The sequence below is a fragment of the Bufo gargarizans genome, chromosome 5 (assembly GCF_014858855.1).
Source record: "Bufo gargarizans isolate SCDJY-AF-19 chromosome 5, ASM1485885v1, whole genome shotgun sequence".
Lineage (NCBI taxonomy): Eukaryota > Metazoa > Chordata > Amphibia > Anura > Bufonidae > Bufo > Bufo gargarizans.
In genome coordinates this window covers 115,673,999-115,818,177 of record NC_058084.1, presented here as the reverse complement: position 1 = coordinate 115,818,177, position 144,179 = coordinate 115,673,999, and the positions used below count along the sequence as shown (strand labels likewise).

The following is a 144,179-nucleotide window of genomic DNA, read 5'->3' as shown; positions in this document are numbered from 1 at the left end:
GTATTGTAATGCATTGCAGAGGGGATCAGACCCCCAAAAGTAAAGTCCCAGAGTGAGACAGAAATAAAGTGCAAAAAAAAAGTAAAAAAAAAAGACTTTTCAAGTAAAAAAAGGAAAAAAAATTACCCTCTCCCTTGATTTTATATAAAAAAAAGAAAAAAAACACACCCATATTAGGTATTGCCGCATCCGTAACGACCAGCTCTATAAATATATCACATGATCTACCCTGTCCGATAAACACCGTAAAAAAATAGTGCAACACCAAGCGATCAAAAAGGCGTATGCCCCCCAAAATTGATCACCTTATCCCGCAACAAAAGAGCCCCTACATAAGACAATCTCCCAAAAAATAAAAATAAACTATAGCTCTGAGAACATGGAGACACTAAAACATATTTTTTTTGTTTAAAAAATGCAATTATTGTGTTAAAGTAAAATAAATATAAAAAAGCATACATATTAGGTATCGTCGTGTCCGTAACAACCAGCTCTATAAAAATATCACATGACCTAACCTAATTTTTTTGTCACCTAACATCATTTAAAGTGCAACACCAAGCGATCAAAAAGGTGTATGCCCCCCAAAATAAAACCAATCAAACCATCATCTCATCCTGGAAAAAATTAGCCCGTACCTAAGACAATCGGTCAAAAAATAAAAAAAACTATGGCTCTAAGACTATGGAGACACTAAAACATAATTTTTTTGTTTCAAAAATGCTATTATTGTATGAAACTTAAATAAATAAGAAAAAGTATATATATGGTATTGCCATATCTGTGACCTGCTCTATTAAAAAAATCATGTGACCTAACCCCTCAGGTGAACGCTGTAAAAATAAATAAATAAAAACTGTGCCAAAACAACCAATGTTTTGGGTCACCAATAAAAACGTAAACTCTTCCTGCAAAAAATTTGCCCCTGCACAAGACAATTGGCAGAAAAATAAAAAAAATATGGTGTTCAGAAAATGGAGACACAAAAACATATAAATGCTTTATTATGTAAAACTGAAACAAATAAAGAAAGTAGACATATTTGATATCACCGCATCTGTAACAACCTGCTCTATAAAATTAGCGCATGATCTAACCTGTCAGATGAACGTTGTGAAAAAGAAAAACAGCGCCAAAACAGACATTTCTTGGTTACCTTGCTTCACAAAAAACTAAATATAGAGCGATTTAAAACCATATTTACCCCAAAACAGTACCAATAAAATTGTCACCTTATCCCCTAGTTTCCAAAATGGGGTCACTTTTCTGAGTTTCTACTGTAGGGGTGCATCAGGAGGGCTTCAAATGGGACATGGTGTCTAAAAACCAGTCCAGCAAAACCCAAAACCATGCAGCAGTCCTTTCCTTCTGCGCCCTGCAGTGCGCCCTTACATCAGTTTAAGATCACATGTGGGGTGTTTCTGTTAACCTCAGAATCAGGGTAATAAATGTTGAGTTTTGTTTGGCTGTTAACCCTCGATGGGTTAAAATGAAAAATCTGCCAAAAAAGTGAAATTTAGAAATTTCATCTAGAATGTCCTTTAAAAAGTGACTTCAGACCTGAACTGTTCCTTAAAAAGTTAAGTCTATTAACGTCCCCAAAAAATAAAATGACATTTACAAAATGATGCAAACATAAAGTAGACATATGGGGAATGTTAAGTAATAAATATTTTATGAGGTATCACTTTCTGTTTTAGAAGCAGAGAAATTTTCAAAATGTTTGGTCAATTTGGGATTTTTTCATAAATAAAAGTAGAATATATTGACTCAAAATTATGACTGTCATGAAGTACAATGTGTCACGAGAAAACAATCTCACAATGGCTTGGATAAATAAAAGCGTTCCAAAGTTATTACCACATAATAAAGTGACACATGTCAGATTTGCAAAAAATGGCCTGGGCAGGAAGGTGAAAACTGGCCTGGGGTAGAAAGGTAAAAACATGAAATGGAGCAGCAGGCAAACAACAATACAAGCAGAACACAACCCAAATATCAGCAGTCCTCTTTAATGTTTAGCAAAGCAATCCAAATTAGAACAATCCCATTTATATGTTTCTAAAGGTCAGAAATAATTACTGCAAATAAATAGGTTTCCTCATCCCAGACAGATTAAGCCAGGCAATCTCTTTAGCTTGTATTAATAGAATTGGAGTGGTTCTATAGGCCGTTCCATACATAGCACCATAATTGACCAGGAGCCCTGAAAACAGCCCCTAGAATGTTGTGGGAGATTATCATTACGATGCTGCTGATGTAATGCCTGTCAGGCCATTGATTAATAGACGTGCAGGATAACATGGAAGGAAAGGCCAGGGGCAGCGGCCAAAAATAGCTTTATAATTTGTAAAAGAGGTAAAGAATGTAACTCACCTCCAGATGATTTGTTTCATAGAGAAAATAGATATAGTATAAGATTAGCATAGGTAGAAATTCCTGTGAAAACCGAGCCTGTATGACAGCATAGAGATGTGTATGACACTTTAATACATATGGTTCTAGGGAAGAATACCTCTGTAATACGGCATCCAGTGGGTCATGTCTCAATACAAGTAAACCTGAGACCATTCTGGAGGTATAGACGTAGACTTCCATGGGCGTCATTAAAACTCTGCACAAACAGAGCTGGACATACATAATACACTCATAGGCATCAACCCATATTCTCATTTGCAATTCCTCTCCATCCCCCACTTGTTGACTCTTCCAAAAGCTTGATGGCAGATCTTCCATACAGACATCCCACAGCAATGATTCAGCACTGCGGTTACGTGATACACTTCCGTGGACTGTGGTGGTCTAGACATAGGATTGTGAGGGAGGTACGAATATGGCAAAAAAATTATTTTTACATCTATTCAGATGTATTTTTACCCCTCTGAAAGCACATGTAATACATATCTATCTTGTAAAGTAGCAATTGTCTTCAATAGTGCCACAGACATTGGGGGGAATTTATACTGGTGCCTTCAAAAGTCCTGGAGTGTGATGTGCAAAATGCATTAAAGGGGTTATTGGGGAATTTATATTGATGACCTATCCTCTGGACATCTTGGAGGAAACTGCCTCAAAACAGGCAGTTTCGAGTTAGCGCCGGTACCAGAACTAACCAGCTCCATCCATTATGTAGAGGATAGAGCTGCTAACTGTTGCACTGCTCCCATTCACTTCAATGGGAGCAGTACTGCAGCACCCAGCTCTGGAGCTCTGTAGTTCTAGCATTGACTTCCAGCACCAGAGCTACTACAGAACAACTGGTTGGCACGAGTTCGGGGTGTCAGATCCCTGCCGACCTGACATGTCAGTGATAGTAAAAAGCCCGCTGAAGAAAGATCTAACCAACTTATTGAGATGTTCACTCCTCTTTATAGATTTGTTGCATTTTCTGCTATCTATGCACCAGAACTGAGATCTACTCCAGCCCCGTTACTCGTGATTTTGGCTATGCGGCTGGCACCCCCGGATAGGCAGTGGCGTCTCAATGCTAGATGGCTGAAGGTCTTACCTGTGGCTTGTGCAGCCAGGGCCGGCCTTTGGGGTGTGCGGGCTGTGCGGCCGACAGGGGCCATAGCAAAAGGGGCGCCGGGCGGCCGACAGCCCGCAATGTAATATGGGCAGGCGAGGCGGCACTTATGTTTTCTCCCCCCCCCCTCCTATATTCAGCAGGGGGCGCCCGGCGCCGTTGCGGTTTAAAAAAAAAAAAGTTATTATATAAGTTGGGGGCGGCTGGCGCGCCCTCATTCTGCGCCGCCTGAGTGGCTGAGGCTGAGCGCTGCCGCTCTAAAGAATCCTGCGCCTGTTAAGGTAGCGTGGCCGAGCTCTGTTAGGTCCGCGGTACAGGAGCTTTTGTTTCCTGTACCGGCGGACTGACAGGAAGTGCTCACTTAGTGTGCATTCCTTTCAGTCCGGCCGGGTACAGGAAACAAATGCTCCTGTACCGCGGACCAACAGAGCTCGGCCACGCTACACTAGAGGTGGAGCCGGTGGGAGTAGAAAGAGAGTGACAAGGGGGCGGGGGGAGGGAAAAAGAAAGAGAGTGCAAGGGGGGAGGAAAGAAAGAGAGTGACAAGGGGGGAGGGGGGAGGGAAAGAAAGCGAGTGACAAGGGGGGAGGGGGGATGGAAAGAAAGAGAGTGACAAGGGGGGAGGAAAGAAAGAGAGTTGACAAGGGGGGAGGGGGGAGGAAAGAAAGAGAGTGACAAGGGGGGAGGGGGGGAGGAAAGAAAGAGAGTGACAAGGGGGGAGGAAAGAAAGAGAGTGACATGGGGGGGGGGAAATAATGAGAGTGATGGGGGGCACTAATGAGAGTGATGGGGGGGTGATAATGAGTGATGGGGGGGGGAATAATGAGTGATGGGGGGAATAATGAGTGATGGGGGGGGAATAATGAGTGATGGGGGGGGGGAATAATGAGTGATGGGGGGGGGGATAATGAGTGATGGGGGGGGGAATAATGAGTGATGGGGGGGGGACATAATGAGTGATGGGGGGGGGAATAATGAGTGATGGGGGGGGGAATAATGAGTGATGGGGGGGGGGATAATGAGTGATGGGGGGGGGGGAATAATGAGTGATGGGGGGGGGAATAATGAGTGATGGGGGGGGGGAATAATGACGTGATGGGGGGGGGAATAATGAGTGATGGGGGGGGAATAATGAGTGATGGGGGGGGAATAATGAGTGATGGGGGGGGGAATAATGAGTGATGGGGGGGGAAATAATGAGTGATGGGGGGGGGAATAATGAGTGATGGGGGGGGGGGCATAATGAGTGGGGGGGAATAATGAGTGATGGGGGGGGGAAATAATGAGTGATGGGGGGGGAATAATGAGTGATGGGGGGGGGAAATAATGAGTGATGGGGGGGGAACTAATGAGTGATGGGGGGGGGAAATAATGAGTGATGGGGGGGGGAAATAATGAGAGTGATGGGGGGGAATAATGAGAGTGATGGGGGGGGGGAAATAATGAGAGTGATGGGGGGGGGGAATAATGAGCGTGACAAGGGAGGGCGGGGTGGAAGGGCCTCTTTCACACGACCGTTTTTTTTTTCCGTTTTGCGGGCCGTTTTTTGCGGTCCGTATACGGTCCGTATACGGAACCATTCATTTCAATGGTTCCGCAAAAAAAACGGAATGTACTCCGTGTGCATTCCGTTTCCGTATTTCCGTTTTTCCGTTCCGTTTAAAGATAGAACATGTCCTATATTTGGCCGCAAATCACGTTCCGTGGCTCCATTAAAGTCTATGGGTCCGCAAAAAAACGGAATGCATACGGAAATGCATCCGTATGCCTTCCGTATCCGTTCCGTTTTTTGCGGAACCATCTATTGAAAAAGTTATGCCCAGCCCAATTTTTTATATGAAATTACTGTATACTGTATTTGCCATACGGAAAAACGGAACGGAACAACGGAACGGAAACGGAACCACAACGGAAGCAAAAAACGGAACAACGGATCCGTGAAAAACGGACCGCAAAACACTGAAATGGACATACTGTCGTGTGAAAGAGGCCGAATAATGAGAGTGACAAGGGAGAGGGGGGATAATGAGAGTGACAAGGGAAGGGGGGGGGGGGGGAAAGAGTGACAAGAGAGGGAGGGGGGGGGGGGAAGAGAGTGACAATGGAGTCCCCAGAGCCAGACTGCAGCCAGAGTCCAGATCATCTAATTGTCCTGGCGGTAAGTAGACAATGCAATATGTTTATTATTTAATTGTTTAGTTATTAATACTACATTGGAAACGAATTTTCTCAGCTGGACACCGGCCGACACTGCGCATGCGCTGGGAGCCTCACCAGCGGTTAGGGTAGGGAAAAAGCACTGGCCCGTACGTAATTTTTCCCTTCCCGCTGGTGAGGCTCCCGATGCATGCGCAGTGTCGGCCGGTGTTCAGCTGAGAACATCCATCCGATCACTGCGCCTGCGCATTGGCCCATAGTTTTTCCCTACCCTAACCGCCGGCGAGGCTCCTGGCGCATGCGCACTCTGCTGTGAAATTTCCCTAACCTGTCGTTGTGCGCCTGCGCGGCACACCTCCTCACGTCATGTCCGGTGCGACCGGAAGTGACGAGGGTAGGGAAATCTCACGAACTAGGGAAGTATAACATTACACCGGCCTTTGGGGTGTGAGGGCTGGTAACTACTTGGTTGGATAGTCAGCCAGCCTATGCCATGATGCCAGCAACAAGCAGTGTTTTTTTTTTTTTGGGGGGGGGGGGGGGCGCCACAAGGTTATCTCGCACAGGGCGCCTGAACACCTAAGGCCGGCCCTGTGTGCAGCTCTAAAGGGGGCAACAGATTATTGGGCTTCTAATGAGGGGTCAGCTAATCCTACTGTTATGCATGCCATTGCCTCGCATAGGAAAGAACTAGTGAGTACTAGGACTAAACTAGAGGAAGAATTAGCTAATAAGGAGGGTGAATATACTCGGATCCCTAGCCCTGAGACCCATGAGGTGTGGGAAGAGGCCCAGAGAAGATATTATCTTCATTTGTTGGATTATACTCAGAAGAAGCTACTGTATCAGAAACAAGTGGTGTTCTCGGAAGGGGACAAAAACGGGAGGGCTTTGGCTTATTTAGCAAAAACAGAAAATCCTCAGACAGTGGTCTCCCTTATTACTAGTTAGGAGGGTGTTCAGTTTTCCCAGCCGGGGGATATTTGTACTCAATTTGCCTGTTACTACTCTGACCTATAAACCTCTAAAACACCTTATACAGCTTGTGATATCCAGGGGTTTTTGAAGAACGTCCAGCTTACGCCTCTTTCCCGCTCGGACAGACCTTTTCTGGATGCTCCCATTGAGGTGGGGGAAGTTAGGGCAGCGATAGAAAGCATGATGGTGGGGAAGTCTCCTGGTCCGGTTTCCCGTTAGAATGGTACAAGGCGGATGTGGACAGGCAAAGTATGCAGTTGTTGAAACTCTTCAACTATGCTTTTGAGTGTAACAGATTGCCCCCGTCATTCATGCAGGTGACTATTGTGGTAATCCACAAACCTGGGAAACCTCCGGACCAGTGTAGCTCCTATAGACCAATTTCCCTTTTGAATGTGGATGCGAAAATCCTAGCTAAACTTCTCGCTAGACGACTCAGGGATGTAATCTTGTCTGTGATTGATCCTGATCAATCTGATTTCATGCCGGGTAAGACCACTGATATTAATCTTAGAAAATTGTTTACCAACTTACAGGTCTCACATGATAATGCCGGATCCCGAGCGTCTGGGCTTCCCCCAGTCTTTCATAAGGTGGGTACAATTATTGTACCAGGCCCCTATGGCAAGGGTTAGGGTTAATGGGTACCTGTCGCGCCCCTTTGGTCTACATAGAGGTACTAGGCAGGGGTGTCCCCTATCCCGTATGTTATTTGCCCTAGTTATGGAACCCCTTACTCAATTAGTTAATGGATCGGACTGATTGAGGAATGGTCTATAGCGGGAATACAGGAAAAAATTTCGCTTTACGCTGATGACCTACTGGTGTATCTAGCTGATGCAGGTCCCTCCTTGGAATCACTTTTGGATACCATAGATGGCTTTGGGAAATTCTCGGGCCTCAGGGTTAATTGGAGTAAATCTAGTCTCTGCTTAATAGATGAGATGGATTCCGCAGATATAACGCCCCTGTCGCATTTAAAGGTAGTTGATTGTTTTGTCTATTTGGGGATTAAGGTACACAGAGACCCCAGACAGTTCTATTGGCTCAATGTAGTCCCCACTATGGAGTATATTACTCGTAAACTAGAAGCTTGGGAAAATTTGCCACTGACATTAATAGGTAAAACAAATATGATAAAAATGGCCTTGTTGCTGAAACTTCTATATCTTTACAGAGCAGCTCCGATAAAGATCCCCCATATCCACTTTGTTTCTGTAGATAAGATTTTCTCCCTCTTTTTGAGGATTCATCAGTCCTCTCGCATTGCTAGGAAATCTTTGAAAGCCTTATATAATCAGGGGGGGTTAAGACTACCAGACATGTATGTGTACTACGTGTACTACGCTGCTGTATGCCTCTTGGTGGATCAGGGCAGATGCCAATAATCCTGCAGTGGTATTAGAGGCAGCTCTTATGAGGCATTAGCCAACTTGGTATATCGGGGGGGAGTGACCAGTCCTGCATTACACTGAAGCAATGGTTACAGTGGTGATGGCTTGAAAGCAATTTGTGGTGACGCACATTGAGGGTGAGGGATGTGATACTTGGTCCCCATACATTCCATTGTGGCGCAACAAGCCGTTGCAAGAACAGTTTCATTTATCTGATTATGAATTTTGGCCTCAAAGGGGTGTGAAGTACCTTACTCAATTGTATGTGGATGGGGTCTTCTGTTCATTTGAGAGCCTTTGCAGGGAATACAAATTGCCTCATACATGTTTCTATCGGTACCTCCAGCTGAGGCACGCCTGTGAGGCACAATTTAAATCCTTTTCTTTGTGTTTGAAATGTGGCCCCATTGAATCTGTGGCTCGGTTGAAACAACCATATAAACCTATTTCATCATTCTATTGTCACGACCCTTGGTCATGGTCGTGACTCCTTGGGAGCCGCATGCAGTTACCCGCGGTTTTGGTGTTGTGTCAACCGCAGCTGGGGGCACTTAGTGGTTTGCCTCAGGTGCGGTTGCCGCGGATAACAGGCATGCGTGCGGTTGCCCTTGGCAACGTGTTTTATGTGCACTCCCTTTGTGTGTTTGTTGTGCACGAGGTTGTGTTGGTTGTATGCACTTGGACACCTCCCTTCACCTGCGGTTGTCCGCGGCAACGTCTGGTGTTGTGTGCATGTGGTGGCAGGGTCTCGGCCTGCTGGTTGTTCTTCAGGACACGGTTGCCACGCATGCCGTTGCCAGTGGTAACAGGTGAGTGAGTGTGTGTGCTATTTCCCTTTAAGTTGGTGTTTTCCCTTCTCTTCTGTGGTGTAGGAAGGGTTAAAGGGATTCTGTCACCTCCCCTAAGTCAAAAAACGATTTTAAAGCAGCCATGAAGCACAGCTTACCTGGATTAGGCTGTGCTCTTTGATCTTGAAATCCGTCCAGCAGTTTCTGCAAAAAACGACTTTGATTGATATGTAAATGTGTCCTGAAGGTGCCCAGAGGGGCGTTTTTTTCTTCTTAGAGAGCCCAGTACCGCCCCTCTTTCAGTGCCCAGCCCGCCTTCCTTGTACTGTATAACCGCCGCCTCCAGCCTGCCACAGCCTCTCCTCCCTCTCCTCCCCCTCCCTCACGCCGAACGAAGTCTCGCACAGGCGCAGTACCCACTGAGGGCTGCGCCTGTGCGATCAGCAGGAGACTGAGGGCAGCAGCTTCATCTTCGTCACTGGGCATGCGCCGAGCCCAGTGACGTCCGATGCTCGCTCTTCCCTCAGTCAACAGGGAAGAGCGAGCATCGGACGTCACTGGGCTCGGCGCATGCCCAGTGACGAAGATGAAGCTGCTGCCCTCAGTCTCCTGCTGATCGCACAGGCGCAGCCCTCAGTGGGTACTGCGCCTGTGCGAGAGTTCGTTCGGCGTGAGGGAGGGGGAGGAGAGGGAGGAGAGGCTGTGGCAGGCTGGAGGCGGCGGTTAGACAGTACAAGGAAGGCGGGCTGGGCACTGAAAGAGGGGCGGTACTGGGCTCTCTAAGAAGAAAAAAACGCCCCTCTGGGCACCTTCAGGACACATTTACATATCAATCAAAGTCGTTTTTTGCAGTAACTGCTGGACGGATTTCAAGATCAAAGAGCACAGCCTAATCCAGGTAAGCTGTGCTTCATGGCTGCTTTAAAATCGTTTTTTGGCTTAGGGGAGGTGACAGAATCCCTTTAACTCCCTTCCCAGTGTGTGTGATGTCACTGGGTGTGTTCTGACCGGTGGGTGTGGCCACTCAGGCCTATAAAGACTCTGTCTCTGGCTTGGCTCAGTAGGTTGCTCTCAGCCAGGCATAGCTGGAGCAGCCTCCTGTATATTACCATCTACCAGTGGGGGCCTCCCTTCTGGTCATAAAACTATGTTTCACGGTGTTATGAAGGTGTGTGTGGGGTTTACTTATTATTGCAGCTTATGGTCCTGGGTTCCTGTGTGATGTCTGGTGTGTGCTGTGTCCGTTGGTGTTCAGAACTGCAGCACCTGCACATGAGTTCCAGGGTTTGTTGTCTGTGGCAGGTGAGTGATGTGTTGGTTCCATTTGCCTGTCACTGCCATAAGGTGTTTTCTGTTTCCCCTTGTTGCTTGGCCATTGAGACTCCTGCTCCTCCGTGCCAAGGAGGAGTAGGTCGTCTCACCCAGCTCCTAGGTCAGGGATCTGCGGAGGGTCAGCAGGGATCCGAGGTTCCTGAGTATGGGCCCTCCTACCATCAAGGTCGGCCCATGCAGGAGACAGGGTCAGAGTTAGGGACGCAACAGGAGGTGACCTGCTCCCTAATTCTGTGTTGTTTGGCCAAGTGGTAACCCTACCATCTCCTGGCACCGCACGGCTGGGGGTTTCCCCCACCTCCAGCCGTGACATCTATGTTGAAATTATGAAAATGCAGGATTTGCCGCTCTGTCGCTCCTTCGAGTGTTGGAGGGTTGATATCCCAGATCTGGAGGCGTCACACATGGAGGAACTGAGCTCTGTCTAGAATCATATGGTATGGTCTTGTCCTGCTGTGCGGCGGTACTGGAGTAAGATTTGTGATTTTATCTCCTCAAAGTTGGGGCTCCCGGGGATACTCTCTCCTATAGTCTGTCTGTTGGGATTGGTGTCGGAAATAGTTCCTACCAAATATGGAAGGAATTTGCTCCGTTTACTTATGTTCTATGGGAGGAAAACAATCCTTTTGAATTGGAAACCACCAAAGACCCCTACCTTTGGTTCTTGGATCCAACTGATAAACTCTGACCTGCAGATGTACAAACTCACTTTTGCAGCGAGGGGGACTCCTGATAGGTTCAATCAGATTTGGGGACTTTGGTTATGTGCGCAGGGTACTATCTGATCTTATGTGCAAGATTCCAGGACTCCAGGTTGTATGAATGTGTGTGTGGATGGTTGTCTGGTCCTGTACTTGTAAATATGCCATGATGTGCTATGGGACTGCTCATTTGTTTTGCAACACAATGTCATCGATTTACTCTGATGCATTTCCCGGTCAGGGATCTTTGTATGAGTGCTGGATTTTGGATTTGTTTTCCAGCTGTCTTTGTTTCTGTATCCCTTTGGGATTTGAGAAGTTCTTAAACAATTTTAAAATGTTTTCTATAAATAAACACTATAATTTTTTTTTAAAAAGCGATCTACTCCAGCCAGGACCTAATACATTTCTGGTGTAATGTGTGCCAGTTTTTTTTTAAGTTGGGCTACTGTAGAGGTCACTCGAATGGCCAGCCTCCTCCAGTCACTTTTTGGAAAAGTGGTCATGGTGTCAGAAAAATCTAAAAAGTCACAAATGTGATTACTTTTTTACACCAGAAAACTGGCGTAGAGCAATAGTAAATGATCCCGATTGTGTGCAAACATTAGTAATTAAGGCTTGCAGATGGACCAAAACCAACCAAAAACTGAATGCTCTGATATTACCCTAGCTCCTTCGGTGTATTATATAATACTCACTCAATACCTCCACACTGTATCAGCACACACCTATAACATGAAGGTCAGCAGTTCACTTTGATCTCTAGTCTCTCACCTTAAATCCAAGGCCGTTATCTATCCGCCTGTCTGTCTGTGATATCTAAATCATTCCCAATGAGGGAAAGAGCCCATCACTCTCAGTGGAATTACTGATAAAGGATAACACAACACAAAGGAGGGATGAGCTCAGCATTCTCACATGCGCCTGAAATGGTTGATATCACAGCTGGCAAATGAAGTGGAGTGGAAAGCTCCTTCTGAAATCACAGACATGTAGCCTGACTAAATGCATCCAGGCAGCAGAGTACACCCATGGCATCCTTTCAGGAAAGGACATTTTCTTTGTGTAGCCATGCTGATTTATCTCATTCCACATTCTTGTAGGAGTGTGAGCAGAATAGACATGCATGAAATTAAAACCCCACAAAAATTATTGTTGCAATTTAAGAGAAGATGAGACACAAGACTCCTCTGCAGCAGACAATACAAGTCTGACCTTCACAAGTGAGAAGGTTCTGGAGTGAGGAGCCAGCCATAGGGATGATGAGGAACATTGTATGTGAGGCTCCATACATTGTGCCAGCCCTCCCTCCTTCCCTCTGCATTTTGCCTGTCCCTGAATCCTGATCAATTTGATGGCTTGTTCATAATTGACTCTCAGGCTGCCAGAAGATCCTGCTCCTGGATGTCTAGCTAAAAACAAATGCCACTGCAATTAATCAGCCTGCTTTGTTTGTAAGTTCATGTTGCTTAAAGGGGATGTCCAGGATTTTACTATTGATAGCCCATCAATAGAGCCATCATTTAGGCACATCCTCCAGCAGCGCTAGTGATATCAAGATCAGGGTACCACAAGCCAGTCTTAATAAATCTCCCACTGTAAGTTGGTAAAGGTTTGTGTGTTCAGTGATAACATGAAGATCCTACCTCGAAAAGGTGTATCTATTCTTCCAACAGAACCATAGGACTAGGGATGAGCGAACCCAACGTTTTCAAGTTCGAGTTCGGCGTTCAGGCAGTGGAGGAATTCTGTTATGGATTCCATCATAGAATTCCGTCATGTTCCATGCTATGACGGAATGCAAAATGGAAGCCTTTAAGAGACATTCCGTTTTGCATTCCATAATAATAGAAGTCTATGGGCGGCATAACGGATCCGTCTGGTTTCCGTTATGCAGGACAGGACTTTGTTTTCCATCCTGCATAATGAAAACCAGACGGGTCAGTTTTGCTGCCATTAGACTATTATGACAGAATGCCTCTTAAAGGCTTCCGTTTTGCATTCTGTCATAGAATTCCGTTAAACTCCATGCTAACGGAATCCATAACGGAATTCCTCCACCGCCTGAACGCCGAACCTGAAAATGTTGGGTTCGCTCATTCACACATACAACCCAATTACATGACCCTGTACTTAGGACAATGATCAGGCAAGAACCGTTCGTTCCCCATCATTGCCAGCTTGTTCAGCTGCATGTAACAATCACCCCTCTCAGCATAGGGATGAACAATCACTACTGTGATCATTCATCTCAATACAGATTCATTGTTTGTCAGCAGGAGATCTAAATGATCAGGAATGAGCATTCATATGGACACTCAGCCCATGTAAAAGGGACCTAAGGGCTCATGCACAAGACAGTGATCAGCCCAGGAAATATGGTCCATGTGTCAGCTGCATCTCCTGGGCCTTCCGTGGCTCTCCTGACCTGAACTGACTGCATCATAGTGATATTGGATAGTCAGGCTCTATCTGATGGCGAGGCTATTGTACTATGCTCACATCATCATGTGAGTACACAGCCATAGCCCCGCAATCAGATAGAGATGGACTGTATCAAAAATGATAATGATACAGTCAGTTTGGGTCAGGAGATGCGGTTGACACACAGACCAATCACGACCATGTGCATGAGCCCTTATTCTGTAAGATCTACAATAGAACAGGTCATTTATGTCAGCTGAAATGAAAAACAATCCATCATTATAAAGAAAGAAAAATCACCCTAATGACAGAGAGCAATGGTAGATTTGTGGTTTAAGAATGATAATGGCTAGACAGGTTTCCACATGTCATTTCCTAACTTGGCTATTAGGCCTGCATGTGCTCTGAATGGGGGAGCAGAGAAAGCTATTGCCAGATACTTCTGGCAGTCACCTTATCTGCTCGAGAACAGAAGGATTGGTTTTAAAATGCAACATGGCCAACCCTTCTCTCCCATATCTCCCATCAGGGGAACGTCAGGAGGTCCCTGGGTAGTTCCAGGAATGAGGGAAATGCAATCATATGAATGATATGTTGGTCGAGTTTATAACTTCTTAGGGCTCAAACACATAAATATATTAAAGAACTGTCATAGATGCCATAATAGGACCACCATAGAGGTCCATGGGGCCTCTATAGTACCGCTGTATCCGTCTAATGCTATTCACTAGCTAATCAGGCTGTATGACAGCTTGGCCACCTCACCAGCCTCACTCTCCTCCCCGGATTGATCTTCTGCTGGTCTATGACCAAATCAAAGTTGAACTTTGGGAGAGGAGAAAGGGGCTGAAGACTGAACTGTCAGTCCGACCAATTTGCTAGGTAAAGGCCTTCTGCAGCTTGCTATGTAATGAAATATATTTAGGTTGCAGAAGTCAATTTTTAATAAAACCCTCAATAAAAATTATTTTAATTAAAACAATGGATTCAATGGTGTGATCAATTATACCGCCTTGAGCAAATTGCACACTGGGAGGCCCGAACGCCACAACGATTTAAAGCTATATGGAAACCTTGGAAAAAATATAGGGATTTCTCGAACTAACAAAAATACAGATTACTGGCTGTGGGCACATACACCAATGTTTTATTATTTGTTTTATCCACGTACTATATAATTGCAGAAAAATCTATTTTCTCATCCCCACCCTTCTTTCTCCTCTCAGACCCCCCCCCCCCCCCCCTCCTATTCTTTGAAGTTGGTTTTCTCATTTGATTGTACTGTATCAGTTGTATTACTATATGGCTGCCCTGGTGGGGCAAACAACTAGTGTACAACTTCATTGTTGTAAAACCAATAAAAATACTTTTAAAACAAATAAAAATTATTTTAAGCCAAAATTCATGCAATTAAAAATGATCTAAAAAGGAGCCCATAGCTTTCTTATGTCTAAGATAAGAAAATGTTAATATCTATTTATCACTTCAGTTATTATCGTGATGATCGTGGTAACGTTGTTCATGTATGGTACCCTTAATATTTAAAGGGGTTGTGTCACTTCTGCAACTGGCATTTATCATGTAGAGAAAGTTAATACAAGGCACTTACTAGTATATTGTAATTGTCCATATTCCTTCCATTGCTGGCTTGATACATTTGTCCATGACATTATACACTGCTTGTTTCCATGGTTACGACGGCCCTACAATCCAGCAGCGGTGGCCGTGCTTGCATACTATAATAAAAACTGTCGGCCTCTCTGGTGACCGGGACCATGGTAGTGCACATAGGCAGCTTCCGTCATGACCACTTCGTATCTGTGCTGCTACATTGGTCATAACCCCTGGAAACAAGCAGTATATAATGTGATGGAAAAATTAATAAAGCCAGCAAAGGAGGCAATATGGACAATCACAATACATTAATAAGTGCCTTGTATTACAAGATGCCATTTGCTGATGTGAGACATCACCATTAACCATTGTTCATGTTCGCAATCAGCACGTTTTTCACTGATCATTACTCTATCAATTATTCCCTATTATGCTTTGAATTGCCTTTTTCTCATAGTCATCTTCATGTATTTATTTTCCCCTAACACCTTCTGAATCATCTCACCTTTTTAGTTTCCACTCCTCCCACAGCCATCATAATCCTTTCCATTCTCTTTCTCTTCCAACCTAGGTAAGCAAGTGCAGGGAGATAAGACCCATACTGTGTTATCAGGAGGAATGCAGCTGCACCTTCTCTTTGGGTGAATTTGGCTTCTGACTTTGTTTGAATTCACATTTTCTCAGCAGACACAGCAACACAGCAGACGGATGGCGCTAAACCAATAAGAAAAGACGCTTGGAGCTGTCTGCGGGGCTCAATCTCACCACCTCCAGGCCTTGCTTGGCAGATATCTAACACACTATTGTATACAGTATATGTGCTTTGGATGGTGACTTGAGAAAGCAACTGGAGGATGTAACAGTCAATTGTCCAAGATCCAGTCAGAAATGAATAATCAAATCATTATCAGGTTATTTTGCTGGAGATTTCTGCTCGGGAGGGGGAGAGGATTATGGTGTGGGGAGGAATATTGAAGAATATGCTTCACGTGCATTTGCTAGACCTCAAACAATACCATTACGAAAACATATAATAAATCATTGTAACATCGGGCTCTTCATTAAGATATCTCACTATCTGGTATTCAGCTTATCGATAATATATAGGAAAATACACACTAATCATCTCTTGTGATGCTAAAAATTAAAGGGAAGTGTGACACTTGATGGGTCTGAAGTGGAAACCCTTGAACCTTTCAGCAAATGGAATACACAAGAAAAGACGTAGTGGATGACCGTGGGGTAAATATGTGTTACCACACTGGTGCAGCCCTGGATCCTCTATGCCATAATACAATTATAGCAGACTAAACCGGGGTCCCATGCTGACTCTGGTCCACCACTGAAAGCAAAATGCAATGAACAAGTGAGCATTAGAACTGGACCATGGAAACAATGGACGAAGGTGGCCTGGTTTAATGAATCATATTTTCTTTTACAGTATATAGTTGGGTGCATGTGCATTGCATACCTGGGGAAGAGACTAGAGATGAGCAAATTTCCAGAAATTTGTTTTGGGGTGTGATTCGGCAAATTTTCTAACAAATTTGATTTTATCCCAATCAAAAATATCATATGAGAGAGAGAGAGACACACACACATAAAACTCCACTGGAAAAGAAAAGATACTTGCAAGTCAGTTCTCCTTCCAAAAGGACAAGAAAGATAGGCTTAGTGTTCCTTTCTTTCTGGAAGAAAGAATCAGCAGAATTGATACTCTCATCTCTAAATAAGACGGCTTGGGAATAGATGATGGAAGAAGGCAAGTCGGCAGAGGCATTGTGATTAGTGATGGACGAACATCAGCCAGGACGGTTCGCGAACGTGCGTTTGCGATCAAATGTTCGCAAACTGCACGTTCGCGGCGGGCCCATTTGACTTTAATGGCAGGCGAACCTGAAAAACCTTCAGGTCATATTTGCAGCCACCGAATACTTACTACAAGTGCACAAATAGTCCCACAGCATGGGCAGTGACATTATTGGATCATTGGCAAAAATTCCCACAAAAAATATGTATTTTAATCAGGGGCCATTTTTATGCGTCTTAAAGGGAAACTCTCAAAAATGTGCCCTACTGGAGCTTAGAAATTTTTTATTTTAGGCCATGGAAGTACAGGCCCCAAAAATTAGGCATTCACCTGACAGAAAAGAACTTGTGATGATGTGGCTAGAGGTACATTAGGCGGTCACTGGCTAAAAATTTTACTGTAGGCCAGTACTGGCCCCAAAAATTAGGCATTCAACTGACAGAAAAGAACTTGTGATGATGTGGCTGGAGGTACATTATGCGGTCACTGGATAGAAATTTTACTGTAGGCTAGCACAGGCCCCAAAAATTAGGCATTCACCTGACAGAAAAGAACAAGTGATTATGTGTCTGGAGGTACATTAGGCGGTCACTGGATAAAATTTTAGTGTAGGCGAGTGGAATACAGGCCCCAAAAATTAGGCTTTCACCTGACAGAAAAGAACTAGTGATTATGTGTATGGAGGTACATTAGGCGGTCACTGGATAACATTTTTACTGTAGGCCACTGAAGTACAGGCCCCAAAAATTAGGCATTCACCTGACAGAAAAGGCCTTTTATGCTGTTGTATACACATAAAACAAGGACCATTCTTTGTTCTGGGTGGTGGCGGATATGTGTGTGGGCTGGCATGAGGAAATTCAATTACAAGTGGTCGTCACAGGTGTTGAATTCCTCAGAGATCCATGCCTCATTCATTTTTAGAAATGTGAGGTGTGCCAGGTGCAGCACTATGAAGTGCCTTTTGCGCTGTGGCATGAGAAGAATTTTGATATCTCTGCCTTTCAGTCTAACCAGACTGTCTATTAGGCTCCATTCACATGTCCGCAAAATGGGTCCGCATCTGCATAATAATTTGTAGCAGCTCCTGCTAGGGAATTTCCCACACAGGCTGTGTGTGAGGCTGGCTGTGATTGGCCAAGACTCCTGCTGTGTGTGAGGCTGGCTGTAATTGGTCCTGCCCAGCAACAAGAGGTTAACTCTATGCTTTCTGATGTTTCTGCTGTGTCATTGAGCTTACCTCACATCCATATAATAAATCTTAAGGGCATATTTTCTTTTCTGCTTCTGTGAACACGATATATATAACAGTTATATGACATCCAAACATGAAGTCAATGTAAATAACTCTGCTTTTGTCTTTAACACACAAACATTGGAACTGTATTAAGGTTATTGGCAGGTCTAGCTGTATAAACATATAAGCTATATTAGCAACCTAGGACAGGTCTTAGCTGGCAAGCTACATGATGTAGTCCACACTGTCGTGCGCTAGGCGAGTGCGCTTATCGTCATGATCCCCCCTGCTGCGCTGAACATCCTTTCGGACAGGACACTCAACGAGGGGCAAGCCAAGAGTTCCATGGAAAATTGTGCCAGCTCTGGCCACAGGTCAAGCCTGCACACCCAGTAGTCCAGGGGTTCCTCGCTTCTCAGAGCGTCCACATCGGCCGTTAACCCGATGTAGTCAGACAACTGTCGGTCTAGGCGTTCCCTGAGGATGGATCCGGAGGGCGGCTCTCGATGGGTTGGCTGCAAGTATGATCTCATATCCGAAGTGACTAACATATCTTCAAACCGCCCTCTTCTTGCAGGTGCAGCAGGTTTGATACCTGCACCTTTTTTGCTATGGGTAAAAATTCCTCTGCCTGCGCCCGCAACAGCAGAATGCAGCATCTCTCGCAGCAAGGCCTGGAAATGTTGCATTCTGACAGCCCTCTGTGATGCTGGTAACATGTCTGCAATTTTGTGTTTCTACCGGGGGTCTAAGTACGTTGCCACCCAGTACTGGTCCTTGCCCTGGAGCATGAAGGCCCCCATTTGCACTAAATTGGAAGCGGTGGAGCATCCTGGCTCCTGCTCATCGCCCAGGAGAATGTTGTCCGTGGCTGGGGGGAGAAGACCGAGGACAGGGATCCCAGAAAAGTTTAAAGTCCCCCTCAAAGCCTGCTCTTCTTGCTCCTCCTTCTCCCCCCAGCCACCAACCTCCTCTGACTCCTCTTCAGACTCCTGCTGACTCGTCTCAGATGGAGTAGCCACCCTGGGAATTCATTTAGCATTGTGACTTCCTCATCTTCCAGCTCCTGCTCCTCGACAGCTTGATCAATGACATGATGCAATGCACACTCCAGAAAGAAGGCGTAAGGTACGATGTCAATGATGGCACCCTGGCTGCGACTGACCAGTTTGGTGATCTCATCAAATGGCCACAAAAGTCTGCATGCATCGCATATGAGCAGTCACTGGCTCGGTGAAAAGAAACCAAGCTCCCCAGAACCTGTCCTGCTGCAGAGTTTGTACAGGTAGTCGTTAACGGCATGTTGCTCCTGGAGCAGCCTATCAAGCATATACAAAATGGAGTTCCAGCGCGTTGGGCTGTCACAAATCAGACATCTGACGGTCAAGTGGTGTCGCCACTGAACATCAGCAAGACGAGTCATGGCCGTGTAAGATCTTCTAAAATGGCCAGAGATTTTCCTGGCCTGCCGTAAGACATCCTGGACCCTGGGGTATTTGGCAATGAATCGCTACACGACTAAGTTCAGGATGTGTGCCATGCATGGTACGTGTGTCATTTTGCCCTGTTTCAGCGCGCTCAGCAGATTGGCACCATTGTCGCACACCACTTTACCAACTGTCAAATTCAGCAGGGTTAGCCACTGATAGGCCTGTGACCGCAGAGCTGAAAGCAGTGCAGGACCGGTGTGGCTCTTGGCTTCCAGGCACAACAGTCGCAGCACAGCATGGCAACGTCTCACCTGGCACGTCGAATAGGTTCTGGGGAGCTTGGGGCGCAGTGGAAGAGGCGGTAGCAGTGGAAAAGGAAGAGTCAGCCGAGAAGTAGACGAAGGATGGAGGAGGAGAAGAGGCAGGCCTGTATGCAATCCTTGGTGGTAACACCAAATCCACACAGGAGCTACGGGTTACATGCTTGACGGCCGTCAGAAGGTTCACCCAGTGGGCAGTAAAAGTTATGTACCTTCCCTGCCCGTGTTAGCTAGACCACATATCTGTGGTCAGATGTATCTTGGCACCGACACTGTGCCCGAGATATATTCACTTGCCGCTGAACGTGGCCATATAGCTCTGGAATGCCCTTCTGGGAGAAATATTTCTTCCGGGGACCTTCCATTGCGGTGTGCCAATGGCCACAAATTTTCTAAAGGCCTCCGAGTCCACCAATTTATATGGCAGTAGTTGGAGAGCTAGCAGTTCCGACAAGCCAGCGGTCAGTCGTTGGGCAAGAGGGTTATCCGGCATCATCAACTTTTTACGCTCGAACATTTGGGCGACGGAAGCCTGCCTTCTGCCAGATGAACGCGACGACAGCACGGTGGAAGGTGGAGTGGAGGAGAAATGTGAGGAGAGAGGAGAAGAGGCAGGACGTAGAGTGTCGGAAGTGTGGCTTTGTGGCCACTCAACCAAATCTGGTGCGCCCTTTGAAGTAATCGCACGCGCCTTATCCAACTTCCCACTTAGTCTCCGGCCTGGTGCACCTGTCCGACCCCTACCACCCCTGCGGAAGAGCCTGCCTCTTCCTCTGCCTTCATTTTCAAAATGACCCTGTGCCTAAGTCCCTAGAGAAGAGCAGTATTTGTGGAAGCAGGTATATCGCACAACTCAATCAATATTTGGCTGGAACAGGTATATCGAACCCCTTAATCAGTATTTTGTGGAAGCAGGTATATCGCAGCCCTCAATCAATATTTTGTGAAAGCAGGCATATCAAACCCCTCAACAAGTATTTTGTGGAAGCAGGTATATCGCAGGCCTCAATCAATATTTGGTAGAAACAGGCATATCGAACCCCTCAATCAGTATTTTGTGGAAGCAGGTATGGTATATCAAACCCCTCAATCAGTATTTTGTGGAAGCAGGTATGGTATATCAAACCCCTTAATCAGTATTTTGTGGAATCAGGTATATCGCACCCCTCAATCAATATTTGGTGAAAACAGGTATATTGAACTCCTTAATCAGTATTTTGTGGAAGCAGGTATATCGCAGCCATCAGTCAGTATTTTGTGGAAGCAGGTACATTGCAGGCCTCAATCAATATTTGGTGGAAACAGGCATATCAAACCCCTTAATCAGTATTTTGTGGAAGCAGGTATATTGCAGCCCTCAATCAGTATTTTGTGGAAGCAGGTATTTCAAACCCCTTAATCAGTATTTTGTAAAAGCAGGTATATTGCAGGCCTTAATCAATATTTGGTAGAAGCAGGTATATCAAACCTCTTAATCAGTATTTTGTGGAAGCAGGTATATTGCACCTCTCACTCAATATTTGGTGGAAACAGGGATATCAAACCCCTTAATCAGTATTTTGTGGAAGCAGGTATATCGCAGCCCTCAATCAGTATTTTGTGGAAGCAGGTATTTCAAACCCCTTAATCAGTATTTTGTAAAAGCAGGTATATTGCAGGCCTTAATCAATATTTGGTAGAAGCAGGTATATCAAACCCCTTAATCAGTATTTTGTGGAAGCAGGTATATCGCACCCCTCACTCAATATTTGGTGGAAACAGGGATATCAAACCCCTTAATTAGTATTTTGTGGAAGCAGGTATATAGCAGGCCTCAATCAGTCAATGTATATTTTCATCCACACACTACTCCATCTTGTGTAGGATGCCTTTGTGGTGCATGTGGTCCGCTGCCGACATCCTCCATTGTATGCATTTTTTGCTGGGGATTGCCGCTAGCAACGGATCACATGCGGAGGAATGGCTCCCCCGGTTATAAACACGCTATAGTGTTTGGGGTTTGTGAGCATTACCTCCCATTTAGGCCACTTTATTTTAGTGATTTTTCTTTATATGTATGGAATGTACCATTGCGCAATGCTGGTAACATTCCAGTGCACCTGATAGCCTGTGTCACATGGCACCATAGGTAGTCTAGTGGTAGGACCTATGCCACACTAAGAAACCATACCGGTGATGCAAAAGGGCCCTGTTGTGTTCCTGACTAGAATACATTGGCTAAAGTCTCAGTTTTTAACATCAGCCTGAGGGATTAGTAAGTATTGTCAGTTGCATGTCATTGTGGTGCACCGTTTGCTGTGATTTATATATCTCAGGCCTCAATCAATATTTGGTAGAAACAGGGATATCGAACACCTTAATCAGTATTTTGTAAAAGCAGGTATATCGCAGCCTTCAATCAGTATTTTGTGGAAGCAGGTATATCGCAGGCCTCAATCAATATTTGGTAGAAACAGGTATATCAAACCCCTCAATCAGTATTTTGTGGAAGCAGGTATATCGCAGCCCTCAATCAGTATTTTGTGGAAGCAGGTATATCACAGACCTCAATCAATATTTGGTGGAAACATGCATATCGAACCCCTTAATCAGTATTTTGTGGAAGCAGGTATATCGCACCCCTCAATCAATATTTGGTGGAAGTAGGTATATCAAACCCCTTGATCAGTATTGTGTGGAAGAAGGCATATCACACCCCTCAATTAGTTTTTTTGGGGGGCAACAGGTATATCAAACCCATTGCAATTACTCGTTCCAATAGCGTTTGTCCCTCTATAAAGCTGCAGTATCGCAGCAGAACCGCACACAACTGCTGCACAATACAAATGCACTATAATATACTTTTTATGTTAGAAAGTATATTATTAGTATATCACACCTATCGATAGCACACCTATACCAGTCCTTAAACGGTCTTTTGTTGACCTATTAGCTAGCGTTTAGTGTCTCTAACAGCCTGTCCCTGTTCCACAAAGCAATCTCTCCCTACACTGGCAAAACACAGAATGTAAAATGGCTGCCAGATCGGTTTCTTTGATAGGGAGGGGCGGGTGTCAATGTGCTGAAACGTCTCAATTGGCTGTCCTGTCCCACCTGATTGATGTGTCATGGGTCAAAGTTCGGCGAAATGCAAAAGAATATGGCGCCAGCGGACATCGCCATATGTTTGCATGTTCGGCGAATCGCAAACGCGTAAAGTTCGCCGTGAGACGACCGTCGGGCGAACCGCAAGGCCATCCCTAATTGTGATGCTCTGGACAATGTTCTGCTGGGAAACCTTGTTCCTGTCATTCATGTAGATTTTACATTTATCACCAACTTAAACATTTTTGCAGGCTATGTGTAACCCAGTATTACCCAATGACAGAGGTCTCTTTCACCAGCATAACGTACCCTGCCACAGAAATGTTCAAGAATGGTTTGAGAAACATTACAAAGAATTCAAGGTGTTCACTTGGCCTCCAAGTTCTCCAGATGTTAATCAGAGTGTGTGTGGGATGTGCTGTAATGACAGATGCAATTCATCATGCACCATACCTTTCAGCTGTTGGCCACATTCAGAACTAGTGCCTCAGTCTCTGTGTTCTAGCATGCAGTAGAGGTCTCATAGACCCACAACAAAATTTTCTGACATGTCAGCGGTCGCTTAAAGATGTTATCCCACTTCGCCTTTTCATACTTACCTGCTGCCAGCGTGCTGTTCACTTCCTGGATTCTGGCTGGGGGCAGGCTTCATCTTGATTGAAGTCTTCTGAACGCGCATGCCGCCGCGCATGCGCCATGGTGACTTATTCCTGGCTCTGTACTATTCTGGCCGGGAAGAAGATACCCTCGCGCATGCGCGGCGGTATGCGCGTTCAGGACAGTGAGCGGCCCGGCCGGGAGAAAATAAGGAGTCTTCTGCGCAAGCACAGCCACCGGGATTCTGGAGAAGAGCGGTGGCCGTAACCAGGGGAGACCGAATGACAACAATGAGGTAAGTGGGGATGAATTTTATCCTAAACGGTGGGAATTAGTTAATCAAATATATTTACAAAAATGATCACTGTCAAATCATTAACAGTGATTATTATGATAAAATGTGTTCATACTCCTTTGTTAGCTAACACAAACATCTGAGCAAACTTTTAATTTGGATTTTTATTTTAGCAATACCTTTAATATGGGCTGTGGTTAGCTTATTGCCATAGGTCTGGTTTCTGAGACCCCTGGAACAGCCCACTGTTATGACGGGAGAGTGAAGTGGCTCCCATGCTCCAGCAGCTCAGACCCACCGCCCTTCCTCTCCTCCTTCCAGTGGGTCCGGCAGCCTGACTGTTCCTTCTGGCCTTGTTCTTGTTGGCAGTGCCTCTCACTGCTTGCAGGGTGCACATCTGCTCCCTCCAGCTCATAAAGGGCCAGTGCACATCCAACCTAATCTTCCCCAGTGTATGGCTGGCCACCCCTGTAGGAGGGTGTGCAAGAAATATGTTCTAGTCTAGTAGTTTCCTGCAAAGGTGTGCTGTTTTACATTCATCCAGTGCCTACGGCCGTTTGAAGAAGTGACCCGGATAAGAATACCCTTTCTCCAAATTGACTGTTCCTGCTATCTTATCATGTGGTACAGGGTCAGAATTGGATTACAAAGCAGCCCTGGCACAAAACTCCACCAGCCCACATATGATATCATGTAATTGTGGTGCGCAATGCATGCTATAGTCAATTTTGCTCTACTCGGTCATGCCCCTACGTCAGGGCTGGCCAACCTGCGGCTCTCCAGCTGTTGCAAAACTACAATTCCCACCATGCCCTGCTGTAGGCTGATGGCTGTAGGCTGTCTGGGCATGCTGGGAGTTGTAGTTTTGCAACAGCTGGAGAGCCGCAGGTTGGCCAGCCCTGCCCTACGTAAACCATCAATGCAGAAAGAAAATAAAAGTGGACCACAGAAATACCTAATCACATGGCCAGGGACTTACTTTATCCTCCCCAACAGCAACACATACGATGATAAAGCTCAAAATGCCTCCCCAGAAGAATTCAATACCACAGTGCAGCACAAAATATCTTCCAAACAGCACAAAATAAATACTACACTACAGCACAAAATATCTCCCCAACAGCATCATATAAATGCCGCAGTGCAGCACAAAATATCTCCCCAACAGCATCATATAAATACCACAGTGCAGCACAAAATATCTTCCAAACAGCACAAAATAAATACTACACTACAGCACAAAATATCTCCCCAACAGCATCATATAAATGCCGCAGTGCAGCACAAAATATCTCCCCAACAGCATCATATAAATGCCACAGTGCAGCAGAAAATATTTCCCCAACAGCATCATATAAATGCTGCAGTGCAGCACAAAATATCTCCCCAACAGCATCATATACAGTTGCAAGAAAAAGTATGTGAACCCTTTGGAATGATATGGATTTCTGCACAAATTGGTCATAAAATGTGATCTGATCTTCATCTAAGTCACAATATACAATCACAGTCTGCTTAAACTAATAACACACAAAGAATTCAATGTTACCATGTTTTAATTGAACACACCATGTAACACAATCGGGTTGAGGTCAGGACTCTGACTGGGCCACTCTAGAAGGCGTATTTTCTTCTGTTTAAGCCATTCTGTTGTTACTTCTATGCTTTGGATCATTGTCCTGTTGCAACACCCTACTTCTGTTGAACTTCAGCTGGTGGACAGATGGCCTTAAGTTCTCCTGCTTGATGAAAATCAGATCACATTTTAAGACCAATTTGTGCAGAAATCCATATCATTCCAAAGGGTTCACATACTTTTTCTTGCAACTGTAAATGACGCAGTGCAGCACAAAATATCTCCCCAACAGCATCGTATAAATACCGCAGTGCAGCATAAAATATCTCCCCAACAACACTAAATTAATCACACAGTGAAGCACAAAATACCTTCCCAACAGCACCAAATAAATATCATCATGCAACACAAAATATCTTCCCAACAGCATCAAATAAATACCACAACGCAGCACAAAATACGTCCCCGGCAGCATCCAAGACCACCCTGCAGCACAAAATATCTCCTTAAAAGCACCAAATACGGTATATATCACTGTGTATCAAAAATACCTCCCCAACAGCATTGTTGCCCCTTGACCACCCCTTCTTCACTGGCAGCAGCCTTGTCCCCAGCTAACCCCTTCCTGAAGCAGCAATTTTCCAGGAGCCATAACGTTACGACTTTTTCATCACATTTTATCAATTTTTGGGGGAGGTGAAGTGCCAAAAAAAGCCGCTAATCAGCCATTTTGATTATTTTTCCATTACGCCGTTCACCAGGATAAATACATTTTGGGATGCTGCAATAACAATGATCTATATTTTTTGTTTATTTTTAAAATGGGCAAAGGGGGTTGAGCTGAATATTTATATCTTTTAGTAGTTTTTTATTTTATTTCTTTTACTCTTATTTTTAGTTCCCCTGGGTAACTTTAACATGTGATTGTCTGATCGCTTCACATATAGACTGCAATGATTAACCATTGCAGTCTATGGGAGAATCAGAGCACTCCTGTCAAGCCCTGCCATATCAACCGTAAGGCCCCCAGATGAAGTGGACACAATTCATCACAGCATCTGAGGAGTTAGACAAGGTGACAAATAGAGGACTGTAGTTAACACTAGAGACGGACATGTCTTTTTTGATCTCCTATATGTCTGCATAGTGGTCTACATGGATGACATCTTGATATTCACAACTGACCTGACTTCACATCCGAGGTATGTTACACCATCCTCCAGCACTTGAGAACCAATTATATGGAAAGTTTTAGAAGTGCATTTTTTTTTATGATTTCTCTGCCTTTCCTCAATTACATAGTCTCGGATGGCTCAATGCAGATGGATACCAAAAAGTTGACTGTGGTTTTGTCACAGATGTAGTAGGGGAGAACACCAAAAGACAATAAGAAGGAAGAAGAAAGACACTAGGCCTCAACGCTAGGGAAGGAAAAGGGTCACCACCTATAAAACCCTAACTCCTCCGTATGGGCACCTCTCGGTGGTAGAGATGCCCATACACATGAACCTGGAAAACCCTGGTAACCCTCGGATGCCCTAAAAGTAATGACAGGGCAGAGACAACCCGTTCCTTCCCTGGTGAAGGCACCAGCGTCTCTCTGAGGCCTATTAAACAACCGGGGGGGGGGGGGGGATACAAAACACAACAAGCGGAACACTTAACTTATGAGGATGATGGATGAACAGGACTTCAACAAGAACGACACTCCAGCTCTTCCAAAACCAAATGAAGCTATCCAGAGCAAGGAGTGGTAGGTAAAGTCTGACTAAATAGGGAGAGGTAAAGGTAACATGATCCACACCTGAACAGGAGGTGTGGACATACCAGCAACAAAGACAAAGTGAAACCAAAAGAGGCTGTCAGATCACTAATGTGCAGTCAGTCTTTCAGACCTTCTAACACCTGTCACAGGTGTTAGACAGGTTTTGAACTGGCCCCATCCCACAGACCTATACAGTGGCTCCTCAGGGTGCACTGCAATCTGGGTGGTGGCCGAATGATTTTGTAAAATAGCTCACTTTGTACCACTATCTGGCCTTCCTACCAACGAGCCAACTTGTTCTTAAAACACATTTTCCGGTCACATGGTTTTCCCTTATACATCGTATATGACCGAGCAGAGCAATTTACTCCCAAATTCTGGAAAGCCATCTGTAAACAGCTGGATGTCAAATTGGACTTTTCTTCAGCTTACAATTTGCAGTCCAGTGGACAAGTGGAAAGCTTTAACCAGATTGTAGTTAACTATTTACAACACTTCGTTTCAGATGAGTGGCTTATGTTGTCACCTTGGGCAGAGTTATTTTACCATAACCATCCCAGTAAATAAACTGGAAAGTCTCCTTTCTTCATTGGGTATGGTCAACCGTAATGGGTTCCTCTTCCAATACCTATCTCTTCTGGAGTTTTGGCGGCTGAATCGACTGTCAATAAATTATTTTAAAATCTGGCAAGACACTAAGGCTTCCCTCTTACAGGCTTCTGCTTGCATGAAGAGGTTTGCTGATCGTAGGTGCAGGACTCCACCTTGATTTTCTTCTGGGCACCCTAATTTTCTCCAGGCAATGGCTGGCAACCCAGGGTACCAAAGTCATCTTCCCCTGTGTGTAGAGGGCCTGAGAAATAGGTTCTTGTCCGCTAGTTTCCTGAAAATATGTGCTGTCATCTGCCTGTGTACCGACTATTGCTTGCATTCAAGATTCCTGCCTGCCTGACCTCTGCGTGATCTCCATTCAGACCCTGAGCTGCCCACCCTGACCTCAGACTACTTATCGGATTGCATGAACTCTGCCTGCCCTGACTAAAGTTTTGCCTAATCCCTTGGTGCTCCACCAGCATCTAATGGATCAGCCATTACTTGGGCAGTGACTACTCCAAGAGGTAGCAACCTGGTGGTTCACCTGTAATGAAATCCAGATCCCTGTACAAGGGTTAAAGGATGAATAGCAGGTAGGCCAATTGGATATGTAGGTGGGTCACTTCGTAGCACCCATTTTGCTAGGTAAAGGTCCTGCCAGCAAAACAATCCTCCACAGTGGCCTGCAGGTGAAACACAGTATATATGCCCAATATGAGCATTTTGACAGGGGTTGTTCTTTTGATCAATACTTCATGGGTGCACATTATAATTTCCTTGCACAGGCATAAAGGCATAAGGACCTACGTAATGTGGGCTGGGGTAATGGCCCCTAGTTAATGTGGGCTGGGGTAATGGCCCCTAGTTAAGTGTTGAGAACCTACATGATTCCTGTTCTCAAAGGGAATGCTTTGTTATCAAGCAAGGGTAGGGGACAAATTACTTGAGGGTCATAAAAAGAACATGGAGGGGAGAGAAACAAACACCAGGACCTTCTGTTCCGGGTGCCATATTCCAGCATTATAATGCCCCCACTTCTACATACTGTACACCACTCAAAGACACAACAGTCCTGCAAAGCAAGAGGGCATACTAAAAGGCAAACTTGTATACTCATGACTACTACTTACCTTGAACAAGATGATGTAAATTCAATATCTTGAGGTTTATAGAGGATTAGATGATCTCACTCTTGTCTGCACTGGACACAGTCCTGATTGACAATACTATATTTATTTGTACACTGTGATTACAAATGAATTCTGGAGGAAAAATATAGTATTTTCCATAGTATCTCAAGTATTCCTTCTAAGAGGTGTGAGCTGGCTGCAGCAGTGGCCAAGTCTATAAATGGAATCCATTAACTGGTAATTTATGATGCCAGGTCAAATCGTACATATAGGAGGCATTTTATGACATGTTATTAGGTACTTACTGAACCTGCATCTTTTAAAGGACCACTAAACCTTAGACACAAATGGCTTTAGAGAAAAGAAGCACAAAAACCATAACAAATAACATTCACAAGTCAAAAACAGATTAGGGAAGGCTTGAGATTATGCTGGTATTCATTAGACTACCTGTATGTGAACCCATTAAGAAATACCGCTGTAAGCGAAGATAAAAAAGAAAAAAAAAACTACTAATGTCTACACCCTGGGTATATATTATACAGTTACACTGAAAACACAAAATGTGAACAGATATATTTATATGTGCGAACTTTACACAGTATCAGCTCTGTTTGTGCTATTAAACTGAATATGATAGATTATTATATGGACATGGCACAAGAAGAACATTGTAAAACAGTTATAAATGTAGATTAGTTTACCTTAAAGGTTTTTTTGGGGGGCCATATTTATGACCTGAGCTATATTATCCAAGAATGGCTGCGACAGAGTGTAGGGAGCTGTGGTGTTCCATCTCTGTACACAGTTCACTTCTGGGACCATGGCTGCCACCAACAGCTGGTTAGTGAGGGTGCCCAACCAATTTGATATGGACAATTTATTCTATGGATAAGACATCAATAAATTATTCCTGGAAAATATCTTTAAGCTAACCTTCTGGCACATATGGGATGCTGATATTAGTTACTGCTGCGGCTCCCATCAATAATAAAGTTTACATAGCGAATATTGTTGGGCAATATTGCAACAGTAAAAAAGGAACAAAAGGGGATTCACAACACATTTAGTAATTATGTAGTAAAAATTACTACATTGTTAAAAAAATGAAATATTTTCCCGGAGGTGAGGTCAATTTTGGTGTATAAAGGGCCCAGATCAAATCACAAGAAATGTCTGGACGTTTTAATAGGGTTGTCCAGCTTTGGGACTTAAATGGTGGCAGTAGTGCATTTTACCTCTTGGCACTTAAACGGTAGCAGCCGTGTGTTATACCTGTTGAAAAAAAATCATGCTTCACATCGCCCCCCTTCCTGTAAAAGCTCAGATGGACAGGGGTCATGTTCACCACTGCAGGCAATGACTAGCTTCAGTGTTGATCTGTCCCCAAGTGATAAGCGAGTCATCAGTGACTGCCACTTTCAGATATGTCACCGCTTAGGCCAGTCATTGGTTGCAGCATGTGACCCTGTCCATCTGGAACTTTACAGGATGACCGCTAAAAGAACCTAAATCCGAGGAGCACAGAGCTGTTTTTTTTTTTTTTTTTTTACGGGCTGCTATTGATAATTTAAAAAGTTCAAAAAGCTGGACAACCTCATTAAAACACATATGTCCACCCAGGAAACCTTTTTAAAATGACAACAGGTATGAACACAGCAAAACTTTTTTTAAATTGTTGCCAGTTTTCACATTTTTGATGACAAGTTCCCTTACATGGGGATTCTCAATTCAGGGTGAAGAGTAGATACAAAGATCATCCCCCACTGTGGAGGACCCAATACTTACACAGATTATTGAGACAGCCCTCCACAAGTGTTAAGAGCCCCATACACATTAGTGTACTGTTGGCAAAACCAGCCAAGAATGGTGGCGGTTCAGATGATGTCAGGGGAGAGAAGAATTGGGCAGAGTGAATATTTTTGTGCAGTCCTTTTGATCTCTCAGCGGTAATAAGCCGTCACCAGAAATATCAGCAGCTTTCTCCCCTTTGAAAACACAAATGGTCAGCCAAGCCAAACGTGTATGTATACTGTATGGAGATTTGGGAGAAATAGCCAGCAGCTGAACAATCGTTTAGCTGACAGCTATTAAATGTGTAGGGCCACCCTTAATCTAGCCTAAAAAGTAGTGAGTTTTAGGTGTTGTCCACACTGCTATTTTTGTATTTTTATTTACGGACCAGGAAACTCACCCTGTGTGATGCCTGCATTTTCCAGATTAAATACCGTTCCTCTGACTGGAACACACATCATCATAATGTTTTATGTTACTGTGAGTTCATGCCTGACCAAATGGCTATTGTACTGTACTTGCGGTCTTATGTGAGTATAGTACAGTAGACCCGAAGTTGGAAGAAATCATAAATAATTGGGCCAGATGAGTGGTGTTCAGACTGGGAAATGCATCCATGAAGTTCTACTAATCCCAATGGGAAATGCATCCATCACACACATTGTCTCTCTTGGACCTGAACTTGTATATGGCCTAAAGAAGATGTTTATACGTTTCAGAAATATTGCCTTCATTGAGACAATTTATTGGTAGCTCCATCACAAGGTAAACTAATTACACTTGTGGACGTATGAAAACCTGAGAAAAATGTCAACTTTGTCGAGTCTTAGGCTTCTTTCACACTTCTGGCAGGTTGTTCCAAACATTACCGGAATGCCCACTGTGCACCATGGAAAAAAATAAGTGCCCTGGCCATTCTTCATGCGGGTTCCATGTCCAGAATTCTCATTGAAAATAGGTAGGAATGAAAATCCACAGCAAAACTGCATTACAAATTGTGTTATAAATGTGTCAGATATAAAACACATAAAAAAAATAAAAAAACTGATGCAGATTCTGCATTAGGTTTTTTTAAGCACAGAAAATACTCTGTTTGAACATACACAAGGAGGATGCAGAATCAGCAGCTTACAGTGGAAAGGCTAAAAAGAGAATGTGGCATTCTACAATCAGCTGCTGTGGTTGCAACCGTTGTTCGTGCCTACAAAGTCCTGTCAGACTTATGGTCCAATAATTCAGGATTTGGGGCCCCACTTTCAATTTTGCCCAGGGCCACACTTTGTCTAAGACCGGCATTGGGTGCCACAGGCCTTGGGTCTCCCCGCATCAACATCCAGTTTGATGCGCGACACATAGCTCCTGCACCAATGACTGGCTGCAGCCATTGACCTTTTATTTACATCCCCCTTATTCTGATAGGACAGGGGGTCAGACCCCCCCACTAATCAAATGCTGAGGGCCACTTTTCATGGAAGCCGTTTAATTAATAAGGTTATGTTCACATGTCTGGGTTCTCCCATAGTAATGCTTAATTTATTAGAACCACGTGAAGAGTGATTACGGTACATTTTTTCACAATGTTATTCTAGGTCCAAAGGACATCAAAGGTAACAAAGTTTTAACTTTGGCATGGGCTTCAACCATGGGTGGTGAGTCTCCAGCAGAAAGTTAGAGAAGCCCTGGTCTAATGAACAAACAAAAAGGAACAGCAACCTGATGGCGGTTCACATGGGTAAAATCTGCCGCATGTTTTGCTGCATAATCTGCAATCTGCGTTTTTTCCACAACGGATTTCAAGTTCTGCTGCAGAAGTGGCATGTTACCGCTTTCGAGAGGATTTTAGCTGCATTCCCCATTGAAGTGAACGTGAAAGGACCAGAAACACGCTGAGAAAGATCTGCCACTAGTTTTGTTCATGCAGATTAAAGCCGTGTGAACATAGCCTTAGAGCGATTTCATGCAGTCTTTTTTTTTTTTTTTTTTGTGGCCTTTTAAATTTTTTTTTATTTTTTTGGGGGGCAGTTCTATGCAACAAACACCACTTTCAGATGTTATATCGGTCTATGGGAATGCAATAAAAACAACTGCATTTTTTGGGGTCAATGGTGAGTTTTTTTGAATTGCAGCCTGCTCTGGGTGTGGCTTTTTGTTTTATTAGCCCTGCTTGAACAAAACTGTGACAATGTGTGTTATTCTTTGTTTTTTATACTGATCTACAGAAGAATATTAGAGGGGGTGGAGGCATATCTATGTGGGGTCAGCTGTACAAGCCAGTTCCCTACTCTGCCCTGTGCTTGCTATGGGCAATAATTAGTTGTTGTGTTCAACGGCAGGTGGTATTTCCAGAAAGGGGAGGATTAGGCATAGACCCTACAGGGAAATTTCCCACTGGCCAGGTACATTACAATCTAATGCTCTTAGCTTTAATTAATGGCAGGAACATCAGGGACAGTTGCCCTCCTGATCCCAACAATATCACCGTTGGTGATACAGTTAAATACCGGGGTGAGGGCAGCAGTATTTTGTACTGCGCTGTGGTACTTGGTTCTGTGGGGCAGTATTTTGTGCTGCATTACAGTATTGTGAGCCTGATCTACTTCTGTTGTCCTTGTGTACTTGCATTGCCCTGTCTTCTGTCAATTTGGATCCACCTACAACGTGGAGCCACTTAGTTCTTTTTTAGTTTTTTTTTTTTCCCAGGGCCACTCTACTTTCTCATCTGCATTTTTAATTCAGGTTTTGAGATCTGGCAGAGGATTCTCTGGATCAACTTGCAGGATGACAGGCCAAACTGGATGGACAGATGTCTTTTTTCAGCCTTATGTACTATGTTACTATGTGATCCATTCATGACGGATGCATGCGGTTGTATTATTGTAACAGATCAGTTTTTGCAGATCCATGATGTATCCGACCAAAAAGCGAGTGTGAAAGTAGCCTAAGGCTACTTTTACACTTGTGTTTTTCTTTTCTGGCATAGAGTTCCGTCACAGGGGCTCTATACCGGAAAAAAAAATGATCAGTTTTATCCCAATGCATTCTGAATGGAGAGCATTCCATTCAGGATGCATCAGGATGTCTTCAGTTCAGCCTTTTTGACTGATCAGGAAAAAGATAAAACCGCAGCATGCTGCGGTTTTATCTCAGGCCCAAAAAACTGAAGACTTGCCTGAATGCCGGCATTTTTTTTCTATAGGAATGTACTAGTGCCGGATCCAGCATTCAAAATACCGGAATGCCAGATCAGTCCTTTTGCGCAGACCGAAAAAAAGATGAAAAAAAAAATGCGGGATCTGTTTTGCCGGATGACACCGGAAAGACGGATACGGCATTTCAATGCATTTTTCTGACTGTTCAGTCTTACAAATGCCATCAGTTGGCACACGTTTTGCAGGCAACGGAACTGCTTGCCGGATCACTCTGCCGCAAGTGTGAAAGTACCCTTACATCTATTTTCATGCCTTTGCAGACAAGTATAGGACATGTTTGTTCTACGTTCTGCAGAACAGATGCACGGATGCGGAAAACAAACGCATGACTTCAGTGTGCTTTCCGCATACATGTGTCTGTTGCACAAAACATAGAACACGTCCTATACCCATCCGCAAAGCCAAGTGTACGGATCCGCAACAAAATGCGGCATTCACGCAGACTGCATTCGTATTTTGCAGATCCACGGTTTGCAGACTGCAGAATGGACACTGTTGTGTGCATGAGGCCTTGTATTTTTTTTTTTCCTTTTATTTATGCCTATATATAATTTTTGGCATATAATAATAACCAAGAGGTTATAAAAGATCTCTGCTTAAAATTTATGTATTTTTTTTTTTCATTTTAGTTTGCACTTTTTTACGTTACTAGGTGGTACTTTACACTGGCAGATCTGGTCTTAACATGGTAACATACATAGTAACAGTTTATAAGGCTGAAAATATAGGCATCTGTCCATCCAGTTCAGACTGTTATCCTGCAAGTTGATCCAGAAAAAAAAAACTGAGGCAGAAGCCAATTTTTCTCACTTTAGGGGAAAAAAATCCTTCCCAACTCCAATCAGAATAACTCCCTGCATCAACAACCCCTCTCTAGTAGCTATAGCCTGTAATATTATTACACTCCAGAAATACATCCAGGCCCCTCTTGAATTCCTTTATTGTACTCACCATCACCACCTCCTCAGGCAGAGAGTTCCATAGCCTCACTGCTCTTACCATAAAGAATCCTCTTCTATGTTTGTGTACAAACCTTCTTTCCTCCAGACACAGAGGATGTCCCCGTCACAGTCCTGGGGATAAATAGATGATGGGAGAGATCTCTGTACTGACCCTACTGTTGATAATCTTTTAGGGTACCGTAGTCCACCCATTCCAGTTATTACTTTAGTTGCCCTCCTCTGAACCCTCTCCAGCTCTGCTATGTCTGCCTTGTTCACAGGAGCCCAGAAATGTACACAGTACTCCAATGTGTGGTCTGACTAGTGACTTGTAAAGTGGTAGGACTATGTTCTCATCACGGGCATCTATTTTCCTTTTGATGCAACCAATTTTCTTATTGGCCTTGGCAGCAGCTGCCTGACACTGGTTTCTACAGCTTAGTTTGCTGTTCACTAAAATTCCTAGGTCCTTTTCTATGTCAGTGTTACCCAATGTTTTACCCTTTAGTATGATCTTGGTCTGATAAAACCCAGCAGTTCTCCTATACCCAGGGAACCCCCAGTGGTCATGGGACCACCAGGTCCAATAGAGGCATTGCCTCTTACTATATAGTGCTTGTTGAGCATTATGTAGTCTGGAAAAGAGAAGGCAGATATGATTATAGACTGCAGGCATGCCAAAAGACGGTCCAAAGGCAGTGGATGGTTCCTTAAGGCCCCTTTGACATGGCTATAGTAGACCAAGAATTCCAACACTACATAAGCATCTAGAGAGCTTCAACTAAAAAGATCAGTCATCTAACATTTATCCCGTATCTTGTAGATAGGAGATAACCTGTTACAACCAAGATACACCTCTAATCAAGTGTAGTCATGAGAACGCTACAGTCCCTGTAAACGCTCAGAAGCCCATGGACTACGGCAACTACCAAAAGTTTCTAGTCCTAGCTAGCAGACATCAGATGTTGTTCGCATGGTTATATCTGGCAATAAATACAGTAAATCAGAGCAATGACACTGCCGTTATTGAGAATCCTCCTTTACCATTTTCCTAATTATATTGGTGTCCATCAGACAAATTGCATTTCAGTGATGTGCAATTTCCTACCACCAGATATCAGAGAATGCGATTTCGTCAGGTATACTCCAAAAAGTTCAATACGTTTATCCAATGTTGAACTGTCACATCATTACTGCAGTAAGGCAGGATCAGAATACAGATGAACCTAGTGCAGGGACCATGCTTTTGGCTAGTCCAACATCAGAAAATATACTGTGAAACCTCTCCAAAACATCGCCTTTTTTGCCTCCTTCACCCAGCGTTCTGGTCAGTGATTTTTTTAGTCAAAACCAGATGCGGCTCTAAACACAGAACAAGTGCAGATCTCTCCCTTATCCCATATATGTCTGTGGAGGCTCCAATCCTGGTTTTGGCTCATTTACTGAATGAGGCTTTTGAGGGAACCACCACCTTGATCAGAGCAGAGATTTCCTAGGATACATATTTAGCTCCACCACATATTATCCATCATCTTTGAAAAGGCCACCTCTGCTTCTTCTTCCAAAAAGACCAGTTTTCAATGCCGTATTAGGAGGGGGTCTTCTTAAGTAGGTTTCAATATACACCCTGAATGCTGCAAGTTTATTACACTGGTGGGCAGGGGTACACAAGGTTCTTCTTGTGACCATATGGTGATAGTACAATGTGCAGTTGCACAGGCGAATTGTATGGTTATACAAGTAATGTCAGAGGTCAGTGGATGCTGAAAAATCAATAGATTATGTCGGACAGCTTCTGCTTTTCAGAAAACTGGGTCAGTTTTCATTTCATGTTTATTTGGCACAGTACTTGCTGGCTATGTCGGCTGTACAGTCCTCAGAATACCACTGAGTCAGGCTCTCGCTGACACCCTTGTATTGTTTTTCTACCCATTAACCACAGATAAATGACCTACATATTGTGCTCGTTAAAGCCTCATTTTTTTTTTCCTTTGCCCCTTTGTTGCCAAGAGCTCTCCACCTCCCTGTGCAGACCCTTTTGTTTTCTAGAAAGCTCCCAGGTTAGCGAGTGCAGTCATTGTCTAGGCAGACTGCAATGCTAAACCACACAAGATGCACTTTTGCTTTGTCCTCCTGCCATAAAGCAGTTCACCGGCAATAAAAAAACAAAAAATAGTCAACCCACTAGAAAGATATCAAAAGAAAAATATACAAAAGCCATAATACTGTATTTGCTTCTATTGTGAATACAAAATATAAAGTGGTGTACACCAATTCTGATTTGGTTTCCCTAGACACTTCTACGTTTTCTAATTACATCACTGCATCTCATGGATCACTTTTATTAAAAGCATCATTACTACTGTTGGCAGCAATTTACAGTTTATCTTACATGATAGCAGTTTCGAAAAAGAAAAGAAAAGAAAAAATAAACACAAACATTTACAAAGTCATGTCTGTAAACTTCAAGGCTAGTTTAGAGTTGAGGTAATGCTGTTTAGCTTTGTGGCTAAAGTAACAAAGTTCTTTAAATTAAAAACAAAAAGGAAAAAACAAAAAGGTACCTGATTTTAATTTTATGCTCAAACCAGTGCATTATAAATTTCATGAGACGACTTAACTGTAGTTTTGTCCTGTAACGACTTTAGCAGTGAGTGTGTTAAAACAAAACAAAAGAAACAACCAACAAAATAATAGGATACTTTTCACATTCAACAGCTGCCTCGTATTGCTGTGCCTCCAGACAGAGACGTCACTACATCATGGAGATTGTCTGAAACGGTTTTGTGTGTGTGGAACCCTCATATACAGTCAAAAAAGGTAATGATATGTAAGAAATTCATCTTGACCTTCACAGCAAAAGAAAAAAAAAAGACAAATAAAGATAAATAACTTCATAATTCCTTAAGCAGCCTGTCCTTCGATTTGCACCATTATTCAAAAAAAAAAAGTTGCTGCTTTCATAATACCAACGGTAAAAAAATAAAAATAAACCGCTGCAGCGCATTATGTAAATTTCCGTTAGCAAAAAAAATCTGTCCTCCAAAACGTTTGCGAGAAATTATAAATAATGCACTGCACAATACTTAATGACCAAAATACCTTTTTGACACATCCGTGTGACATGACTTAGATTTTTTTTTTTTCTTTTTTCTTTTTTTTGCTACACTATTTTACAGAACAGCTTATAAAAACTAGGTATGGACATTTACTGTGAGTGTAAACAGTAGGACTACCACTTGAAAAAAAAAAGTTTAGAACACTGTAACTGAGACTGTTATTCATCGTCGTCCTTTTCATTTTCATCCTCGACGCTGGGCGAGTCCATTTCTTCTCCATGTGCTGTTTCATCTTCCAAAACGGATGAATCTGCTGTTTTGTCCAGGGTCTCCTCTACATCACTGGCTTCCTGGCTCTCTGCTTCCCCTTTGTCAGTGGCCTTTTCTTCACTAGCGCTTACAGCAGTCTGAAGTCCAGCTAGTGATGTGAAACCAGGCAGTGTCAATCCTCCAAGCCCTGGAGGTAGAAACATGGATGGGTAGAACAGGCCTGGAGCCATGGTGGACAGCAGGAAAGGACTGAAGGCCAGAGTATTTGCAGTTAACCCAGCTGTGGTAGTAACAGCAGTAGCAGCACCAGAGTCAGTAGCATTAACATTGTCTGTAGTTTTCTCAGAGTTTTTGCCGTCCTCATCACCTTCTGCCTTCTTCTCAGACTTTGAAGTGCCATCTTCAGTTTCTCCTTGACTGGAAGCAGCAGTAGAATTACCACTGCCAGCTGCTAAGGGGTTATTTAGAAGTCCACCAAGCCCAAACATGTTGGGTAGCCCTGCCATGCCTGGCAGCATTAGAGGCAGCATTGCGGCAGGGTTTTTAGAATCGCCTCCAGCTGCAGCAGCTGTTGTGAGACCTGAAGGGAACCCCATAAGACCAGCGAGCTGGAGAGATTGCAGATTCTGAAGATTCTGAAGACTGGCAAGATCCATTCCAGCAAACAGGCTATTCATCAGCAACGGGTTTATTCCAGATGTAGAGGCTGCAGCAGCAGCAGCAGCGGCTGCTGCAGCCGCTTTGGCAATTTCACTTTTCGGCCTTCTCCCTCTTCGACTAGCTCCCTCTTCCCTTACAACAGGTCCAGTCAGAAGTCGGTCAAACATTGACTCGGGTACAAAACCCTAGAAGATGAAATATTTGCAATTAGTGAAGGAAAAACAGGAATCAGTACAAGACAACATCCTCTACAAGTAGAGAAAAGAAGGTTCAGAGACAAAGATTCTTTACTGTAAGAGCAGTGAGACTATGGGACTATAAGATACAGATACAAGTTCAACAATCAGAGTCAAATATCGTACGGTATGTGGAGTTTTCTCTCCTAGAAGGGATTAATACAATATACACTGCTTCTAGGACCCTAGTTTAAAACAAACTTTATTAGGCAAATTAAAAGATAAGTGAAAAGAAAAAAAAGGTGTTTCCATGTGAAGGGTCAAGCTCCGGTTCAATGAGTTATATGTGCTGAGGTTCGGTGAAAATAGGGTTAATTCAGGCAGGTGCTATAGACTTTAGAGCTTTCACTGGGTTCTATAATCTAATAGATCATGGTGTAGATCATACAGGTGCTTGATACATCTAGTCCCATGTGCTCATCGTATGCTCTCCCTAATTCTAGGACAGGGATCAGCAACCTTCCGTACTCCAGCTGCTGTGAAACTACAACTCCCAGCATGCACACTTACTTGGCTTTTCTTCTAACTCCCATAGAAGTGAAAGGAGTAATCTGGGAGTTGTTGCTTCAGAACAGCTGGTGTCCCGGAGGTTGCTGATCCCTGTTCTAGGAGATGTGCAGTGGGGAGTTGTCCTTGAAAAGAACGACCCCCAGCCTCTGGAACTTTGGGTCTAAGCCTACTGGAGCCTTCCTAACCTCTACCTCTCTCGTCCGACACATTTCGCCATGGAAATATTGGTAAAATAGAGTCCTGGATAACAGGTTAAATCATATTGTACTTACAGACTGCTTAACAATGTCTGTCCAGTCTGGAGCTACAGCAAACTCCGGGTTCTCTTCTAACCAGCGAGGAAGATCCCGCATAGGAGGAGCCATTGCACCACCCATCTGTAATGTGCAAATGAAAAATCAGTGGAACATAAATTATGAACAGTGGATTAAAAATCTAAAACAGAAAACCCATTTGTTCCATTGTCTGGATACTAAACCATCAATGGCATGAGATTTTAATGGCGTTGTGTAAGAGATTCCCTCCATGCCATTGGGGGCGGTAACTGGTACCGCAGCCGACTCAAATTTTCCACAGATATAAATTATATACCCTATTTCCATCCATTTGAATGCTTCTTTCTTATGAGCTAATGCTTATATTGCTCCTTAAATTGGCTTCAAAGTAAGCACACCACCATGCGAGGTAGGTGCCCCCAGACATAATTATACTAGAGATGAGCTAATCTATTCGGCCCATCAGTAGGGCTCCTACATCTGTAGGGGGGGCTGTCCACCTGCCACAGGATTGACCAGTCCCGATATTTTGCCTGGCCATGACAATTTCCTGCCTGTGCTAATCAGAGCAGCTATGCAGACAGGAAATGGTCATTTAGCCACGCCCTGTCAATCTTTGGCAGGTAGTCGCCACTTCACCTGCAGGGATAGCAGGGATAGCAGGGATAGCAGGGCCCCCCCCCCCCCCCCCCCCTGCCACCACCACTGGTGAAAAAGAGGAGACAAACCAATTTGTTAAAAGCCCTGCTAATAATGCTGATGAGATGAATAGGTTTGCTCATCTCTAAATTATACCTTTCTTGTAAAAATGTGGTCCTTTAATCCCTCAAATTCTTATTTTTATGTAAATAAGGTTTTTGGTGCACCGAAGGCAGGGCAGCTCCATTTTGTGCACCATTGTTCCATCGGTATGGTCACCCAGTGTTTCCCCCTCTTGTTTGATTTACAGTCCCTGAGATTTCATCGCTGGTAGCAATGGCAAAGGGGAAGATGCACCAAGAACCTGACTTGCATAAGAATAAAAAGAAGCTTTTCTTAGGATTCAAGGACTGGTTTTGCACAAGAAAAGTATGATTATGTTTCGAGGCACCTACCTTACATGGCGGTATTTTTACAGATTCTGGAGGCGACGGCCTCTCTTTAAGGAATGAGTGCAACATCCAGATATAAGCATTACCTTCTTTCCATTCCGTTTATTGACTACAGGCACTCGTTCATCTCCCGTTAATGTATTAATATCCAGTTTATTAGGATTCCGACATCTGTGACGTTTCTGCTTCGGCTTTTGAAATGGGGAGAACAACATATCTGTGCTCTTCTGTAGAAGACATGTAAGAGACAGTTTTTGATTAAATAATTAAAGTAATAAAGCAGATTACATCAATGTAAAAGAACTCTTGGCTAGTACTAGGTTTACAGCTCAAATGTTTAAAAATGGTGCAATTTGTTGTACTTACTGGTACATAACTTGGCATATCAACGGTGTACGTAGGATGTAATTTCAACCATTCAACCAAATCTTTATTTTTGGGTGCATCTTCCCCCACTAGTCTGGTCCCATCCTCCAAGTTAATAACAGGGATCCGGGTTTCTGGCTCCAGCTGCCCGGGAGATGGAATGTTTCTGGCTGGTGGTGTTTCAATATCTTCCTCGTATGCTTTGGTCAAATCAGCATCCTCCTTTAGCGATAAAAAACAATTAAAGGATTTTACTTAAGGAAGCCATTTAAATCTTACTTAAAGGGGTTGTCCCATGAGAAGTAGTCTACAGTTTTCAAACCAGCACCTGGATCTGAACACTTTTGTAATTGCATGCAATTAAAAATTTAGTATAACCACAGAGTTATTCAATAAAATGTATCTGTATAGCGCCACCTGCAGTTTGTTCTTTTTCTTATTTCCTTGTACAACTCACTGAGAAGGCCGCACATGCTCAGTTTCATCCACCAATTGCCTCCTGAGCTGTGATAGGGAGAGAGCCCCAGCGGAAAAGACACTTCCCTTGAGCTGTCAGCTTGATAGAAATCTAGCAGAGCAATGACTGGGGAGATATCTGGATTCATGTGAGGCACAGGGCTGGTTCTAGGGATTTGATAAACCCTTTAAGACAATTTACATTTACACAAAAAATGGTCAGGAAAATTAAACTTACTTCAATTCTATAATTTAAAGTGGTTTTTCAAATTGTGTTCACCATCATCGATTCCACAACCTAGTTCTAGCTCGACAAACAGGAAATGGATAGAAATGCCCATCCTCAGTCAATCACTGACTGAGGAAGTTCACTGCGGCAGTCAGTGGTCGGCTGAGCGGACATTTCCAGCCATCTTTTGTGTGCTAAACTGGAACTAGATCGTGGATAGCAGTGGGGACCAGAGCATGGCATCAAGGGGGACAGGTCAGGGTGAATAATGCTTCTTTTCATTTCTAACCTGGTCTGGCCCTTTTTAAAACAAATCACCCCCTCCCCTCCTTCCCCAGTCAACCTCCATATACCGTGCACAGCCTATTTAAGTACATCAACAGCGTGCTGAACTTCCTTACCGCAGATAATGAACTCCGCTTGTTGCTCATAAACAAAAGATCAAGACCCTCTACGTTTTTCCTTCTTCCCCTTCTCCTCTTCATTGGAGGTTCTCCATCTATTAAAGAACCATTGAGAAGATGCCTGGTAGGTGTGCAAGAAAGACCTGCCTGCAGTCGCTCCATTTGAGTTTTGAAGGCATCAGAGACAGGGGTGGAGGAATTAGGCAAGATAAAGTTAGGAGTAAGAGATGCAAAATTTGAGGTAGAACTTGTTGCCTCCCTGGCGGCATTCGACAAATCCACAACAGTCTCTTGTCCATTTTCTGTCCCTGCTTGAGATCCACGCAGCTGAGCTACCATCTCCATAAGATTTCGCCTTTTGGCAGCCCTTTCTGCTTCAACCTCAATTTTCCTTCTTCTCCGTCTACGCCTATGTGGTACAGACAGGCTCATTGCAGCATCCTAGAAATGGACAGGAGACCATTAAAATTAAGCAAAAAATTAATATGAAACATGGTAGTGCATGCATGAACCTGTCAGGTCATATGGCTCTCGAAAGACCTGTCAAATGTAATAATACAGCAAGCAGCCTGTGATAAACGTAGTGCACCCTTAAGTCGTGATGCATATAAATGCAGTACAGATATGCCCACGGACAAAGTTATGCAGCATAATGCCACATTTCTTGGCGACACAAAACAAACTACTAACACATGACCTCTTGTCACATGGTACAAAATTTTACCTTTCCAGGAAAAACAAGCGGAGAACATACTGTACATTATGACGAGACACCAGAGTAATGTCAGGGAGGGTAACTTGCCTGAGACAGTTGTGGAGACGCACTGATATCTTCACTTCCACTGAAGTTGCCCTGGGCCACCATTGAGAGCTCGGCGAAGCTTCTCTTCTGCAGTGGGCTATCCAAGGCAGTCGGTGTGTACCCAGGGATGAGCCCCGGGAACTCAAACATCTGGCGTCTATTTACTGGCCACTTTCCTTTCAGTACAGTCTCACAGATGTTGTCTAATCGATTGATCATCAACCGATCCTGCATCATACCAGGAAAAGCAGAAATGACAGAAGAAATTAAGAAAATACGTTGGACACAAAGTTTTCGGTTTTAACAAAGAAAGTAATTCCTGCCTAGTTCTCATAGGCTTTTTTTATTTTCTTTTTTTTTTTTAACTACTTTTTGTTACCATTCATTTAACTTGTGTGAGCCTAAGAACCTCTTTCAGCTTTGTGTATTATGGAGACAAAAGAAGAGTTACTGCAGGGGGTAAAATAGTAGGCAGTGTCTGCATATACGCTGAACTCCTACTGTTTGAGGCCGTAGAGCATTGTTTCTTATAATCATCAGCTGGGGAGTAAAGAAAGAAACATCTGCTTCCACTATCTAGCAATTGCCAGAGTTTTTGAGAGCACACCGGCCTTGTTTTCAGAGCGGTTCCTCATTAGAGTCACTACTAATAAAGTTCAGTATTCTAAAATCTTCACCACATCTAAAGGATAACAATATTCATTCCAAATCCTTCATCACTTTACTTACTCCACAGCAAAGCCCTCAATTTAAAATCATTAAATATAATCAATCATTTTGAAACCCTTTTCCCAAATGTTTAAGCTGCTTCACACAAAAGTTTACATTCGACAGTTACTGTGCAGGACCCATTGTGACATCTCCATAGCATTTTTCAAGCAAAACCTCCGAAAACAGAGACACTGCTCAAAGACCAAAACCAGAGCACAACAGCTGCTGCAAACCGCCTCCTTTCCACAGGAATAAGCCTATTAGTGTCTTGTTTTTATAACCAGATGGCCATGTCATGGTGATTAGGAAGCTTTTTTGCCTTATTATAATCTAAAACATACAGTGAGCACATCACAGCCATTACTACAGAGTATATTTTATACTAGAAAGAGGAACATACCTTGGGCCAGAAAGAAAAGGAAAATGTCCTCTCGCGAAGCATATGAAGTCCAGACTGATCACAATCCTCCAAGAAGAAAGCATCTCGAGTTTCGTCCCTAGCAGTACTCAGGGATGCATTGCTTTCTTCGTCAAAGTTTTTATCTTGAGAAGTTATTCCAGCTGGAATGAGAACAGGTTCATATAAGTAGATCGTATCTAAAAGGTGGCCATAGACATTGAACTATGAATGGCCGATCCAGCTGATTTTTAAGGAATTCCTTACAACCCATCTTCCTGCGAGAATGCAGATACAAACTGTCTGCAGAGCTCACCAACATTGGTTGGATCTGCAAATGAATAGCTAAAGCCGATACAGAATAGTGATGAAATGGTGGGATGTCTTATACAATATGTTCATCAGCAGCATCTTCTCACACATTAAAATAAATGTCATTATACCAAAAAGGCCCCAACTCCTATGGTATTTTAAATAGGTTGTCCAGGATTACAAAAATCTAGTGGCTTTCTTCAAGGAACATCTGTTCATGGATCATGTCTGACATGACAGCTCAGCTGTACTGAAGTGAATGGGGCTGAGCCGCAATACCATACACAACCAGTGGACAGGTAATGAGTCATTTTTTTTTGGGGGGGGGGGGGGGGGGGGGGTGAATGGGGCAGCCATGTTTTTTATGTAGCTGGACAATCCCTTTAATGTGTGGCCTGCTCTCCTAGCCATGTCAGGGAACATAAATTGCAACCCCTATTAGCTTTATTCTGTACTGCACACAGGGTTGTCAGTTTATAAATGTTGGGCCAGGGAAGAGAAGGTCGACAACTAGAATAATTTGCATGAAGCTAACCTACGTTCCCACCACTGATTTATATTGGTAATGGTTGGCAAGGTGATGGGACTTCTTCAGCTAGAATGACATAACTGCTTAAGTACCATGGGATCAATAACCTCTCCAACATACCTTCTGCTTGAGAGGACTCCTCAGACTTGTCGTCATCATCATCCAATTTCTCATCATCTTCTTCCGAGCCCTTCTCTGAATTGGATTTTGGGTCAACATCTGGAGTCATATCTGCATCTTTGATCTCATGTTTAACAGGGACAGTTTCAGGATCACTCTCGTGTTTCATTGGCTTCTCATCGGGTTCCACTTGCTCCTCTTCTTTAACCTCAGCTTCTTCCTTTATTTCAACATCTTCAATCTTTTCAGACTTTACCTCCTCCTGCTCTACCGCTTTTTCATCCCTCACAGGTGTGGAGGGCATTATAGGTGGTGTATCACTATAACTAGAGCCAGGTGGCAGAAGGATGGGCATGTTTGGATGTGCACTTCCTCTGTTTTGAGCAAAATTCCTATGCGCCTCCAGAAAAGATAATTCTGGATCATTGAGGATATGATAGTCTGTCCTACTAACGCCATGTTTTGAAGCACCAATCAGTAAGTCTCTGTCATGTTTCCCACACTCCCACCATTCCGGTAAGTCAAGGCTTGGCTGGCATAATTTAAGCCGTTCATTTAACTGAGGGTTATTTAGAACTTGTTCCCTTATTTTGCGCAGAAGTTCAATGCGGTAGAGTGTTCTAGAAGCACGTTCCTCCGTTATAGGCTCAATCATAGAAAGATCACACAAATCTATTAAAAGAAAGAGAAAATTGTAGAACAAAAAACAAAACAAAAAATAATCTAAGACTAGATCATAAGTTGAAGCTATGTAGCTGTTGCCAACTGTCTTACATACCATCTTCAGGTTTGTTTGACATGCGACACACTCTTCTGCACATCAACACAAAGCAGTTGAAATACTTCTCCAAACTCTCATCAGATTTCTTATCAAGACGGGCAAAAGCTCTAAATTGGTTCCAGTCAAACTTATGTTTAGCTGTGTCTACGATCACGCCAAATGTAGACACCACTCTATAGAAGTCAGCCTCTTCCCGTCTTGTCCACCTTCAGAAAATGAAAATTGGATTAGTATGCATCTACTGCCATGAGGAGGAAGACAACATCTACAAGGTAGAAGGGACTTACTTTTGTCTTCGCTCAGTGATAATTGCTTCTCTTTCGGCTTCCAGGGCTCTTACTTCTTCCCGAGGACGTCTCCTTCGACGATCAGTCTTCATTTGTGCTTCTTGCCTCATTTGTTGTCGCTTATAGCTGCGTTGATAGGCAGTGATGAGCCGCCGCAGGCGTGTGGTGAGAGCTGAGGTATGGGGCCAATATAGCCTGCCCTCTGCATTGCCTTCACCGCTCTTTTCTGCAAGAAAAGGTTGCATTCACCTTTTGCTGTTTCAACAGTAATCTTATTCCCAAAATAATATATTAAGCCTATGAAGATGGTATTTCGACCAACTTCAAACTCATGACAAAAAAAAAATAATACATGAATAATAGATATCTGGACATAGTGCCAAAAAGTCTAAATCAATGGCATAAGTACTAGACTAAAAAGTAACACTACAACAGGGCAATATTATTAACATGAAAGCCAAGTTAAAGGTCCACTCCAGTTTTTAGGTTACAAAGTTGGACCTGACATTCACATCTAGTGGGACATACCAAACCGATGTTCCCAAATTAGCATGGCTATTCCTTACCAGACTTGCACTTCTGTAAACAGGTCGTGTGTCAGATATTTCTTACCTTGCGTGTCCACATCCATGCAATCTTCTTTGTCCTCAAGGGGAGAGTTGGCGAACTCCTGAGGAACAAAACAAAAAATTTAAGCAAAACTCCTTATTGTAAAAGAGAACTGTTGTGATCGCCTTTTAAAGCGAGTCTGCTGGTGCTTTGCTGCCTGTCCAACATGTCAAAATATTTTAGAATCCTTGCGTTCCAAAAATTCCATATGTTGAGAAGCAACTGTATGTCCTTACATCAATGTCATCTTTAAACTGAAGCCTTGTGGGTTTGTATTCTGGATCTTCATCCTCTCGGTCAAAGTCTCCTCTGTCAAAGCAAGAATGAAACAAGCCTTACCACCAAAGCCATAATTTACATTTAGAACAAAATATTGCTCAAAACCGTAGCATACCCGTCTCCGCCATCTGCCAGCATATCTGTCCCCCTCTGCTCCGCGGCAATTGCCTTAGCATCAGGCATACCAACTCTCTCCAGGAAGTACAGAGCCGCGTCGGCCCGCATGGAATTGTACTTCTCGTACCCTACAGAAAAGTAATTGTATATTTTAGGTAAGGAAAGGAACGGGCGAGAATATTAAGAAGTCTCACCCTTCATTGGATGTGTGGAGGAAAGATTTAATTGATCGTTCTTTCAATGGCTTTACACCTGATCTGAACTGCTCTTCAGCCATTAAACCAATTTGTTATAGTAACACAAAGAAAGGAAAAAGCACTAAGTAGCCATCAATTACAGGAAAAGCATTGTCTATATATTAGATTTTCATCTAAATCAGGAAAAGAACTGTAGGTTAAGGCTTTTATTCACATTGTGTACATCGTATGGTCCACCCTCTATTCTAATCCATTGTTTGCCTTCGCTGCGGCCTAAATTTTTCGACTGCTCTTCTTCCCTCCCCACTCACTCAGTGAACACGGGTTATATGAAAGGCCATCGAACCTGTCTTATTAGGTTTCATGTGATGCATGTCAGAAAGATGACACTGTTCCCTCTACGGTTTTAACACACTTGTTTTGCTTTCTTTTTTTTCCTTCAACTGGCTTTAAGTGACCAGATAGAAAATGGCAGGTCCCAACAGTGCACTGCAGGAGAATGATTTTAGATCTGACTAGCCTCAGCTGAGGCCCCCCATTTAGGAGAAAAGCAAGAGGCCGCTGTACATAGGCAGAACAGCACAATTCAATTAGGGTTTGTACTGCAACACACTTCTCCTAACTGCTGTAGAGCCTGGAGCCAAACTGTAATCATGAAAGGTTTTATAAGCCATCATTCTCCCCTTTAGTCAGGCCATGCTGCTGAGAATACGCCTGCGACCTCCAGAGAATTGGGATTATAATCAGGAATTGCTCACTGTATATATCATGCCAGCTCTGCATCCCGAGCCTTTCAAAGTTAACAAGGCTGCATCCCACTCAAGGGAGCTGGGAGTTCTCGGCGCTGACATTTGTGAAATATTGCTTGGAACAAAGCCCAGGAGGCACTTGTACAGATTAATAGCAGAGGTTAAGCCCACCATCCACTTTGACACTGGTTGGCAGAGTTAGCAAGGAAAGCAGTGCTAGAAGCAGTTTATGGAGATCTATAACACTCTTCGGCCATTATTACTACAAATATGGATTTACTTACAGATCAGTGTTAAATATTTTCATTCCCCACCCACATCTTTTGGATGTCTCACAAAAAAAGGGTTTTTTGTTTTTTTTGTTTTAGATCTTTGCCATCTCTACAGAAAAGATAGTGTCAATGGAGAAGGAGTACAATATGTTTCTATAGTCGCTGCTCTAGAAAAAGGAATCTATTTTTCCCCAATTTCTTGGGAATGCCTCAAGAAATACAGTAGTTGCTGCTTCTTAGAAGAGAAATATGGTGAAACCTCTCCACGAGACCACCTCTCTCAGAAGCCCAGCACTCCACCACGTATTATGCATATAGGATACCATGCGTTAGAAGACAGTCTTTTCAAGGTAGTTTTGGGCGATTGTCTTAAAGAGGTTTCACTGTATGTAACTACAAATGGAGATCCGCTTTGCCCAACATGCAAGACTCCAGTAGAATCTAGAAAGCCATAAGCTAGAGCCTGAACCAGCAGAGGCTTAACTGGACATACCATGCTTGAAGACGCCAATTAAAAGGGACTTATCAGCTTCATTGTCCCACCAGTCAGCAGGAACTTCTGCATGGAATGGCTCTGGTATCCACACATCTACCTCACTGTCAAGGAAAGGAAAAAAAAACAACATATAGTATGAGGCCTCTAAGGCAGTCAATAAAGTGCTATATAATATAGTAAAGTCCTGTATTACATAGTATGGTAGATCTTCGTGCTAAATGATGGCAGTAATTAACCATTCATGGTCCAGGAGCAGGAATTTCAGGCAATCGCTAGACTAAAAGTAAATACTTGCAAGGTAATTGGATTGTCCATGCACCTCTTAGGTTTTATTTTAAAAAGTTATTCCTGCCAATCTGTACAGATCCAAATCTATCCAGTGGCAGTGCTGAACTAAAAGATGCCTAATCTATGTACCAGTTAAAATAAAAAAAATGATTGGCATAGGCAAAGTGGCTGACCTGTTCCATCTAATTTTATCCTTGGCTGTAGCCCATTTTTCAATAGTCTAGCAATTAAGCAAGGCAACACGTAAGTGCCCAAACTCATTGAAAAAAAAATAAAAAATTGGATACTTATAATTTTATTGCAGAAGGTAAAATTTTTTTTAAAAAAAAAGTTAAATACTCAGCTGGCAAAGGGTTAAAGAAAACCAGAGGGTAAAAGGAGAGGATAAAAATCAAGAATGTAAAAGGCGTACGGCATAATTAGTAACAGCAGGTACAGACCTTGCTCTTCTGCGACAAGGACAAGCCGTACGTTCAACTAACCTTGAGTCAGCACCCTCTAAGATTTTGTCAGCTTGGTCCCCTATCACTTCTTGCCTGAGATAGTACAGCATGCGGACACGCAGCAGGACCCTGGAGAGGAAGAGAAGAGAGGGGGTGAGGGGAGAAAATTCTTAACTTCAGAATTGTTTGCCAACAGTGGCTTTTGGCAGCTGCTGCTGTTCATCCATCATCCTGCCAAGGCTGATTAGCCATGCTGTATGGTAGGCTTGAAGCGTGACAGATGGTGGCATATAATCACCTCTGTGTGGTGCTTTCTGCTGGCTTCCAACGGGCCTGCCTGGCAACCGCTCACGCTGCACAGGGAGGGAGCAGGCTGGGCCCAACCCAGGCGCATTACATTTAGTCCTACCTAGTGCAGCTTGTGAAGTTCAGACACGTACTGCACCGCTGCCTCTGAAGTACTGGAGCAAGTTTGTAAACAACCGAGCAGATGGCTTTCAGTAACTGTTCTGCTTCATTATCTCATAAAATTTCCTCAGCTGCTGCCTTAATACCATTTTTGGAAGCACATCAGAAGTTGCAAGGATAAACGAGATCTATAATCTGTTTTTTTTTTTCTTTCCTCCTGCCTTTTTTTAAACCACTGAACAATAAACCCTCACAATGGGACGGTGGGTTTTTCGGATTATATAACTATTTGTTTTCTGTAAGGAAGCCAGTTTTATAGAGCTGTAACCACTCGCAAGCCCGTCCTTGCAGGAAGTCCGCACGGCCTGCCAGGTTTAACTGTATGTTGCACAGGGGAACGCGTCAATGTCACTTTGCAGGTGAACTTGAGGCGCTCTTTCAAGCGAATCCATTCAAAACTAGAGACTAGACTTCATTAACCGCACCCTTGTCAGACCTTCGACGGAGAAGTTCAAAAAGGGAAGGAGGGGTGATCTGGGACGTCAGCCGCTCGCTGCACCACAGCTACGCTTTATGGCACAGAGACATCTTTTCCCAGTTTAATAGGATGGCACAAAAAAAAAAAAAAAAAAAAAAAAACATGAAGACCACGTCGGTTTTTGGGTTTACACTTATGTTTAGGAGGTCAGACTTAAATAGAAGTCCCTTTATTTAATGTTTCATTAAAATTGCACCAGAAAATAACTTGCCGTAACAGAACCCTTTGGGTTGTCTACCTCGTGATAAACATTTCTACAGGAAAGACAAGAAGGACACACTACATACTACACATGGTAACCGCCATCATTGGGATTCTGCAGCTTGGAGACTGGAGCTTGCTGGGCATATAATTAATAGCTAGATGCCTTATTTCATAGACTAGCGAGGAGCCAGATGCTGAGGAGATTCTGCTTGAATGCAGGTCTGTGGGTTATGGCCGACTCATTTATCTATGCAGACATGCAGACTCACTAGGTGGGATTGGGAAGCATTAGCCATTCGTGGTCCTTGAGCTGAAACGTCATGGCTCTGCAGGTGGCAGGCCTTTTGGACAATACTTGTTATAGTTAATGAGGTGATAAAGATGCCCTTGCCTCAATACTTCAAGCTATATGGGAAAAAAAAGGTCACATATACAACCTGCCATAAGACTGCGGTGGTGGGATGTATGCGGATGAAAAAAAAAAACTGCAATCATTCTGGTTCATGTGTGGACTTTGGGGCACATTTATCTCATCTTAATAAGCCCTATAGCTGGCGGTGGATCCGCTGGAGGTATTTTGAGGCGCCTGCCTCTTCATAACTTCAGAGCATCCAATGCTGATTCTAAATGTAAAACAGCTTCTGAGCCGTCTTACATTTAGACCAATTTCTATGCCTAAAACAGGAGTATAAAATAATGAATGAGACAGGCCTGCCGGCCTTTCCCCCCCACACTCACTTTTTTTTTTTAGACTTGGCGTGAGCGGGGAATAAGTCGCAGATTGTGCCGCACCATGGCGTTAAGCTTAAAGTCATTTTCAGCAAATGTTATGCAAAAATTCACAACGCAAAAAGCATATTGCAAAAAAAGTGCATACTGCATCTTGCAAAGGTTTCCCCTATAGGAAGTCGAGTTGCCTTGTAACTCTTTCCTTTTCAAAGCACAAAAATGTTACAAAAGAGTATTGAAGCAAGGAGGGGGAAGAGTTACCAAAACTGAAAAAGCTCAGGAGTAATTTACAGAAACCAGAAACCTTTCATCTTCAAAAGGGTCTCTGACACATGAGATCTGGAAACTGTTGCTATGGCATACTTACCAACAAGTAAAAAGTACAAAAAAAATGTGGACATCTGAAGCCTGGAAACACCCACAAAACACCAACTTATGGGTGGACATTAGATTGATCGGGTCCAAATCTCAGTAGCCCCCGCTGATCAGCTATTTAAAGGGGTTGAACCTGGACATACCTCCATTTTCACCCAGGCAGCCCCCCTGACTTGAGCATCGGAGCAGTTCATTTTTGGAGATGCTCCGATGCTAGCCTCAGGGGGGCTGCCTGGGTGAAAATAAGGGTATGTCCGGGTTCAGCTCTGAACCCGGACAACCCCTTTAAAGGTTCACAAAATCAAATTGAGACAAAGCTGCAATACCCAGACCAGCCACTACTTAAAGTATGGCGTCCTGAGTACAAACAGTATCCAAACCAATGCAAAACCATGAAGAGGCTTCTTCAAACAGCTGATTGGCAGGGTTCTGAGAGCGGATCCCTGATCGAATATCGATGGCCTATTTTAAGGAAAGGCTATAAATTTTAAAAGGTTGGATAACCCCTGTAAGGTTTACATTGCATTGTAATAGCAATAGGCCATCATCTAAAAAAACAAAACAAACACAAAAGATAAACTGTGAAACCAACCTGAAAGTTCACACACTCCCTTACAGGAGCTCTGTTCGTCACACCAAACACTGACCTCTTTGTGGTCAGAGTGTGAATCACTGCCGTTTGCCTCTGGCGTGTGGTCACACCTTAGAAGAAAGCCACTTTCACTACTTACTTGTTACAGTGATGCTTCAGATGCTTTTTGTAGCTATCCTCCTGAAACAAGGTGTCTGGGTTGCAGCTTTGGAGCCAGTCTGCATGTTTGAGCACAGGCTGAGCATTCTGGCTTTTCACCTTCTTTCCTTTCCGTCCTCTGGGTACTGGGGCAGAGAGACCTATACGTGGGCACATTCATCGCAATGTCAAAACGGTGCAGATTTTAATAGAGAAGTGCCACAGTCACATCAGTCGAGCAGAGATGTTTGCAAATTTGGTGCAACTACCATTCAGTGCCAACCGTCTTCCAAAAATAATTCTATAACATGGCTGCTCATAGCAGTTAAAGGGAACCTGTCATCAACTTTATGCTGTCCATACTAAAAGGCAAAATAATGTAGAGACAAGTGAGTTGATTTCAGCGGTCTTTCATTTTAAGGTTAAAAGTAAGTGGTTGCCGAGAACCAACCTCACAGTCATTGCAGACTGGGCCTGGAAAAGAGTCCCGGCCACCTGAGAAGAGTCATGGTTATTCATGATCTCCTGCTCTCCCTGCCTACCTGCTGATGACCGACAGTCTTCTAACCTAGTTTTCTCTCTTTCTCTCTAGGAGAGAACTGCCAATCATCAGCAGATGGTGAGAGAGCAGAAGATTAGGAATAACCAGGACTCATCTCAGGTAGATTTGACTCCTTTCAAGGCCTGGGCTGCAAGGATTATGATGCTGGTTCTCGGCAACCACTTACTATTAGCTCATGAGTGACACACCGCTGAAATCAGAGACCTCAGTGAGGTCATCATAAAGTTGATGGCAGGTTTCCTTTAAATGGTTGACAACTTTGTGAGGCACAGACACAACATGCGCATCTGTGCTTGGCACCCAAACCAGAAAACAAAACTGGTGGCCAATTGTATGCTCCAGTGCTCCTTGGCCACCAGAAAAATTCTAAGAAACAAAAAAATGATCCAGGATAGAATGCTGGATAAGGGCTCATGCACACGACCATTTGCAAATTGCAGATCAGCGAAACAGATACCGGCCGTGTGCATGCCTCCATTTTTTGTTCAAACTCCTGTAGAAATATTCTATCTTCATCCACAAAACTGACAAGAATACGACATGCTCTACCTTTTTTATGGGTCCACAGAACGGACATACGGGGAATGAACTAAAATGAATGGGTCCGCATCCAATCCAGAAAAAAAGGAAATATGATGCGGACGGTTCAAACAGTCAAGTACATGAGCCCTAAGTTGCCAGTTTCCTCTTGCTGACCGCATGGCCAGGAGGTGTTTGAGTTCTCTATAAATTAGCACCTCCAGCACACCATCTCTATGTGTGTAATACTGGATCTCTGAGATAGGAAGCAGATTGGAGGTAGTCACTCATGGTCTGCCTCCTTTGTTGCCAAGCAACAGCGCAAACTCATATGGGCTACAACTTTGCAAACAGCTGGATTCAGACACTATCCTTAGAGACTCACTTGTTACCAGAGTTTTGTTTCAGTAGAGTACTAAGGACAAATTTAAAAAACAACTACTAAATAAACGTGACTGTAAGAAAGTGATTTAAAATGACATAAAAGTTAACATAATGGGTTAAGACATCTTATCACGGCATTCCTTGTGTAACCTACCAGAGTGGTTGACCAGAGCACGCGTCTGTCCATCCTCTGTTGGTGTAATGAGGTCCCAGATGAAACTTTTAATGTTCTCATCCCCTCTGTAATGATTCAGACAGTAGACCAGAATGGTACGGCAGATGGTTTCCACGTCTTGCTCGGAAAGTTGGCGCTTGAAACGGCCGTGGGAAAGAATATCTATCCAGCGGCCCCACCTAGCACAAAATTGAGAAGGTTCATACTGTGTGCCAAAGGACAAATGGCAATAAGAGCTGTATAAGAATTCAGACGCCTAATAGGTGATGACGTATGAGCTCAGAATTACATCTCTTCAGCAAGTGCTGAAAAGCAAATGTTAGACAGTTCTGCTTCGTCTATGTCACATGTAACATATCATGAACACACAGAACACAGATCAGAGGCCAAGAACATACCCATAGACCAGCAGATTCTTCTCAACCCTGAAGCATTCACTTCTTGCATAGCCATGAGACTTGTCCTGAGGCCTACGTGGTTTGATGTTGGGCTTGTCCTCAGAATCACTCTCCAAGTCAGAAAATTCCATGAGTTCATCTTCTTTTACTGCACTGTAAAGCCTGGTTTGTTTCCTTACACGTGGAGTATCAATTACCAGAGTGTTCTGCAAGGCAATTGAGAGCACAAATGAGGCATTTCGACCCATCATGTACTCTTTACACTAATGAACGTTGAAGACACTTACCCTTCCATTTAATACATCAAGATCGAGCTCTGCTTTCTTGGCCCATTTCTGCCAGAAATTAGGATCATCCAAAGATATATCTGTCCTGTTTCCAGAGGCAACAAAACTGGCCTGATAAAAAATGAACACACAGTTAGGGTACTTTCACACTTGCGGCAGAGGATTCCGGCAGGCAGTTCCGTCGCAGTAAATGCCTGCCGGATCCGTCAAAACGTATGCAAACTGATGGCATTTGTCAGACTGATCAGGATCCTGATCCGTCTGACAAATGCATTGAAATGCCGGATCCGTCTCTCCGGTGTCATCTGCAAAAACGGATGTGGCATTTATTATTTTTTTCACATTTTTTGTGGTCTGAGCATGCGCAGAACGCAAAAACTAATCCGTTTTGCCGGGACACTCGGGGCCAGATCTGGCATTAATGCATCTCAATGGGAAAAAATGTCGGGCAAGTGTTCCAGAATTTTGGACGGAGATAAAATCGTTGCATGCTGCGGTATTATCTCAGTCCTGAAAAGTTAAAAAGACTGAACTGAAAACATCCTGAACTAATTGCTCTCCATTCAGAATGCATTAGGATAAAACTGATCAGTTCTTTTCCGGTATTGAGCCCCTAGGACGGAACTCAATGCCGGAAAAGAACAACGCTAGTGTGAAAGTACCCTTAATATAACATACTAGATTACTGATATAAAACCAGCCTATAACAAAAACACAAACTAAAGCTCATTTACTATACAAGCACGGGTGACCTACATAGGCTGGGGCACCAGTCATGTGAAGATAAACCTCAGCCCATCTGAAAGGATAGCATACCTTTGCAAAGGTTGAGCCCTTTCCTTCAGACTCTATAGTGATGGTGTGAGTTCTTCTGGAAAGAATTTGATCAATGTCCTCTTCACAGAACTTGGAGCCTTCATCTTCTTCATCCATCAGTGCGCCATATGCCCCTTTCCGTAGTAGGTCTTCTATTTCCTTCTTAGAAAGCTGTTGTACCTGCAGGTAACGAGGAAACCATTTAGTTATGCTCCATATGCAACCACGTTCATTTGGTAAGCCCTGTGCATCTCATGTAGACAATTAGCAAACTATTTCATGGCGGTGGAGGTTTCTTCTTTTTGTCAAGCCATTACCAGTTACTCTGCAGACAGGCATCTTTGTATTTTATAGAGATGCTTCTCAGCTCCTCACAGGTTGATCAAATCTCAAACGGCACAAAATACACATTCAAATAAAAAAATTGTCAAACGGGATCCAGAAAAAGGACAGTAGACTTACCCCATTTGTTGCATTTTCCCTTCCGCTCATTGACTGCAACACAGCCTTGTCCAAGCCAAGTTTAAGACTGGCCTTATCAAACATTTCACGTTCATAGGAATTCCTTGTGATCAGCCGGTAAATTTTCACGGATTTACTCTGCCCAATGCGGTGGCAACGTGCCTGTGCCTACAGAAATGTACCAATAAAACAAAGTCACGATCTCTGGCAATTATTTATGAGGCTCCACAGCATTGTTCAAAGCATGTCATAGTCATTATTCGTGTCAACCTTAGGCCTCCACATAACAGACACAATAGGCCAACACTGCAGTATTTACTGAATGTTTCAGAATTTTTTTTTTTTTTTGGCACTCGAAAAATCTTAAGTGTTAAAATGTCTAATAGTTTGAGAACTACGGAATTCTAACACACTTATCCTTTCTTCTCAAATTGGTTTGTCTTCGGGTCAGTTCACTTTTGTGTTCAGAGCCTCCATTGTGCTGTTGCCCTTTCTAATATTTTTCGGCAGCAAGAATAACCCAATAAGCAACGACATTTGTGCCATCCAAAATACAGGAACCTGACAGACCCTATTTAAGTCCAAGGTGTCCATTGGGATTTGGCAGTATTGTTTCAAAATGGATCCTGCATAACTTTCATGGCTTTGTTATAAACAGCGGTCATAGCGCCTGAGGGCCCGTTCAACACAGCAGATTGACCAATTTGGACGCCGCAGACCTGGGGTGGCTTAGCTGCATTGAATGGAGCTATATCACGAGTGGACACCCACCGCAGCTCCAAGTGGAGGCTGTCTGCACACCATGTTAAGAAGGGACATGTTCCTTTTTGACATGATTGCAGCTTTGAACTGCTGGTCCACGAACACACTACATGACTACCGACAGAATTTTGGCCCTTAAAGTTCAAAACAGGGGAGCATTCTTTAGTGTTCTTTAGGCGAACTTAACTTGATATATGATAATCAAGATCTACATGTCAAGGAATATACATCCAGAACACTTGTCCATGCTTGAGATCATCAACCAGACACAAAAAAAGATATACATCTTCAAAAAGGAAACTAGTAATACAGAAGAAACCACTCTTACCTGAAGGTCATTCTGGGGGTTCCAGTCAGAATCAAAGATAATGCAAGTATCAGCAGCAGTTAAATTAATGCCCAGACCTCCTGCCCTCGTACACAGCAGGAACACAAACCTATCAGAGTCAGGCTTGGAGAACCTGTCAATAGCAGCCTGGCGCAGGTTGCCTCTCACTCTGCCATCAATTCTCTCATAGGGGTATCTGGAAAAAAAAAAAGAAGAAAGGGTTATCATCGAGACCAGTTCTTCAATTTACTCTATTTACTTAAAACAACCGCCAGCTGCATCCTCCTCGAAAAAGGTTGATGTATTTCAACGGCAAACTTGTGAACGGAATTGAAATGAGGCCTGCTGCTTGCCTGCCTCGTGGCTGCCTGCTCGGCGGCGCGGGGGTCAGTCTAGCCCCGCTGCTACAAGTCACGTTTGCCATTCAGAATGAATCCGGGCCTGCTCTGGGAATTCAGTCTCGATCAATAAATGTCGGTGATATGAAACAGACAGTAAATGCAGTTTGCTTTTCATTTTAAAACCATATGGCTCAGCCTACTTCCTAATTCCAGGCACAAGTAGAGCGATACAACGTGGAGGAGACAGCCATGAGAGCAACCACAGACAGACATCGCAAACTTTCTCTGTGACAAATCTGCAAACAGACCACGCACTTCATCTTTCCGCTTGCACGAATATTCACCTGCGTTGGATGAGGTAGTCTTCCAGAATGTCCAAGCAACGCACCATCTGGGAGAAGATGAGCACCCTGTGGCCACCAGCCTTCAGTTTTGGCAGCAGCTTGTCAATCAGAACTAGTTTGCCAGCGCCCTGGATCATAGCCTGGAGCGGAAAATCTGGAAGGTCACCACTGTGTGCTTCTCTAAACTCTTCCAAAATTTTCTCTTCAGCACCTGTGAAGATGTAGAGACTAAAAGGTAAATGGGAGCGCGGGATGTGCAGAACCTCAGTAAAAGTGGAAGTGATAATATATCCCAGAGAACGGCAGGACATCTATTTGCATTTAGAAAGAAAACGGTTAACAGCAGAATACATTAGATAAGACCTGTCACCACTTCTGATGAGTCTGTTTTAGAAAATACCTGTACTCTCCGTATAAAAAAAAAAGTTGCTGCAGAATTGTTATTTTATACTATTCCTCTGTAATTCCTCTTAGAAAATTGTGAATACATCTACAACTGGGCATTTCCATTCCCCTTGTCGGGGGGGTGGGGGGGGGGGGGGGGGGTGGGGGTTGGGTTCCCTAGACAATCTGAAACAGTCAACACTGATTGGACAGTGTCACAGTGTGAAGGGACCCCCCACACTGGTGATGCCTACAGACGTCCTTTCATGTATTTATACATTTCTAGGAGGCATAACTGTACAACACAGGGCTATAAGAAAAGATGCTCCAGAACGCTGCTTTCATGGTGAAAGGAATGAGACACTAAGGCTAATAATAGATGTGGCTTCTTTGTCTATACAGATCATTTTTCAACAGTCATCTTATTATCATCACCGGTAAGATTACAATGACAGACATCACACACACACACATATATATATATATATATATATATATATATATATATTTATTTATTTTTTTATTTATTTTTTATTTTTGAGGGTTCATGCACACAACCACATGCATTGCAGAACAGACATACGGAAACGTAATGCACACAGTAACTTCCGAAAGAAAATACGATTGTGTACATGAGCCCTTAGAGAGAGAGATATAACCCAGGATCCACCATTCACAATAGGTGATATCGCAGCTTCTCTTCTCCCTCCTGACCTCTGCACAGGTCGCCTGCCTAGAAAACTCTCCCACAGAAGTTTACGAGTCTTCTCCAGCCTACTGTGTCTACGGCCCATGGTATCTCTAAATGCTGTTAACACCACCTCAGGCAAGATGGCCGCCCCCATATTCATGTTCAGAAAATAGAATAAAAATAAAATAAAATAATCAGAAAATAAAATCAGATTGGAAAAAAAGATTGTGTGTCACTATCTGGGTTTAACTTGTAGCAAAAAATTACAGGCGACAAATTCCCTTTAAGATACTTAGAAATCGTGTCGATCCGTTAACTCTTTAATGGCATCATACACAGCTCAACCCACAGAAAAATCCTGATAAAGCAGGCGCACTCTATGAATGCTAATTGATGGATGACTCTGGAAACAGGATGTGACGAGAATTATTTGGCTATCCCTCTGACAAACAAGAGACACTGCTATAAGGCAAGCCATATCATAAATGGGCTCGCGGTCCAAGGGGAGAAAATGCAAGCGGGGCCTGGAGGAAATGGCGAGCCAGCAAAGCTCCAAAACACACGGCACATGCAGCTCCTGACTGAGTCAGCAGCAAGGGGCCCGGGGCAAACTGCCCAGGATGAAATCCGCCCCCACGAGTGACAGCCCTGTCGAAAAATGTTATTGTGAGTGAGAGTCATCGCCTAAGGGAAAAGGAAATAGGGGGCTGGAGGACGCTGCACATCAATCACCGCAGGTTACCAGGTTGTAATTAAATATAATTTGCAAACAGTTTCACGAGGGGGTTAGGTGAAAATGCAGATGCGCTCTCAAAGAGACAGAAGGCGACATTTTCCCACCTCTCGGCAAAAGGTTCTTTGCAATCTATTGAAACATCCCAGCATGCACAACACACTGCATACATCTACAGTAAAGCAAAGAATAAAATAAAATAAAAAATACAACGTATAAGGGTCCATTCACACGGATCCACACTACACCCGGCCGGCACCCCCATAGAAGTGCCTATTCTTGTCCGCAATTGCGAACAAGAATAGGACATGTTCTATTTATTTTTCCCAGAGTTGCAGACCGGAACATCGGGGGGCTCCGGAAATGCGGATGCAGAAAGCACAGAGTGTCGATTTCGTCCCCATAGAGAATGAATGGGTCCGCACCCGTTCCACAATTTTGCAGACCCATTTGCGGACGTGTGAATGGAGCCTAAAGCACATGCCTTCCATAGGTTATACATATAAACCATAAACTATGTTGGTCCGTCAGAGTATTTCAAATCGTAGAGTTACTTCTACATAAAAAGATTCAATACGTCTCATTATTTTACTTTTCTTCCTTTCAAAGGAAGTTCCTGGTGCCATGAGTTTCCAGCAGTGGGTGAACGCTGGGGTCGCTATGTCAAGTAAGGGGATATTTGGTTATACACTGCTAAGGAGCATGACAACGTCTTTGTATATAAGGGTACGTTCGCACAGAAGAAATTTCACTTAGAACTCGGCACCTGTTACTTCCAATAGGAATCTGTGTTTACGGTTCATAGGCAAAAACTGCGTTGAGTTTACCCACATGTGGATCAGCCCCACTGTATACTGCTAATCCGTGTGCTGACCCACAGCAGGGCAAACTCCGCAAAAATCTAGGGCCTGCCTCATATTTCTGCCACCGATTCCATGCCATGTGAACACACCCTAAGGCCTCCTGCACACAACCATATGGCTTTTTCAGTGTTTTGCGGTCCGTTTTTTACAGAACAGTTGTTCCGTTTTTTTGTTTCTGTTCAGTTTTTCCGTATGGCATATACAGTATACAGTAATTACATAGATAAAATTGGTCTGGGCATAACATTTTCAATAGATGGTTCCGCAAAAAACTGAATTCCCGTATGTGTTCTTTTTTTGCGGACCCATTGACTTGAATGGAGCCACGGAACGTGATTTGCGGGCAATAATAGGACATTATCTTTAAACGGAACGGAAAAACGGAAACGGAATGCATACGGAGTACATTTTTTTTCACCCACACACGGTCAGTGGAAAACCACTGATGTCTCAGCAAGAGCATTAAGATCAATGGGTTCTGTGAAAAACGGAAATGTGAACCAGGCCCAAATAGGAATCCATAAGATACTATTCACACTACATATCTGTAGGTTTTGCTTCACCAAGAACAGGTAATGCTGTGCCGAGGATGTGAAGATCTGCATCCTTCTTGTGCATCAAAGTCAAACGCTGCCATTACAGTGACGCTTAGTCAGCAAAAGCTGGAATTAATGAGCCCATCTACAACCTTATTCACCTTACATTAGCAAGAGGGGAAGAAAAGTAACTGGCAAAGGAACAAGACTTAAACCTCATTGGTTGTAAACAGTAATCTGGGGGGTTTGTAACTATCAACCAGAGAGAAATAATAATCAATGGGGTCGTCTCACAAATCAAGTGAATGATGATCCATCCATTACTTGGACAGTTTAAGTCTGCAAAGCCACCGTTTGTTAGCAGCTAGCAAATCTGGCTCATAGGAGGAGTCCTAAGAGAGGGTCCCCTCTGTGAAAGTCCATATGCCCTAATAGGTCATTTGGGGCCACATCTTTAATAAATTGCTGCTTAGAAAGAACAGAACATCAAAAATATTCCTGCATAATCCACAGTTCACTGGAAACCACCATAAAACACAACTTATCAACATGAGGCTTCTTAGGCTACTTTCACACTCGCGTTTTGGCTTTCCGTTTGCGAGATCCGTTCAGGGCTCTCAAAAGCAATCCAAAACGGATCAGTTTTGGCCTAATGCATTCGGAACGGAAAAGGATCTGCTCAGAATGCATCAGTTTGCCTCCGTTCAGTCTCCATTCCGCTCTAGAGGCGGACACCAAAACACCGCCTGCAGCGTTTTGTTGTCCACCTGACGAAGTGGAGCCAAACTGACACAATAGAAAACGGATCCATCCCCATTGAATTTCAAAGGTGTTCAAGACGGATTAGTCATGGCTATAGAAGACATAATACAACCATAATACATGATGGATGCATGTGGTTGTATTATTGTAACGGAAGCGTTTTTGCAGATCCATAACGGTTCCGCAAAAAACGCTAGTGTGAAAGCAGCCTTAGCCAACAACCGACCACCACGAATCGATGGCACCTACAGTTCACCAGCCACTCACCATTAATAAGGTAGGGATGGTTGCAGCATTTTCTCAACTCCATCATAGTGTTTAGAAGATTGGGAACATTTGCATGTCCTCCACCACCTCCTTTGGAGAGGAAGGCAAAGTTTTTCTCCAGGATGGCTCTGTAATATTTCTTCTGAATATTTGTCAGCTCTACTTCTATGATAGTTTCTTCCTTAGGGGCCAAGTTCTTCTCCACATCTTCTTTGAGACGTCTTAACATCATTGGTTTCAAGATAGCTTGAAGTTTTTGTACCTAGCGACATGAGAAAGTTAAATAATCAGTCATTTTCATGAAGATAATCCAGAAGTGCTTGCCTTTGGAAATGCCAAGACTGGCTGCCTTGTCTCGTACCTGTTCTTCGGTTTTCAGATCGCCAAACTCTTGCATGAAGTTGCTCTCTGAAGGGAAGCGTTCTGGTTCTAGGAAATTCAGCAGGCTGAAAAGCTCCTCCACAGTGTTTTGCAAAGGGGTCCCTGTTAGCAGCACTTTGTGTTCCTGAAAGCAGTGAGGGATGGATGAGGGTGAGAGGAAAGGCAGATACTTTAAGGTAAAGACAGTCATGGTATGTTCACATGGTTAAAATCTGCCTCTGATGCAGCAGCAGAAAACAGGCATTTTTTCACATTTTTTCCTCACTGACTTTAAAGGGGTTGTCGCACCTCCAACATTGGTGGCATATCGCTAGGATATGCCTCCAATGTCAACCAGGTGTAGGTCCCACACCTTCTCTACAACAGGGCACCCACAGTAAAAGGAAAGCGCACCGCGCATACACAATGGCCCTATATTTTTTTCCATGGGAGTGCTGAAAATAGCCGAGATGCACACTTGGTTTTTTTCGAAAGTTTCACAGACGTGAATGGAGAGCACACCGAGCAAGCAGCGTCACCACCCGACAGAACTGACTAAAATAACAGAGCCAGCACTGGGCTATTTTCAGCTCTCCCATAGAAATGAATGAAGGGCTGCTGCGCATGCGCGGTGTGCTCCTGTTCTCTTTGTGAGCTCCATCCTAGAGATAAGTCCCACCACTAGGACCCGCCCCTATATGACATTGGTAGCATACCCTAGCGATATGCCACCAAATTTTAGGAGGCGAGACAATTCCTTAAATGTTACAAACTCCATCTTGTGCAGTGTGTAAAAATGTTACAATATTTTTTTCAGTAGCAGATTTAAAAAACACTTGACATGTGAGACGTTACTACTTATAAGCAAATTTTAATTGTGGATTTCACAGAAGTCAATGGGGATGCAGAGAAACCTGTACCAAAAACTCTTGTAAAAGCTTTTAAAACAACCACCAAATTACAAATCTGCCGCCAAAAACAACCTGTTATTAGCAACAGATTTTTGTGCTGTGGACATACCCCTAAAGGGGTTTTCTGGATTCAGGGCCGATCTTGGAAACACGCCGCTCTTTATTTGTAGCCTACGAGCATTTCCTTGCTCTGATACTCCCCCCTTTCGTCACGTTGCAATCACACAGCGCAAGGATGTGTTTTCACTGTGCTAGTGACGTACTGGGCTTCTCCTCACTATGGTAAGCAGAGACTTCCGCCCCAGCACTGAGCTCTGTGACGTCACCATCACAGATGGGTGTTCTCTAGCGCTGCTGGGGGCTACTCTGCATAGTACCCGCCTCCAAAAGAGCCTTCTGCAGCGTTAGAGAACACCCATCTGTGCCGGGGACGTCACCGGGCTCAGTGCTGGATGGAAGTCTCGGCTTACCATAGCCCGGTATGTCACCAGCACAGTGTAAAAACATCCTTACGTGATCGCAGCGTGCCAAGGGGGAGCATCGGAGCAAGGAAATGCTCGTATGCTCCACTCACATGTAGACTAGAAATAAAGAGCAGTATATTACCAAGATCTGCCCTGAACCCGGAAAACCCCTTTAGTGGGCTTCACTACCGCACAAAACACGGCTATCAGTCCCAGTTTAGAGGTGGGTAAAACTAAAAAAGTTGCAGATAAAACGGATGCAAAGATAATGATAACGGCATAGCATGCCTTGGTTTATTACCCAGCTGGAAGTAAATATAAAGGGGGTGCATTAAAGGCTATTGCTGCAAGCCCATCACACAAGGAACTGTCTAATGATGTTAGAATGGATCCAGAATTACACGCTGATCCCATAAATGTATGTTATATAGCTTTCCACTGAAAAAGGAAAACTAGATGTGGAAAACATGTTACTCGCCAGCTGGGAGGTGCACACTTTAATAGCTGGGCAGCCGCAATCTACTTCTGTCTGCTATAACCCTCAATGCAGCGCCGAATCCAAATCCACAAATACATGGTAGGAAAAAGACATTTCTCCCAGTCTAATACTTCAAGAACAGATGCTAGTTAGAACTTTAGCTTCAGAGGCCGGCAGTGCTGATTCAGCAGTGACACGTGGCACCTCCTGTCACTTACAAGATGCGTTTGTATAAAGGACTGAGGCAGCAGAAACATCTACAGAGGCATTCCAAGGTGGACTAAGGAGTTACATGGCGATATAGATCAGAAAAAAGAACTATAGACATCGCAACGCCGACCAAGGAACAGCCACCATATCGGTATGAACGACTCACCAAATCCATCATCTTTAGCCCTTCCAAAAGCTTGCAGTTCCTGTTCTTCAGCCGATGAGCCTCGTCAATGACTACACAACGCCAGTGAATGTTTCTCAGTTCAGGGCAGTCGGTGAGAATCATTTCAAATGTAGTAATGATGGCATGGAACCGGTAGGCATTTTTTATTGCTCGTCCCTGGTTTCAGAAAGAGTGGGGAGAAGGAAAAAAGTTCTATGAAGGTTCCTCATAATTATATATTTTACCAATACACAGCACAGAAATAATAAACACGTTGACAATGTCTTAAAGGGATTGCTGTGTCTTCCAGATTTTACTTTCTTTTTTAAATAATAATAGGCAGCATTAACTGTGGATAAATCCACGCTCACCCGCTCCCTGCCACACTGTTCTGGGTCTCTGGCTTTCCCCCAATTGTGACATGTCCACAAGCAGGACATCACTGCTGGGTCATGTTCCATCTGGGGACATGTCAATGCTGAGGCCAATCATTGATTGCAGCAGCGCATGTGACCCCATCATTCATGCTGAAGTTTAAGGACATGGACCAAAAGTCCAGTGAAGAGCGTCCGACAGCCAAGGAGCCGGAATAGAGCGGCGGGGAACAGGCAACTATGGCTTTCTTCCCAGGTTACCGCTGGCAGGTCTACTCCTTTAAAGCTGGTGCCCGACGATCTTGAATATAAGAATAATTTCTAAAGTATGGTTTCCAACCACCTGCAGTAAAATTAGATGCTGCAGATAAGCCAGCTTCAAGCAAATTGCTACTTTCCAGCTGCCATTAACTCTAAGCATCCAATAAAGAGACCGAGCAAGGTGGCGGCTGTAGTTCGGGAACAGCTGGAATGTTAAACACGTGCCCATCAAGTAATTCAAAAGGATTGACTACTAAGCAGAGACTACAGCAAGCAAGAAACTGCTAAAAATACAAGCACATGTTCCTTGTAATAAATCAGCCCTTCTAAAAATATACAAGGCCAAGGCATTCATTTACTACAGCAAGGACCTTGTTCCTACTTATTTCTGGGGAACAAATTGTGGCTCTTTTCACCACAGCTCTCCCCGTTGTCTAGGGAGCAGTATAATCTTCTCGAGGTTGCATCTCTTATGGCTTTCATCCATCGTTATGTCGACTTGCACAGACAAAACCAGTTGATCTGAACACAAACCATTATCCATGTCCTTTCAACTTTCTGAAGAAGAGTGGAACCATGTATGGGGTTACATTGTACGCAAGGTGAAAGATAACACAGGCTGACGTGAGCGATGAAATCAACACCTTTTGAAATCAAATCTAACAGAAAACGTGTGTTCGGGACCCACCTGTGCATCTTTAAAGTACATTTCATAGAGTTGTATGGTTTTCCTGCTTGCTTGGCTTCCATGATAAACAATCACATTCAGCTCTGTCCATGTGCGAAATTCTCTCTCCCAATTTGGGATTGTAGAGAGTGGAGCAATGACCAAGAATGGGCCGTGGATACCCTTTAAGTAGATCTCGTACAGGAAGGTGATCGACTGGATGGTTTTACCCAAGCCCATTTCATCAGCCAAGATGCAGTTCCGTCTGACGATAAGAAAGCAAAAATGAAACTTGCACATACCGTAAGTACATGAAGTGATGCACAGACTTGGGATTGGGTTGGGGGATTTATTTATCTAGATTGGCATTTCATTTGGAAGTTTTCATCTCCATTGAGCTTGAGAGCGCCAAATTTATTAAAGGCCCTATGCAGGCGAGCGTTTGTCACGCTGCGAGTCTGCAGCGCAGCTCCCGGCCTGACCTCCCGGCACTGACGGGGGTCACATAGCATTATATTGATTTATGATGCTATGTAACCCTTACAGTTCTGGAATGTATTGGATAACACTGGCAGCGTTATGTCAGTGTCATCTAATAAATTCCAGAACTGTAAGGGTTACATAGCATCATAAATCAATATAATGCTATGTGTCCCCCAGGCCGGAAGCTGCGCTGTGGACTCCCGGCGTGACAAACACTTGTCTGCAAGGGGCCTAAGCAGAGCAGACCTCGGCATAAATTATGAGCTGGACCGCGGGAGGCTATGCCCTTCCTGCTAGTCCCTGCCAACTGTAAAGAAAAGTGCTAAGTGTTGCATAAAACCCCCCAAAGTTGCACCGCAAATGATGTTTGCGCAAAAATAGGCTAATTTGTCGTGCCACTTTTTTGGCACACTGGGGTTCATAAATTGTATGCCAACAAATTCTGATTACATTTCAAGCCAAACCCATACAGTAAGGAACAGAGCAGTACTCTTTCATGTAGGGCTGTGATGGCTAACCTCCGGCACTCCAGCTGTGGTAAAACTACAACTCCCAAGATGTACACACTTGCTCGGCTGTTCTCAGAACTTCATAGAAATGAATGGAGCATGTTGGGAGTTGTAGTTTCACAAAAGTTGGAGTGCCGAAGGTTAGCAGTCACGTATTTAGGATATGCTGGAATCCAGTTCTACATAGCCTGCCACCCTCTGAGATAAATTTTGGGCACAGTTTCCGTAAACCATGCAAGGTTTGCGTTCGTATTGAAGGCATAAAAAATTCCCGTTGCATGGGCTGGCCACCAAGTTGCAAGACTCCAGCTGTTGCTGAACCCAAAAGGGTTAAAGGCAAGTCACAGACCAGAAATATGCAAGAGCAAAGAGACCTGGTTCCAGGAACCAGTCATACCCCGCACATATATTATGGCCCAGTTTATTACTGTACGGCGGCTAAACGCTGCTTCCAGCTTGGAAAGTATGCCTCATCTTTCAGCAGCTGGAGCGGAGCAGAAGCAACGTATGAGTAAAACCAGCGATGATGTAGTGTTGCTATGATTCAGTGTTTCTGTCCGCGGCAGAACATTCCCATCACGTGCCTGTTAACAGGCTAGGAGATTCCCAAAGAAGCTGCTGATCAACATGACCCTAAAGATCCAGGCAGGGGTTAACCTCGCCATATATCGGAATAATGCAGCGTCTAAACATTTTCCAGAGTGCCCGAGCCTGTAAAAGATCTGAGCGCAGTAAAATATGGTTTTCCACATTTTTTTTTTTTATAGAGTATAAACCTTCGTCCTGAGATGCCAATAAAAATTTGCAAGGTTAAACTGTGCCATGAAACAAAGCCATTAAAGTTTAGTAAAGCTACCGCTAGGAGAGTGGGAAAAACACTTACGTGTTGTACCAATTGAACAGCAGCCAGTTCACTCCCTCCAACTGGTATTCCCTGAGACTGTTATTGTTTTTGTACTCCCTGGAACTCTCCGATTTCTTCCACTCGTCGGCAGGAGGTCGCTCCTGTTTCAAATGCAGTAAATCCCATTAGTGGTTTTCCGAAAGACCACATAACTGAGCTATTTTCAAATAAAAACACTGCTCGGCGGTGCCAATTCTTACCACGCGTTCGGTTTTTGGCTCCCTGCTCTGGAGTCTCTCGAATTCTTCAATCTTTGCTGGATCCAAGTCCTGCTTCAGCTCCCATGTACTGTCCTCGTAGGCAAGGGAACACCACTTCACCAGGTAATGAGTCATGGGCTTCGGGGGTGGGAAACAGGAGGATTGTTAGAATTTACAGGAAAAATAGACCGCTCTCTTCTTCTGGACAGCTCCATTTTCAAAGGAGAAGTCACTTTTGATTATCCAGAGGAACCTTTATTAGGATTTCATCATTTGTCCCAATTATTTTTCCTATTGCCTTGGACCTGTCGCAATTCCCCCCCTCCCCAAAAACGTTCATGGAGACACAATAGAAGCTACTGCTGAGGTAATAAGTGGGGAACAACTCAAGGTCAGTTTTTCAGCTGTCCAAGGTATGGAGTCCTGGGCCTTAGCTGAGAGTTGTATGGAATAAAAAGGTCTTGGTGTCTGATATTGCAGCTTGCATCTGTCACCTTACTTGACTTGGCTCTTCTAGAAACTATTTGCATTCCCCATTTAATAACAGTTCTATTTTTATGACTTTATGTTGCGCCATTCCTTTATTATTCCTGCTAGCAGTTTGCAATGAAGGTCCAGAGGGGGCGTGTCCCTGCACTGGCTGCACTGAATGGATAGGGTCAGCCGATGCAGGGACACCTCGCCAGCTGGCAACACCCACCTGGACCTTCATTGCAAACTGCTACTAATTCATTCCGAACTTCTAGCAGGAATAAAGGAACCCAAGAACATCGAGTCATAAGAATAGATGCTCCAGAATTGCTATTACATGGGAAAGCAATTAGTTACTAAAATAGACGAGTCAGGAGCGGTGATGGGTCCACTTTAATGGCATCAAACTGCAATACCAGACAGGGCTCCCAGCTAAGAATGCAGCCATGTCCTTCTCATTTCATACAGTACTTTAAGGATTACTTTAGAGCAGGGGTAGGCAACCTCCGGCACTCCAGCTGTTGTGAAACTACAACTCCCAGCATGCATTCTTGATCTGCTCCTCTCAGAACTCTCATAGAAATGAATGGAGCATGCTGGGAATTGTAGTCTCGGAACAGCTGGAGTGCCGCAGGTTGCTGATCCCTGCTCTAGAGGATTTCAGAATGTTCTCTTCAAACTATGTAAAGTTCAATATCTTAGAGTAGGGATGCCCAACCTGCTGCCCTCCAGCTGTTGCAAAACTACAACTCCCAGCATGCCCTGACAGCCTACCGCTATCAGGGCATGTTGGGAGTTGTAGTTTTGCAACAGCTGGAGGGCCACAGGTTGGGCATGCCTGCCTTAGGGCTATATGAACAATATGGCTGATACGATGGCAGACTGGGTCACAAATTGGCCTGCAAACCGATAGGACACAAGGGGACATTACCGACTGCAAATATCTGCTACGAGAGAATATAATCAGCACCAGCACAAAATGGGCCACCTACAACTAAAACCAGAAAGTGACACATTGCTTTCTTAATCAGTTTTTATTTTCTGATTTTTAACTATTTTCTGAACATGATTATGGGGGCGGCCATCTTGCCCAAGGAACAGTTAACAGCAGTTTACTGCTTTACAGCAGCCAAATGGCCATACACAATAGTCAGGAGGGGACCTCATTTACTTCTATGTGAGAGTTTTCTAGACAAGCTCTGTAACCTGAGCAGAGGTCATTGTACAGGGAGGGGCAGGAGCAGTGCTGGGACATGGTGGATTCTGCGTTACCTGTCATTGTAATCCTGCCTGTAATGGCAATCAAAGGACTACTGACAACGGATCTCTACAGAACAAAAATTGCTGCCATATTATTAGGCTTAGGAGCCAGTGCAATAACTGGATATTTTATATACATATGGTTATGGTGGCATGGTAATTGGGGGGAAATCACCAAACAGTAAAAATAAAAATTGTTTAACATAAAACCTTGATTTAAACAAGCACACATTCCCTTGAAACCCCCCCCCCCCCCCCCTGTATTCTGGAACTGGTAGAGGTCTAATACAATCCTGCTCTGAGGATATTCTAAGGGGGAGATTTATCAAAAAAGAGTGTAAAGTAGAACTGGCTTAGTTGCCCATAGCAACCAATCAGATTCCACCTTTCATTTTCCAAAGGAGCTGTGAAAAACAAAAAGGTGGAATCTGATGGGTTGCTATAGGCGACAGCCAGTTCTACTTTAACCCCGTTTTGATAAATCTCCCCCCATGTGTATGCGCTTATATTTCCTCATTTCTTCCTCGATTACACTTATAATGTGGTTAAAAGATTTCAAGGAATATTTAAAAGTATATATATCTATCTATATCTTTAAAACCACTTACCTCTCCCTTCTCATCTGTGCTGTTGGAGACGTCAAGTATCCGATCAACTTCCACATAGTCCGGATTAAACAGATCATCTTCAATCTGTTGACAAACAGGAAAATCAGCGTCTTATTTCCAGGGCTCCTCAGGGAAAACCTCTCTCCACCAAGGACGCATTTGTGCCAATAGGGTCACAGAAACACGGAAATCCGACTCAACAGCCTCAAACATGCTAATTGAAATACTACAATTCTGCAGGATTGCTCCCCGTGAGGGTAAGAGACTCCTCAGACTTTGTTAACCGGGCCTCTTAATTACTGTGTGAAACCTTTTACAGCAGGAGAAAGTTGAAGAATATTTTAAATGAAGTGTGAAATTACAATTCACTAATGAGCAATCGAAAAGGGCTTATAGCTAACACCGTTTCTCAAAAACTACAGCTCGCAAGAGCGCCGCTTAAGTGCTGGTGTTAGGTTAACCCCTCTCCTGCCAGCTTATAAAAATAAGACATTTGTCAATGGGGGACGGATCCGTTTTCTATTGTGTCAGAGAAAACTGATCCGTTTTCATTTACTTGCATTGTGGGTCATGACGTTTTGCTCCGCATCCCAGGACGGAAAGCAAACCGCGGCATGCTGCAGTTTGCTCTCTGGTATGAGAACGGAACGGAATGCATTTTGGAGCACTCCGTTCTGCTCAGTTACGTTTTGTTCCTATTGACAATGAAGGGGGACAAAACGGAAGCTTTTTTTTTCCGGTATTGAGACCCCATGACGGATCTCAATACCGGAAAATAGAAACGCTACTGTGAAAGTAGCCTAATTTGACCGTCATCAGTTATAAAACAATAACCCCACTGAAGCCCCTTTAAAGAGGATGCATCAGCTTTGTTAGGTCAGTTTTTGGAAATTCAGAATGAAATGATCATTCTGGAGCATCTTTTCCTAGAACGCTGCGCTGTGATGTTCCTGTTATTCCTCCGCGAAATGCATGTCTAAATTGACCACCAGGCACCACCATATCCCCTTGTCAATAGGGTGCGTCCTCGAACACTTTCAGCACAGATGGGACAAGATCAGACTGTGCACCATTTATTTCATACATTTCCAGGAGGAATAATAGAGGAAAATCACAAGTTGGTGTTCTAAGAAAGGAAGAAAAGGTCAGGAAAGCCAACAGGGAATCTTTTCACTTTCTGTAACTCTAGTAATAGAAGGCATTCATTATGGGCACAATCCCTTTAAAGGGCATCTGTCAGCAAATTTGTACCTATGACACTGTCTGACCTGTCACATGTGCACTTGGCAGCTGAAGACATCTGTGTTGGTCCCATGTTCATATGTGCCCATATTGCTGAGAAAAATGTTTTAATATATACAAATGAGCCTCTAGGAGCAATGCGGGCATTGCCCTTAATTGTAGAGATTCTGTGCTCTGAAACGGCCATGCCCTCTCCGCTTTGATGGACAGGGCCAGGCAGTGTAAATGTGAGTGTCAAAACGTAGACTGTAGCAGATGCAGAAAGAGCGGAGCCTCTAGGTGTAAGGAAAACGCCCCCGTTGCTCCTAGAGGCTAATTTGCATATAATAAAACTAAATTTTTCTCAGCAATACGGGCACATATGAACATGGGCCCAACACAGTTGCCTTCAGCTGCCAATCGCACATGTAACAGGTCAGCCAGTTTCATAGGTACAAATCTGCTGATAAATGCCCTTTAAATACCTCCATCTCCACATCAAATATTCTTATGGTCTTAAAACTAGACAAGACAGCAAGAAGCACCACCACATTTATCACTGCGTCTCACTGTGTGATGGCTTTGGCGCATCCTGCACCATGTTGGACACTCTTCACTTGGTTGGTTTCCTTCAGGCCAGTACTTTGCACCTAAAGTATGGTTACCGCCATTAATATCTCTGGAGCATTTTAAGATTTGGCTACGCCATTATCCCCTTTTCAAAACAGATTCGCAAGGTGAAAAACGTTTCTAAAAACACAAAACGTGGCACCCGGCATGGTTTTTTTTGGGCACACATTAAGCCAGAAGTATGGCGCATTTTGCTTAATAAACCCACCAGGTCTTCATATGCACCTCCTATAAACACATTCTGGAGAAAAATATTAAATCGTAAAAAAAAAAAAAAGATTATTTTTTTTAACAGCAGTTAATTCATTCAGGATAACGGGCCGGAAGGCTTCTGACAGCATGGAAACTGCTGGGCTAATTTTAGATTTTTCTCCCGCAAAAAAAACTATATTTTTAAGGCCCTGCCTATTACATTACTAAACTTGAGTATTATACGTCTTGGGCAGATAGAGGGAAACATTGCAGGCTTTCATCCGTCTGACCCTTGCTCTAGCTCTGCATACAGATCTAAGTGAAATTAAATTGGTGATCAGAAGCTTAGTCCCATGTGGGTAATTGTCCAAATCGGAGAAGGACAGCCACAATCCTCTGCATAATTAGCTCTTGGAGAGATATGACCAGAATATGCATGAGTGGCGCCGATTCACGCAGACACCCATATTAACCCTTATGCTCATCTAAGACTTGTCTGACAAATTAAAATTAATCATCAGTAATTGAGGGTGCACTATTAATTAATATTCTACAGATCAGTCATTTATTAGGTGCAAGGTTACCCTTTTAAAATGGGTCTGTCTGAGTGTTGTTGCTCAAGACCTATCCTCAGGATAGGTCATCAGTATCTGATTGGTGTAGGTCCCGGTTGTCGGACCCCCACCAATCAGCTGTTGGAAGAGGCCGCTGCATTTCAGCCTCCCCGCAGCTTACAGAGCCATCCACTGGATAGTGGCTATCCTTGAATGGGATCGAGCTGCGCCTAGGCCTAAGCGCAATTGTCTTCACAGTAGGTCAAAGTGGCCAAGATGGATTATACTGCCATGTCAAATTTCCGTGCAGTGCAGGGAGTGAAATCCATGGCAAATCCACACCATGTGGCGGTAGACTCAAAGGGAATGTGTCATTAGAAAAAGACCTATTCTTTAAATCAGGGCTGTGGAGCTGGTGAGGCTAAATTCCTATAGTAAAATGGTAACATTGGGCTTTTTTTTTTTTTTTATTATCATGTAAGTAATCCGGATAATAAGAACATAACCCATATTTATTGGAATACAAATTTCTGAAATTCCTGACGTTCTCTAAATTGCTGTAAGTAAATATGCAATGCACTATGCATTTAATAACTGGAAAATACTGTTATATACTTAATAACTTAAGAAATCTATGAATTTGTCCTCAGAGAAGGTTAGAAAAGCTCTATATGCATGTTCTGGAAATGCAGAGAATCCTGTGCAAGTCTAAATGAGAATAAAAGAAAGTGGAGCTGCTATATTCGGTGTTGCCATAAGGGGATTGTCAGGGAATATACTTTTCACAGGAGCCTGCGGCCCGGCTCTACGATGGAAACATTCGTACTTTCCTGCTATCTGCTCCGCTCCTGCGCACTGGCTCCCGTGTGTATCTTCTGGTCCACAGCTTCTTTACTTCCTCTCTGGCATGATCATCAGCTCTGCTGCAGCCAATGACTAGTGTCCACGAGAGACATCACCGATGAAGCCAGCTATTGGCTGCAGCTGAGCAGATGAGGATGCCTGTGCCGGGAACTAATTAAACAAGCCAAAAGATTGGAAGATGGACGCACAGGACCCTGCACACAGGACCAGAGCAGCAGAAAGTAGGCAAGTATGGTACTTTCCATAGCAGAGGCAGGCGGCGGGCTTCTGTGAAAAGCTACTTGTTACTGGACAATCAGTTAATGCTGTCCTCCTGTTCTGACTATCAGTTCTGAGATGACTGCAGCTGGTGAACGTCCTTCTCTGAACTTCACTACTGAGCATGTGCAGCATGGTGTCGGGAACTGTAACCAAGGGCCTTGAAAAAGCATGAATATACCTAGTATAATGGACAGGAAAGAACACAGAGATGAGAACTGATTATCATAACTAGAACACCGTGCTGATCACTTTTTATAGTATAAGGACAGGAGAGAACACAGGAGAGGTCAGAACTGATTATCTATCACCACTATAATACTCTGCTTATCACCATTTATACTATAAAAGGCGAGAGGTGAAAACTGATTCTTCATCACCACTAGAACACCCTGCTTATCACTGTTTATATAATATAAGGACAGGAGAGAACACAGGGAAGGTAAGAACTGATTTTCTATCACCACTAGAACACCCTGCTTATCAACAATTTTTGGTAAATAAGGGCATATAAAATATATTTATGATGAAAATATCTAAATTTATATGAACATTAATAAATTATTAACACAATATTAAAGAGTCTGTCACCTACTTTACACATATTAAACTGTTATCACTGCCCTGTAGGGGGACAAACAGTTAACAGATCGTACCACCGTTTCTTATTTCTGTGCATTTGATGTTGAATAAATGACATCTGAAGATGTATGCAAATGAGTTGCAAGTGCCCAGGGGCGCTCCTCACCCCCCCCCATTTTTCACACTAAGCCAGCCCAGTGCCCTTATGTCACAGACTCTGCTCCCTGAAATCCTGTGCCAGCTCGCGTTACTGTCGGGCCCAGGCATGCGCAGTCAGTTCACTGATGCATCTGCCTAAAGTGGACAGTGTACAGAGCATGCCTGGGCCCGACAGTGTGATTTAAATAGGGCATTTTTTGATGACATTCCCAGATACCTAAAAAAGTAATAAAATAGTTCAGTTCTTCCTTAAACATTGCTGCAGACCTCCCAAGAACCTCTTATCTCCCAAATCCACATCAAGAATCACGTAATTTCCCTCTGCCCATCAGTAACCTTTGACAAGAAATGAGAGAAGACGTCTTAGACGTGTTTGGCCGGGGAACTTTCCAAAGAAACAGGCTAAACCCTTTAAGAAGGTGCGCTGGGAAATAATTCAGCCCTTAAGAGCACTGAAATCAAACAGGATCGATCAGACAAGCAATGATTTTCCTCAAAACATTCAGCGTAGACTGCAAATAAATAGGAATCTAATGTGGTAACGGCAGCTTCTTAAACACCTGCACATGGAAAATAATTACACAGAAGTCCCCCGTTATTCCTTAGGGCTGAGGTTCCGCTGTAAACCATTAACAAATAAGGTGAAACCGTCCACAATCTTTCTTGGGAAGGGGAGGGGGGGGGAGCTGTCAATCAAGAGATGAGGACATCCCTCACTTATCCATGGGACACAAGTCACTATAGTATACACCCCGACAGGAAGCCAACCCTCTTCCTGTTTGTTACAAGGAAACCTCAAACGTGAGTGATGCAATCACACGAAGACACCAGCTCGTAAACAAGCGCATACATACATGTACCGACACCAGCCGCGCCTCTTACCTCCGAGAGGAACTTGTTCTGGCATTGCTTGGATCGAAAACGCTTAATTTTCTGATGAATCCTCTTGTCTTTCTCAAGCTCCTCCAAGGTGGCCCATTGGCAGTGCAAATATGAACTAAGGAAAGAAGATGAACGAGTGATGAACGTGGCCATGACACTACAGGAAACCAAAAACTGCACAGCTTTCACATAGCTAAGATCTGTGCTTGCAGTCAGTGAAAGAACATTCTTGTGACAGGTCATTTTTCATGTAAACCTCTCCTGACATTTATGTTTTTATAACTACTTACATTCCTCATCTAATAAGACTTTCTGATCATCTATTTATAAAATTGTTGTGCAATTCCTCTATTATTCCTACTAGAATTAGATTAATAAAATGTCCAACTGGGTGTTACCAGTTGAGGGTGTGCCACTACACAGTCTGACACTATTCAACCAGATTTGCAAGATGTGCAGGGACACAATCCCAACTGGTAAAATCCAGCTGGACCTTTATTGCAGATAATTGCTGGCAATTCTTTTATAACAGTCTTGTAGGAACAACAGATGAATGGCACAAAAAAGTAATAAGAATGGCCGAAACCATGCCCCGAAGGAATACGGACAATCTCTTATTGCATGACCATGATTATGGGGGCCATCTTCCTGAGCTGTTCTTAACAGCATATAGAATGCATTAAGAGATCTGCTTTACAGCAGCCCCATGGTCCATAGACACAATGGTCAGTAGGGGACCTCAGTGACTTCTATTGGAGTGTGTTCTGGGCATGTTCTGTGACCTGTGCAGAGGTCATGAGGGATCGTGTATGGTGGATCCTGTCTTATCTGTACACAGAGGTGATATCATTACAGGCAGGATTAGATTGACAGATAAGCAGATGACTGCAGTAAAGTGATCTGTACAGACCAAGAAGTGGGGCCTATTAGGCTTAGTGGCCAGTGCGAAAACTTCAGGATGTTATGTTTTTTTTATAAATATAGATATTGACATGGAAAATTGAAAATGACAAATCAAAAGTTCATTAACATTATGTTAAACATAAAAACGCAATTTAAATAGGTCATTTTCAGATGACACATTCCCTTTGAATAAGTGTTTATTGTGTGTGAAACTTTTTAGAAAAATTATTTTTAACCCAAAACGAGCGAAAGTCTTGATTTGAAACTTCCGTCCTTGAGATCTTGATTAACAAAAAATAATAAAAGTATGAAGCAAACTGCAAAAATACTTACAAGTTCTTATACTTCACGTAGAATTCTTCAACTTCTACTTCTTCCCCGGACTCCAGCTAGAAGAAAAAAGCAGTGAATGACTGAAGGCAATCGGGAAGCCTTGTAATGTGGAATGCAGGCAGCGAGTCCTACGTCTGTCTGCCGGGATAAAACTATTTGTAGTCATCTGGACGGCAGACTCCGGGGTCTTACGCTCAGACACAGTAATGTTCATCACGTGGCGTATACAGGCCGGTCTGATATTACCCATTAAATCCTTAGGAATAAAAAGCAAATGTTTCGGAGGAAAAAAAACACAGCTGTCCAATTTCTGCATTGTCATATCTGAGACATGAATCATTTTTAACTCCTCCCTCACCACACGCCGTTTTCATTCACAACAGCCTGACCCTGTACCTGGCCGGCTGCCAAACCCACAGCGTTAAGTAGACGCCAAGCGTACCATTTTCTCAGGCAGCAGCCAATTAGCAACTGCACTCCCTAATGCCAAATGTATTATTTTTGGCTGGCTGAAGACGGTCCTACTGCATTTTTACAATTGGCTTCTACAGGGTGTGCGCTTGTGTGCTGAGAGGAAGCTAAACCACGGACTACAAAACGCTTGTGGTCGACAATTTATATTGCTTTCGTGTTCGCACTTAAGACATCAGCGAGTGCCTGATTGAGTCGGATTTGATACAAAGCTCTCGCCGCGGCGGTTAAGATACCAGTTAAGACATTCATTTAAGAGATGTTGAAGGACTGAGTCTGCACTTTCTCCGGAGCGGTTTTTAACTGGAGATGAATGAATCTGAAGGAAGCCAAAGTGTACGCGAGTAAGAAAATTCCTGGAAAGATGCTGTCAAGCCTGCGTGCATTAGAAAGAGTCATGGCTCAGCAGCAAAACGAAACTGAATTTTACAGCGCATTCTCTCGACTGCTACAAAGGCAGCCCTGTGAAAGACTAAAGAAATGGATAAGAAGGGATTTGCCGACTTCATTCAGTCCTGAGCTCTATCAATAGTAAAGTAAGCAATGGAGAAGATGACCTGCAAAGGACTAAGTGCATAAATCTGCATATACACAACCTAATACTAAAAACACCCTTCATATTCCACCATAAATCCATTATTCTACCTACAGGGAAAAAAATAAGAAACTGCAATAAAGCAAACTCCAGTTCGGTTGAGTTCACATCACAGCTTCGTTTTCTGTGAAGAACAGAAAAATGAGGAAAAAAACAGATCTGTTATTTTGAGCATCAGTTTGCACTAAAAATAGCTGCTCCAACTATTTCTGAGCATCAGTTATGATTAGTTTGTGTCACTTCCTCAGAGATCAGTTATTTTTGACGGGCGAAAAAAGTGCTGCGTGCAAAAATAACTGATCTCTGACAGAAGTGACACAGATTGATCATACCTGAAGATCAAAATAATGGATCTTCTGATGGCTAAGCGAAAAACGGAAAGCTAAACAGTAATGTGAACTCAGCCTAAGGCCTCATGCACACGACCGTTTTTTTTAAGGTCCGCAAAAACGGGGTCCGTACGTCCGTGATCCGTGACCGTTTTTTCGTCCGTGGGTCTTCCTTGTTTTTTGGAGGATCCATGGACATGAAAAATGAAAAAAAAATATCTAAGTCAAGTTTGCCATTGAAATGATAGGAAAAAACAGGACACGGATCACGGACACGGATGACAATCTTGTGTGCATCCGTGATTTTTCACGGACCCATTGACTTGAATGGGTCCGTGAACCGTTGGCAGTGAAAAAAATAGGACAGGTCATATTTTTTTCACGGCCAGGAAACACGGATCACGGATGCGGCTGCCAAACGGTGCATTTTCCGATTTTTCCACGGACCCATTGAAAGTCAATGGGTCCGTGAAAAAAAACGGAAAACGGCACAACGGCCACGGATGCACACAACGGTCGTGTGCATGAGGCCTAAAAGTGAGCTCGTCAATCTGCTCAGCTCCTCCTGCTCTATAACATGCTGCCTGCAGATCATACACCACGTCTGATCTGCAGACAGCATGTTATAGAGCAGGCGGAGCTGAGCAGATTAATGGATAGTTTTATGGGAAAATATTCAGTAAAACTTATTTTTCATTCATTTAAATCTCTGCTCTTTCTGGGCTTTGACATCAAGGAGGCGGTCCTATCAGTGACTGACAGCCTTCCCATTATGACTGTACAATTACCGATAGCGCAGTCTCCTTGACTTCAAAGCCCAGAATAAGCAGAGATTTAAATGAATAAAAAATACTGAATTCTGCAGAATCTTTTTCCAAACTATATATCAATCCGCTCAGCTCCTCCTGCTCTATATAACATGCTGTCTGTAGCTTACATTGCATTTTCATTGTGAAAGGTTCCCTTTAATAAAAATAAAAATGGGAAATTGCACACCACCGCACACTCACTTTTTTCTAATAAATTTACTGAGAAAAACACATTGTGGAGAACATTTTCCATTAACATTCCTATTTAATGTGCTCTATGATAAATGATAAAAAGAAACCTAAAAACTATAACCTGACATTAAAGTCAACAAAGAAACTTGTCGAAAGCTAAGGCCTCTGTTACACTTTCCATGTCGTTCAGAACAAAAACAGAAATGACGTCAATGCGAGCAGAGGGAATGACGACCATGTAAAGAATCACCGCAAAATGAACGTACGTCAGAAACTATAATGCCACCATGCTCTTCTCGTCAACAGATGGCTGACCCACCACCACAGGCAACTCATCATGCGTGTCGCTTATATATCCTAGATAGGTCACAGTGGAAGTACAGAATCTGCCTTCACAGTACCGGAGACACCATGTTTCCTCTGGGTTCAGCTATACAGGTAATGACAGTAGTGATTGCCTGCATGGGGTCAATGGGACCAGTTGGATTCACACATTTTTATGAGATTTTTTGACCCAGGAATGGATAACAAATACATGACTTTCTATTTTCATTTGAATTCACTTCTGGCATAAAAAAATAAAAAAAGGCATAAAAATGCAAAGCGCATGCATTTTGTAATTAGAATGTTTTACCCTATGGAGAAGGGGACGGAAAGATGCCTAAGGCCTTGTTCACACACCAGTGAATCACGGACGTGTTCTGTCCATGTTCTTCATGGAGAGCACATGTACCCATTGACTTTTAATCTGTTTGTTCACACATCAGTGGTTCACACATCAGATGACACAGGAAGGGCAACAAACGGACACGCAGACCAACCATGGGTTTTTCATGGACGAAACACTGATGGAATTTCATCTAACATCTGGAGTTTTGACCAGAAAACAAAAACTACACCAAAGACAACTTTTGGAAAAAAAAAATGCATCTAAAGATGTCCATTCAAATACCCCTTGAATATATTTACACGCAGCTTTTGAGGTGCAGTTAAAACGGAATAGATGAATTTTTTTTTTTGCGCTTTTACAGCAGTTTTAGATGAGGCTGCAGTTTTGACAGGTGAACATGTTACATAAAAATATTTCACCTTTAAAAACTGCAACCACATCAAACAGTGGCAAAAAGTACATGCTGGTTATTCATTGCATTTTTGACTGCACTGCAAACATTAGATGGGAACACAACCCACTTATATAGGGGACTAGGACTCAGGGCTACAAAACTTTGAAAAATCATATTAATATTGGCACATGGAAAAGGTGTTTAATAAGCAATGAATAATATGCAAAGGAACCAAGTAAATATAAGCAGCTTGTTGCTGCACTATCCAAGCACTTGATTAAATCACATCTGGTGAGGAGAACCTCTTCCCTCTCTACTTCTGGGAAAAAAAAGTCATCATTTCCTGCTGAAAATACATTTTCTTATAAATCTGAGAAAGGCTTAATGTTACTAAATATTACTCAAAGTGTCGCGTAAAAACACGGAGACATACTCTATTTACATGTGGGTTTACTTCTTCACAGACCGTTCAATAAACTGGAGGGTTAAGGTTAATCATAACCACAGAAAGCCAGAGTTTCCAGTTAAATGGATTTTTTTTTCACTTATCTGCTTATTCACCAAGACAAAGGTTCTTTTTATACCCGTGAAACTAGAATCAAAATGGTAGCTCAGTGAGAATTCAGGACTGACATACCTGTTTCTTTGCTACACGACTGCTCATTATTTTCTCGACAACAGGTCCTTCAGCATCCAGAGACTCCTAAGACAAGAGAAAAATGCAATATTCCGAGTTATTGGGAACAGAAGACACTCCCTACAGAAAAATACTGCCATATAAAAGCAAACCAGATGACGCCTGAGATACATAAATCCCAATGTTGAGTGCTCCTGAAGAATCAGCCCTGGATCCAGTTACCAGCAATGAAAGCCAGCAGCAGAGCCCAACAGGTGGTCTGGTAAGCCTTAGTCAATGGCATCTGGTGACAAGTGAAGTCACTTTTAATGATAAAAAGCAAGACCTCTTCATATCAACCTTCGACAGGTCACCACAAGAGACCGCTTCTTCGGTGATGACCCTAATTTTAGGTATTTGCTGCGCTAACTTTAGGGCTTTAGACATTCACACTGTAAATTATGGCCTGTTCTGAAGTCTGAGGTGTAGTCCAGATGCAAGTGATAAATTGCAGGCAGATCTCAATCAACTTTTAAGGTGGTTTCACACACAGCATTTCTTTGCAAAAACACCAGTACATTTTTTTAAATTAATGCTGGGGAGTAGCCGGATCCCCCACCAGTTCCCATTATAGTCAATGGGCACTGGCGGTGAACGGCAGTATCCTGTTATACCGGATCTGGAGAACTCAGACATAGGAACAGTCTGCTAGATTGCTTTGAAGTTAAACTAGTCTTAGTCTTTCTTTTACATTTCCCATTGCTTTTGAATCAATTTCTGCCTTTGACTCAAAAAACCTGCATATGAAACTGCCAGAAAAAATAAAAATGACACGCGAACCCACCCTTAAAAACACTGCTCCGATAGCCCAGAGATCACCTAGGGTCAGTTTTAGCACCTTTCACTAAGACCTCCAAAAACAAAAAATATTAAAAAAAAATGGACAATGGTGACAAATGGACTCCACAAGCCATATCAATTCTAATGTCCAAATCAGTCGGTAATATAGGTGAAAAAAAATTGTCACATGATTGACAAGAATGCCAACATGTATCCAACATCTGGAGACGGATGACAGAATGGCACTTATGTTAACGATAATATTTTTTGACCATTAGAAAAATATAGAGTCATGAACGAGACGGCAAGCAGCACTTGGCTGGTTAGTAAAGTCCAACAGTCCTGGTTGTAAAATACATCAGGCAATTTTCTGCTGACTCAATCTTCGGGGCACCGTTACATCAGGAATGGAAGGATGGTAATGGCTTGTGATGGTTCAAAGGACACTTTGATTCTCTGAGATTTCTTAAGCTTCTGCTGAAGCAGATACATGCTCTTTAGAACGAGCATGCTTTCAAGATAGGAGCATGAAGGAGCTCTCAGATTCTGTACATACACGACTTCTACCTACCGAAAGGTGTGAGGAGTTATATGCCCAACATCTAAAAGCTGGCCATGAACAGGAGATAAAAGTAGGCTCAACCCATTGATTTTAGTTGGAATGACTGAAGAGTCTTTCGTTTATGGGGATCTTCAATAGGGATGAGCGAACTTCTGTTTTCACGTTTGGCGTACAAAGTTCGGGTTATCTAAGAATTACGTTAAGGATTCTGCTACCATGGACCATAAGTTATGGTCCATGATAGCAGAATCCATAATGAAATTCTTAGATAACCTGAACCTTGTATGCCGAACTTGAAAACAGAAGTTCACTCAACACTAATCTTCAGTCTTTGCCCTGGCGATAGAGGTCAGGTAAGGCTACTTTCACACTCTTGTTTGGTGCGGATCCGTCATGGATCTGCACAAACGCATCCGTTCAGATAATACAATCGCATTCATCCGTTCAGAACAGATCCATTTAGATTATCTTTAACATAGCCAAAACGGATCCATCTTGAATACCATTGAAAGTCAATGGGGGTGGATCCGTTTTTTATTCTGCCATATTGTGTCAGTGAAAACTGATCCGTCCCCATTGACTTACTTTGTGTGTCAGGACAGAGAAGTTTGGCTCAGCAGCGTTTTGGTGTCCGCCTCCAAAGCGGAATGGAGGCTGAACGGAGCCAAACTGATGTATTCTGAGCGGATCCTTATCCATTCAGAATGCATTAAAGGGCAAAACTGATCCGTTTTGGACCGCTTGTGAAATCCCTGAACGGATCTCACAAATGGAAACCAAAACGCCAGTGTGAAAGTAGCCTAAGAGAGGGATACGGCATCATGGATTATAATGTCTGAACCTTTGCTCCTGTTAGAGATACACCTCTGCCAGAGGGGTCTAACAGACTTTTGGTCATTGGTACACACAGCATTTTAGGACCATATTACACATTTCAGCAAATATAAAATACATTGTAAAAGAACATATTCCTTTCATGCTTTTGGAGGGAACTAATGCTTTGTTTGGTAAAGCAGACCATTGGTATGGGAATATGGACATGAGATGGGATTATGGGCAGGGTCAAGCAATGAGGAGCAATGCATAGAATGGTCTTCGATTATCTATATAATTGTGGGCATTGAAGACTAGTGCGTGCCAATAGTGCCACGTCCAAGCATACAAAATAAGAAATACATGGAACAACAACAACAATCACTATGGCGGAGGTTTAAATGAAAAACACAATTTTAAATTTGCAAGTGCAGAGTTAAGACACCAACTTAACATAAAAGTAAATGTAATACTTTCAGCATGATCAAGAATAAAAAAAAAATCCTAACCTGCTGCTCAGATTGTGATGTATTCGATGGAGAATATCTCCCAGTGAGATCATCATCGGGCTCATCATCAGAAATCCTGAACTCCAGATCTTCTGTGTAGCGTTTCCTTTTAACCTGCCTGCTGGAGCGTCGTTTCTGACAGTTACAAAAAAAAAAAAAAAAAAAAAAAAAAAAAAGAAAGTTTATTACAAATTCTCTTAAGGTTACAAAGAAAAACAAGTATCGAAATAAACTCAAGGCAGCTAAATAAGAGACCACTGGCAGGAGTTAATTTACCTACATTTTCCCATGGAGCATTGGCTTAAAAATAAGTCTCCATACAACTGTGTCTCTTCGATGAGAAACAGTTACCCCCCACTGAGCGCCATCAAAGGCATCACATCCAGCCAACCAGTACCCTGCTCTGTACCGATGAAGGGCAAAACCCTCGAGACAGTAGTGTCTACAGACTGGCGTCTCTGGTATGGCTGGAATGAGCTAATCTGCATAAAGTTTTATATATACATATAGCACTGTACCTGCACTATATAAACCACCTGTTGATTGTCATCACTGTGCTGGGCATGGACGCTCAGATAATTCAGCAATTACAATCAGGAATCAGAATGGCAATCATCCATATCTGTACAATTACAAAACTTCTGCTTCTAAAGATACAGTAATAGGTTGTGGGGGTCAAAAACTCTGCCCACTGCATGCAATTCTAACCATAGAACATTTTAGGCTTAGCTCACATTATTGGTACCGATTTCTGCCTCGCTTTGTCAGAGTAGAATGAAAATAGCAGAAGTGTTGGACCAATAACGCCCAAAGAACCCTAGTGACTATGGTGGGGTCTGTTAGGTTAACGTCAAGGAGCCCGACATGCGGTGCTATTTTGTCCAGTTTTGATAGAATTCGCAATGGAGGTTCCTAATGGAGCTTCAGACTCAGGAGGGAATGAAGCCATACTGAGATCAATGCAAACCCAGCTACAATAAAATAGATTTCTGGAAAGACCTTTGCCATTTTTTAAACAAATCTTTGTATAAATAGACATTAATATACTGAGGTAGAAGTGGGGTGGGGTAAAGCTCACTGACCATTTTTACACGTTCATATCGGCAACTTACAACATCTCATTACCTGTACGCCAGAGTCATCTTCTTCCTCTGGTGGTGGAGAAGAAGGAGGAAGAGGAGCAGGAGCAGGAGGAGGAGGAGAAGTAGTAGTAGTAGCAGTAGTAGTTGTAGTAGCAGTAGTTTTGTCCAAATCTGAAGCTTCAACACCTTCAGGCTTAACTTTAACAGCTTTTTTCTTTTGTGTGCTTCCTTCAGCATCAGACTTATTACTGGATGAAAAAACAAAAAACAGGATTACAGTTCAGCTTTTTCCACAACCATATGGCACAAAGAATTACAACAAGCTCTGTTCACACTACAGTTGTGTCCTAATCTTGAACAGAGCCATCACAGACAGATCTCCAAATCAGAGTGATTTCAAAGAAGTTCTGACAGATCCTACTGGATCATACTGAGGTACGACAGATTTTTGATGTTCGAAGGCCGGAGACTATGCTAGTCAAAGACACTGGAAACCCTGACAGAGGAGCCTCCAGACAATGGAGGCTTTGATGGCTTATCTGTGGGCAGCTTTCATAAAGCAACGATTGGGAATAATAACTCAGCCCATAACTGGCCTGTGTAAGAGGGAACTACGTACACCGACTATGACTACCATTAAACTTCTAAACTAACCGGAGAAAAGTCTAAAAATACTGGGTCTCCTGCCTAGCTAAGGATGTAGGCACATGGCAGTGTGTGCAAATTTTGCTAAACCAAATATGTATCGGTTACTTAGGGTTTTTGTTCTGGATTTAGATGTGGATTTACCCCAGATCTCAACCTTTGCATTGCAAAGAGTGAAATATGCACTGAAAATCTGCAGACAATTGACATTCTGCAGATTTTAACGTCTAGATGAGATTTTGAAGATCATCAGTATGTGTGAATGATCGTTTATATATTCGTTGGTTCTCGTACTGTTTGCATACACGAGAGGTCGTGCTTTCTACAAACTATGGGGGTCATCTATGAAGCTGAAATACGCCTAGATTAGGCAGATTTCGAAGATTGTGGCACAACGTCAAACGCATTCGTCAAACAAGTCTTGACATATTTGTCGGTGGATTGGCAGATATGGTTAGACAGGGCAATGAATGGCAACAAAACCATTCAAACAAATCGTAACTGCCCATTGAAGTTACACATATATAAAAAAAATAAAAAAAAAAGACAAAAAAGCACATCACAATACTCCGAGGAGAGATAAAATAAACAAATGGCAGATTACCACCCTGCTTTACAACAAGAAAGGAAGGCCAATAATAGCAGGAATTACAAACATTTCATGCCGACATAAAATAAGAGAATATAATAAAATCAAAAACTCTTACAGCGAAGCTGTGAAAGCACCCGGCACAACATATTATCTAGCAAGTGTTCAAGGTTGAAGGTTAAGAATGATAAGTGGTATGCATTTTTTCTGCCATAATCTGTTCATTACAAAGCACATAATTTTTTTGTGAGAAAAATATATACCGGTACTTTCGGGGGAAAAAAAAATAAAAATCTGAAAGTCAAACCACTTGTAAGCAATACTCGTTTAACTCAATTGAAGGTAAACCCATTTCAGTTATAAGCCTGGTAGAAATGACAACCATTATATGAACTCTCATAAAAGCCTGCAATCTGAATCATAAAGGCAGGGAAACAGGCAGGCATACCTCGCTGGAGTTACGTGATCAACTTTTGAAGTACGTTAAAATAACTATATCTCAACAACTTTACTTTTTGACCAGTCTGATGAAGAACACTAGGCTCCGGAGTGAGCTTTGGGTTGCCACCATAAAATCGCTCCCACAGTTCCATTGTTAAAAACCTGTATTTCCTGCAGTAAATGGAGCCTCTGGTTGTGGCCAGATAACAATTTTACCTCATCCAGACCATAATTGTACAGTATTACATGATGATGATGGACACAGAGAGAGAGGAATGAGAAGTATATGAAGAACATGTGAAAAATCGCATGCAAATGATTTATTGTGGAAACATAGAAACACAGAATGTGTCGGCAGATAAGAACCATTTGGCCCATTTAGTCTGCCCAATAGACTGAATACTATGGATAGCCCCTGGCCCTATCTTATATGAAGGATGGCCTTATGCCTATCCCATGCATGCTTAAACTCCTCCACTGTATTTGCAGCTACCACTTCTGCAGGAAGGCTATTCCGTTCAGGATGCATCAGGTCAGTCCCTCCAACGTTTATTAGCCGGAGGAAATACCGCGGCATGCTGTATTTTTCTCTCCGGCCAAAAATCCTGAACACTTGCCGAAATGCCGGATACGGCATTAATTTCTATTGAAATGTATTAGTGCCGGATCAGGCATTAAAATTGCCGCATTGAAGGATCCGTTCTTCCTGTCCGTGCAGATCTTTAAATCTGTAAAAAAAAAAAAAAATATCGGATTCGTTTTTTCTGATGACACCGGAATGACGGATCCAGTATTTCAATGCATTTGTCAGACTGATCCACATCCGGATCTGTCTGACAAATGCCATCCGTTTGCGTCCGGATTGCCAGACGACGGCGACTGTTTATTAGAGATGGGCATAAAGTGAAAGTGAAAGTACCAGTCACACAGTTAGAAAAAGTTAACCTTTTGTGACAGAATGGCTCAATATTTTTAATAACGGCAAATTAAAAATATGTTTTTTAGCCAAAAATTAGTAAAATGCAATCAAACAAAAGTTGGCTCCGAAGAGTGAAACTGACTTTCCACTGATGTCCTAATACAATTGATTTCAGACAAGAGGATCATGCAGAACACTCTCCTTTGAATGTCTCTTGTGTATATGGGTGTATAGGCCCACACCAAAGGGTATGTGTCCAGAACTGGTAGAGTAGAGAAAGCAATTGCCAGACACCTCTGGCGGTGGCTTATCTAATTAAAAACAAAAAGAAGTGGACATGGACTTCCAACTCACCCAGCATCGAAGGAGAGGCGGGAGTGCCCCATACACATTAGATGAATGACCAGCATTTAGCTAACGTGTATGGTCAGCTTAAAGGGAACTGGTCATCAACTTTAGGCTGACTGTACTGAGGGCAGTATAAAGTAGTGACAGAAATGCTGATCTCAGCGGTGTGTCACACATCAGCTAAAAGTAAGTGTTTGCAGAGAACCAGCATCATAATCATTGCAGCCCAGGCCTTGAAAAGAGTCCAATCTACCTGAGAAGAGTCATGGTTTTTCATAAACTCCTGCTCTCGCTGCCCACCTGCTGATGATTGACAGTCTTCTACCTAGTTGTCTCCCTTTCTCTCTAGGAGAGAACTGCCAACCATCAGCAGACGGGTGAGAGCAGGAGATTATGAATAACCAGGACTCTTCCCAGGTAGATTTGACTCTTTTCAAGGCCTGGGCTGCAATGATTATGATGCTGGTTCTCAGCAACCACTTACTTTTAGCTCATGAGTGACACACCGCTGACATCAGCATTTCTGTCACTACTTTATACTGCCGTCAGTATGGTCAGCATAAAGTTGATGACAGGTTCCCTTTAAGCGGGAATCTGGAGTGTCCCTTGAATCGTCCACTGGCCGACATGGACAATTATTAATGACCAATGTCAAGGTTGTCTTCTAAACTGGAAGGCCAAATTTTGTCTTTGCCACCCAGCTAGACCCCAAAATGTCCTGGTGGTATTTACCAATGACCAAAATGATTCATATGAACATCCTAACATGGCTGACTACGGTCTACGGGTGGTCAATTTCAATTACTACAAATGGAGCACAATATGTAATACATCATGTTTGACAGAAAATAAGGATTTTCTATTCAGTCCATGGAGCCTAATTTCTTGCCAAGATTGGCCATACAGGCAGCAGCAGGGGACGAGCCTGAGAAATATACAACTTGTTGCTTGTATTTTGAATAAAGCCTCTTTCATCCTTATCTGATTACGTTCTCTGTGCTCCACAATAAAAGGACTATTCTGTGAGGACACAGCTCTGCAAATTCACCCCCTCCCCCTATATGCTATACAGAGCATCACAGATCCTAAGAAGAAACCACTATGAAATCCATACACATTATCATCCTCTTGAATACGTCACAGCAAAGTACTGGATATTTTCGACGGCCTATTTGGCTGTTCTACTATAAAGTCCAATATAATGCAACCAACCGGTGATTAACCGTTCAATATCGTAAAACATGTAGACAAAACTAGTCATGTTATTTTCCAAAATTCTAAGTCGTGGACCAATAATGGTGACAAATTTTAACGCACCCAATGATATCTCCGGGACGACTAGTCTTTAGGCACTACACTATTTACTGTCCATGGAAGCAGTGCCCCTAGTGGCCATTTCTGTATCCCTCACTTCACCAAAATAACTTTTCAATTAAGCACCTCATAGATAAGGATATCCAAATTATACACTGTCCTACAAACTGGAATCAAGCAAGGTTTCTACATGAGTCTCCAAAGTACTGCAGCCGTATTCCATATTTATACAAGACTATACCATTAGGGACCGCACTTTACTTAATTGTATGAGAGAACTAGGACACATTGCCTTGGATAGCGTTCACCTAACGTTAAGTTCTTGGGATTCGAGAACACAAAAAAAAAAAAGAGAAAGAAAAGTTTTTACTACTTCAGAAGTAGCAGCTTGAAGCTGACATTGGCTCGATGTATAACTGGCTGAATCTGTTGGGTGGGTCATCGCCAAAGAAAAAGCGTGGGGAGGAGGCGAGGGGCATGGTGATCAACGGCAGCTGGCTAGTTCCTGAGTGCATGGCCCTATGTGACATGTCTGCATATGTATTAAGTTCCTCTCAGGTGATGACATCAGCTGCTCTTTCATCATCTGTTAATTTATAACGAGCCTGTGGTTTGTGTCTGTTTTTATGAGTGTGACACACTGGGCTTGACCCATATACACACTTTTCCTTGGGGAATTACCTCTTTGCCTCTCGCTTATGTAATAACTGCTCTCATTGGCACAAAACTTTGGGACCCCTTAGATCCGACTGCCAAAAGAGTAAAATAAAAATTAAAAAAAATTAATTACAGAAAATTCTAGAAACGTGTCCTTTGAAACTAATTATACACACGTTGCGTATTTGTATTGAGAAAATCCGCATCAAGCCGCATAAAACACTCCACATAAATTTGCACTATTTATTTAGTTTTTTGTGCGTGCTTTTTTGTTGCCGATTTTCAGTTTATTTGAACAAACCCAAGTCTATGGGTGCACAGAAGGTGCACAATCGCACAAACCACTGACATGAGGCAGGTCAATTTACAGACATACAAAATATGCACATGAGAATTGGTGAATCTCATTGTTTGCTGGTTCTGTAGTACAGAACTCCTGTCATCCAAGATGGCCGTCCCACTTCTCAGAGTCCTAGAAACTTCCTGTTTGTCCAGCCTTGCTCTTGAACTGTTCATGGGAGCACTGCTGGCCAATCTGTGGGTAGCAGGAAGAGAGTCTTGGACTACCAAATGTGCACTATGCATCAGGTGGTCCAAGAGGTGGTGTGGCCATCTTGGATGACAATCAGAGGGTGTTAGCTGAAAAGATGAAAAGGAGGTCACCAGGTAAGTGTTCTGTTCAATTTTCTTTCTTGAATCGAGGTCAATTTAAGCTTACACCAAAATAACATTGAAAAAATGTGGGGGGGGGGGGGGGGGGAATATATAAAGAAAGCAGGGCTGTGGAGTCGGAGTCGGAGTCCATTTTGGGTACCTGGAGTCGGAGTCGGCAAAAAATGAACCGACTCCGACTCCTACTAAATTTAAATTGGAATAAAAAAAAAAAAAGCAAGTTTAAATGTCCGAATTCATAAACAGTTATAATTAATGACTTCTCTACTGTAAGAATAAAGGCCAATGCATGCCTCATGTAACCGCAAAACAAACGCGTTCAGTGATGTGAAGAAGCATGCTTTTCATATGCTTCACTATATGGCACGCAATGCACAATTAGGAGTGGCAATACATATACTTTCCATTGTGTTGTGTTCTGATGTTACAGGGAACACAATGCCCATGGTTTACCGAGCCTCTCACTGATAAGGGATTAAGTAAATATGTGTTTTGCAGGACTAGAGACACTTGTATAAGTGAAGGGAATGGAGGGTCAATAGTTCAAGACTGAAGCTGTAAACCATTGGAAAAACTGCTGTCATTCAGTTAAGGCCCCATGCACACGGCCGTGTTTCACAGCCGTGTGCGGGCCGTGGAACCGCGGCCTGGATCCCTCCTGAGAGCAGGAGCGCACGGCGTCACTGGTTGCTATGACGCCGTGCGCTCCCTGCTGCCGGCACAGTACAGTAATACACTGGTATGATCTATACCAGTGTATTACTGTACTGTGCCGGCAGCAGGGAGCGCACGGCGTCATAGCAACCAGTGACGCCGTGCGCTCCTGCTCTCAGGAGGGATCCAGGCCGCGGTTCCACGGCCCGCACACGGCCGTGAAACACGGCCGTGTGCATGGGGCCTAAGGCTATAAAACGTGTAAACTCAGAATGTTATCTTAAACATGACTATGGGATTCTTCTAGGGAAATCATGTTTTAAAATAAATGTCCCTTCCTGGATCCTCCCACTGCCCTGTCTTCAGCAGAAGATCAGCACACAAAGGAGAAGGTAGCAGCTTCTGCCCAACTACCTCTCTGTGCTAGAAGAGCTTAGAAGAACTTCTTTCTTTCCTTCAAGGAATGTATAAAATACATTTGCATATTAAATACAGAGGAGTCGGAGTCGGGGAGTCGGAGTCGGAAGTACAAAAAACTGAGGAGTCGGAGTCGGAGTCGGAGCATTTATCTACCGACTCCACAGCCCTGAAAGAAAGTGTTGGAAAGTAGTTTTTTTTCTAAAGTTCTTGAACTATGCCATTATCACAGCCACATTACATAAATATTGAATGTACAGGAAGGCTACCCCCTAGCTCCAGTACAGGCGAGTGACCTCCGTTTTACAGCGTTTCAGGGTTAACTTCCATTCGCGTGTTAAGGTTGGGCAAAACACCCATAAGCCACGCTAAAAGCCCTAAAATTGCCCTACTTTTTGAGTAGGGCAAAACCACATCCGAAAAATGCTTTAAAACCCGAGTGCAAACCTCATTTATTTCACTGTTTGATGCCTTTTTGCCTCAATTTAAAAAAATAATAATAATTTGCCACCATTTTGAAAACTGCATAAAAAACAAACAAAAGAAAACCATCAAAACAGCAGTCACAGAAAAAAAAATACGTTATTTTCTTAAGTAGTATGTTTGCTTGGCTCTCTAAAGAAAACAGGAATTAGTCAACCCCCACCGATATAAGCAACCTTGAGAAAAAGTTGTGTGGGAAGACATCTGGTGTACAGCACTACGGCGTATGATGGAGCTATAGAAATAACAGAATCCATTTCCCACTGGAAATAAAGCAGATCAATAATCTCTATACTACAGAGGCATAATCTTCAGTTTTAGATTCTACCCTTAGGAATGAATGGACTTCCTGAACATGGCATGCTGGGAGCTGTAGTTCAGCAGCAAGGTCCACATGGCTCACGCACAAGTGTAACGGAAAGCCTGTAGTCAGCAAATGCATGCTAAAACAACCGGAGTAAAAAAAAATTTTTTAAAAAGTTTCCAATAAAAGGTTAAATCTGAAACAGAAATAAGTGGAAGCGGAAAAAAAAAAAAAAAACCCAAAGCTCGCTCTGAGAACGCGATCCGCGGCTCTTCCCAACTGTCCTGGTGTTTATAGTGCACATGGACAGAAGTCTCCCGTAGCATGAGGCTCCATTTCCAGCCTTTATTTCCGCTCTAACTGCCACAAATTATACAACACTACCGCTGAACGCTGGGCCCCTTTCCTTTCATCTGCACGCCAAGAGCAATCACATTACCCTGGTAACCAGCGCTCACGTGACCAGCACCTGCTCTTTTGGCTGGATGCCATTGACTCAAGCCATCTGCTTCCCTCAATCAGCTTTCAAACATTGGCAACACCTGCGCTGCCGCGTTTTGTGCTCCCCCTTTTATTTATATATATTATTTTTTTTTTATTAGTGTCCAAGTGAATCAGTGCAAAGGGTAAAAAAAAATAAAAAAAATTAGAAAACAAGCAAACAAAATAAAAAAGTACAAGAAGCAAAAATGATAATAAAATAAAAAAATTAACTCATTACTTCCCAGTAAGGATGGCATGAACTAAAAAGGGTCAGAAAAGGGCTGGGGTGGTGGTTTAGTAGACGGTATTTAAAAGGTTAAATGTGCCTAACCCTACAAGCCTCACCCCCCCCCCCCTCCTCCTTGAGTGACTAGCATATAGAGGACCAGAGGCAACTTTCAGTCTTCTCGCTCCCTCTCAAACAAACAAAGCAGTAAAGAGGAAAAATCAAAGCATTTTCTATAAATATTCATGAGCAGAGTTCTTAATTTTATAAAACCGTTCATCTGTAAACAGGAGAATCGCTGCTCATGTGGAGGGGCAGGCACAATATCTGCTTAGATTATTAGATCATTTCCATCTGCAGACTACGGCAAGACACCGACGCTATGGTGTCGAATCCCAGAAAAAACTAATAGAAATTTGTGAACGGTCATACCAGAGCCCTGCATAAATAGCAATTCCCTAATACAGTCCTGCTGTTCCATTAAAGAAAAGCTCCACGTAGGATCTCTAAAATGGTTGGACATTTATGTAATCCCCCCAACACAAAAGAAAAATTTGCATACTATGACTTAGGCTGGATGTCCGGCTTTCCTAACTTTTTATTTTTTTATTTTTTTTATTTAAACCCCTGAACCCCATGCTGATGCACCTTTTGAAAAACTCCACATTCACCTGCTCCATAACTTATTTTACTGGACTTCCACGGATGGATCCATGTGCACCACTGCCGCCAATGACTGGCTAAGCATTGAGTGGTATGTGACCTAGTAATGACATGCCGGTTGGGGCACGTCACCGCTGAGGTCAGCCATTGGCTGCAGCAGTGCACGTGACCCTGCCCATCTGGAAGTCTACTGATTGGCACCGGAAGATCAGTGAACGGAGCAGGTAAGTATGGCTTTAGCTCACAAGTAAAGCAGCATGGGGTTGAAATGTAAAAACTTTAAAAAAAGCTGGCCAACCCCTTTAAGGTTGAGCCATCTAAACAGATCCACATTTCTGTGCTGCTTACTTTCTTAAATGGCATCTGTCAGCAGATTTGTACCTATGAAACTGGCTGACCTGTGGCATGTGCACTTGGCAGCTGAAGACATCTGTGTTGGTCCCATGTTCATATGCGCCCGCATTGCTGAGAAAAATGTTTTAATATATGCAAATGAACCTCTAGGAGCAATGGGGGCGTTACCATTACACCAAAAAAGCTCTGCTCTCTCTGCAACTGCTGTGCCCTCTCCACTTTGACAGGTCCAGGTGTGATGATGTGTACACTGCCTGGCCCAGTCATTCAAAGTGAAGAGGGCACCGCAGTCAGCAGTTTCAGAGATTCTAGGTGTAATGGCAACTCCACCGTTGCTCCTAGATTTGCATACATTAAAACATCACTTTCCTTGCAATGCGGGCACATATGAACATGTGACCAAGATAGCTGCCAAGTGCAGATGTAACAGGTTAGCCAGTTTTAGGGTCCATTCACACATCCGCAAAATGAGTCCGCATCCATTCCGCAATTTTGCGGAGTGGGTGCAGACCCATTAATTTTCAACAAGGCCACAAAAGATGCGGACTGCACACCACGTGCTGTCCGCATCCGCACTTCTGTTCCGCAGCCCCACAAAAAAAATAGAACATGTCCTATTCTTGTCCGCAGCCACGGCCAAGAAAAGGCATTTCTATTAGCGTGCCGGCTATGTGTGGTCCGCAAAATGCAGAACGCACATGGCCGGTGTCCGTGTTTTTGCGGACCACAAAACAGTTGTGGACGTGTGAATGGACCCTTATAGGTACAAATCTGCTGACACATGCCCTTTAAAGTACAGATATTGAACCAGTGGGAAAAAAAGATAATCACAAAATTGCCACACAGATACAGAGGGGGATGAGCCTTATTAAAGGGGGAGTCTGGAGGACTGTTTTTAGTGATAAAATTGTAACTGCCGGTAACTACCACTAAGGAGAGCTAAGGAGGTTAGAGTCCTCTCCATTATGTTAACATAGCACAGAAGTCCCGACTCCCGACTGAGTATTTCAGTACAGCTTTGAGTGCCGACAGGGGGGTAGGAAGAAAAGAAAAAAAATGCCAATCTGGACTTATCTGCAATATTACCCATTTATTACTACAGATTAGTCCAAGATCATGGCAACAAATTTCCTTTAAAGGGGTTATTCCATAATTAATGTAAAAAAGGAATATACATGATCTAGTACATGACTGTCTCTTTCTAAAAGAAGCTAGAACCAGCCCTGCACCTCACATGGATCCAGAGATCTCCACATTCATTGCTCTGCCAATTTATATCAAGCTGACAGCTCAAGGGGGAGTGTCTTTCTTAGGAGGCGTGTCTTTATGGAGTAGCTCTCTCCCTATCACAGCTCAGGAGGCAGCTGAAGGATGAAACTGAGCATGTGCGGCCATTTAAGTGAGCAGGACAAAGAAATAAGAAAAAATAAATAAAAAAGTGGCGCCGTACAAATACATTTTATTGCACTCCGTGCATTAAAACTGCATACATTGGTATTATGATGGAAGCAGTTTTATAGGAGAGTGGGAAAAAAATCACCGTTCTATGGCCCTGAACACGAGCCGGTGAGTGATGACTGAAGTATTACATAAGTCATTCCCAAACTGATTAGTCAAGACATCCGGAGTGATGAAATGAGCTAAGGAAACTCTTAATGACATTGCTTTACAGAATGATACAGGAACAGCTCCAGCCATTTTTACATGAATAGGCGCGCCAACAGTAAATCAGCTTTCCAAAACCACATAATCTACATTAACCCATAAATAGTCTGTGCTTTAAATGGCAACGCAAAATAGTAGCTGGTGCAAGCTAATTTCATAGCTAGCCAGAAATAAGCAAGAGTGGCCCTCACCCCCTTGTCCTTAACAACACTGATGATCTATCCTCCAGATAGGTCATCAATATCTGATCGTGTGGGTCCAACTCCTGGCAACCCCAGTGATCAGCTATTTAAGGAGTCATGGCACTTAGACGGGCGCTGTGGCCTCCTCTTTGGTCTGTGAGGTCACATCCATTGGTCCACTGGCATTTGCGAAGCTCAGGCCCACTGCAGTAAATGGGCCTCGCTGCGCAGCCGCTATATAACGTACGGTATGGCACTGTGCCGGTTATACGATCAAGAAGCCACTGCCATGTGGCAAGCAATTGCTGGGAATCATTTTCTTGCCGAGAGCAAAGTGCTGTTCAGATGGCACAATCTGGTGAATGACGACTTAGGTGACCACATGAGAGATCTACTACCAGACGAACGAGCGTTGGCGATAATCTGCTCAAACATTGGGTAGTGTAAGGTCTCAAACTGTGCCACCATAAAATTCTGTCTCAATCTAAGCCAGCCAAGAGAAAAGTGTCCATCCCTGCACCAGATGTATCAGCCAGCCTGAGCCCCCGTGATAAATCTGGTGCAGGTCTAGGCAGTCGGTCTAAGCTTATGCCAGGTATAGGATTAGTAAATCTGCCTCGGTGTGCTCAGGGTCTAGTAATTTCAGTTTGTTCTCCTCACTGCATTTGATCAACCAGTGGCTACCACTAGCCCACACTGCCATACAGCTTGCTACAGTGACCTTGTATCAGTAAAAGTATGCTAGTAATAATTAACAAGGGTCACAAAAAAAAAATTAAAAATGGTTGTGCTCAGGACTAGAAAAAAAAAAAAGTCCTGGATTTTTGTTTCCTCCAGAAATGGCGCTATTCTTGCTCATTGGCCGTTTCTGGCATCGTCCTATATACGTGTCTGATCGTACTCCTGGACAGCCCCTTTAATACAGGAAGTAAAAGACTTTACAACACCTTGCTATTGCACAGTAACAAATCTAGTATTTTAAAGAAATGTAAACAAGGTCTGCTCTGTCAAGATCTGACCTGGAGGACGCCCATGATGCCAAGAAAGAAGGGAATCAGCGCTATTAAAAGCAGGTGGCATTGTATCAGAGAAAACTGGACTGTGACCTTTTCATTCCAGGCACTAATAGGGGACCCAGCGGTGCTCCCTCCCCGAAATCAGACACTGATGTCATGCTATATCCTTCAACCCCAATCTGCTGTCTTCAGAATAACATTACATACATCCAACATAAGCCAATTATGGCTGTGACTAGCTCACTTAGCCCAGACAGAAGACATGTCCAGGATAGAAGGTTTTTATGTAAAAAATCATGACCCCCCTCCTCATCCACCCAAAAAAAAAAAAAACACTTTTGGGGGCAAATAATGTGTTTTCTTCTTAGTCAATGAACCCAATTGTGCCAGTCCTACACAGAGGCGGCCAGTGTCCCTCAATGCCAACACACATGGCAGGATTGCTCTTTCAAGGGCAGGAAGCACAACATGCAGACACAGTAAAAGGCTTTCCCACGAACCCTGAAAACTGTAAAATTCTCAGAAAGCATTGTAAATTCTAACACTAATCTGACGTATATTTTAATCCTAATGAAAACAGTGTTTCAGAGCCGATTTGGATTAGGTACTTCAGACTGTGCCTCCATCTGGAAATTATATACTTCCCAACGCAGGCCACAGCTTGAAAAACAGGTTCAGATGTTTGAAAACTATTCTGCGTAGTTGGAAAACATTTCAAAATTGGAGTACACAAAATTAGACTTTAACCGTACCTTCTAATACAGTACTGGCAACTGCTATTCGCACCTGAACATGTGTCATACGGCAAATACCACCGGAGTGCAATGTGCACAACAAGCATCTAGAAGCTGGTGCTACAGTGCTGGCTACAATAAAACGGTTCTTAAAGGACAAGTCCACCTTCCAGCACCAGTTTAGAACTAAATTTATACAGGTCAGTCACCTAATAAATAGTGTAAATTTTCAAACACATTGAGTTAGCGGTATTTTAGATCAGGGCTGCTGTCACAGCTCTGCTGGTCGCTGTTGGAAAGATCCAACAAGGCTGATCACCAAAAACACAGACACGTGCCTAACAGCTGCTATAATGCAATAAGGATGCTTTTCTAACACTCGACTGGACAGATTCAGGTGATAGAAAGCAACCCGTGATTATATGCATTGCACAGAGATTTCAGCTCTGAGGTGTGTGGAGTAGTGAATACAGCTCTGAACCATAATACAGACTGTAAAAAAAACAGTACTGGTAATAAAATACATTTACAAAGCGTTTTAGAACTATGAAGCCATGTTCACATGTTTCTCAACCACCCAACAAGGGGACATCTACAAAAAAATCTCAGAACTATCATAAAGCAGTAGTGCAGAAAAACAAAATAGGTTCAGCCTAAAAACATTTCCAGCAATCATTTAATAATCCAGATCTTACGGACATCTACAATCAACTACTACATAATCAGTTGGTTCCAGGTTAACCAAAAGCCTTATTTCTAACACTTTCCTTCTCTTTCTGGCCTCTATATAAAGAGGTATCCCCCATCGAGGAAATTTATGGCATATTAATAGGATATGCCTTAAATGACAGACAGGTGCGAGTCCCACCACTGGACCCATCCCTATTCAAGAGCTGGGCCCCACTGACAAGAGAGCGTACCAGACCGTAAATGTTGAGATGGGACAACCCTTTTAAAGTTCACCAACAAGCATATTCAGGAGAGATCTTTGTAGACCGTTTATGGGACTTGTCTTACCACTTCAGGATGTGGCTAGACCTCACCACATTTCATCCTTTAACCAGAGCAAACATTTGTGCTTACCTTGCCTTCTTGCTGGTCTTTGCTTTTGGTGTGGTGGACTTCACCTTTTTCTCTTTCGGCTCTTTGGGAGTTTTAGGCTGTTTAGGAGCCTTGGGTTCCTTCGGCTCTTTCTTTGCTTTGGGTTCTTTAGGCTCCTTCGGTTCTTTTTTAACCTTGGGCTTTTTCTTTTTCTTCCCATCTGGTGCTCCTTCAATTGAGAAGTCTGGGTTATCTCCCATGAAACCTTCTGGACCAAAACCTTTGCTAGCATCCGCAGAAATGTGGTTGTTTTTTTTCTTCCTTTTTTTCTGCTGAGGCTGAGACTGCATTGATGGTAAAAAGTCTTCTGTGGACATTAAAGGAGCATTGGGGCCACCAAGTCGAGTCATATCCGGCACAGAATTATCAAGAAAAGGTTCCGATGGGGAATGCTGCAACAAAAAGAAAACTATCAATGAAGGACAGAAGCAACAATTTACAAGCTACTATGCAGTTGTTCATGTAACATACGACCAATTGTATTACACTGACTTTGGAAAAGTGTTGCAAGTGTCCAGATGGTCAAAGCCAAAATGATGACCACTGGTGCCATTGCAATACAGAAAAGTTAAAAATAAAAGGAAAAATAAGAGTTTATAGAGTTTTACGCATTAAGAATCTTCCACTCCCCAAATTGTCCTCAGTAAAACAAAAAGAGGTGGCACGCAATCGAAAATGGACCTGCCCAGTCAAATGAAAAATATGCATCCAATCAATAGAAGGCCAGACTTGATTACCACACAGATTAATCAGTCACATTGTCTGAAATGTTGCTTTAAATTTGTCATTGACAAGATGGCAACCCAACAGTCCATCTATGAAGGACAAGTCATAAAAAAAGAAAAAAACACTGCAGTCCCAATACATGGCTAGCTTATGGCAAGTTGTTGGGGGCACTTTTTTGTTGAGGATCAACAAGTTGAAAACAGCTATGAAGCATATGCACAAAATTAAACATGAACGTTTGCTCAAAGAATCCAAAAACTCAAGACCCTTTATTATGGGTCAATAATCGCCAAACGAGTAGTCATAAGAAAGCCTATTCCTGATCTTCTCCAGTTTGGTCCTTTCAACTAGCTGAAACCAGACTGTGTAAGAGGACCCTTTGACTGGAGACATCCAGTGACTATGTGGGACACGACTGTGTTTACAACAATTCCAGACGTAACCAGACACAAACCTACCATGTATGTCAAATGCATGAAATGAGCAAATACAGTAACTCCACATCCACTAATAGATGTTTGTATAAAATGCAAAACACCAAGCAGTGATAAGTGGGGGAGGGGATGGAGTAGGCTGAAGTTTAGCAATGTTTGGTAGACCAGCAACGCCTCACATCTTCTAGGGAAAGCTGTTTCTGTAAACATTTAACAAAGAACATATGGTATCTCCTAATCAGGGAGGGAAAAAACCCAACTAGATAGCTCCTTTAATGCCCACAAAAACATACCAGGAAATCTAGAAAACTAGTCACAATATCAAGGTTTCATCAGCATTACCCATGTGCAAACCTATACACCTATAAATGGAGGTAGAGCTTTCCATGAAGATTTAAAGAGGTACTCTTAAGATCTAATAAACGTGGCCAAAATATTCAAGTACATGAAATTAATAATTTATTTGGCATTGATTGGTCATGGATTCAGAGAACCTCTGTAGTAGAGATGAGCAAATCGATTTGTCTCACCAGCAGGGCTTCCTCACCTGTGGGGAGCTGTCCACTCAGGTGAAGAAGCGCTCACCAGCCACATGATTGACAGGGTTGGATATTTAGGCTGGCCCTAATAATTTTCTGCCCGTTACTGTGCTATTTCAATGATAACATGGAGAGGACGGGGGTAATTTACCAAAATGAATGCACACAAAAAAAGGTGGATCGGCTACCCCTGAGCAACCAATGAGATTGCTTCTTTCATTTTCACAAAAGCTGCCTAATAGTAACATCTAAAATCCGACTGGTTGCTACGGGCAACTGCTCCATTTTCTCTTTGCACCAGTTTTGATAAGTAAAACCCCAAGTATAATGCCTCATATGCCTTCACATATTCAGTAAGAGGGAAAGTGAAATGAAATCTTTGGAATATTAGATCTGAAAGTAAAACTAAACCCAGCTACGTGATCTGCCAGGTTGTATGGAGTTGATGCAGGAAACACATCCTCCACAACTCATGCAAGAACATATGGAAGGGTCATGGTAATGGACATTCGCCTAGATGGCAAAAGGAAGGGATACATAAAAATGAAGGTCAGCCATAAGTCTCTCAGGGGCCTTACTGGACAGGAGGACCTGCACTGTACAATTTGTCGGACAGAACAATTAACCAAAAATGTTGATCGATTTTGCTTCATTGAAATATTTCTCAAGAGTTGGTACAGATTTCTGTTAAAATTCATATTTTCTCATGAGGATTTTTAGAAGGTGTCGTCCTGCCCCATGAATAATTTTTTATAACCGTAACATAACAATGGTATAATAGCCTGCTGCTCCCATGTTCAGACTAGTCACACCATAGATCTCTGCTCACCCAGCTATGGTGAGGTCACGTACGACATGTGACTAATGCAGTGGTGACATCATTGGCGTTGAGTTATGTCTACAGCGAGTAATTGCCTGCAGCAGTCACATCCGGTAATAAAAAGGAGTAACACTCCCCTTACCACTGCCCTGCCACTCTGGTGCCATAGATCGTCCCACACCAGGCTCTCCTGCTACAGGGACGACGTGTTCACACGACATGTGACCTCTGCAGCCAATCACTAGCTGTAGTGTGGATACGATGACACCATTTAGATTACTGCTGGACACAGATTAAGGGTATGTTCAGAGGAAGTTTTTTGGGCACAGGTTTTAGAGTGGATTTGGTGCCAGAAACCGGGCCGAATCTTTGCTGAAACCGCCTTCTATTGCTTTCAATGCGAGTCCGCGCCGTAGTGCATGTGGTCGAGGAGTTCTGCCATGCGGTTTTCCAGACTGTGCCAAGAATGTATAGGTCTATTCATGGCACCGAGCCCTCGCATAGCGCCAGCTGTAGGCTGCCCGCAGTTATCTCTTTACTAAATGGAGACAGGCTGGAAATCCAGGAAGTAATAAAATGGTAGCGGCAGAGGATTGGTAAGGTGACTCACATAGCTTATAAAATAACAAAAATTGTATGTAAAAAAAAAATATATATATAATACATGGGACTGGAAAACCCCTTTAAAGGGGTTGTCCGAGTTTTTTATTCTATGTTTCTAACTAGGCAAATGTAACAGCTTTTCAATTAACTCACTATCTCCAGTGGCTGGTTTCTCAGATTTCACTGAGGGTCACAAGACCTGTGATGTCAGCTTCTCTCCCTGCTCTGATAATGTTTGTGCACAAGCCTGAGAGATCTGTACAAGAGACATCACTGTGCTGGCCACGCCCCCCTGCACTGCCGGCTGCTGCTTATTGCTCTCTCCCAGGATTCTTAACCAGGGCTGGGACAAGGTCCACCACCAACAGAGGCTGAGCTGCCCAAGTGCGCCACCCCCCCTGCCCCCCTTTAGATATGTATGTTTGTTATTAATCATTATCTTTATGTTACATTACCCTACTCGTGAGATTTCCCTACCTCCAAACTTCCGGTCGCACTGCTAATGACGTGAGGAGGCGTTCCTGAGTTTTGACGATCTGCGCATGCGCAAACGGACAGTTTATGGAAAATCTCAGCAGAGTTCAGCTTCACACCAGGACACTGCGCATCCGCCGGCCGGAGTTAGCCACGCTTGCGCACTGGGCGGTAATATTTCCCTACTGAGGCTCTCCGGCGCATGCGCAGTGTCCCGGTGTGCAGCTGAACTCCGCTGAGATTTTCTATAAACTGTCCGTTTGTGCATGCGCAGATCGTCAAAACTCAGGAACGCCTCCTCACGTCATTAGCAGTGCGACCGGAAGTTAGGAGGTAGGGAAATTTCACGAAGTAGGGTAATGTAACGTTACATTACCCTACTCCGGAAGGCGCGGCAGCGACGTGGTCGTTGGCCTGCCTGCCGCCCAGACTGGCCTGCGTCCTGAGGCTGGAGCCTCCCCAGCCTCTGTGTTGGCCCGGCCCTGTTCTTAACCCCTTCAGCTGTACAGACTCAGGGCTGAAGTGTTTACTGTGTAGCTGCAGGCAGTGAGGACTGAGGAGACAAATGCTGGGCACAGGAGCTGAAAGATAAGTTCTGCAGAGCATTGCAGGTAGGGGGAAGATCCTGTGTGTATCAGCAGTATCATTATACAGCTAGGACTTGTAGTCCTACACATACAACATGCTGCTGAGTATGTCACTCAGGGCAGCACTTGTATTCACTCCCTTAAGCCTCATGCACATGTTCGTGGAACACGGACCGTGTGATACTGGCCTGGATTTCTTCTGAGAGCAGGAGCACACAGCGTTATTAGTTGCTAGGACGCCGTGCGCTTCCTGCTGCCGCCGCAGTACAGTAATAAACTGGTATTATCTATACCAGTGTATTACTGTACTGCGGCGGCAACAGGAAGCGCATGGCGTCATAGCAACCAATGACACCGCGCGCTCCTGCTCTCACAGACGTGTGCATGAGGCTTTAGCAGTGTCATTATACAGCTGGGACTTGTAGTCCTACACATACAACATGCTGCAGAGTCTCCCAGCAGGCAGACATGTCACTCAGGGCAGCTCTTGTATTCACTCCCTTTGCAGAGCAGGAGGAGGGGCAGAGATTGTTTTTATTGCATGTAAACAAAGGGCCAGAAAAGAACCAGGGAAATGAGGAAATAGATATTTGCTTAGCTTAGTTATATATTGCTGACCATCAGACTTACAGTGCTATATCTTTTTTTTCCATTACTCGAACAACCCCTTTTTTTTTTTTTTTTTTTTTTTTTTTTTTTAAACTTAAACACACCTGCTACTAGTCAAACCACTAACTTTGGCTGCCTATACACGACTATTAGGAACACCTTTTTTTTTCTTTTTTTTTTTTTATCAATTCCTGCAGAATTGGTGAGAATTGTGGATGCCATACTACAGAGGCTCTATATAGCAGAATATGAAATAGTTTGTAATGCCCATCTGTGGGCACGCCGTGGGTGCATGAAGTCTATAAGGGAAATAACGGAAGTTAGGGCTCTTTCACACTTGCGTTGTCCGGATCCGTAGTGTACTCCATTTGCCGGAATTACCAGCCGGATCCGGAAAAACGCAAGTGAACTGAAAGCATTTGAAGACGAATCCGTCTTCAAAATGCGTTCCGTGTTACTATGGCAGCCAGGACGCTATTAAAGTCCTGGTTGCTATAGTAGTAGTGGGGAGCGGGGGAGCAGTATACTTACCGTCCGTGCGGCTCCCGGGCGCTCCAGAATGACGTCAGAGCGCCCCATGCGCATGGATGACGTGATCTATGCGATCACGTCATCCATGCGCATGGGGAGCCCTGACATCACTCTGAAGCGCCCCGGGAGCCGCACGGACGGTAAGTATACTGCTCCCCCGCTCCCCACTACACTTTACCATGGCAAACAGGACTTTAGCGTCCTGGCAGTCATGGTAACCATTCAGAAAAAGCTAAACGTCGGATCCGGTAATGCGCCGAAACGACGTTTAGCTTAAGGCTGGATCCAGATTAATGCCTTTCAATGGGCATTAATTCGGGATCCGGCCTTGCGGCAAGTGTTCAGGATTTTTGGCCTGAGCAAAAAGCGCAGCATGCTGCAGTATTTTCTCCGGCCAAAAAACGTTCCGGTCCTGAACTGAAGACATCCTGAACGGATTTCTCTCCATTCAGAATGCATGGGGATAATCCTGATCAGGATTTTTCCAGCATAGAGCCCCGACGACGGAAGTCTATGCCGGAAAAGAACAACGCAAGTGTGAAAGAGCCTTTACTCTGTGTGCATTCAGTTTCCATATGCCCGTTCCTTCCACCCCCCCCCCCCCCCCAAAAAAAAAAAAAAAAAAAAAAAAAAATAGAACATATCCTATTATTGTCCCCATTACGGACAAGGATAGTACTGTTCTATTAAGGGCCAGCTGTTCCGTAAAATACTGAATGCACACAGACGTCATCTGTATTTTTTGCAGATCCATTTTTTTTGACTGCAAAATACATACAGTTGTGTGTATGAACCCTAAATCGTTTGGATCTTCTGCCAGTGTGGTTTTGACTAAGACCGGCGTGTGAAACACTGGTCTTCAGTAAATGAGCCCAACATTTTACACCTGCTCCCCATGGTGAAAGGGCATTGTCAAAAAATAAATAAATAAATGCCATGACCATCCAGTCACCCTGGAAGAGCCCAGCACAATAGCCTAGACCAGGGATCGGCAACCTCCGGCACTCCAGCTGCTGTGAAACTACAACTCCCAGCATGCACAGTTACTCCGCTATTCTCACAACTCCCATAAAAGTGAAAGGAGGATTCTGGGAGTTGTAGCTTCAGAACAGCTGGAGTGCTGGAGGTTGCTGATCCCCGGCCTAGACAAACATAATAATAAAAAAAAAAGCCTACAGCAAAGCTTAGCCCATGCCAACAGCAAATCGATGACACAAGGTGGGACAGTGGCTGGCATCCTGTCGGGCAACTTTTCACAAACCAAATGACATGTTCTTGGTTTACAGCAAACTGGGTCTATTATGTAAAGATAGCAGGATGAGGATTTAATCCAATGAAAAGGTACAAAGGTAAAACTAGGGGACGGCCGCGTGCTTTCAATCCGGATTATACCCAAACAACCCTACTTAACCCTTCCCCGCAGACATCAATTACCTATAGGGATCTTTAATAAGTAAAGCCGTGTCAGCTCCGAACACTGCGAGATGCAAGGACGATTATATTTATTGAATGTTTCCCTACATCAGACCGCTCGCCAATGGCCAAATACTTCCTGTGAGAGCGTACAGTAGGTTATGTGAAACACAACCACTTATGCTGAAGTATTCCTGAAAGTAGATCATTAATATTTTAGTCTGCAAGCCAGCTCATGGGGAGAGAGAAGACGGCAAGTGGAGTACACTCTAAATATCTAATAACTGAAAAGAAGGTCATCTCCATGCCATCTGCTTACACTGCTCCATATATCGAAAAAACTATAAGGAAAAATGTAGAATGCAACCATTGTAGTAGATGGACCAGGTGCGCCACAGCAAGAGATGGTACTTGGTAGCTTCACGCCAAGTCGGGACGAGGCGGCCGCAACACCTTCCTACCTATCTATACACATACATACATACATACACACAAACAGTGGTCCCTCAAGCTACAATATTAATTGGTTCCAGGACAACCATTGTATGTTGAAACCATTGTAACTTGAGTAAGTAAGCTCCAAAGCCCCAAGATGAGAAAACAATTCTATAAAGGGGTTCTCCAGGAATAAAAAAAAAAAATAATACTTAAAAGGAATTTTTCAAGATCTTTAATGGATAAGGAGCCGCTCAGAATGCATCAGTTTGGCTCTGTTCCGTCTCCATTCCGCTCTGGAGGCGGACACCAAAACGCTGCCGCTTGACGAAACTGAGCCAAACGTCCTGACACACAATGTAAGTCAACGGGGACGGATGCGTTTTCTGTTACACAATCCGGCACAATTGAAAATTGATCCGTCTCCCATTGACTTTTTAATGGAGTTCATGACGGATCCTTTTGGCTATGTTACAGATAATATAAACAGATCCGTTCATGACGGATGCATGCGGTTGTATTATTCTAACGGATCCGTTTATGCAGATCCATGATGGATCTGCCCAAAACGCGAGTGTGAAAGTAGCCTTAGACAGATAAAACAAGTCCTTCCATATAACAGTCAGGAATAGCTGCTACCTAGTACCTAATCCAGCTATTGTACCAGATAAGTGGCCTGGATTGGTTGGATCGGGGTCTGAGACATTGTATGTGGAGTCTGGTTTCAACTCACAATGGGTCAGGAAAATTATATACAGAAAATATTGTATCCTGAGGGAGCACTGTATAACATATAGTCTCCTCTCCGCCTCCTTCCTATACAAGGACCTCCGGAGGCGGTCACGGAGTATGCCCACAACATTCTACTATAGAAGACATTCCCTTTTAAAGTTTTACATTCATATCATCCAAGAAAAATACATGTGGGCCAACGTCAGGCATAAGACAGTATCCTGAAAGATATCACTATGTATGCCCCCATAGAGTACATGCACATGTTCAGAATTCATGCGCAGAGAATCCGCAGGTGTTCGCAGGCAAATCCGTGCGGTCAATCCGCATTAATTGGTGCGGATTTTCCTAAGTGAATGAAGAAAATCTACATACATACATACACACACACACACACAGTACAGACCAAAAGTTTGGACACACCTTCTCATTCAAAGAGTTTTCTTTATTTTCATGACTATGAAAATTGTAGATTCACACTGAAGGCATCAAAACTATGAATTAACACATGTGGAATTATATACATAACAAAAAAGTGTGAAACAACTGAAAATATGTCATATTCTAGGTTCTTCAAAGTAGCCACCTTTTGCTTTGATTACTGCTATGTACACTCTTGGCATTCTCTTGATGAGCTTCAAGAGGTAGTCACCTGAAATGGTCTTCCAACAGTCTTGAAGGAGTTCCCAGAGATGCTTAGCACTTGTTGGCCCTTTTGCCTTCACTCTGTGGTCCAGCTCACCCCAAACCATCTCGATTGGGTTCAGGTCCGGTGACTGTGGAGGCCAGGTCATCTGGCACAGCACCCCATCACTCTCCTTCATGGTCAAATAGCCCTTACACAGCCTGGAGGTGTGTTTGGGGTCATTGTCCTGTTGAAAAATAAATGATGGTCCAACTAAACACAAACCGGAAGGAATAGCATGCCACTGCAAGATGCTGTGGTAGCCATGCTGGTTCAATATGCCTTCAATTTTGAATAAATCCCCAACAGTGTCACCCGCAAAGCACCCCCACACCTCCTCCTCCATGCTTCACGGTGGGAACCAGGCATGTAGAGTCCATCCGTTCATCTTTTCTGCGTCGCACAAAGACACGGTGGTTGGAACCAAAGATCTCAAATTTGGACTCATCAGACCAAAGCACAGATTTCCACTGGTCTAATGTCCATTCCTTGTGTTCTTTAGCCCAAACAAGTCTCTTCTGCTTGTTGCCTGTCCTTAGCAGTGGCTTCCTAGCAGATATTCTATCATGAAGGCCTGATTCACACGGTCTCCTCTTAACAGTTGTTCTAGAGATGTGTCTGCTGCTAGAACTCTGTGTGGCATTGACCTGGTCTCTAATCTGAGCTGCTGTTAACCTGCAAATCGCCTGGTGACTCGGATGAACTTATCCTCCGCAGCAGAGGTGACTCTTGGTCTTCCTTTCCTGGGGCGGTCCGCATGTGAGCCAGTTTCTTTGTAGCGCTTGATGGTTTTTGTGACTGCACTTGGGGACACTTTCAAAGTTTTCCCAATTTTTCGGACTGACTGACCTTCATTTCTTAAAGTAATGATGGCCCCTCGTTTTTCTTTACTTAGCTGCCTTTTTCTTGCCATAATACAAACTCTAACAGCCTATTCAGTAGGACTATCAGCTGTGCATCCACCTGACTTCTCCACAATGCAACTGATGGTCCCAACCCCATTTATAAGGCAAGAAATCCCACTTATTAAACCTGACAGGGCACACCTGTGAAGTGAAAACCATTTCAGGTGACTACCTCTTGAAGCTCATCAAGAGAATGCCAAGAGTGTGCAAAGCAGTAATCAAAGCAAAAGGTGGCTACTTTGAAGAACCTAGAATATGACATATTTTCAGTTGTTTCACACTTTTTTGTTATGTATATAATTCCACATGTGTTAATTCATAGTTTTGATGCCTTCAGTGTGAATCTACAAATTTTCATAGTCATGAAAACTCTTCGGCACTGCATGCATCGATTATTTAAAATGCTCATAGAATACAATGTACATGACCTACGGAGCGGATTTTCGGCACGCAATCCTGATAGTGTGCATTTAGCCTTAGGCCTCTTGCACCAAATGTTTTTTTCCCCGTTTCCGTTCCGTTTTTTTTGCGTTCCGCATACAGAACCATTCATTTCAACGGATCCGCCAAAAAAAAAAAAAAAAAAAAAAAATAATGAAGGTACTCTGTATGCCTTCAGTTTCCGTAGATAGGACATGTTCCATTATTGTCCGCATAACGGACAAGGATAGTGATGTTCTATCAGGGGGCCAGCTGTTCCGTTCCACAAAAAACTAAATGCACACGGACATCATCCGTATTTTTTTGTGGATCCGTTTTTTGCAGACCGCAAAATACTGAAAAAGCCATAAGGTCGTGTGCAAGAGGCCTTAGTGAGAAATTTCACAACTGCAAAAAATAAAATTTTTTTTTAAAAAGGACACTACCAAAAGACATTTATGAAAGATCAACAGATTATGCCAAAAATATCTGAAAGATACCTGGCATATCTCTGGGACTCCCGTCCATGTGGAGAGTGAGGTCCCCAAAAATGTAGCCTTCTGCACCAAATGCCTATGCACATTTACTACCGGGCTTCCAGGATTTTTTTTTCAGTCCCCTTTTACATATTAATCCTGTTATAGGGTTGTTTTCTAGCGCATGATGCTATAGCCTAGGTCCTATTTACCCAGCATGCAATTCTGGTTTCTCAGTCTAGTACAGTCGGTGTTTGTGCGAGGCAACGTGCAGGAGAGCTGGCACGCTTCCCTAGTCATGACAATCCGAATACGTATATTGCACAATTACCAAATAGCCGGTCTAGAAACTGTTATTAAGGGATCTTCAAGGAAAGGTCACCTTGAACAGGCCCCCATGCATCTCTGCAGCGGGTGGCTTGACAGAAGGTGAGAGCGTACGACGACGCTTTATAATCAGACCTGTCGGAAACACTTACTGAGAATAGCTCTGCATGTAAGACTGGAGCCTAAATAGATTAACATGCTATAAAGTGAGGCCAAGATATCACTCCCACCGGAGCTCGTAATGCACTAAAGCCAAAGTGTGCAACTGGAAATTCAGAAGGAAAACGGGGAGAGCAAATCACAACGCAACCGATCAACCTAGTCTTTCCAAGGGACTCGCCTGGATGCTGCACCTCAACATTGGTATAACCACAAACCATACACCAGCCAGAGATCTATTACACAGCTATACAGAATATACTGCCTTAAAGGCGATGAGGGGTAACTTTTTTTTATTTTTTATGATTGCATTTTATTCATTTTGAGCTAAAAAATATTTTTTTTCAATTAGTCCTTATTAAAATGGGCCAATAATCGTCCAACCTATTAATTGGGGGACAGTTTGTTCCTGATCACGTATACGTGTCCATCGTTGGAGCAACAAGTGACCAACTGCTGATCGCATCTTTTATGGGAATATAACATTTTTTGGTTGGCAGCACATCTCCATGGGATGCTCTGCCGACAAACTGTATGGGAACGAACGATCGCAAAAAAATTAAAAATTAAAAAATCTGCTACTTTTTAGGGAAATAATTGAGCGCCGATACATCCACTACATCGCTAATCAGTGCTCGCTTATTGAACCCTTAGGCTCTGTTTACACTATAGCTGGACCGTATGTCGGACTTCTACACATACTGGTATAATATTATAATATATGCCGAAAAATGGGCCCGCTTACGTGTTTCTGTGAGGTACATATATGTCTTTTTGCAGTACATCACATGAACCTCTCTCACTCATCGGATTTGTCAGGTACAGGCAAAGATCAAGCCACAAGCTGTAGCTGACAGACCCACAACCTAACCACGGCTCATGTCACAGTAGTGGAAACGCCTTGTACAAACCGTCTGGGAAGGAGAGAGAAGAGCTCTGCTGCAGATACACTACACAGCTGTACCTCTGTCGGGCGGAAGTGCAGTTGCCCTTTAAATGTACGATAAGTTTATAGCAGATGGTGGACTGATCCGGCTATGTTTGTACAGCTCTGTTTACTCGGAAAATAAAAGGATGGGATGTTCGCTGTCTGCTGCCATTTTCTATAAAACTCTACAATGAGGACATATCTGTTTTATAATGGCCCTGATAAGCTACGAGATTGTACTATCCTTAGTAAAGGTGTGTGCCAAGTTGAGTCATCCTCGTGTCAAGTTTAGTTAGTTTGGAAGCTGATGGCCACAGTTACAGCCCCCGTCACCTAGCCTCTCTTTACCTCCAAAGATGACCCGTCAACGCTCCCGACATGTCTTAGTAAATACTGTAACAAAAATCTTTCTGGAGACACTTCATTGAACTCAACATTCTGACGTTCCTTTGTTATGCCTCCTGAAAATGTATGAAAAAAATTTGCAAGTGGATGTTAAAAGGGCATCTGTCAGCAGATTTGTACCTATGACACTGGTTGACCTGTTACATGTGGTGCGCTTGGCAGCTGAAGGCAACTGTGTTGGTCCCATGTTCATATGTGCCCGCATCGCAGCGAAAAATTACATTTCAATATACGCAAATGAGCCTCTAGGAGCAACGTTACACCTAGAGGCTCTGCTCTCTCTGCAACTGCTGTGCCCTCTGTACTTTGACAGGGCCAGGCAGTGAAAACATCAGACCTGGCCCTGTCAATCAATGTGCAAGAACATGGCAGTTGCAGAGGGAGCAGACCCTGTAGGAGTAAGGGAAACGCCCCCGTTGCTCCTAGGGGCTCATTTGCATACATTAAAACTTCATTTTTCTCAGCAATGCGGGCACATATGAACATAGGACCAACACGGATGCCTTCAGCTGCCAAGTGCACATGTCAGAGGGTATCTTAGGTACAAATCTGCTGACAGATGCCCTCTAATGTCCTCCTTGTCAAAAGAAACAGGTCCCTGTTACATGCAGTTGTTAATCTAGAACAGGCATGGCCAACCTGCGGCTCTCCAGCTGTTGTAAAACTACAACTCCCACCATGTCCTGCTGTAGGCTGCTATCTGTAGGCAGTCTGGGCATGCTGGGAGTTGTAGTTTTGCAACAGCTGGAGAGCCTCAGGTTGGCCATCCCTGATCTAGAACATAAACTTCAAGGAGGAATAGCAGAGGAACAGTACAAAGCAGAGTTCTCAGAAAAGATGCTCCAGAAGTCTTGTTTCATGAGGAATTCAAGAACTTACTAGAACAGATATGTCGGAAGCACTGACAGGTCCTCTCTAAAGGGGTTATGAATGAAGCATTTCAATAAGTATTATCTGAATATACATAAAATATTCCTTTTTTTTTTAATGTACATTCCGTTTTCCTCAATGGTAGCTCCCCCTGCATTCTCTAAACATGATCAATGCTTCCTTCCCCCTCGCTCAGTGCTGGCAGTCCTCTCACGCTCAGAAAAATATAGCTATATCTCCCTCTAGACAGTAGAGAAGGAAGTCCTGAGGGCATTACCATATGTATCCCTGGTGCTATATGTGAGGGACTATTTTGTATAAAGAGGACAAAAGGGACCACAGGAGGCAACTGCCAGGCTTCCTGAGAGATGCAGGTGCTTGAGTGTCTCATGTGAGCTGCTGCCCACTCACAGAAAGGAGTCCTGAAGATAAGCAGACACATAACTAAGGCCTCATTCACATGACCGCTGTTTGGGTCCACAACAGAGCCACATTTTTTGCGGCTCAGATTAAATTTATTGGGGCCACAAAAGATGTGGACAGCACTCAGTGTGCTGTCCGCATCCGTATGTCTGCTCCGTGGCCCCGCAATAAAAATAGAACATGTCCTATTCTTGTCCGTTTTGAGGACAAGAATAGGCATTTCTATTATGGGTGGCCCGTTCCATTCCACAAACTACAGAACGCGCACAGAGTCGGCATCCGTGTTCTGCAGACTGCAAAACACAGCGCGTTCGTGTGCATGTAGCCTAAAGATTAAACTGGATTTGTCGGATAGCCCCTTTAGCCAAGCAATGGCACACTAGTATAGAACGTATCGCAGCATAACATGCTGTATTTTGCCCAATTCTGGAGCTTGGGAAAGTGGGGTGGCAAACCCAGAGACTGAAGTGACCATAATGCCCGCTATACAGACCTTACCAGAAACCCTACCGAAATGCTAGCAAATAAGTAATTCTGCACAGATGAATGTGTCATTTGGGGCATTAATTGTAGAAATGAAGTCAACATTAAAGTTATTTCATGCAAATGGACAGGAAGGGCCAAGCAAAAACGGCGAGAAGATGAAGACTCCGGTGAACTGCAGCTTCCTGCCTGTGACCTGGAAGAACAACATTCCTCCCCCCAACCTACAGCGAGGCTACCTAGACTGAGGAGCAGTTACGTCTTGTCCAGATTAACCTATTTTCCATGGGGATCAACGAGCTGCGAAGGCATTAAAGAGACATCTCATGAAGGGTGCTAAATGGAAAGTGACACTAAAGAAGGACGTTCCACATCTGCTTAGTCTGGCATGGCGAGGCCCCACCAGCTGCTGGACAGCAATGTTCCTCTACCTCCACTCACCAGTGCCACCCCGCTCATTGCCCAATCCTGCCTAAGGTAACAGAGGACAGTTTCAGGAACCATGCAACAGCCCCGTGGGCATTATTAGCCCTTAATGCATCACCATCGATCCAATCAAGTACAATAGAAGTTGTGGTGCTCCTCCATAAAAACTGTAGAGCTGTACATGCTCAAGATGCAAGATCTGGAAGTCAGGCCAGACATAGCTCTCAAGTCTCGATGACCTAGTGCAGATAACAGTATGGTCATAAACGATGCAGAGGCAAGGATGTGAAGAAGAGTTCCATAGTTGCAGCCAAAAGTGACCACCCCCCTTCCCATATGACAAGCCTCCCCCCTCCGCCGTACCAGGGCACACCTTTTCTGAATAATGGCTGCAGCCATTTAAATGACTTTGCAGTACGAGAGCTCAGCCAGGATTAAATTATTTCTACTCCCACCAACTGCTCGTCAGCATGGATGTAATTACGGGGAAGCCTGCTAAGCAACTCTCCTTAACCCCTGTACGGGCAAGAAGAGAGTCGCCAAAGAACAGTGCTCGTCCTACCCCATCTGGCCCCGCAGGGGTTAATCCTATCGGAGCCGGGACAGCTGCTCCTGAATTTATGTTTAAAATGAGATTACGTGATTAAGTAACCAAGCTTGATAAATGAGGAGCCAGTTTTATGACAATAATGTACCTTCAGACTTCTTAATGGCTAAATTTGTCACAGGGAGATATACATTTTTTTCTTACTTTTATATTACTGTAATTTTTTAAAGGGAGATTAAATATAGAATAAAAAATATCACATTTCAGCATGTAACCTACAATTTTTCTTCTTCTTTCATCTTCACCATCAGTATCATCTTTTTTGTGTAGACTGGGGAATTGTAGGAGAAATTTCAGAAATTTGCTACTAGCACCTAACCTTTTAACGCACCCATATAGGGGGGGGGAGGTAAGTAGTGCCATTAAATGTTATTCCTCATTTATCATTCTCTGGTCTTTCTGTTCCTCCTTTAAATCACATGATCTGCCATGAGCCAAATTTATAGCTTATATAGGTGATGTTCTGTGATAAATTTGGTGCTTGCCTAGACCAGCCTCAGTCTATGAGCTCATGCGCATGATCCGCCCAGGAAACGGTCCATGTGCTGGCCATATCTCCCAGGCCAAGGGCGGCTCCCGTGACCCGAACTGACTGCATCATAGTGACTTATGATAGAGTCAATCTCCATCTGACCACGGGGCTATGGTATCGTGCTCACATGATTATTCGAGTACAGTACAATAGACCCCAGATCAGAACGATCATAAATGACTATGATACAGTCAGTTCAGGTCAGGAGGCCCGTAAGATACGGTAGACATAGAGAGCACGTTTCCCGGGCCGATCACAGTCGCGTGCATGAGCCCAAAGCTATCTACCTTTGAAACCAGATTAGCACAAATCGGCCCCATCGTCTTTAGTACGGACAGGAAATCAGCCGCCCATTGAAAGTCTCATAGGAATACACAGAGACCGACTTCCAGACCACACTAAGGACGCTGTCTATATGAAGAGTAGGGCCTCATGCAGACATCAGTGTCCGCGTTAGTGCCTGCAAAATACGAATACCTTCCGTGGGCACTTCATGTATTTCTCGCTCTCATCAACAGAAAGGGCTATTCCGGTAAGTAACTAGACCGAAATAAGACATTTTCTATAGTTTGCAGAATGTAAAAACAGATCTGCAAAAAAACACGTGTGCGTTGCTCCGATAGAAAAGAATGGGTCAGTGCACCGTCAGGAAAAAAATAAAAATAATCCGATAGAACACAGATGAAAAATACAAATACATGAGGCCTGATAAAATCAGAAATAAAGCACTCGGTAAGAAAATTAATGGCACTTTTATTAAAAACGATTCGTGGTCATGGCTACAATAAAGTCTACTTTTATAGGGCATCTGTCAGCAGATTTGTACCTATGACACTGGCTGACCTGTTACATGTGGGCTTGGCCGCTGAAGACATCTGTGCTGGTCCCATGTTCATATGTGCCTGTATTTCTGAGAAAAATGAAGGTTTAATACATGCAAATGAGCCTCTAGGAGCAGCGGGGGCGTTGCCATTACTCCTATATTACACTCTGCAACTGCCGCATCCTCTGCACTTTGACAGGGCCAGGCAGTGAAAAAGTCATATCTTGCCCTGTCAAAGTGAAGAGACAGTTGCAGAGAGAGCAGAGTCTCTAGGTGTAATGGCAACGCCCCCGTTGCTCCTAAAGGCTCATTTGCATATATTAAAACTTAAAATTTTCTCAGCAGTGCGGGCACATATGAACATGGGACCAACACAGATGTCTTCAGCTGCCAAGTGCACATGCAACAGGTCAGCCAGTGTCATAGGTTCAAATCTACCCTCAAACCTGTCGCTGCTCCTGACATTTCTACTTCAGTAATTGTATTCTTCAGAATAGTACAATTCTGGAGCTTAGCTTTTCTTAGAACTCTGCATTGTACCATTCTTCTGTTATTCCTCCTAAAAGTGTAGCTGATGCATAAACTGACAACCGGGCGTTACCATTCTACTTGTCAGAGAGGCATGTCCAAGTCGGTCAACGTCAGCATGTAGGGACACACTCCCACCCAGTTGTCAATTTGCCTATTTATTTACTGGAGGAAGAACAGAGGAAAGATGCAATATACAGTTATGAGAAAATGGTTATATTACTGGAAATACAATTACTTGAAAAAACAGACATGTCAGGAGAGGCGACGGGTCCTCTTTAATTATGAATGACATGGCCAAAGGGACTCTCTAATTATGGCCTGGCAGCTCACACGCAAGTCACAGAACGCGGCGATCACGTCCTGAACACGAACATCCTCCTGGAAACAAGCCGAAGCAAAGTACATACCTGCGAGTGATTCACCTCGCATTCGATGATGCAATGGTGATTCACGCTCCTTGTGCTTTAGTAAACAGGGGCGGAAGAAAGGCGAAATGTTCACTTGAAAAGGAGGTTTGTGCTAATTTGCCATTTAAGTCCTCTGATTGTGCCCGATTATCAGGGAGTCGCTCCCTGCCACCGAGGACATAGTGCAGCAAACCCGATGGAGAGAAGGCTGGTGGCATTTAAAGTAAGGTTTAAAGAATCATTTGTTTGGAAGCTGAAAAAGAATGTGAAAATTTCAAGCTGCCAAGAAAGTGGACATACCACACAGCGAGAAGTTAATTAGTTGAACGTATGCCCAAACCCACGGACCGGGTGCATTCTGCAGAGAACGCCGGCCTCAGAATGTTATTGTTTTTTGTTTATTTCCTTGGTGGAGAAAAACAATGTATCAGCCGGGAGAACTCGGGACGGTTCGGATGTTTGTGCATCCTGTTTACGAGCGCCATCCGGACAACTGGTTGTATGATCAAATACGCAGGTAGGCAACAAGATTCAAGGCGGTGCAAAGACCAGGCAAAAATTTGGTTGAGTGATGTCATATGACCCCATTAACAAAAGCACCAAGTCACCACCGAGTGTGACCTGATGCAATTATCAGCAGTGCCACTGCAATTCCAGGCAATATTACACATCAATGAGAAGATGTACCATAGGAATCCAAGAACGAAACTGAACAGCAGATTCAGCCTGCTATGTCTGCACTCGGCAGTCTACTTTTAACGAAGAAGACCATGTTAAAAGTCTTTAGCACTATAAAGGGGCTTTCCGGGGCTTTTACGCTCCTCAACATTGAAACTGCAACATCAAGAAGGACAAGCCGTAAGGTTGTGCAAATTGAGGCAGCAGCAGGTGTTGCTAAAATCTGAAAATGATAAAAAATATTCAAGCACCTAGCTCCAATCTGTTGCATGTGGGAGGGGCATAAAAGCCAGTTTGAAGGCAAACTTTTAGCCACATGAAATCTCAAAAAATAGGATAAAGTCATGTAAGATCATTGTGTGATGCTTCTTGTTTGTGGACATGCCAGTTATTGCAGCTTGTTGGAAACGGAGAAGGACAGAATCCTTGAACTCCGAGACTATGGTTTATCACTCTAGTACAGTGGTGGCGAACCTATGGCACAGGTGCCAGAGGCAGCACTTGGAGCCCTCTCTGTGGGCACCCACACCCTGGAAAAAGTCTGAGTGTACCAATATGCCTTAGACCTTTCCTGCCATTCATCAGCGCAGGACGCACCATGAATAGCACAGGCAGCGCGCTGAATGTAGACAGGCTATTATAGCTACTACATGATAAAGTACATGAAAGATATACTATATTGGACTGTAGGATTCAGGTTAACTTGCCACGTTGGCACTTTCCGATAAATAAGGGGGTTTTGGGGTTGTGGTTTGGGCACTCTGTCTCTAAAAGGTTCGCCATCACTGCTCTAGTAGATCTCTACTCATCTAGGCTGGGAATTCAGCACTGTTCAATATTGTGTGTCCCGATAGTTAGGAGAACAACGATGAACTGGAATGACAGCAACAGTTGCACAGAGGAGAATCTCTGCACTGACAGATCATCTAATTAGAAGAAAAGCACATAGTGATCTATTATGTACTGAAAGTGAAATTGGACGTCACATCCCAAGCCTAGGGCGACAAACAGTGTCTACACAAACCATCAAAAGGTGTTTGTATGACTTTGGGCTACGAGCCAGACCTCCAGCTACAGGTTTCCCCTTGAGAGAGATTGGTCTGGAGACTACATCAGCAACGCCATAAAGAGGAATTCACAAGGGAACATTACACCAGTCCTACTCTCGGGATTATGATGTAGGGTGGCATAATCTACAGTAGCCAGACCCCTTAAAGGGGTTGTCCAGGATTGGGGACATTGTTGTATCAGTACCAGAGTGACATACATATGTCACACATACATGTCCTACCTGCACTACATATTTCTGAAGCCCCGTTTTGATACTGCAAGTTATGGGCCGGAAATGACTATTTTTGTAAAATGAGTGACGTACCAGGTCCCTTGCAGGGAAGCAAAAGCATCTTCTTCCAACCCGGTGACGTCACCGTCAGTCTAACTCATTATGCAAAGCGCATGGAGGGGCGATAACTAGGTTTGCAGACATTGCATTAAGCCACGCCCCTCCGGTCCGGCGACTTCACCGGGCATGGATCTTTCTACTGAATGGAGGCAGAATGAATACAGAGCTAGGAGGAGTTTATGGGTGTAAATATGGGGGAGGAATATGTGCTGCTGGAGGCGGAATATGTATAAGGGGGGCAGATCGATGGGGGAGTGGACAATGTGCGGCAGGAGAATATGTATGAGGGGGGCGAGTGTAGGGACGAGTTGAAAGACAGTAGAAACCAGGAGATGCTGCGCTGGGACCCACAGTGCAGTGCGGCAGGAAGTCATCACAGAAATAAACATCCATGTCAACAATCTGTGGGGGACCATAGGAGCCATGCAGGTTAAAAAATACCTAAAAACATCGGGGGAATCTTGACTCTGCTAGTAATAGTGAGTAAACTATATTTGAAAAAATAAATTTTGATCCCGGACAACCCCTTTAAGTTTTCATTTCAGGTACACTAATAGCTCAGCATTACATTGATTTGGTTGTGGAACCAGCAGTGCATCCATTTCTACGAAGTGTGCCATAAGGCTTTTTTTTATATATCAGTCAGGTGAACAGAATCCGATGAAGTATGAACGCCACCAAGCATTAAAAAAAAAAAAAAAAAAAAAAAAACACGAGAAGAGGATAAGATGCAGTAGCTGTCCCTTTTTTTCTTTACAAGTGTAGTCAATGGATGACACATGCCAGTTTCAGAACCTTCCATTAGGACTACAGCGTAGGTCAGGTGCCCAACGCGTACCACCAACGAAAAGGCTTGAACACTATACACAAAGAGCCTTACACCTCTGCAAGAATACCGAAAACTGGATGCTGCATGGTGATCAGCTAATGGGATCAGAAGTGTTGTCATAGTTATTAAGGCAATCAAGAATCGTTCAACTACTTTGTTTTATTGTAAAGATTGGCCTTGTTCCTCAACACCTCGGATGAAGAATAGAAAACACATCTAGTGCATCACATTACCATTTAACTAGGGTTCAAGGGCTAGAAATATGAAATTATCACATTCCAATAAAATATTGATTGATCAGGTCTAATATGGATCCATCTATAGGTGGCTTCTATACCAGCAGCTGTGCATCTACCCTTCATAAAGAGGATGGCCTTCATAGATGGTCACAGTAGATGCCTGGTTGAGATCAGTTTTCTCACCAGAGGTCCCAGCAAAGAAAGGGTGTTCTCTCCTCTCTCCCCCCTCCCGAACCACCTTCACTCCACTTTTTAACCTCTGATAACAGGCCAGATGACTTCAGCATCCACCAAACCCAAATGCAGTTGTTGACGAGCATTGAGATGCTAATGCAAGAACTGGCTATAAGCGGCCTGGTGAGCAGATAATGAATGGCACCAATTACTCTCCCTCGGTCAGAGAGTACCTGAGATGGAGGAATCATTCAGAGGTCTTCACGCTCAAGGGCAAACAGTCCCTGATGCATGTGTAATGGAGGAGAGGAATGAGGAAGATAAGGGATGCGGCACGCAGGATGCTGAGCGGCTGTGTTATATATCAGGTGTAAACCAGCCCGGGCTGATCATGTGTGAAGGGGACACTCAGCTCAAAGGCTCTCATCCATATTGGCTGAAGAAAAGATGACGTGCGTCCAAGAGATTATGGAGCTTAAGTCCGGAAAAGTGTCTGCCCCCAGGAACCATGTTAGGATATTGCGTGGCGGCGCTCTTTCAGAAAAAGCACCATGGGTCCCATCAACAGGTGACAGCAGATGGAATGAAGTCTGCTGAAAATATGACCAGGGGTCATTTAAAGGGATCCTCATCTCCATTAATCTGCAGCGTGTTAGGCTACTTTCACACTAGCGTTCGGGCGGATCCGTTCTGAACGGATCCGCTCATATTAATGCAGACGGAGGCTCCGTTCAGTACGGATCCGTCTGCATTAATAACTTTAAAAAAATTCGCAAGTGCGCAAGTGCGAAAGTAGCCTGCGCGGATCCGTTCAGACTTTCAATGTAAAGTCAATGGGGGACGGATCCGCTTGAAGATTGAGCCACATTGTGGCATCTTCAAACGGATCCGTCCCCATTGACTTACATTGAAAGTCTGGACGGATCCGCACGCCTCCGAACGGCCAGGCGGACACCCGAACGCTGCAAGCAGCGTTCAGCTGTCCGCCTGTCCGTGCGGAGGCGAGCGGAGCGGAGGCTGAACGCCGCCAGACTGATGCAGTCTGAGCGGATCCGCCTCCATTCAGACTGCATCAGGGCTGGACGGCTGCGTTCGGGTCCGCTCGTGAGCTCCTTCAAACGGAGCTCACGAACGGAAACCCGAACGCTAGTGTGAAAGTAGCCTTACAGAGCAGGAGAAGCTGAGCAGATATGTAATTTTGTGGGAAAAGGTTCAGAAAAATGTATAAAATGTATTCATTCAAATCTCTGCTCTTTTTGAGCTCCATAGCCATGTGGACAGTATCAGTTATTGACAGCCTTCCCTGTATGTGTGCACAGACATAGCTATCAATCACTGATAAGATCACCCGTTTGGCTACCGAGCTCAGAAAGAGCTGAGATTTTAATGAATAAATCACAAATATTACTTACAGTTTTACCACAAAACTATACAATCTCCTCACCTACTTTGGCTCTATAACATACTACCTGCAGATTACACTGCATTTTCATGATGACCGGTTTCCTGTAAAAGGGGTTCGTGCCACTAAAAATAAACATTCAGCATTTTTCAAACCAGCACCTGGATGTGAATACTTTTGTTATTGCCTGTAATTAAAAATGTATTACAACCACCAATCAATGTAGTCAATAAAATGTATCTGTAGAGATCCACCTGTTTGGGCTTTTCCTTATTTCTTGTACACCTCCCTGAGGTGGTCGCACGTGCTCAGTTTAAATCTTCAAGGGCCACCAGCAATATCTTCTGTTAGAAACTGACAGTTAAAGAAAAAGAGATTCTGTAGATAGGCCACGCCCCCTTATCTGCCAGGCTGAAGATAACCTAGCATAATTGAAGCAATAAATGTGTGTGGGGGGGGGGGGGGGGGGAGATCTATGGATCCATGTGAGGTACAGGGCTGGTTCTGGCTTTTTTTTTTTAGAAAGAAATTGTCATGTTTTATATCTTGTCTGGTTTTCATTTTTTTACATCAATCGCGGCATAACCCCTTTAAGGGCCTCTAACACAGGACAATGAGGAGCCAAACAATTGTTCGTTTCTGATCAAGAGGTGCCCAGCGATCAAATGAAAAACCATAGCTCCCTCGTTTGATGTTTTTTACGCAGGGATAAAAATGATTTTGTCATCAGCACATTCCTTCATGGAAACAGGACTTATTCTTCAGACACTAATGTAGGAGAAGGGATTGAACACCATTGATCGGCGCTCATTTATCCGTCCATTTAAAAGGACCCTTAGGCTCTGTTCACATTGCATTTCAGCCTCAACATTTATTGTATACAATGAGAAATCCCCTGACAATATTCACCCAGCTTAGTAAAACATTGGAAGTCAGCTATGTTTTTTCATCAGCATCCGGGGCCATATGCAAAAAAATTAATATACAATTAAATATTTTTTATATAAATATTGGTAGTCCTCGGGTGACTGTATGCCTCTTGTGGCACGTGACAAAGCCTTCTGTAGAAGGTATAAATAAGACAATGATTTGCATCTGATGTGTAATATCAGAAGGGTTAATTAATAAAGTGGCAGACCTTTATTTCTATCTTTGACATCATCTTTAAATAGGACCCATCAGCACAGTCCTCTCTTATAGAGCAGAAGGAGCAGAGTAGATTGATGTATAGTTTTGTGGGAAAAGATTCTGTAAAACGTGTAATTTATACATTTATATCTCTGCTCTTTCTGACTTAGTTTGTATACGGGGGAGGTGTTAGCCGTGACTGATAGCATTCTCTGTGTACGTGTGTATACCATAGTCACTGATAATTGTACAGGGGAGAGGTGTTATCAGTGATTAATAGTATCCTCTGTGTAAGTGTGTATACAGAGATAGTTGTCAGTCATTGATAGTTGTACACAGGGGGCAGTCTTATCAGTGATTAATAGTAACCTCTGTGTAAGTGTGTATACAGAGATAGCTGACAGTCACTGTTCGATTTACACAGGGACAGACTTGGGTTTAGAAAATGCAGATGTTTACATGTATAATTTACAAGTTTTACTGAATCTTTCCCCCAAAAATTCTATACCAGTCTGCTCAGCTCCTCCTGCTCTATAATATGCTGCCTGCAGACTGCACTGCATTTTGTACTAACAGGACCTCTTTAAAGACTCCAGTTCAAGTACTTTCCCACAGAATAATTCCACCACCGCGACCCACAGACGACAAGCAGCCAAGTGGCCTCAGCCCAGTGCTACGACCTCAGACCTAGTTGCTCGGAGTGACGCTGCAATACACTGCGCTGAATGAGACTCGGTTGCATTGATATTTTACAGCAGAAATAATGGTGATCAAGTGCTAGACATAAAACAGATGTCAGAGCGTCTGTTAAAACGATATAAAAAGAAGAAGTAGCCCCCTCTCTCCGCTCTTAGAAGTCTGGGCAAATCTCCCAGGCTCTGCGCAGCCGGCCCCACCTCCTTAGAAAATACGGCAGAAGATCTCCTCCAACTTCACAGAAATACCTTGTGCTTGGTGGCTACCTGAAGCATTTCCTTACCACAGGATAAAAAGATTTTTACTTGCTCTGTCCAGAATTTCATCACTGGGAACACTGTGGTTTTGAGGCAAGGGGGGGGGGGGGGGTTAGTCTTGAAAAAGTTTTAGCTTCAAGTAGCAATTTATGTTCTAGGAAAAACAAATAATCATTTATTCCAGAGGCTCAATGAGCTGCAATGTGTGCAGAGAGCATCTTAGGATTCGATGGTTTACACCCGAGCAGAAAGGAGAAGTTTGCCATTTGTCATCACTTCTACCTTAGTCATAAAAAGGTATTCACATGTGGAGGACTCATTTTTCTTGTGTTTGCAACTTTATGCATTAGTAAATTTAGGGCAGAAAAACTATTTATTGCAGCACCTGTATTATACAGGAAAAAGGCAATTTCCTGAATGTATGGAGAATGAGTAATTCTGTTAAAAGAGAAAAGTTCCATCAGAAAGAGGTATGTTTTTTAACTTAATATTAATAGAAACAATTTTTTTGTTTTGGGTGTTTATCTTTTCTATTTAGATAGTATAACCAATGAAAATTACAATATGTTGTAGCACAGTGATAAATTGCCCATACAGATAGGCAATTCACTGCTGCTGCAGGGGAAAGATGTTATCTGCTAGAATAATAGTAGATGTGGAATTTAGGATGACAGATGTTCTCTTGATAGGCCTAGATAAAGATGGCCGCACAAGAGCACTGCACTTATCAGTGTAATGTGCGATTGTCTAATTGAGTCTGGTCGGAGTAAATGGACTGAGTGAGACAGTCAAGTGAGGCTGAAGTCCCAACAAAAGGAAGAAGAGTCGGGACAGGAAGTAGAATACAGGAAGTGAAGTCTAAAAGATTATATGCAGAAAACCATCTACCTTTAGGCTATGTTCACATGGTGGGGCTGAGCGTGAAGCCAATCACAGCCGCTATATAATGTACGGCGCTGTGCTTGGTGAGCACGGAAAGCGGCGCGGCACTCACAGAAGCTCCAGTGCCTTCTCAACCAGCTGATCAACGGGGGGCCCCGGTGTTGGACCCCGATCAATGAGATACTGATGACCTATCCTGAAGAAAGGTCATCAGTATCAAAATCCTAAAATAACTCTTTTTAAGCAGTCAGGTAGATTTCAGACCACTGTAATATAGGGAGTAGTATTTACAGTGACAAGAATGGAACTGGATCCCATTAGGGCAAAGAAGGTGAAGCCCCCATCAGCAATGTAATGGTTTCACCAAGGGGAATTCAGGACAACTATAGAGCAGGTCACTTTTTGGGAAGGAAGGGAGAGATGTGGGATGGACAAAGAATTAGGGGTCAGCTGAACAACTTCAGGAGCCAATTCGACATTTTGGCTTAGCTGTACTACTAATTTATAGACACCCAGCACATCAGGTGAGGGGAGCAAATATCTAGGCACGTTGGTCGACTGTCTGTAGGGATCTATCCAGTCTTCAATGAAACCAGTCTGCTTACGACCCACTGGAAGTGCCAGGATTGACCCAAAAATGTGGCTCCATGCTGCCAAAAAAAGTCACAATGCAGTAGAAGAACACACTACTAGTGATGGACTTGCGGTTCGCCCGGCGGTCGGTTCGCGGCAAACGTTGCTCGTTGGCGATTCGCCAAACATGCGAACATATGACCCTATTCGCACCCACCATATTCTTTTACATTGTGAAGAACTTTGACCCATGACACATCGATCAGGTGGTACAGGACAGCCAATTTAAAAGTTTCAGCACATGGACATACCCCCTACCTTATAAATAGACCCGATCTAGCCGCCATTTTACATTCAGTGTTTTGTCAGTGTTAGGCCTCATGCACACGACAGTATTTTTTTCACAGTCCGCAAAAACGGGGTCCGTAGGTCTGTGATCCGTGACAGTTTTCGTCCATGGGTCTTCCTTGTTTTTTTAGAGGAACCACGGACATGAAAAATGAAAAAAAAAAATCTAAGTCAAGTTTGCCATTGAAATGATAGGAAAAAACGGACACGGGTGACAATCTTGTGTGCATCCGTGATTTTTCACGGACCCATTGACTTGAATGGGCCCGTGAACCGTTGGCCGTGAAAAAAATAGGACAGGTCTTATTTTTTTTTTACGGCCAGGAAACACGGATCACGGATGCGGCTGCCAAACGGTGCATTTTCCGATTTTTCCACGGACCCATTGAAAGTCAATGGGTCCGTGAAAAAAAAATGGAAAGCGGCACAACGGCCACGGATGCACACAACGGTCGTGTGCATGAGGCCTTAGGGAGAGGTTGCTGTCTGAAGCAGGGACAGACTGTCAGGGACACCAAACGCTAGCTAATAGGGCCACAAAAGTCATTTTAAGGACTGGTATAGGTGTGCTATCGATAGGTGTGATATACTGAGGGGTGTAATATACTTAGAATATACTTTCTAACATAGAAAGCATATTATAGTGGATTTGTATTGTGCAGCAGTGGTGAGCGGTTCTGCTGCGATACTGCAGCTACACAGAGTGACAAACGCAATTAGAAAAAATAATTTGTACTGGTGTGAGATACCAGTCGCCCCCAAAAACGGATAGAAGCGGGGTGTTATATACCAACAATATACTTTCTATATAGTGCATTTGGGTACAGCAGCATTTGTCTGCTGTTTTGCTGCGTTCCCTCTGCTACACACAGTGACAAACAGTATTGAAAAAAATAATTATAACTGGTGTGCGCATACGCAAAAATTATATTGCCGATATTTCGCATTGAAAAAAAATAATGAATGGAGATCGCAAATTCGATTAATACATCTGGTATGTCACTGTCCATGTTGTGGGACTATTTGTGCACTTCTAGTAATTATTTATTGGCTGCAAATATGAGCGGAAGGTTTTTTAGGTTCGCCTGCCATTAAAATGAATGGGACCCGCCGCGAACTTACGGTTCGCGAACATTTGATCGCGTTCGCGAACCGTCCTGGCAGATGTTTGTCCATCACTACACACTACTACCTTTGTTCATGAGAAAAGGACAGCTGTAGCCGCTACATGAAAAAAGAATTTCTCATAAAAAAAAATAAAAAAATAAGTTTTCCTTCAGTCACATAAAAATGTCTGGAATTTCCTGGGGCCTTATCCCAAGATAATATGAATGGGAAACGCAGCTAAAAATAAAGCAGACACTGGTTAGTCGAAACTCGATAACAGGGAGCTATTTACTAACCGGGTGCAAGAGCCCATGCCACCCGTCTGATTTTATTATCAAACTTGACCAAAAATGCGTATTCATGTTTAGGGACCTCTAGCCTCAGTGAAGTTCACACGTGGACCTCTAGCCTTAGTGATGTCCCACCTTCTGTATGGACATGTGGGGAGAATGACCACTGTGGAAGAAGCACTTGGAAAACACTATAATCCACACTTCGAGCAATGAGGTTTTTAGGATTTTATGGTCTAATGAGGCTTCTATGTTTTTACTGTCTGTGTCCAATTCTGAGACATGATCTCTAATAGGAACTTGATGTCTACAGTGACTTGTACGACCAAAGTCGCAGACTAGACTCCACACACACAAACCAACCCCAGCTATATGAACGGCCGGTGTAATTACTTCAACCGTGTCCACGGAGGAATGAAACGCTAAAAGTGACTACCATATTGAAGAGTCTTCTCCGAATTAAGCACTTTACAGATTATACATATCCTTGAATCTTCTCCTACTAGGTTGTGAAAGGGGTTGCACAGAGTTAGAAAAACATGGCTGCTTAAACAGCGCCACAGCAGTACACAGGTTGGATGTGGTATTGCAGCTCAACATCATTCGCTTTGATGGGATGGAGCGGGTGCCAAATTTCAAAATGGTGCATTTAGGCAACAGTTGCCACTTAGCGTCTTCATCCATCTACAGGAGCCGTACCAAGACAACTGGACAGTTGTGCAGCTCAGGGCTAAAGGAAACTTGGTGACAACTACTATCAGACCATGCATGCAGCCATTAGGGTTGTCACACATGACGACTTAGGGGATTCAGTCTTAAATTTATAGGATTCTACGGTTTAAACAGACAAGACAGAGGTATGAAACGGGAAACAAACCAAACAAAGCTATTGGTGACATTTTCTTTTAGAAAGTTGCATAAATCTGCCTATCAAACCGGTCTACAAATTAGATTTCATTACTTCGCTTCCCATTAATCTGACACCAAGTGATATTATACATTTAAAAAAATAAATTAATGTTTTAAGGGGTTGTGAGCTTTCAAGAGGAAACCGGACAGCTGAGGGAATCAACCTGTAATAACGAATACATGATCATTTACCTGACAGATCCTGCGCGGCCGTTCCTGTTCTTCTGTTTTCCCAGGTGCAGCGGTAACATCAAATCAACACCACATGACCACTGCAGCCAATCACTGATCTCAGGGCTGCACTGAAGAGGCCAGTGACTGGCTGCAGCGGTCAAGTGTTACGACGAGATGTCACCGTTGCAGCCAGGAAAACAGAGCCCTGCTGGGGGAACTGGCGAAGAATCTGTCAGGTCAGATAAAGGGGACAACCCCTTTAAAGAGACAAAACGAGTATCTATCACCAGAAGAGGTGTCCCAACATATTCATCTACAACGCTGCCAAATTCTCGTGCATCAAAGACACTGAACAAAAAGCTGCAGCTGTTTCATGACCAAAACAATACAGATACAGCTTCCTGTTGTTGCATGCGGCTCGGTCTCCTCTTAAAAATCAGAGTAATGTGCACAGAGCAGGAAGTTCACAAGCTGGGTTTTGTGAAAGCCACATATACCGTCAAGAACAAGGAAAAGAAAAAAGCAAAGGCAAACATTCACAGTACATCGTGTACTCAGTGCACCATGTTAGCACACTTACCTGATGGACAGGCACTTTCTGGGGGGTACTCTGAGGTGACTGGTGAAGCGAAGTCCATGGTTGGTGATGAGAATGTGACGGCGGTGAAGACTGATGGTGCATAGCTGGATGAGGCTGACAGTTTGCCATTTGCTGCTGAAAAGATTGATGACCGGGAAGCTGCGGTCCAGACATCATCCGTTCTTGTATTGCCTGTGGATCTGCATGGCTAACTCCAGGACAGCCATTTGGTCTCATATGCCCACCCATCTCCCTTGGTGTTGAGGACATGCCTATGAATGTCTGACCTTGCGGCATGTTTCTGGGACCCATGTTCCTTTGTCCCATTCCCATGCCGCCAGGAGGCTGGTGACCTGGCGGATGAGGCATATTTGGGTAACTTCCAACATCCATAGGAATCCCCGCGCTGCCAGGCCTAACTTGCGGCGGAGGGGTGCCGGCTGGATTGCTCATTGCTTTCAAGGGTGACATGGGAGGTGGAGAAGCATAGGTTCCCTGAGGCTGTGAAGGATGCATAGTTTGTGTGTTCATTTGGTTAAGTGAGCCGCTAGGATGAATTGGTTGCTGGTGCATCAGTCCTTGACTATTGTTTGAAGGAAACCCCACAGCATTTGGGTATCTAGGTACAGACGGAGTCATTGGAGTGTTGTTTGTAAGGCCTAAATTCTGATTCATCCCTGTATTATTAACTAATCCCTGATTAAGGTTACTATAAGGATATCGGGAATACTGCCCTGAGTTGTTTAGCGTAGGTGAAGGTACAGTCTGGTTTCGAGAATTAAAATTAAGGGACTGTGGCCTAACTGCACCCTGCTGAGGAGTATTAGGAGAAAATCTAGGACTGTGAGCAACAGATTCTCCATGGAGAGTACTGGGGGGATGGTGATGAAATTGCTGGACCGAATGACGTAGTGAAGGCCCCATGTTAGGATTTTGTTGGGGTACATGAGACATATGACCAGGTCCTGCAGTCCCAATGAAGGGATTTCCTTGATTAAGACCATCTTGTCCTTGTGAAAACTGATTCATCCTCTGTGACTGTAGTGAACCATGCTGTTGCATTGTGAAATCTCCTCGAACCATGTAGTTACCCATTTGCTGAACATGTTGAGGGTGAGGAGGACCCTGAGGTCCGGAAGATGTGGGTGGTTGCTGCTGTGACTGCGGCTGCTGGTAAGATGGCCTTATCTGATCAGGGACCTGCACTGCCCTAGGTCCCCACATAGAACCACTGTCTACAAATGACGGCCCATGCCTTTCATTCTGCATACCAGGATACACTCCCATTTGGCCACCACCATGGGGGACCTGAGAAACAGATGTGCTGTGATACTGTGAATGTGGAGAGGCAATCCCATTCCCAGGAGTGTTCGTCATCATTCTGTTAGGCTGATCCATCATGTGCATTTTCTGTGGCTCATACTGGTTATAGTGATCAAAGTGGGACAGCTTGGCTTGGTTTGTACCGCTGGGATTGTGGTGGAGTGGCGACTGCAAAGAACCAAAACCCTGATCCATTGGCATCTGCTGAGCCATGGAGTTGACAGCATTTTCAGTAAATCCACATTCACCGAGGCCCTCCAAACCTTCACTGAACATACTACCATCATCCCCAAATAAACTCATTATGCCGGGATCCGCCATTTTGCTTCTGCACACTGCTCTTTGGAGCCACGGGCGCGAGATTGTGCTTCACCTCTCGACAGAGGTGTTTGTCCTCAGAGCCGTTAATCCTTAGTTAATCTCTTTCATGTCATTCCATATTGTCTTAATTCTTTCGGACCATGCAGTGTCAGGCAGACTGGTGTCTGTTCCTATGAAGAGATTAAAAGAAAAAAAATCTGTTAAAATCAACAATAATAATACGTTATAAACCAAACTAAAGCGTTAAAAACAGAACATCCATCTATGAATGGAGATTTCAAATGAACAAAAAGAAAAAAAAAAAAAAAAAAGTTCTAAAACTTAGACACCGACGCCGCAGAGCATTCATTTGTGGGGTGGAACAGAACAAAAGAACAAAATGCAGCCGTAGCATCAGCTGCCACAGCAGGCGGACAGATGTATGGATACAGCCAAGCATCCCATCTGCTAAACTAAAGCCCTGAAAATGCTCTAGTTACCAACAGCGTGTCCTTAACCTTATTCCCCGAGGAGTGTAATCAGATGAGCAAGCAGCAGCATCAAGGGCTGTGATAAGCTAAAGTTAGCAGAATCCGCTAGTCCATTTAACAAACACCAGAAGGTAGAAAGTGACCCTTTAAAAGCAGCCGAAAATCTATTTCAAACAAGATGGGTGGAAGGATTTTCCCTCTCCATCCCCCGCTCTTGTGCCGTACACAGTAGAATATTGTCCTGCGTCTTCTAGAAACGGCGCGATGTGTGCGGACTGCACGGAGACCGCAAAATCCACGGCTTCTAGCACCTCTACTCAAGGTCAAATTGCCTGAATGATGGGATTCATGGTGTGGTTACACCAATGTGATCCTACAAGATGGAATTAAGGGATGGCTTATTAAGCTACCGGGGAAAATCATGCGGTAAAACACGGCCGACTGCCAAAAAGACATTTCGGGGGTGATTTTTGGGAGTATTTTGCAGTTGGTTTCAATTTATTGTATGGAAGACGACAGGAACGCTCACCCCGGGTTCGTTACATAATGTGCCGAGGAAACAAACGGTTACGAGTCCCATCCTGGTGAGTGCCACGCTCACTTAACACTTTCAGGGAATTTACTGGGCTTCCACATGAATGTTTACAGACGTTGGGCCGCACTCCCTGGAATACACCATCCTGCCAGATATAGGAGAGGTAACACGGCGTGGAGGGTCGCCCAGAACCGGGCTATAGTATTACTATGTGGAGCAGTTTGATTTGCAAAGTGAAGGATAAATTCGGCAACCGAAGTGAACAAAAAGTGCATTGAAGAATCCGAGCCACGCTAGGTATTTGTCACTATGATTCTAACGCATAATCTTATTTTTCTTTCCAAGTATTAATGGTCGTGGGCTGGTGCTTCTGCGGTACGCAATGGGAACAAGTAGCTGGATTCATAACTCCTCTGAAACTTTCCCCGGGAATAGGCTACGTCACAGGCGGCTGCCTGAGCGTTATGGGCGATTAACCCCTCCGCTGCCCAAATTACCAGCGCTGAACCATGCCCGAGGAGGGAGCAGTCACCAAGAGGATCCTTTCAAGGAATGTTATAATTTGGATATTGTAATAACAAAAAAGGTCTATGTGAAGGACGATAAGCACAGGAAATAGAGGCAAACAGCAATTAGGCAAAACTGCTACAAACCTCCTGCAAATAATCTGCCTGCATAGAAAGCAAAATGCAAGAACGCTACTATAATATACCAGTGCAAACCACTTCTCACACATATGTCCAACCCTCCCATCTGTGACTGAACTACAACCCCCAGCAAAACCTCGGCATCTGTGTTCAATGACCATCTGCCGACTCTGGACCCACACTGGATGCAGCCTTTCTGGGGCTTCAATTCTTAATATACCATTGAAGATGTGAAGTTTCATATACAAAACAGCACATCAATAAGCCACATTTTTAAAAAAAAAATGCCATTTCTTAACAATTATGACAATCTCTTTCTACCAAAGCTAGAACCAGCCCTGTACCTCACATGGATCCAGAGATCAACCCGTTCATTGCTACAATTGTTCTGCTAGATTTATTTCAGGGGCTGTGTCCCTTCTGCTGCAGCTCCCTCCCGATCACAGCTGGCGGGGAAGGTTTGGTCGTGTTCTATCCCAGCGGGCGTGTTATGGCTCCGGGAAGGCAGGGAGTATAGAATGAAAAAATAAAAAGGGAAAGGGAAAATCCCAGGATCTTAAAGAGGTTAAATAAAGCGTGTGTGACCACCTCAAAGAGGTGGGCAGAGAAATAAGGAAAAGAATAAACAGCAGGGGCGCTATACAGACAGATTTTATTGAATAGCTCACCGGCTATACTAAATTTTGAATATTTTTCGAGACCTAACACCTATTAATAATTTCTCCAATCGTGTGCCACAAACTGAAATCTATGCCAGCTATGGGATGGGCTGGGCTGGGGTAGATTTCATTCTCAAACCACTTGCTAAGGCTACTTTCACACTGGCATTTTGGCTTTCCGTCTGCGAGATGCGTTCAGGGCTCTTACTAGTGGTCCAAAACGGATCAGTTTGCATTCTAATGCATTCTGAATGGATAAGGATCCGCTCAGCAGGCATCAGCTCAGTCTTCATTCCGCTTTGGAGGCGGACACCAAAACGCTGCTTGCAGCATTAGGCGTCCGTCTGACAAAACTGAGCCAAACGGATCCGTCCTGGCACACAATGTAAGTTAATGGGGACGGATCCGTTTTCACTGACACAATCTGGAACAATAGAAAACTGATCTGTCCTCCATTGACTTTCAATGGTGTTCGTCTTGGTTACGTTAAAGATAATACAAACGGATCCGTTCTGAACAGATGCAGACGGTTGTATTATCTGAACGGATCCGTACCAAACGAGAGCGTGAAAGTAGCCTAAGAAAGTGCTGTCAGCAGCACAAAAATCACATGAACCTTTTGTGGAAACTAGCTTGTGCAAAAATCTGCTCTTTTGCTCGCCAGAATAGCTGTCCAGGAGGCATCAAGATGGCAGACGAATTTGTGGCCCTCCTGGTCAAAAATCAAGACGAACACTACAGCTTGGGATGGCTGATTACAGGGAACAGAATCCATTCAATTACACAGCAATACAAGTCAACTGCCTGACCAAGTAGATTACATTCAAATGAATCTTCGTGCAGAAAATCCGCAGCGTAATACAGTAGCAGCTGAGTAGATGTCCAAAAATCTCCCATCCGTGTTACGGAAATTTTCAGCGGTGCAAATTTAACAATCCACAGCTTGTCAACTGTTTGTGTGGATTTTCAGTGCAGATTTCACCCTCTGCAAAGAAGAGCGCAAGACCTAGCGCAAATCCGCATAAAAATCTGCAGCAAGATCCGGAAGTAACACATGCAGATTTTGGTTAGGAAACACATCGAAATCCAGGCGGAGAATCAGCCATGTGTACGTACCCTTAGTGTCCCTTTAGGATACAGAAACAGAGCCTTAGGGGGCGTTCACAGAACCGTATGTATTTTGCAGGCCACAAAACATGGGTGATGTTTTTTACATGTTGACTTCAGGGGGTCCGTGGTCTACATTTGCAGCCACAAATAAGACATGTTCTATCTTTTGTGGAACAGACATACAGGTGGGCACGTAAAGAGTAGAACATGTCCTTTTCTAGGCCGTAAATGGGGACCACGGAACAGTTTAGGTCAATGGGTTGGGGGGGGGGGGGGTGCCACACCGACGCCATCCGTATTTTGCCAATTCTGTAATTTTTCTCTTTACCCTCGTTTTATGCCAACTTTGACAGCAAGAACAGCGCAGTCAGTGGGGGGGGGGGGGGGGGGGGTCTGTCAGGCTTTATCAGAAATAGTTTGAAAACTTTGCAGCACTGCTGTCATGATGTCAGGTGTGGACAGCGCCTTATAGAAATACCATCCCAATATCAGGAATAGGGCTCATGCACTCAACTGTGCTGTGTTTTGCAGTCCGCAAATTGAGGAGCCGCAAAACACGGATGCCGTCCGCGCGCGTTCTGCAATTTACGGAACGGGTACCCATAATAGAAGTGCCTATTCTTGTCCATTTTACAGACAAGAATAGGACACGATCTAGATTTTCTGCGGGGCCACGGAACGGAGCAATGGATGCAGACAGCACGCGCGTGTGTGTGTGTGCAATCTGCATCTTTTGCAGCCGCATTGAAGTGAAAGGGTCTGCATCCGAGCACCAAAAAAAAAACAACGTTCGTGCGCAATTACATGGCCACATGAACGTACGCTACCCACAATGTCCAGTTTCTCCGCTATCATCTACAGAAAGAAATGGTCATACTAATCTCCAAACTGAACCAATAATGGTGCGCCGATTTCCACGGCCACAGACAGCACTTCGGGTTCACGCAGTCGCCTACATTTCGCGCACAGATACAATTTTTACAGATCCCACTCTGACAGCAGCTGCGTCCTTGCTGATCCTTGGGTTATCTGAAGCAGCTCATGCGTGGGATGATTTTCTCTGTGTCAGCACAGGCTGGATCCCCTTCCATAGATTAGGATAGGAGGAGCGAGGCGAGAGGCAGCTATAATACGGCCATTACCCGTCAAGTGATCTCTCGGCTATTGCATCTGCTGACAAAGTGGTCACTGGAGGATTCAGGGGATGGGCGTCCGATACAACTCAATATAATTCGGCGGGACGCATTAAAAAAGATCCTCTAACCTGGCATCCACAAAATTCTGCCCTCATTTCAGGAAGATATTATTATTAATAGTAATTCTCATTAGACTGATCTGTCAAGAATGTAAGTAATAATATCGCCTGATTATGGAACAGTAAGGCCACCTGCACGGGTTCCCATGGAGAAGCCACAGCAAAGTGGTTGCACAAATCTCATGTTCACTTTGCAAATTTATTCCGTGCGGAAACTGACCCCGACGTGTAATTTCCAAATCTGCAGCATGTCAATTATGTTTGCGGTTTTAGCTGCGGATTGTGAGAACTGCAGCAAAACTGCATCAAATCTGCACCAAAAATCCGATGTTAACCATTGCCGATTTTGGCGCGGATAAGGTGCAGAAATGCACGGAAATTCGTGCAGATCTTATGTGCTTTCACCCACGAGGCGGTGGCCTAAGGGTATATGCAGCTTTGCGGAAAAATCTGCCCAAAAAGAACGCAACATCAAGACTTTGCAGTGGAAAACACTATAGGAAAATCTGCAGAATCCGTTTGCCAGTGAATTGAATGGAGAGATTCGTATACAGGAAACCTACAACAAAATGCGCACCATGAGGTACACCAAAAAACCCGCAACAATCCTGCCGATTTTCTGGCAGAATTTTCGGCCACGTCAGAAGGTACCATAATACAGCTATGTGCATGCGGTTGAAAACAAAACAAAAAAATAAAAATATTTAGGGCTCATCCACATGTAATGCCTGGATTAGTGGATGGGAAAGTCGGTCACTTAGAATAGCGGCAAAGTGGAAGATTTGTAGAAATCTCATCCACATGATGCATAACATCATCGGTGCGGAAAGTCATTCACAGTGTGAATATTCTAATCTGCAGCACGCCGATTTCTGTTGCGGAATTGTCCGATTTTCCCCAATGAACTCAACTGGATCAGGAATTAAAACCCATTCCCGTTCCCGAATTGTATCCGTATGATTTGATGTGGATTTGCCGCTGCGAGTTTCCTTTAAGGAACTGTGGATTTGATGCGGGGGGAAAAAAAAAAAAATCAGCAGTAAATCATTTACGTGTGTAGGTTCACACAAAAGGGGTCATTTTAGGAAGATTTTTATGCCAGTTTTTGGCGTAAAAATTGACGCAAGATGCCATTTTACAACTTTTTTAAACAGTGTTGCACAGGTGTTTTTACACCGTCCCTGCCACTTAGGAGAGGCGGGCGCCAAAACATGGGCCCTGGCAAAGTCATCAACATTTAGTAGAGAAGTGAAAACTACGCCAGAGGTGCACCCGATTTAGAACTAGGCCTGTGCCTCGTCATAAATGAAGAGCTTCTTCTGGCAGCACACACTGGTGTAAAAAAAACACTCTTTGATAAATGACCCTATTTGAGGAGGGGGAGGGTCAGATTTTCTCCCCCACTGAACTCAATCAGGAAATTTCGCAACAAATCCATGACAATTCTGCAGTAAGAATGGACATGGTGCCGACTGAAAAATCTACTTAAAAAATGCAAGAGAAACACCAGAAACTGCACCATGTTGGTCTATATTGTGCTATTGACAATGAGAATAAATAAATAAAAAAAACACCCCACACACAAGAAAGAGCCCCAAAAACGCTGTGTGTGAAAGATACCCTAAGGCTATGTTCACACAGCAAGCAGAAAACACTTTTTTGCTATAGTCCTATTTTTCAGCTGTGTAAACCGTCTGCAACATACATAGCAACGCGCAAGTGGAGTGGATTGTGGGAAAAAAACTGCTTCTAAAAGCACTTAAAGGAGGTGGCATGCCACTTCAGAAATGTTTGAAAACTGCGGCATAAAGATACGCGCCTCTGTAAGCTATGGAGTGTAGAAAACAATACAAAAACTATTTTCAAGCGCTTTTAAAGCATATTACGGAGAGTAGAACGGGTATTACACGCAGAAATATGCGGCAGATTTGTACATAGCCCAACGGCCTTCATACAAACTAAATTTTTAACACTTTCAAATGTTTTAACAGCTTTATGGAGCTGTTTTTGATACATTTGTCACACGTTTCTTCTTTTCATTTTTTACGTCCTATAGACCAGCGATGGCGAACCTTTTACAGACCGAGTGCCCAAACTGCAACCCAAAACCCACTTATTTATTGCAAAGTGCCAACACGGCGATTTATCCTGAACACTACAGTCCACTAGTGTATCTATGATAGCCTACATTCAGTGCGCTGCCTGTGCTGTTCATACTGCGCCCTGCGCGGATGAATGGCAGGAACAGTCTAAGGCATATTGGTAGACCATAGACTTTTTCCAGGGTGCGGGTGTCTACAGAGAGGGCTCCGAGTGCCGCCTCTGGCACCCGTGCCATTGGTTCGCCACCGCTGCTATAGAGAAGCCAATGGGAGAAAGGCCAGAAAAAGCAGCTCTTCAATATTCGGAGCTGGACTGCTTGATGAGCTGTGGTATTAGGCTAGGACTACACAGCGATCTAGGGAGCGACAGGTGCCGCAGCGCAACCGTAGAAATGAATGGGGTCGCAGTGCAACCTCTGCAGGTTTGCAGCAACCACAGAATCGTAAAAAAAAAAAAAAAAAAAAATGGCTTTTTGCAATTTTGGGGACACAGTAAACATGTGAGTTTCAGAGCACCACATTCATTTCCATGGCCATAATGTTACACCTGTAGGGCTCAAGTCCGCCATGTAGCCCCTGCCTTACCGATGGAAATTAAAGTATCATAAGTCACTATGATGCAGTCAGTTTGGGTCAGGGAAGCCGCGTTCGGTCCGGGAGATGCGGAAACACGGCACATATATACTGGACCGAGCATGCTCATGTGAATCCACCCTAAAGGTTGCAAAATTTTGTCTGCTCCAAAAGTTGCGACCCTTACGCCATAAACCTGCCACATACCCTTTTGAAAATGACCCCCTCACTGTCTGCAAACAGAAACAGTAAAACCGCATTCACTACAATCATTCAACAGTGCAAAAAAAAATAAATCGTATCTGAACGCCATGTGTGATCCTGGCTTTATGGAGGCCATAAGCCCACAGCAAGCATCTCCAACAACCTGCCCATCCTCTGGAGAATGCACAGCCGACCCTTCCCCCTCTCCACACCTCCAAAGGTCTTTTCTTCTGCCTGAGCTGCAGCTGAAAATAATTTATCTCCTCTCTTTGGAAGACTGTGGACATATGTGATGGGGGAAACAGAACCATCATGAATAAACCTCAGCACAAAGCCTGGCTGAGTGTCACAGGATACAGCGGGCCAAAGGTCACCTCAGCGAGCTGGAGGGTATTAGGCTCATTCAGCCCGGCCGCCCCCCTTCCCACCACCACAGAAAGCATTTTGTTGCAGTGAACCACACAATGTACTATAGAGGAAAACGTGAGCATTGAATAAATGCCGGCCACACAAAAACATAATAAAACAGTAGCCAGATGTGTGTGGATAGCGCACTGCCGTTTTTTTTGGGGGGGGGGGGGGGGGGGGGGGGGACAGGTTAGGTATATTGTGCGCTCTGATCACATTATCCACACTAGCCGTACATATGGGGAGAGATTTATCAAAACTGGTGCAAAGGAAAAAAACTGGCATGGCAACCAATCAGATTCCACCTTTCATTTTACAGAGCTCCTTTGTAAAATGAAAGGGTCAACCTGAATGGTTGCTACAGGCAACTAAGGCCTTGTTCACATTTCCATGTCGGTTTGACGTCCGTGAAAAAAATAAAAAATGTAGTACGTTTAATCAGTGAAGACTAGTGTTTTTTGCCCTCCATGCGTCATCTGTGACCAGATAAGTTTGAGGCTCCATGAATTTTGCACTGACCCCACGGTCAGACACATTAAAATCAATGGGTATGTGTGCTGACTGTGGAAAACACGGAGAGCGCACATCCCAACCATGCTAAGAAGGGACATGTCCTTTATGTACTTTCTTAGTACACTCATTGACTGGCAGTACGGCCTCCCATTGACTGGAGTAGTTTTCACTCTGCATTTACACCCATTTCCAGACATAAAAGATGGTACACGTGTCGGACCTGATGTCCCAATCCTTGCCACCCCAAAGTGGTTCGCATGGCACAAACACACCCATACGCCAAGATATTGACGGGTCATTTTTTTACGCCAAAAAGTGGCATAGTATCGTAAATGACCAACATTGACTATCATAGGAGCTGTCCAGTCTCTCGCATGAGTGCCAGGTTTTGGCTACACAAAAACCGCTACGTGCACCGGTACTGTAAGCGCTTTTCCACACCCAATTCCACAGTGGAAAAAAAAATAAAAAAAATCGGCAGCATTTAAGAGGTCTGTTGCTGTAACCGCAGGGTGATTTTTACATGCAGTTGATTTATTTGCAGATACTTCTGCAAATGTCCAATTAATCTGAACTGGGCTTGCAGAAAACCATGTGGAAGACTTATCAAAACTGATGCAAAGGAAAACTGGCTTAGTAGCCCATAGCAACCAATCAGATTCCACCTTTCATTTTTCAGAGCTCCTTTGGAAAAATGAAAGGCTCCCTCTGATTGGCCTAGTTGTCCATAGCAACCATTCAGCTATACAGAACAAATTTTTAGTTGCAGATATTTCTCTAACCAATGTGCTTGTGAATTTACTGTAAAGCCACCACTCAGTACTATAACAGCGGAATTTGGTGCCAATTCTGCACTATAAGCCCTCCCATTGTTTTCAATGGGAGGCCACAGTGGCAGTCACATGGCTCTTTTTTTGTGTTTTTTTTTTTTTGCAATGATTGCACCAAGGAAGGACATAAAGAAGATGTCCTCTAAGGGTACTTTTACCCTGGGTTCACACCTGAGCGTTCTGAAAGGAGCGCTCTGTATGCACGATTGTAAACGCCGATACATACAGAGACAGGCGAACACACATTGTCGCGCGTTCCCAAATATCTATGTACGGGAACGCGCGACAAAACGCCCCAAAAAAGCTCAAGAACTTGTTTGAGCGTCGGGCGTTTTACAGCTCGATCGTACGCGCTGTAAAATGCCCAGGTGAGAACCATTCCCATAGGGAAGCATTGGTTTCTCCTTGTTGAGCGTTTTACAGCGCGTAGGAACGCGCTGTAAAACGCTCAGGTGTGAACTTAGGGTTACACTTACGTTGTTTGATTCCGGCAGGCAGTTCCGTTGCCTGAACTGCCTGCCTGATCAGGCAAACTGTATGCAAACGCATGTAATTTTGTCTGACTGATCAGGCAGAAAAATGCATTACAATACCGGATCAGTTTTTCCGGTGTCATCAGGCAAAACGGATCAGGTATTTATTTATTTTCCTATTTTTAGAGGTCTACGCATACGCAGACCGGAAGGACGGGTCCGGCACTAATACATTCCTATGGAAAAAAAATGCCGGATCCGGCATTCAGGCAAGTTCAGGTACATTTTTTTTTTGCCAGAGAAAAAACCGTAGCATGCTGCGGTTTTCTCTTTTTCCTGATCAGTCAAAATGACTGACCTGAAGACATCCTGATGCATCGTGAACGGATTACTCTCCATTCAGAATGCATGGGGATGAGACTGATCAGTTCTTTTCTGGTATAGAGCCCATGTGACGGAACTCTATGCCTGGAGAAGAAAAACACTAATGTGAAAGTAGCCTCAGCCTTAGGGTCCTTTTACATGGACTGAATTGTCAGGCAATTATCCGGAACGAACCAGACGTGCCTGATAATTGCCCGATCGTCTGCAGAGCTGGGGGCTGCACAGCAGCGACGTGTAGCAGCACCACGACACAGCAACTCACAGGTGTGGTTTTATGACACCTGCATTTCAGACCACATACATCGAATCTAGACCAGGGATGCAAATATTTTAAAGAATAGATTTAAAATGAAATATTCAGATACAAATCTGAAAAATAAAACAAGACTCTGCAGGTACAAAAATAAACCTGGAATATAAATATATGAAATGTTATCTAAATGGTAAAAAGTGTGTATATATATTATATTTTTTTAAATCTTCCATTTGGAGGATTTACTGGCTGCAGAGAACAGAACCGCTCTCCTTCCTGAACACAACTATGGAAAAAAGCTAAAGACTACAAGGACTCAAGCGCTGCCCAAGTACTGTGGCAAGCCACCCACTGTCCCTGGAGCAGTTCAGGAATGAGTGGGCTATGGAAGTCCTAACTTTCTGCGGGAGCCTGGATTAAACATGAGCACATATGGCCTGTATAAAAAAGTCGACCAAGGTTTGGCATCAAGTCCAGAACTCGTACAGGAAAACACACTGTAGGCTTTTTAGGAATGGTTTATTCGGCAAGAAAAGATATGTAGCTACTGTTCCAATTTGTATATTGCTAAAATCTAAAGTGCTGGGCTGCAGAGTTATGGCAGGCGGAAGCATGCTATACAGATCACTACAAATCCGGCCCAGAGATAGGCCTCATTCACACAACTATGCTTTTGGCAGATGCAAATATTCAGACCGATCTGGATCCAAGTTTTGCACCTGCAAAGGTCCGAGTTCAGAACGTATCTCCATGTTTTTTACTGTGGCTGATCCGTTTTTCTGTCTTTTTTTTAACAAACTTTTTATAACTTTTCTACTTAACGGATAAGTGAAAAAACTGATCACATATAAATGGCATTTGTGTGCTGCCCGTGGTTTTCACAGACCCACTGAATGCTTCCGCGACGGCTAACCAACATGTCAGTGATTCACGTCTATGCATTGTCCATGTTCATGTTCTCCACTGACAGCATAAAAATCCCGGTCTTTGTAAATGACCCCCTATATGTGAATTCAGACGTCTGCAGGCATGCACTACCATCAATTTTGTGGACGGAATGCGCCCATTCATGAACACCGGGGTCAGCACACGAATGCCATCCTTGTTCTCTGTTTTTCACCAATATGTTGAACAGAAAATTGATACAAAGTTTGAAAAAAAAATAATTCAGTTTTAGTGAAAACACTGACACATACGTCCTGAAATTGGAATTTTGCTGATTTAAAATGGACATGAGCATGTGACTAAATACTAAGAGGACTAATCTGCAGATCTCTTTCAACTGGCTGTTAAAGTAGTCCATGTGACATCGTGGTTAGTGACGTCAGGCTTGACAGACCCGGCTGTATTGTAACTATAATGCGCAGATGCCTTACAGGGCTCCAATTCAAGCAAATGGGGTCTTTACTATGAAGAAAATAAATCGTAGTCTGCTCCACCATATGTATAGAGTGTATGCTAACCAGAATCATTTCTCAAGGAGAATAGCCGATTACATATTGGGGGTCATTTAGTCATATATAAAAAGTGAACTGTCCCTTTTTTGACTAGAACGGAACAGACAAAACTTCCTCCACCTCATCTAGCTATTGGTCAGTTCTGAGAGGCCTCTTTAAAAAGCCTGCCATAACTGTCTCAAAACTTAATGCACCAAAAAAAAAAAAGGTACATTTATGAGAATATAGACAAAGAAAAAAAAAACAAAAAAAAACCTCCCTATAATAAAAATTAAAAAAAATATTTGTTGGTAAACTAAACTAAAACCCCAATAACAATGAAGCACCAAAAATGTAGATAAGGGTTATAAAGGATATCTAGAGGCAGGACTAATAGTATTCCTTCTTACTCATGGTTTGATGAACAATCAGTCCCAGCAGTAACATTCATGTACTCCAGTACTATGCCTAGACAGTCCCTTCCGACTATCCCTGCCTACAAGCAGAGCACCCGCCCTGAAAAGTGCGACCACCCCCCTCGGTGGCTAAGCCCTTACTTGCTCCCGAGTGAGCCCTAATAAAGTTAGATGGATGTCCCAATCCAAGACGCTTGCGTTTCCCCAACAATCATTTGGTTCATCAGGGGACATAAGGCGATGTGGGAAGACCAAAATTCATAGGATTGCCCTAAGACATAAAAGCGCCCTTAGACTAGAGGTGTAAGGATGCTATGCCTAAGAGTTGGGCCACCTGGTCTTCAGCTGGTTGAAGAGAAGTCCCTTCTCTTCAACCATTCCTGAGGATAGGTTCCTGAGGATAGGTTCTCAATATTAAAATCCCAGAAAACCTCTAAGATAATTTTGGCCTTCATCCTATGGATACGTCTGCTGCATACTCTGGAAGCTTTGCCGTACTTCTGTATTGTGCTTTACATGTTGCATTTGTTATTTTACAGCACCTGGAGAAGACATAGTGCAAAGTGTACGACACAAATCCCTGCGCTGAGTTCCTGGAAGCGGTTTCAATTTCTGCACCATGTCCAGTAGCCTGAGCGCAGTCCAAAGTTTTGAAAGACGGCTGCATTCACTTAGCAAAACTATTTTACTATTTACCACAAATTACTACCAGACAACGTGATTTGCTAGTCATGAATTGGACTAAAATACGCTAGCGAAAGCCAGATTCCCTCGACTACACCGTACCACGAGTAAGCAAAGCCCTGAACGCTGACGAGGAGTCTGCAACATAATGTCCATTACGGAACGTACCATGTATGTGTCTTATTCAACTAGAGGAGCCCCCATCCCATCGAGATTTGGTCTGTAAAGAGGAAGATTTTAACAACATGCTCTGCTCATTAACATAAAAACTGGTTTACTGTATCATGAAAGCTAAGGACATGGAGGTCAGCTGCCTATCCTGTCTCCGTTCTATTAATGTGTTAATATGGTTTGATGCAATATGGTCACTGGTATACCTCATAGCAACAATGTCCATTACGTTGTTTGATGCAATGTGGTCACTGGTATACTGCAACATAATGTCCATTACGAAACGAACTACCGGTATGTATGTGTCTCATTCAGCTAGAGGAGCCCCCACCCCCATCGCAATTTTAATAACATGCTCATTAACATAAAAAAAGCCATTAAAAAAAAAAAAAAACACGATATCAACTTCTAGAACATGCAGCAGTCATGAAAAATTTTTATTGCGCATTTGAACGACTTTGGGGTGGCGCAAATGTTTTTGGCTGCACAACTTTTCTGACTTTCTAGCCCCCAGCCTTAAGTTCCATGTAATCCTGGCCTGAGTGGTTGACCCAATAACAAAGCTCAATGATCGCACCAAACAGCACTAGGGACCTCAGAAGAGAACATTCCAGAACGTTCTCAGCGCAAAAAGTAACTGAAAAAACATGGAAAGTTACTATTAACTCCTTGGAGACATGGGCACTTTTTGGCCTTAGGGAGCTAAACAATTCTTGTGTTTTAACCTCTTAGCTTTCAGACGACCTTAAAGGGAACCTGTCACCCAAAAATCGCCTATTAAGCTGTTTACAGTACCTTATAGTGCTGTATACTCGGTTCTTGATGCACTTTTTGTTCGTTTTCCCGCATGTCTGCTCATTCAGAAATCGTAGTTATATTCAGCTGCTGCCCCGTGCTGCAAGTCAGGCTTGAAGTCACGGGGGCAGCGGCCTCGGCGTCTTACATGGCCCTCTCCCCGCCCCCTGCCTCTGTTACTGACAGCCGAACTCCGAATCCGGGACCGCGCTCAACGGCCGCATGCGCAGTAAAGGGCGGCAGGAGCGCGGTCCCGGCTGCCGCGCGTACTACGCGCCGTCTTACTTTCGCCGCACTGCGCATGCGCCCGACATCCTGTATCAAACGCGCCCGCGCCCGGCATCCGGGCGCGGGCGCGTTTGATACAGGATGTCGGGCGCATGCGCAGTGCGGCGAAAGTAAGACGGCGCGTAGTACGCGCGGCAGCCGGGACCGCGCTCCTGCCGCCCTTTACTGCGCATGCGGCCGTTGAGCGCGGTCCCGGATTCGGAGTTCGGCTGTCAGTAACAGAGGCAGGGGGCGGGGAGAGGGCCATGTAAGACGCCGAGGCCGCTGCCCCCGTGACTTCAAGCCTGACTTGCAGCACGGGGCAGCAGCTGAATATAACTACGATTTCTGAATGAGCAGACATGCGGGAAAACGAACAAAAAGTGCATCAAGAACCGAGTATACAGCACTATAAGGTACTGTAAACAGCTTAATAGGCGATTTTTGGGTGACAGGTTCCCTTTAACTATAATGCCTCTT

General features: G+C 43.6%; 1 protein-coding gene across 2 annotated transcripts; it reads right to left on the bottom strand.

The window, feature by feature from the left end:
- Positions 1-36,931: 36,931 nt before the first annotated feature.
- On the bottom strand, positions 36,932-129,679 carry CHD7 (chromodomain helicase DNA binding protein 7). 2 transcript variants are annotated; one of them, XM_044292752.1, is made up of 37 exons: positions 127,871-129,679; positions 98,875-99,284; positions 85,069-85,273; positions 83,944-84,078; positions 81,241-81,306; positions 77,144-77,199; positions 75,908-76,022; positions 70,566-70,649; positions 68,227-68,364; positions 68,006-68,127; positions 66,152-66,395; positions 64,829-65,005; positions 62,601-62,744; positions 62,240-62,501; positions 58,004-58,214; positions 57,319-57,514; positions 56,229-56,396; positions 55,767-55,946; positions 54,951-55,061; positions 54,664-54,869; positions 54,245-54,444; positions 52,627-52,786; positions 49,681-49,770; positions 48,908-49,011; positions 47,195-47,324; positions 47,037-47,109; positions 46,804-46,861; positions 46,192-46,417; positions 45,902-46,110; positions 45,124-45,795; positions 44,166-44,326; positions 43,055-43,282; positions 42,250-42,693; positions 41,164-41,385; positions 40,884-41,024; positions 39,704-39,808; positions 36,932-38,870 (listed from the first exon to the last, which is right to left on the bottom strand). In XM_044292752.1, the coding sequence occupies exons 1-37, from the start codon at positions 129,512-129,514 to the stop codon at positions 37,974-37,976; spliced, it is 8,994 nt and encodes a 2,997-aa protein (XP_044148687.1). In that variant the 5' UTR covers positions 129,515-129,679; the 3' UTR covers positions 36,932-37,973. The 2 variants fall into 2 exon arrangements, with proteins under 2 accessions (XP_044148687.1, XP_044148688.1); XM_044292753.1 differs by lacking the exon at positions 36,932-38,870 and having other exon boundaries at positions 39,714-39,808; positions 40,801-41,024.
- Positions 129,680-144,179: the final 14,500 nt, after the last annotated feature.

Bases quoted from the DNA above. Each gene is read 5' to 3' on its own strand.
- CHD7 (XM_044292752.1), bottom strand. From the start codon at position 129,514: ATGGCGGATCCCGGCATAATGAGTTTATTTGGGGATGATGGTAGTATG. The intron at 84,079-85,068 runs GTAATGAGATGT...TGTAACTGTCAG, and splicing joins AAGATGACTCTGGCGTACAG to AAACGACGCTCCAGCAGGCA. The intron at 39,809-40,883 runs GTAATGCTTATA...TGCACATTACAG, and splicing joins ATAAACGGAATGGAAAGAAG to ATGGGTGGTGCAATGGCTCC.